The 125613-nt window shown below is 43.1% G+C and overlaps 4 protein-coding genes across 8 annotated transcripts; 1 reads left to right on the top strand and 3 right to left on the bottom strand.

The window, feature by feature from the left end:
• Positions 1 to 3805: 3805 nt before the first annotated feature.
• figla (folliculogenesis specific bHLH transcription factor) lies at positions 3806 to 7218 on the bottom strand. The gene is made up of 4 exons (XM_070903908.1): positions 7018 to 7218; positions 5984 to 6130; positions 5780 to 5869; positions 3806 to 3985 (listed from the first exon to the last, which is right to left on the bottom strand). Exons 1-4 carry the CDS (start codon positions 7216 to 7218, stop codon positions 3806 to 3808), a joined length of 618 nt encoding a protein of 205 aa, XP_070760009.1.
• A 1644-nt stretch (positions 7219 to 8862) lies between these two features.
• Positions 8863 to 33410, top strand: hk2 (hexokinase 2). 5 transcript variants are annotated; one of them, XM_070904137.1, is made up of 18 exons: positions 8863 to 9019; positions 10345 to 10507; positions 11470 to 11606; positions 13413 to 13532; positions 14870 to 14965; positions 17240 to 17339; positions 18492 to 18675; positions 20082 to 20243; positions 20772 to 21005; positions 21681 to 21985; positions 22075 to 22223; positions 22923 to 23042; positions 26311 to 26406; positions 27402 to 27501; positions 27701 to 27884; positions 29795 to 29950; positions 31331 to 31567; positions 31940 to 33410. In XM_070904137.1, the coding sequence occupies exons 1-18, from the start codon at positions 8957 to 8959 to the stop codon at positions 32082 to 32084; spliced, it is 2751 nt and encodes a 916-aa protein (XP_070760238.1). In that variant the 5' UTR covers positions 8863 to 8956; the 3' UTR covers positions 32085 to 33410. The 5 variants fall into 5 exon arrangements, with proteins under 5 accessions (XP_070760238.1, XP_070760240.1, XP_070760239.1 ...); XM_070904139.1 differs by having other exon boundaries at positions 20082 to 20247; positions 20779 to 21005; XM_070904138.1 differs by having other exon boundaries at positions 20082 to 20251; positions 20774 to 21005.
• An 8302-nt stretch (positions 33411 to 41712) lies between these two features.
• Positions 41713 to 55342, bottom strand: npffr1l2 (neuropeptide FF receptor 1 like 2). The gene is made up of 3 exons (XM_070904204.1): positions 55003 to 55342; positions 44101 to 44200; positions 41713 to 42718 (listed from the first exon to the last, which is right to left on the bottom strand). The coding sequence occupies exons 1-3, from the start codon at positions 55325 to 55327 to the stop codon at positions 41713 to 41715; spliced, it is 1431 nt and encodes a 476-aa protein (XP_070760305.1). The 5' UTR covers positions 55328 to 55342.
• Positions 55343 to 84338: 28996 nt separating this feature from the next.
• On the bottom strand, positions 84339 to 114264 carry tet3 (tet methylcytosine dioxygenase 3). The gene is made up of 11 exons (XM_070904077.1): positions 114175 to 114264; positions 113391 to 113450; positions 96299 to 99248; positions 92560 to 92650; positions 89967 to 90060; positions 88784 to 88992; positions 87964 to 88114; positions 87672 to 87761; positions 87172 to 87309; positions 86712 to 87066; positions 84339 to 86471 (listed from the first exon to the last, which is right to left on the bottom strand). Exons 3-11 carry the CDS (start codon positions 99198 to 99200, stop codon positions 84661 to 84663), a joined length of 5841 nt encoding a protein of 1946 aa, XP_070760178.1. The 5' UTR covers positions 99201 to 99248; positions 113391 to 113450; positions 114175 to 114264; the 3' UTR covers positions 84339 to 84660.
• Positions 114265 to 125613: the final 11349 nt, after the last annotated feature.

The following is a 125613-nucleotide window of genomic DNA, read 5'->3' as shown; positions in this document are numbered from 1 at the left end:
CAAGCAACTGTAGTGGAATCCCAGAATGAAAATATAGAGCGGGAATGAGCAGAATATGGGACCTTTAACATGAGACAACTTGGCAAACACAGCATTCAATTATATGGACAAATTAACATTATGAGAGCCGGAAATGTAAAAACAAAATGTCTGTCCTCTTTCTTCCTTCAAAAGGACAATTCATGAAAGGTAATAATGTTCATTTAATATTTACCAAACACAAGTCGTGGTACCGTTAAGTGTTGAAGTAGAATGAGAAGGCATCTATCAGACTTAATAAACAAACCCCTTCAAAAAGACATTTTAAAATCGGAGGCTGAACTATCCTGTACATTTTATTTGAGGGCTGCCAAGGATATGGTTTGTAAAATGAAAATAAAAACACATTCATATTTACTCAAACAAAATTTACATTTCAAAAGTGAAATTAAATGACAAATAAAAGACAAATAAAATAGCATTTTCTTCAGGAAAAATCCTTTCTTCAAAGCAACGGGGCCCCTAAGAGAAAACAAGAAGTGCTTTACCTAAAATAACACAGTTACTACAGTTACAGTGACTTGTTCATAGACGTGGCTTATCCTGACGTCCCTGTGAGTTCTGGTTACATGTGCAACAGAGCTCACCACTGATCCCACTTCACAGTGATGCTGGGTGCAACAGACAGGAACATTCAACCAGAAGAGGGCACTGTAATTTCACATCAGTGAATCACAAGTCATTGTGCGCCAGTGTTGTTAAAAAAAATAAAAGCATGAAAAAAAAGTCAAAGAGGGGTAGTTATTTCTATATGCAAGAGTTTGGTGACCCCAGCAATACCCCCACATAATTTCAACTTGAGCAGAGGTCTGATTAGCCAGATTAACTGAAAACATCTGTGGCAATGTGCTAGGCCTTCAGTGGCAGTGGAGATACAAGGATTTAACACCAAAAATGCAGCTCAGTTCTGAATAGGTCAGAATAGGTCAACATACAAACATTTACTCTGGTTGGAAAAATGAAGTCGCCCATTGACACAATATCACTGGAGGAAACGATCAGGTGTTACTAATAAAACCATGGCCATCATGCACAACACCTGGACCCTGAAACTGGAGCAGCTAATTGCAAATCATTCTTTTAATTATTATTATTTATTTATCTTTTTTACACCTGTGCTTTTCCCACTGTGGCAGAATGTCTCCTGTGAAGAAGGCCTGTTTGTTTTGTACTAGATGTCAATTGAAAATGTTGTCAAAATGACAATCATCTTTCAGACCACATGGGGGCAGCACTTGTATACTCTTGGATCAATGCTCATATTTGGGTCTGGTACTATTACTACGACAATTCATTCTGATAAAACTAACTATAAGCAACAATTAGAACGCAATTACAATATCCATATTATTATAACCCGCAATACAACCTGCTTGATATTTACGGTGTGTGTCTTTTAAAAATCTTGCCAACTTTTCCACCGATTTCAGTAATCTGGATTTTACCTGAAAATGTATTTCTGATAACTGATTTGATATTCATGTATATAAAAAAAAACCTACCTGGCAGATTTCCCATATTGTTCCAAGCCATCTGCTCTAAACACACTCAGGAGGGTTGAGACATCTGTTGAGTGAAGAAGAGAATGAGAACGCCTGAGTTCTTACAGTGTTGGCCGAGACTTCGTGGAATAAAAAGCATAATGAAGCACTACAATGAATTTGCCAACATTTGCCAACAAATTAAACATTTTTCAGTTACTTGAAGACATCTCTTGTGCTAAAGACTCTACTTGTCACTTTAGACAGATGTCCTCATCTGAGCCTTCTTTACCCAGACAAACAGCTTTCGTGACAGCCACGATATGGTTAAAACCCGAGCGGCACGCCATGCCCGACTCTGTGAATGGCCTAATGGCACAACTGCGGGAACTATGAAAATACAGCCTTGTCTTGATCCAAACCTCTTCACCTTGAATTATCCAATCAGATGACGAGGTACTTGTGAGGACGGTTTGAATGTCTCGGATGTTAGGGCTATACTGAAACAATCAAATGCTTTGTGTTGATTGCCAGTTGTAATTGTAGCGTATTCCCAGCAGATCATTTCAGGAATCAAACATGTGTCTGATTGCCTATTGTTTGAAGCGTCTGTCTTGTATATGAAGGCCGCCTGTCTTGTGTCCGAAAGATTACACCATTTGTCTACAACTGATAGATTTTTCATTATGTAATTATTATGTAATTAAGCAGGTTCTAAATTAATAAATTCTAAACACAAACTGCCATAAAAACCATTTCAAGCCAACATATCAAAGAAAAAACCCCCAATGGTGATGAAATATTATTAACTCAGTTTCACAACATTTAGTTAAACAGCCAATTTGTTATGCTTAAAACTGAATGTGGCATGGAAGTGTGTTATGGAGGTGAAAAAACAGGAGAACTCATATGCATATACATATGCACCTGTTAATGTTAATTACATTTGAATTGATTTGATCCATCTCTCCTCTGTCATGCCACTGCACTGCACCACATGGATGGTCAGTTTTTGCTTATTTCCACCTTTTTGTGTATTTATATTAATTATCAAAGTTTGAGGATTCTGAAACATTTAAAAACACAAGAAGTTATGACATGTAAAATGAAGAAGAAATATTTTGATTCTGCACTATTTTTAGGTCTGCAATCAAATTTAAGCTAATTTGTGGCATTGACTAACTAAACCTCTTCGTACAAAAGGTCAGATTTCCTTGAGTTGTATCGCCTCTGTTGAAGCATGCATTCAGATGACAGAGGGATTTGATCTACTCATCGGAGGCTCGTTCAATTAACTCAGCTTGCAGCCAGTGTTCACCTGTTATAAATGTGGCTGTGCCTCAAGTTTCCAGCAGATCATTGCTTTCTAAGTAGCATTGTGATAGTGGGAAACATGGCATCCGAACTGAGTCAAAGTGTCAGAAGTCAAATTGTTACTCTGAGCAAAGAGGGGCTTTCTCAGCATCAAATCCTGGCTAGACTAAGAGGGCAGTGCATGGAGCTCTGAAAGGATTTGCAGAAACGGGATCAGTTGTATCCACAGCACAATCAGGCAGGCCAACAGTGACCACACCATCAGAAGATCAATAAATCAAGCTTAGTTCCCCGAGAGATATAAAAGCAACTTCATCACAGAACGCAAGACTCCAATCAGCAAAGGTCCTGTCAAAAGAAGGCTGTCTTGTAGTGGTCTCAGAGGACAAGCAGCAGTCTCTAAACCACTTCTCAGAAGGGGAAACCAGGCCAAACGCTTGGGGTGGCTTAAGAAATACCAGTATTTTAGTAGATGACGAAAAAGTCCTATTTACTGATAACAGCAGGGTGTATGTAAGGAGACAAACAGGAGAGGGAATCATACCGCAGTGTATCAAACCAACAGTGAAACACGGTGCTGAGAATATTCAAGTCTGGGGGTGTTTTGCTTACTCTGGAGTTGGACACCTGCACAGAATCGACTACACCCTGACCAAGTACCGCTCCGTTCTTCAGAGACATTTAACTTTTCACTCGACTTGTTAAGGTGATATTATCATTTGTAATTAAAAAAACAAATAGTATTACATTCTAAACAAATGCAAAATAGAAGTATCTTGACTAGTGGTCTCAGACTTTTGGACCCCACTGTATATATACACAATCACTCACCAGGCTACTGCAGTGTTATATTTTACTTTATTCATTTAACTCATATTATATATATATATTTCATTCCTGTATTTTAGCTGCTGCACTATTTTATGTCTTAGATTCAAATTAGATTTTGTTCCACTTGATGTGACTTTTCTTTATTCATATTTTTCTGAGTGAATTACCGAAGTCTGATCAGGTGCTACTTGGATGATGAACTGGTACGCAGGCATCACACAATGTTGCAACACCAGTCTGGTCATATCTCCATCCTCTGTAACTGGTTCTGGGGGCAAAGTGAAGCCATCTTCCATGCGCTCCTCTGACATGTTCAGCAACTGTCAGGAAAAAGCATGTGAGTAAGAATATATCAAAATATATCTTTCTGCTACCTGCTTTAGGCTTGAAAGGTGATTCCATGACAGTTACGTTGACTTCAGGCAGGCAAAAAGTATCACTGTACAATGCTAATACATTTTTACGGCAGCAAAACATAAAAACCTGCATATCCATCAAAATGCTCAGAATGTACCAAACTCTGATAGTGTCGTCAAAATGTGGTTAAACCACTGCTTCTGTTACATTCAGTGGAACAGTGGCAACAAAATCAAAGTCAGTAGTTATTGCCGTCACTCTACACAAACAAAAGACAATGAGGAAAATCAATTATCCGTCCAAATCAAATGATAAAACATTTACTTGGAACACAGAAACCAGATAGCACATGCCTGAAAAGTTGAAAAGGCCTTTGGCTTTCCCTGAGACAGAGACTGATTGAGGCACTAAAGCCTTGTACTTGTTGTACTTATAAGATGTGAAAGTAAGCCTACTCACCGCTTTGAATTATGTTTTTATATTTATTTTTTTTATTTGCTCCTTAGTCTGTTGTCCGGGTTGCAGCTGACAGAATAAGGCTACAACTGTCATACACACTATAGGAATACATTTAAGCAATGCATTCATTTAATGGAATACACAAATGTAATTATAGTCAGATCTACTCGTACTCTATTGTATGTATATGTATTTCTTTAAACCAATCACAATCGTCTTGGGCGGCGCTAAGCCAGGATGCAGCGGCGGTGCCCTTGCAAAACGGTAACACACAGAGAGCAGAAGGGGAGGAGAGTTCCGGCTGAAAAAGTCGGCCAATGGCAGACTTATCCCAACAGCCTACATCCGGCGAGTCAGACTACTTGTGCCCTAATGATGGGGCAGTGATATTAGAAGCCTTATGCATTCACACAGTGGTGATTTTTTGCTAACTGTCCTTCCTGCATTTGGCAGCTGCATTGCTTTTAGTCTGGATGATGTGTTTTAACATCTTTGTATTTGTCTAATATTATAGTGTGCTCTTCATTTGTAAAATCTGCCACTCTGCTGCCAGTAGACGTGTCCATGTTTGTGTTTGGTCAGATGCTGCAAAACCCTTTTTAAGTGAGCGTGCTCATGGCTAGATTGGGAAAACGTGGGTTGACATACCGAGTTGATATCCACCATCGTGTGACCGCTTAGTGGGATCACGGTTAATAGGCTAAGTGAAGCCAGATAACGAAAAGATATCTGGGTATGTTGAACCTGCTTCTTAGCACAGGCCCCAGGTGACTTGGACATTTCACTGTTTGGCCCTAAACACCGCCATGGTTGCCCTGTCTGTACAATTTAGGATCACTGTCCCACTGCGTTGTAAGATAAAATGGGTTGCGACTGTTACACTCTTCCACTGACATGGATGTAAACGGCATCAAACACCCTTAAAGCTCTCTCATTGTTTTGTTGTAAATCGAATGTGCAGGAGTACAGCCAAAGAAATACATAAAAACTGCACTGCATGTTATCAGACTTATTCCTTTTTTTCCAGAGCTGCTGCTCAGTGTTTAATATAACAGGCACACGTAACCGGGTATATTGTTGATGTACTACAGTTCATCCACTGGGATACCGAGAAGAATATTAGATGTGGCCTCTGTGCCACCCACGCAATGATGAGATCCCCACCTGGACACCTTGAATGTGGCTTTTTTCCAATGAGATTTGAATTGGTTGCTTTACCACAACAATTCTAGTTTACTGAAACTAAACTGTGTCAAACCCCCTGCTACCACTGCACAGTGGAAAGAACAAACACTCACATCCTCCATTCTCCACAGGTCATTGCCCAAACCTTCAGTCTGACCGTAAGTGATTGCATTCTTTAGGAAATCAGTCCCACTGCCATCATCCTGAGAAATACAAAATAACACTAATCAACATTTCAAAATAAGTGGCAGTTCTGTCTGGAAAACAACCGAGGACACTTGTCATTTGATAAGAGTCCTGATGAATGCAGTACTTACACTGTCAGTGTCCTGCAAAACTGCAACAAGCAATCGAATATATTCTGTCGCCGCTTTAAGTGTGTCCACTTTACTGGGCTTCCGGTCTGGTCTCATCAGTGGCACCATGCGCTTCAAGCGGGAGAACATGGTGTTCAAGTTCCTGATCTGCACAGAAGAGGCTGAAGTTTCATATTAACAATGTGCCAGATCAGATCATCATCATCATCAGTTTTGTAAACATTATCTAAACAACGGCGAACAGATGGTGATGAATAAGGACACATAACTAAAGACTGCAATGTGGCATTCGTCTTGACTTCATCCTCCACTGCAACATGACCGTTTTGCAAAAACCGCATCATGCAGAAGGAATAAAGGTGTTGAAGCCCTTTTTTTTTTTTTGCCCTAATTTGATCACAATTTAAGATGTACAGTTCTCTATACAGCAAATCAATAGGGCTCTGTACGGAAACTGGTGCAGCCATCCAGGCCAGCACAGGTCTTTGGATGTTACTCTGGACTCCGTCAACATTTCAGAGTTGTATTTCAAACCGACGTATCCAACTGAATGTTACACCAACCCTTTCACATTTGCCAAGACCTCAATATCAGCACAGTCACAGTATTACTATTATAATAACACTAATATTTGCTTGACACCAAGTTCAGACATGTTTGACACATGAGATTGGAGAAAAGCTCTCAATTCTCTTGAAGTCTAACTGCGTTTATGAAAATCAAGTCTGTCTTATGCCAAACTGCATTTGACGAATCTTAAATTTAAAAAGGGGCAGGCTTACTGCCAAATACATAACTCTCAGATTTAGGCCTGCATCTGTAACTACTGCTGGCCACTGGTTCATGCTGTGCATTTAATACTCCCCTCCAGCCACGCTAGCAGTTACTTGCAAGCTAACGCTAGACGTTAGCTAAAGTTTGAGTTAGCTTGTCCTCTCTGCGGAGCTACACCTGCCGTAGCGGAGTCACGTTACCCTCCTGTCAAACATGTCAAACTCGTGGTTCAGACGGCGTCATTTCCAATGAACACTCACTCTCAGTCGTTCCTTGGCGTTGACCAATTCTCTTTTCTTCACAGTTTCATTAAAGTCCTCGGCGACAAAGTACAAGCCGTCCTTTCCTCGTTTGAACTTCTCAATGTTGCTGTATACGGGGAGCGCAGACTCACCCGTTAGCCGCTTCAAAATATTGCTCATTAATTCCTCCTCTGGCACCTTCATTTTGACGAATAACATACGTTAAACCTGACAATACTGCTTTCTGTCAATTTTTTTTGTGTGTGTCTATACTATGTCATGTCCTCATGCAAGAACAGCAAAGCCAGGAGAAGAGGTCCGGGAGGTCCGGGAGCGCCGGGGATCACCACACCTGTGCTACGTGTTCAATCAGGCCTCTGCTGCAACTTGCCCATCCGAAGCATCGAAAGAGTTCAATGTAATGTTTGTACCGGAAAGCTGTGCGGTCAGACCATCATGTTCGTTCTACGGAGGCTTTAATTGCTCAGTGGGTACGGTATCTCCGGGTTTCTCCCAAGCTGCACGCTTTCACATCAGTTTAAGAACATGCAGGTCTGTAGGGACAGAATCAGAAAACGAGGCAGGTTGACTACAGAGAGGATGAAAACAGGAGTTAGGGAAGGAAGGAAAGAAAAAGAAAGGAAATCATTACTTAATATGAAAAGTTTAAAAAAAATCTTGTACAGGACTGTTGTCCCAGCATGATTTGAGAATGTTTCAAAGGGCTTCTTGTGATGTCACACAATGCTTGGCTTTCTGAGTCTTCAAATACCCCCCCCCCCCCCCCCATAAATAGTTCAATGGGGTTGAAAAATCTAGGTATGCAAACCTACTTTGTCATTTTGACATGAGGACGTCAGCCACTGGATTCAGCAAACCACTGTTCCCTTTGCAAACACAATAGAGTGCTGCAGGGATGACGTACAAACACTTGTTCAGTTACTGTAGTCGAAGGTGTACGCTGAAGTGGAAGATTTCACTTCACCAGGGCCACAGGACCTTGGAAAACCTTTACCATAGTGACTGTTGTTGTTGTTGTTGTTGTTGTTGGTGGTGGAGGTGGTAAACTACACTATACAATTGAGTATTAAAAAAATGAGAGCTGAAATGAGAGGTTTCTGTATTAACATTTGCACAAGAGAAAGACATAAAAGTTACGAAATGCTTTTCAGTTCCAAACCCTGCTTGCAGTACATCTTTCTATTTGAACTATGCATTTCAATCAGGAAGCCTCTGGTCACATACCAGCTATCTTTTCTTTTAGGCGACTGCCACCCCCTGTGCCCAAACATAACTTTAAAGCTCAGGCTATAATTAGTTATTCATGTGATACCTGGATCACTGCTTATTTCACCACAAGGGGTGTCCTGTTTCAATGTCAGGTTTAGTTTTGGAAATGCTGCTTTAATGTGTTAGTAAGCCTAGTGACACATCTAAAAAAAAGTTTTTGGTTATAATTCAACCATTATCAGTGATGCAAAAACAATATCAAACACACAGGGCTTAATCTGCAAAGTAACTTGAAACTGCAGCTGCAATCGTAGTTAAGTAAAAAGCACTATATTGAATTGATTATGAATGTAGTAAAGTCGAATGGAAAGTATGATCAAATTGAAATACTCAAGAACAATACAAGTGCCTCACAACTGTGCTTCTGTACAGTACTGGATGAAAAAAGGGATCATCCCGCTCCTTCTCTGCAGCCAATCAGCGCCATCAATTCGGGATGACGTCAGCGAACTACCAACTTCAGGAAGCTGGAAGTTTCTTAGTACGACTCCGCTTTTAACTGCAGTTTTAATTCAGAGGTTTTACGCAAGAAACCGAGCCGCGGGTGAAAACCTTCTTGCTTTTCTATTCATTATTTCAAGAAGCTGTCTTTGTTGATACAGTTTGTGCCGATTTAAAGCAGGAGGACGAGCAGGACGTAAAGTCGCCAAACGTCTCTAACATAAAGATGTTAGCCTCGAGTCTGCTGGCTAACTACTGCACCGAGCTCCATGATGACCAAGCGCATAAAGTGAGTACTGATGTAAGACACGCCACTGGGCTTGTTTTAGGACGTTTGGTCTGTAGTGACGGGGCAGTGGAAGGAGTTGCCCTACTGTGAGAAAGTGGAGAAACGTGGGTCAAGCACGTAACCCAACTCCTAGCATGTATGAACGCAGTGAGGTCTCCGCGTCACTTCTTGCTCAGTAAATATCCGCCCTGACCGGCCCTAAATAACGTCACCTGTGTGCTCAGAGCGATGCAAGGCGTAAAGTGAGACGGCACTGTGTGAAGTGACAACATTGTCAAGCTCATTTCATGCAGTATGTACAGTAGTTCGTTGGATATAGTGTGATTTCACGTACAGTTTTCTAGATATGTGTATATATATATATATATATATATATATATATATATATACATATATATATATATATACATATATATGGAAACATTAATAAGCCATTTTGACATGTCACAGTAGGAAAAGCAGAGGTAAAGGAAGTAAAGATGGCTGAATTTAGCTGCTTCTATTTCAGTCCTGGTATTGCTCACGCTGACTCGCCGTCACAGCTTACTTGGACACTTGCTTTGTTAACAGCTTCATTTCCTTAAACTTCACAGCACATATCTTGTCATTTTCATTCGATTGTGTGTTGTTTGAGTTCTTCTTCAGTTCAATATGTGCCAGCAGTCTTGTTCAAATCCTCCTGATAGTAATACTAACTGAAATCCCCTTGAGGTAGCCATTTCTGTACACATTTCACACAAGGGCTTCTGTGTCATGCTGTTGTGGACAGTATACCTGTGTCTTTGGGATGGTCTCAGCTGTCACCACTCTTAATAGGCCTCAGAAGGTAATAGAGTCATAGGCTGCATGAAATGGTGACCTTTGTTGCGCAAAAGGCCCATATTTTGTGTTGTTCCACTCACTCCTTACCCCTAGCTTACTTGCTGTGCTCAGATAAAACATGTCAGTAGTAGACTGTGCCGTTTTGAATGTGATAACATCAGTTGGGGGAAAATCTGGTTTGTGTGGCCTCGTCCAGTAAAGGCCTTCTCACCTCAACTCCAGGAAGCTGGACGTTTCTTGGTACGACTTTTGACTGCAGTTTTAATTCAAGAGTATTACACAAGACACCGGCGTTGCATCTGCGGCGGCGGCGGCGCATCCTGGGATTAGCGCCAGCCAAGGCGATTGTGATTGGTAAATACAAACAATCCAGAGTGGGTTTTTTTAATGGGTTGAGCCAGACTTTTCTCTGAAGTGCAGAGATAGCTCTTACTAGCCGCCGTACTCCCATATAGGACTTCTTAGCTCAAATGTGACAGTTTCTCCTCTCCAAAATGGTTTAGGTGGACAAATACCTGCACCATCTTGAGCTGTCAGATGAGACTCTGATGGATCTGTCAATAAGGTTTCGACGAGAGATGGACAAAGGCCTGTGCAGAGACACCAACCCCACAGCTGCTGTCAAGATGCTGCCCACATTTGTACGCTCCACTCCTGATGGAACAGGTAATACCCCTTTTCATATAGAAATCCGTATATGAAATCACCCGTGTGAGACTGCTGACTTGTCAAATAGTCCGATGAAGTTAAATGGTCAACATGTTTGGTCACTTAACTCTAGTGGTATCTTTCTATGTAGACAGTCTAATGGTATTTTCTGGTCAGGTTTAGAGATGGCACAAGTCCAACAGAAAGTGCAACACGCTTGGTGGTTTCAACCTCATACAGAACAGTGTGGCAGCAGTTCTGTGCTGCAAGATAATGATTCTCTCTGGTGATTCACTCACACAGACTACATCAACGTCATAATGACTTTCTGACCACGCAGCTTTTGACAAACGTTTATCTTGACTTCAGTGACTCTGGTGAGGCCATAGATGCAATGTGGTTATAGATTTTATACAGAACAGTGAAACGGAATTTCCTTTAGAGGCAGGGTCTTACCTTGAAAATATATTAAAGTAATGCTTTGAGACCGTTTACTCTATACAGGTCTATTAAGTATGTTTACAACTTCATTCATTTTTTCCTCCATGAACAGCCTCTTGGTTTCTCTTGTCAGCAATGTGTTTGTGCTGTGACTTTATTATTATTGATTCTCTGGTGCCCTGTGGAGTTGTTGACCAGTGGTGCCCACTAATAGATTTGATGACAAAGGCCCCTTTTTTTTGACATATCCATTGATCAAGAAAGTAATCTGCTGATTAATCAACTGAATCATCAATGAAAATAATCGTTAGTTCCAGCCCTAATTCTGATACACATGCAATTCAGCTGATTGAGAAAAAAACATAGCAATGCACTAGCAAAAGGAGGAGGAGGAGGAGGAGGAGGAGGAGGAGGAGGAGAAGGCCCGTAGCTGATGTAAACATGGATGCAAATAATAAGAATATTAAAGAGACAACTTTTCTAATCTTTTATGAGGAAGGAACTCTGGTTAAAATTGTTTTATGTTTTTCTGTTCAAAGAGCAAGGTGAATTCCTGGCCCTCGACCTTGGTGGATCCAATTTCCGCGTCCTCCTGGTCAAGGTTATGGACCAGGTGGAGATGGAAAATCAGATTTATGCCATTCCTGAGCACCTCATGAGAGGCAGTGGGTCTGAGGTAAGATGCACTACACATAACACACAGCGAATATGCACTGCACAAAGCAAAACATTGTTGTTGCTTGCCACCTGTGGTGTGCGTGCGTCAGAGGGACAAAGCTATGTTGTGCGGTCTATGTCTATAGTGTTTTATCTAATCCAAATCCAGTATCAGATCCACTTCAAATCTCTTATCGAGTCAGTCAAGTTTAGTGGTCATCATTTGAAAGTAACTAAAGTTTGAAATAATCACAACTCAAAGATTCAGTTTAGACCTGTTGTTGGGCGAGAAGCCAGAAATACTACAGTTTTTATTGGTGGCTACTAAATTAATCAACATTAATTAAGTTAGCCGAATTAATTTTCACAACCTGAAAATGAGATGAGCTGCAGAAGATATGAAATGTTGATTGTTGATTGCTCTGACACACTGAAGTAACAGCTGTAACATACTGACTTTTATGCCTGATTTTTCACAAAATACTTTTCTACCAAATACTGGAAGTCCTGATTCAGAACTATGAGGTTAATGACCTCACAATGTTGATATGCATAAAATATTTAACTGGGTCTCACCTGTATTTAATGTTCTGCGATCAGCTGGGTCATTTCTGTCGCTCCCCTGTTGGACTACACATTGTTCACCTGTGGTTGTACTCATAGAGTGATGTGTCTTGTCACTCACAAACAATCTAGTACAGTCAGCGACTTGGGGAAAACACATTAACCAACAGTGGAGCTGTTATGGAATTAACATTAATTAGCTACTGACTGTGACGTTGGTCATTTTAACCGGCGAAAGCAACGCCAGCGGCAGCTATGAATGAGAAGCCTGCTAACGTTACCTGCATATTTTCAACATTGCTTTTTGCTGTCTCAGAAACCTGCAAAGTGCACTCTTGAAGGGGATATTAATCATCAGCATTTGCGTGAGGTTTGAAACAAAGTCCATAAAATGTTTGGCCTGTTTCAATATAATCAAGGTTACTCATCTATATTAAAGCAAAAGGGCGACATACCAAATTTTTCTGAAATTTCTGTACATTTTTCAAAGATTTAACTTTTCACTCAAATTGTTAAGCTGATATTATAAAAAATAGTATTACATTTGAACAAATGCAAAATAGAAAAACACTTCTGCTTCAGTGCAAAAGCACAGCAGTAAGCTGAGCTTGTGCTAAGTGCTTGAAAGAGAGAGAGGGAGGGAGAAAGCAGTTTAGATTACAGATTACATGTTTAATTCAGTTAATAAGCGAGAGATCCAACTCTCCTGCAAAGCACAGGCAGCCTAAATCCTTGAAAAGAAAACAACTCAGGAATTAATCAGTTCAATGTCTTTTTAACATCACATTCATTACTTTTTTATTTCCTATAAAGCTGCTGAACTGAAAACAGGGATTGGTTACTACGGGTTTGACTCCCATGTTCTTTGGCATCCTTGGTCCATTTGTCCCAAAGTGTTGGCTCCTTTTTTGATCTTTCATTGTACAGTTTCAGTCAAAAAATGCATGTGATTTCAGGTGATGTGTCAGAGGTGTAGACAAAGGACAGGCAATTCAGGAAGTTATCAGTCACCTGTTTTATTCCTGTGCAGGTGTACGCTCTTTTTTCACACAATTACTAGGGGCAATGGAACAACCATACGACTACTATTACTATGAATGTTACTACTACAAATGCTACTAGTAATGCGTAATAGTAGCATTAATGATAGTTGTAGCATCTATGCATAGACACACACAAGCACACACACTCTACTGAACATGAAAACTGCAATTTTCAGCTCTTGGTTAATACGAAAACTGACCCTTTCTCTCTCCTGTAGTTATTTGACCACATAGCTGATTGTCTGGCTACTTTCCTGGAGAAGTTGGGCATAAAGGATAAAAAGCTTCCTCTGGGCTTCACCTTCTCCTTTCCCTGTCAGCAGACCAAGTTGGATGAGGTGAGTGATTTAGAAGTTCTTTTATCTTTATTTTATATAAGTAATCTTTTAACCATAAGTGAAGCTTTGTTTAAAATCCGTCTCCGACTTTTGTAAGAGTTTCAAAGGCGGTGGGGATTCTCAAACCAAAATGGCAGTTTGAGCCATCAAATGAACCAGAGACTCATTGGTTTTATTGTGAAGCATTACACATGCTTGTTAATGGAAATCAGGTGTAGAACATGAGATCATATAAATAATCCTCCGTACTTGTCTTTTTGTAAAGGTGACCAATGTACCAGCAGACAATAGGAGCATTCATTACTCACCTAAAAGTGGGGCTGGCTGAAACAAAAGGTGTTATGTTCTGAAATTGTGAAACATATATGCGTGTAAATACCAGGAAATAAAAGCTGGCATTCTGATCTCTCTTTTCATATTCATCTTTTGATATCAAACCCAAATGTCCTCAGTGTATAACAAAAATTAAAAAACTTGACCTTGCTGTTCATACAGCCATACTTCTGGAAGAAACTGTAATTTAAACATAGTCTCTCTAACCCTTTTTTTTTTTTTTTGCTGAGAAAAGGGATATACAGGATGCATTATTCTATAGTGGTGACCTATTTTAACCTAATTTAATTATTTGTTAAATATTACATTAGTGTGGTTCCATAATTACAAAGTATGCCACATATGCCAGTATTGTAGTATAGTATTTACTTTCTCATCTGCCACTGAAAATGGCTTTGCGTACCCACGCCCACACCCGTGTCATAGGTTGCTGACCCCTGCCTTACAGTATGTAGGTATTACAGTACAGCATGTATGGAGATGTTTCATCTGTCTCTTGATTGCAGGGTCTGCTTTTTTTTTAATTTGTGTGGTAAATAAGACAAGGTAACTTAATTGGGTGAAGCTGTTCAGTACTATGTAGAAAACACATAATACAATAAACTTTTGTTCACAAAGTGAAGGAAAAAGGAACACAAAAGGAAACTACATTACATGCAGCAAGCTTAATGCTTGTTCTTTTGCTTCTGCAGAAAGGGTTATTTTCAGGAGTTTTTATCTTAAATGGGCCAGTTAAATCTGATCTACTGACACAGCTATAGAACTGTATTCCATTCAGGGATTATTCTATCCAGTGGTGAATTGCAGTGTCTAATTTTGGACAATCACCAAAAGATGTATTTATAACAAGTTGAGTCACGCAATCAGATTGTTAATTGGTGATGTCTGTGTAACTACTCTGAACAGTGTGCTGTTGATTGACTGTTATGTTACCATATGACAAGGCTGGAATGAAAGGCGCATAATGTTGATGATGTTCTACGTCTTTATTTTCTTATTTGCAGAGTGTTTTGGTTTCTTGGACCAAAGGCTTCAAGGCAAGTGGAGTGGAGGGAAAGGATGTGGTCAGCCTTCTGAGGAAATCCATCAAAAAACGAGGGGTAAGTATACAAATCATAGTTTCATGATGCACTATGAACCATTTTCATACATTTCCATTTCCATGTGTGCCAACTTAAAAAGAAGTAGAAATCTCTTTTTTGCAAAGAAATGTAACAGCACAAACTAAAAAAATAACACAAGCAACCCAAAACTATGAACACTGCAAAATGGTTTCTGTGTCTGCCGCACCAGAAGGGCTCTTTAGGTCTTAGTACATGCAGTATCTGGTGCATTACTTCTCATTACAGCCAGTCTTTTAAACTCATCTGAAAATTCAAACATGTGATTTGATTAACAAGCTATTAATTTATGTGGGACCGATATCACCCACTGGGTGACCGTTTACATCCACTGGGTGCAAGCTAGCGGCTAGCTACCTGTCATTCATTCCTCCAATTATTCATTCTTAACTGTCCTTTTTTCCAGAATGAACTTGTATCACCAGGCTGTTGTGTAATCAAACAGTGTTCATTTACTCATTTTACATTTTCAATGATAAAATAACTGTGTCTTTAAGAGAATCCTATCCAAATAATATGTAACATTAATAATGTCTGTGAGAGGAATCTGTCAGTTGTCTTTGATATTGACTGCTTTACTATGGTGGCCCTCGCACATAGTAAGGCCCACCTCCAGGAAGAAGAAAACAATTGGTGCACGTGGAATACCTACTATCTTTGTATCAAGATGAATCTTCCAAATGTTGTTTATTTCACAGATATATGTTTCCTGGCATATCCCTATCAAAAGATCGTGTTTGCTGTAACGTTGCTGTGCGATACTCACGTGAAGTTGCAGGACTGTTTTCCCATTCTGTGAAGGATAATCAGTGGTCACCATTGTTTGCTTTATTGCTGACATCTACCTGTGCTTGTTGTTATAATCGTTGTGCTGCTGACATTATCAGGTAATTGCAAAGTTTCTCGTTTATATGCTTTACTGACAGGTGTGAGAATTGACCTGGATATGAGGCGTCCGCAGCGCAAAATAATAAAATAATATAAGTTAGATTCTAAAGATATGAAACGGAGCCCTCTCGGATGTTTGGGGCAAATAAACAGTCCAGTCTTTGCTTTCTGTCTGAACACCCCTTGATACTCACCAACAGCTGGGAATTTAGGTGAGGGTACAGGAAGGTGGACAGCAGCTTGGTTGTCACATCCGCTCCAGGGGAGGACTGACACTCAGATTCATCAGTAAACGGCTGTAGGAAGTAAAGGTTCGGTCCTGCGACAAACCCATCCAGCATACAGCAGAGATGCATGTATTGGTAGTCAGCCACTTGACATGATATTGCTGCCTTTTATTTCAATGCCTGAGGTGTGGAGAGACCTAAGAGAATGAGTATTGTTCATGGCCCACATCTATTGATTCTCTGCAGCTGTAATCATGGCCTGCCACCTATCAAAGCTGACTGCTGTCAATTTTGATAGGTGGACATTGCACCTTTTGCCTGGAGGCAGCGTCTTTAGAGATGTGCCGGCATCTCAACAGGGATGTGTCTGCAAACACAGCAGTGTAGGGAGCTGCCCAACAGTGTTCCTGCATTAGAACATCAGACAAACTGGTCACTGTGGTAATGGACAGGCAGCCAAGCCTAGATGTGCAGATTACAGGGGTTTGAGGCAAATTGTGATTTGTGATATTAGGCTATATAAATACAACTCACTTGAAATTGACTTGCAGGCCACCTCTGGATGCACCTTGTGCAAGTGATCCAGGGTAGTGACTGGGTGAGCTGATGCCATTCGCTTTAAAGGGTAGCCAGAGACGCCACTGATCGTCCCAGCTACAAATCATGAAGTACATCCACAATGAACAAACAAGTGTGGCAGAATCCATGTCAAACCCAGAAAACAGCCAAGAAGATTTGCAACAGTTTCAGAAATATTTTATCAACATGTCTTTACAAAAACAAAATTGTCACCCTCGGCTGCTAAAAGAATCTTGTTTTAAAAACAATTTAATGGTGAAATGCTAAATAGTATTAATATATAAAACACAAAAAAAGATTTTTATAAAAAGCAAAGCCTAACTTCATCGTATTATATGGTCGAAGTATATGACATTTTTACCCTCTTGAATTTAAGTATTAGTGACTTGAAATACTGGCAAACATATTGAGAAAATATTGTATATTAACTTAATATTTTGCCGCAGTCCAGCAAATTGTATCTGTAAATCAGGTGTTATATGCTTGTTCACACACTTCCAAAACTTTACAAAGTCTGTGCTGGTTTTAATGTATACAATTAAATGAAATCTCATTGCAGGACTTTGACATCGACATTGTGGCTGTGATCAATGACACAGTGGGAACCATGATGACCTGTGGCTACGATGATCGTCACTGTGAAATTGGCCTCATTGTGGGTGAGTCTAGTCTAACTGTGAATGTAAATCAAATTACAGCGATCGGTGAAGGCCAGTAAGTGTTTGCTCACATGCCAGTTAGCAGAGAATTTGGATAATGATGCTGGAATCAAGCTAAACATTACCAGATGAGCAGCATTTCGGGGGGGGGGGGGGGGGGGGGCATTGTCCTTGGGGACTGCCCAACATTTGCCATGTGTATCTGGTGTCTTGTGGCAAACATAGCCATGTTCATGAACAGTAAAAAAAAAAGTCTCCCATAGGTGTTTACTTGGGTTGAGATCTGGTGACTGTGAAGGCCATAGTACATGATTCACATAATTCAGTGAGCCCTCGTGCCCTGTATGGAAGAATCTGCATTTGTTTCTCCATTATTCAGCTTTTCCTTTCATTTGTCACCTGTCCATGTATGTGCTGCAAGCTATAATTCATTGTCTATGTAACCATGACAGGGCGTATAATGTGGAGATTGAGATATGAAAAACAAGCAGAAGGAGGGTAGGAATAGGTAGATCCTCAGTCTGTCTCTTGACATGGGAGAAGATCCCATTCCCCCGTGACAATGTGATAACATGTTACTGACAGGTTCTCCTCTTTGCTCTAGTATCACAGTGCTATTTATTTTTTGTATGCCAGGTTTAGAGCTCACATCACATCAGAAATCATGTATTTTAACAGCACTATGCATGCTAAAAAAATAGAGCAGAATTGTACCTCCTGGAGGGCAAAAGCTTGTTGCCTGGGCAGTGCCGTATACACTCTGGTACCCTCAGGCACTGTCCCAAACTTACATGCAACATTGAAGAGGCGTCAAGCCAAGACAGCCCAACAATGTCCAGAGTCTTCAGCATTTCAGGGCACCACCAGGACCTCTGCCTCCTCCACAGAAGACCTGTTGGTTGTGCTTTTTCTACCTCTGGAAAATAGCCCCAGTCAGGGTCAGCAGTCTTCAGGGTGTCCTGGACATACAGCCGCAGATCTTTGGCATTTAGACAAAAGAGTAGACACTGGTGAAGAGTGATTGTTAGTGTTAATGGCCTTAATGGGAGAGTGTGACGGCTTGATTCATTTGATTCAAACATGACTGACAGAAATTAAAAAAATGTTTTTGGATAGTACAGTAATTGTTATGCATATGTCTCTTCCCTCAAGGAACGGGTACCAATGCCTGCTACATGGAGCAGATGAGGAACCTTGAGTTGTTGGACGGTGACGAGGGTCGGATGTGTGTCAATACAGAGTGGGGAGCTTTTGGAGACGACGGTGCCTTGGAGGACCTGCGCACTGACATTGACCGGGAAATCGATGCAGGCTCTCTGAACCCTGGCAAGCAGCTGTGAGTGTCTTTGAGCTTATCTGACTTGCTGCTACATAAAACATCTTATCACTAGTGACTTCACTTAACTCAACTGCAGACAGGCTTGTAATAGAGATGCTTTTATTTCTAATTTCCATTGATCATATCAGTGTGGTCATCACATTTTAGTAGATTTCAGCACAATGTACATTATTTCTGGTTTTGTATGTGTATGACTGCAGTTTAATGTTGTATTTACGTTTTGTATCACCAAGCTAATTGACTAAACTAAAGTGAGCAGTAAGTAAGAACAATCCATATATTCTAATCTAATAATCTATTATCTATCTCTATATGTGTAATGTTGTTGTTTTTTTCCAACATTATCTTCATTGGTTTTGTAATGCAACAATGTGCAAAAATATAATCACATAGGTGTCAGATCAGCCCTATCGACCTGATATCAGTGAGCTATAAAACTCAGCCGATGTAATTTCATGTGCTCCTCTGAGTCTTCTTACTCTCTGCTGTATCTATTGACAATAAAAGTCCACTTAAAACAGAAAAAAGATCAGCAAAACCTTTGAAAATCAATGCAATACCAATTCCCAAGGGCAGTTTAATTATTCTGAGGTAGCAGTTGTGGAACATAATGACATATACTGAGTGACTAGAGAAATGAAAACAGCTGTACTACTGTACAGTATGTAATGCAGTGTAATACGGTCGCTGCGTTCCAAGTACTAACTTACGTAAAACGTTTTATAAGCGTGGACTGCTAGTTGCTAGTATCAATATTTGGACATGGCATGGGAATTTTGTCTAATGTTATGTTACGACATTTGAATGAAGTGAAGTAGCTGACATCCTGACAAGTCTTAAAAAGAGTGAGTGAGGAAGTGAGTGAGAGTGAGGGTGAGTGTTTAGCGCTCAGCAGATCTGTGCTAGTTTGGAGCCATCCTGGTCTTTTCACCTTTTACCTCTGCACGTCTCCTTTGCAATATTCAAAAGAATCGCTTTCATTTTCCAAACGTTCACAGTTCTTCAATATCAATATCAGACGAACAAGATGTGGCTGTGTTCACCAGCATGATGAATAACATGTCATCAGTGAGCTGTCTAATTACTGCCTGTCAATTCACTGACTGCTGACATTCTCTAATAGTAGGCCTACCAGCGTTAAATGTCACCTGTGGGTTTTGGTAGGTCATTTGACACTGCCGAAATAAGGAAACACGTGGAAGGTCACAGTCTCACAGATGGTATGTTTGTATCCAAGCATTCTCAGAGTTCTGTCTCTGTTCAGCATCTGTTAGGCATTCAGTTGGTTGCGTTTGTGTTTGTGGGTGCGATAGGTATGAATGACACTATTAACCTGAAGATTCTCTCAGTGAATATGGATGTGACAATACTTTCGTCCTGTTATTTTTCATGTTGGCATGCAGGTTTGAGAAGATGATCAGCGGCATGTACATGGGGGAACTGGTGCGTCTCATCCTGGTGAGGATGACCAAAGAGAAGCTGCTGTTCCAGGGCAAGACTACAGCAGTGCTCCTCACCACTGGAAGCTTCAACACCAGCCACATCTATGCCATTGAGAATGACAAGTTAGTGTGTGTGTGTGTGTGTGTGTGTGTGTTTGATAAACTCAGATGCAGTGATGGTACAGTGGTATTGTAAGGAGCAGTCAGGTCGTTTCCACTTAGAACTGAAGTGAACAGACAGGACAGGACAGATCTGCACAGACAGTATCAGCATGTTTAAGTTGTAAAAGTGGTGACAAATCACTGACTATCCTAAATACACAAAGAACATACAAGTAAATTGCCCAAACACTTCTGTATGCTTGATCATGTTGCAGTGGCGGATGTGAAATGGTAAATACCTGGATTTCTATAGCGCTTTTATTCAGAGCACTTTACAATTTGCTACACATTCACACGGATGGCAGCAAGGTACCATGCAAGGTGATGGTCTTTGGCACGTGGACAGGAGGAGCCGACAACCTGCTCTACTTCCTGAGCCACAGCTGCCACATGTCCATCCATCCATTCATTTTTTTTAACTGTCTACCCTGTTCAGAATCACACTAAGCAGTTACAGTGAATGGGATTTGTATTCTGCTTTACCTGCAGAGACGAGGATGGTCTGGCAAGTGCTGAAAAGTTGCTTCGGGGCCTCGGTCTGGACCCGTCAATTGAGGACTGCATAGCCACTCAGAGGGTGTGTCAGATAGTATCTACACGGGCCGCACACTTGTGTGCTGCTGCTCTAGTGGCAGTGCTGCGGCAGATCCGGGATAACAAAGCAGCTGAGAAGCTGCGGGCCACTATTGGAGTGGACGGCTCTGTTTACAAGAATCATCCGGAGTAAGTTTTACTTAACATCATCACATGTGTCTCGGTGTATCTCGCATACACACACACATACACTTGAGCTATGGAGAACAGGTTGTAAAGTGAATTCCAGCGTAGACTAGCTGCAGGATTGAATGCATGTCAGCTAAATGGAGTTGCATAGAATACAAACAATTGTTTATGGTACATATTCACTATTCATTCATTATATATGGCATACCTTATCCTTGAGTGTGTTTGCACACAGAACATGCTATCTCTACACATTCAGTCTCTTAGCCACCCTGCATGATTAGAAGTGACAAGAGACAATCACGCAGCTTATGCTCGGCTTTGGCGTCTACCGTCTACCTGAATCCATGTGAATTCAGCATTGTTGTGACATATGAACAGGCTTTACAAACAAAGCACTCAGTGCAGACCTCGACTAAGGTCTGAAAATCTACTTTGTAGGCTGTTGTTTTCACAGTTTCACACATTCACTCAATAACGTTTTGTCTCTTCATAATGTGGGCTACTCACACACACTATAGGTACGTTGTTTTTTTTCTATATTCCCAACTCCGCTTTATACCCTCATAATGAGTTGTGTTGCTGCATTTGGAGGAATAAAACTTGTCTGTGCAAGAGAAAAGGGAGAAGCGATTACAAAACAAGACAGATTTAACCAAATGTATCTTCTTCTAGGTTTTCCAGGAGGCTCCATAAGATGGTACGGCGACTTGTGCCAGATTGCGATGTGCGTTTTCTGCAGTCGCAGTGTGGCAGTGGAAAGGGTGCAGCCATGGTAACAGCAGTAGCCTACCGTCTTGCCACTCAGCATGCTGAGCGTCAGCTCATCCTCGACACCCTGCGTTTGAGCCGTGAACAGCTGCTGGAGGTGAAGAGGCGAATGAGTGAGGAGATGGTGCGAGGCCTGTCACAGCAAACCCATGAGCAGGCGAGCGTCAAGATGCTTCCCACCTTTGTCAGATCCACACCAGATGGAACAGGTAGCTTTAAGAGAAAAGCAGACCTTCCAATTGGCTTGTTATTGAGTTTTTACGTATGTGTTCAGGGTTCCCGTCTTTGTCCTCATCAGAGCACGGCGACTACTTGGCTTTGGACCTTGGGGGCTCCAGCTTTCGGGTGCTGCTGGTGCGAGTGCGAAGTGGAAAGAAACACAATGTGGACATGCACCACAAGATCTACAGTATCCCACAGGAAACCATGCAGGGCACAGGGGAAGAGGTAAAACATCACTGGGGGTTGAAGTGTTTCACACAATTGATTACAGCAACTGAAAAGATGGAACTGGGACCTCTGCCATGATCATGAGGTTGAATCATCTCTTTCAATGTTTGCAATAGATCCTCTGACAAAAAGATGTATTCAATTGTGCAAATCTGAATTGAACTAATCTATGTCTCAATGAATGATTACAAATTGTGATTAAAAACTAACAGAAATGTATTTATTAAAGTGTTCATTGTACAAGTGAAGACTTTGGTCTGCTGCAATGCATAAGTAACATAAGTAACATAGTTTATTGTATTCAACATCAATTTGAAATATGTGATTTTTGCATGCAGTTTCCTTATACAGATATGTAACTTCAGTATATCATAAAAATATTCTTATTGATGATGTTGATTAGGGGGACACGTACAGTAGTTATCATGTCCGAGAGTATGTTGTATAGTTTCTGTAATAGCTCAAATCATCAAGTCATACTATGAGATCCTTTGCTCGACACAACAAGAGTAACACAAGAGAGGCAAAGACAGTCAGTAGTCACTAACTGTGTAGAAACATGCTTCACCATGTAAAACTACATACTGTGTATTTTTGCAAAGCTGAGGTTAACATACCTTATAGAGATGGTACATTGTTTGTAACCTGCTTATGTTTTTGTGCATTTCTTTGCATTTTCTGTCTCTTGGGTGCCAGCTCTTCAGCCACATTGTGTACAGCATCGCCGACTTTCTGGAATACATGGGCATGAGAGGGGCATCCTTACCTCTGGGATTTACATTCTCCTTCCCCTGTCATCAAAGCAAACTGGATCAGGTAATGTTTGATTCATTATTCATTACAAGTGCAAGACTAGCTGTCATACATATGGCAACATATTGAATCTACCTGTGTTGTTTTAACTTTAAGTGTGAAAAACATTAAGTTAGCAGAAACAGTATTTGTTTGTAAATTGTGGCGTCACATTTAGTTATTGTGTAGGCCGGTGCCTATTTGTGTCACTACGCATGGAAAACATGGGGACAGGAGTGGTTTGACCTAAAAGGAACATTATCCACCTTGTTGGACACCATAATTGGCATATTGGGTTTTAATTTGTTTGGCCATACATTCACAATATATGGCTCTTAACCTTCTACAAGAACTATACTCTGCTTAATAAACCTGTCAGCACATTGTGGTGTTGAGAACACAAGACCAGCCTATATCCTGCAAGCTCAGTTTTCATAATGGCATATTGATTTGACAAACAAATAGACAATCAAGTGTTCCTAACAGCTGGAAGTTGGAGCAATCAGTAAACTATGGGGAGTATTGTTCAGCTGGCGACGACAATGAGAGGCACTGCACTATGAAATTGAACTAAGCCCTGAATCACCACCTCTTAAGTTGTCTACAGTGCATCCGGAAAGTATTCACAGCGCTTCACTTTTTCCACATTTTGTTATGTTGCAGCCTTATACCAAAATGGATTAAATTCATTTTTTTCCTCAAAATTCTACACACAACACCCCATAATGACAACGTGAAAAAAGTTTATTTGAGATTTTTGCAAATTTATTAAAAATAAAAAACCTGAGAAATCACATGTACATAAGTATTCACAGCCTTTGCTCAATACTTTGTTGATGCACCTTTGGCAGCAATTACAGCCTCAAGTCTTTTTGAATATGATGCCACAAGCTTGGCACACCTATCTTTGGGCAGTTTCACCCATTCCTCTTTGCAGCACCTCTCAAGCTCCATCAGGTTGGATGGGAAGCGTCGGTGCACAGCCATTTTCAGATCTCTCCAGAGATGTTCAATCGGATTCAAGTCTGGGCTCTGGCTGGGCCACTCAAGGACATTCACAGAGTTGTCCTGAAGCCACTCCTTTGATATCTTGGCTGTGTGCTTAGGGTCGTTGTCCTGCTGAAAGATAAACCGTCGCCCCAGTCTGAGGTCAAGAGCGCTCTGGAGCAGGTTTTCATCCAGGATGTCTCTGTACTTTGCTGCATTCATCTTTCCCTCTATCCTGACTAGTCTCCCAGTTCCTGCCGCTGAAAAACATCCCCACAGCATGATGCTGCCACCACCATGCTTCACTGTAGGGATGGTATTGGCCTGGTGATGAGCGGTGCCTGGTTTCCTCCAAACGTGACGCCTGGCATTCACACCAAAGAGTTCAATCTTTGTCTCATCAGACCAGAGAATTTTGTTTCTCATGGTCTGAGAGTCCTTCAGGTGCCTTTTGGCAAACTCCAGGCGGGCTGCTATGTGCCTTTTACTAAGGAGTGGCTTCCGTCTGGCCACTCTACCATACAGGCCTGATTGGTGGATTGCTGCAGAGATGGTTGTCCTTCTGGAAGGTTCTCCTCTCTCCACAGAGGAACTCTGGAGCTCTGACAGAGTGACCATCGGGTTCTTGGTCACCTCCCTGACTAAGGCCCTTCTCCCCCGATTACTCAGTTTAGATGGCCGGCCAGCTCTAGGAAGAGTCCTGGTGGTTCCGAACTTCTTCCACTTACGGATGATGGAGGCCACTGTGCTCATTGGGACCTTCAAAGCAGCAGAAATTTTTCTGTAACCTTCCCCAGATTTGTGCCTCGAGACAATCCTGTCTCGGAGGTCTACAGACAATTCCTTTGACTTCATGCTTGGTTTGTGCTCTGACATGCACTGTCAACTGTGGGACCTTATATAGACAGGTGTGTGCCTTTCCAAATCATGTCCAATCAACTGAATTTACCACAGGTGGACTCCAATTAAGCTGCAGAAACATCTCAAGGATGATCAGTGGAAACAGGATGCACCTGAGCTCAATTTTGAGCTTCATGGCAAAGGCTGTGAATACTTATGTACATGTGATTTCTTAGTTTTTTATTTTTAATAAATTTGCAAAAATTTCAAAAAAACTTTTTTCACATTGTCATTATGGGGTGTTGTGTGTAGAATTTTGAGGAAAAAAATTTATTTAATCCATTTTGGAATAAGGGTGTAACATAACAAAATGTGGAAAAAGTGAAGCGCCGTGAATACTTTCCGGATGCACTGTAAATGTAAGGAGTGATTCAGCCATAGGTTCATACAGAAACATGCTGTACTGTGGCAACTTTATAATCACTGCTATACAGTGAACCCTCGTTTTTCGCGGGGGTTACGTTCCAAAAAGAACCCGTGATAGGCAAAATCCGTGAAGTAGAAACCTTTATTTTTTTTACAATTATTATACAATTAAATACTCTTATACAATTAAATACTCTACTATACTATACATTGAAACCAAAGAACAAACCCTTTTTACAGGCCCAAGCATTTGTTTAACAAATAAAAGTACTGTATAAACGTTTTTTTTTTTTTTTTTTTTTACAAATAACTACTGTACTGTCAAATAATAATTTTAATCATCAATGTGAACTGAAGGCTTCAAATTGCGGAGATCAGCACCGCCCCACCGCGACCCGAGTAATTGGATTCGAACGGGAGAAAATGAAAAATGATTATGAAAAAAAATACAAAGTACAGTCGGACAAATAGTGACTCACGTGTATTTCACTGCTCTTCTGACTGAGCCGCTGCATCCTGCCTTTTGGGCCCGACCGCAGGTGCCTTTGTCGGTGCAGAACGTTTTGTCGACATTATGGGTTTTAGAGAAACTTGAAATTGCAAGAGAATTTGCACGTACGTAACGTAAATTTGGCAAGCTGTTTTACGTACGTGTACATATTAAACCGCAGCGTTATTGACGCACAGGTAGAGAAGAAGCGGAGAGACTGTTTAGCCAATCAGAATGCAGAACACAATGCACGATGCAAATCCGTGAAGTAGCGAGACCGTGAAAAGTGAACCGCGTTATAGCGAGGGTTCACTGTACTGTATTTTTCATTGTAGCAAACGACACTTTTGATTCAGACTTTAAATTCTGTAATGTTTCTTGATTCATAATGTATTATTAATAATAAAAAACAAACTCACAACAGCAATTGATGTGACCTCCACATATCTGTAGTCAATTGTTGTTGACAATTATAGTCAATTGCTGTGATTCTGTGTCCACACACAGAATCACACACTCACAGACAAATGACTGCTTTCCATTGTCCAGGGCATCCTTCTGAAGTGGACAAAGGGTTTCAAAGCCAGCGGCTGTGAGGGACAAGATGTTGTTAAGTTACTCAAAGATGCTGTTCGCCACAGACAGGTCAGTACACACAACGCAAATACATCATTGGAAACTTTGAGAGACGTGGCCTGTGAATGATGGCATTTGAACTCCTAAAATACAAACATCCTCTAGGACCCTGAGGAGAGCAGGGAAGATCGCTGCCGACCCCTCCCACCCCTCCCACCATCTGTTCGACCCCCTCCCCTCTGGCTGTGGTCCATCAGGACCAAAACCTCCCGCCACAAAAACAGTTTCTTCCCCTCTGCAGTCAACCTGACGAACTTACATTGACCCCCCCCCCCGAACACAAACACTACTTATACGTTATATTAACGTACATCACCCCTGTCCCCCCTGCGTTACATTAACGCACCCACCCCCTACTGGACACTTTACTTTATTCTGGTCACTGCACTGTTGTTATTTATCTTATCTATTTTTATTTTTATTCTTATTCTTATTTTAGCTTTTATATTCTACTTATTTGTTATCAAAACAATAGCACCTTCAGACCACAGCAAATTCCTTGTAATGTATGTTACTTGGCAATAAACAGTTTCTGATTCTGATCTGATTCTGAAGAACGTAAGTGTACACATAGCCTCCTCTGTCACGTGTAAGAGCTCAGAGAGGCTGTAGAGAGCCACCTACACTTCGTCGTTGAGACACTTCGACTGATGAGTGCTTGTCTGAAGACACTCGTCTATACTGCTCTTCTTTCCTCTCTGTTTGAACAAGCCGAAGTAACTGTTCTGTAACTGTGGAATTTCTTTTAATGTAGCAATGGAAATGGTTGAAATGGTTGAAATGGGCACATTGATCTTGTCTGTTTCAGAATCAGTTTTATTGGCCAAGTATGTGTACACACATAAGGAATTTGGCACTGTTTTTTTCATTGCTATAAATGTACTTGATATAACGTTAAGAACAAGGACAACGAATCTGAACAAATTTGAAGTAACAGAATTCATTAATACAGCAGTTTTAATGGAACTGACAGATGGAAATTAATTTGTTGTCACTGCTTCCAGGAATTTGACTTGAACTTTGTGGCGGTGGTTAATGACACAGTGGGAACCATGATGACCTGCGGCTATGAGGACCCCAAATGTGAGGTTGGACTCATTGTAGGTAAGTCTGTGTACCCCTACCCCCCCCACCTGGCTTTCTGGAAGCCAGTCTCTTTGTCTCTTTGTGCCATTTTTAAACATTAACTGTGGGCAAACATTGAGTGGATATGTTCACTTTGGGATGAAGCTCTTCAACAATTGACTGATGTTTTCCTTCCATGAAAGTACTTGTAATACCTTTTCACCTGTCTTTAACTCAGGCACAGGGACCAATGCCTGCTACATGGAGGAAATGCACAACATCGAACTGGTGGAGGGTGGCGATGGTCGTATGTGTGTCAACATGGAGTGGGGAGCATTTGGTGACAATGGCGAACTTGATGACTTCTGCACCCAGTTTGATCACATTGTCGATGATTGCTCTAACAACCCTGGGAAACAAAGGTACTGGATGGAAAATGTACGACATATACTGTGTTATGTCTATAAAACACAGCGCCAACACTCACATCAAACAGCGTCACATGTAGTCACAAATACAGTGTAAACTAATAAGTGAGAGCGTGCCAAGGACAGAGAGACCGAGACAGCCACAGAGAGAACAGCTGTGGCCCTTCACATCATTTCTTTAAAAAAAAGAATTGTGCAGCAAACTTGAAAGATGTGTGTAAAGTGCGCTTTACGTGAGCTGTCCGTTCAGCACTGCGACATTTGTTTCAGTAGCTTGAGAGTCATAGACAGAGCCTGAAAGTGGGTGTCTCACACCAAGTGTATTAGGGTCAGAGACACTACTTAACTGTAGGCAAATACCTTTGTGGTAGCCATTGCTCACCCTTTAAAGCCACGCTGCCCAGTGAGCACTTTCAAATTTAAATGCTCACAAAGTGTTGACAGATGTTCAAGCATTTCATTGTCCACAGTGGCAACTGAACTACACGCCTGTTAAATGATTGGCTGTTTGCGTATCAGGGGATACGATAGGCTGTTTATGAGCCAGGGCTTATTCGTTATATGCTTTCATGGCGGTTTGCATTTAATGCATATGGAACATTCTAACTATTTTCTAATTGATGAAGTGTCTATCGCCAGTAGATATTGCTATCCCAGGCCTAGATTCGAGGGGAGTTTAAACCCAAGTCTAAACCCAGCGGACAGAGAGAAAATCCATCAGGAGTCCCTGGAGTCCACCATCTTACAGTTTGTTGCAGAAGATTTACCCTAACCCTCCACTGGTGGACTTGCCACCAATGTTCCCATGGCAACGACGCCACAAGGCCCTGCCAGCACCTCACACTACCGGGCCACATGTGGGAAGATTAATCGAGCTGTCAAACCAAGCACAGTTGGCTGTTGCTGAGGTTCACCACTGATATAGACTGTTGACTGAGCTGCATCAGAGGTTTATGTCAGCATATTCAATGGACAGCGGATCTCAGGGTGGTCACCACGCACCAGTTTTCCTTTTAGGTCACAGTCATTCACACTTTTTTCAAGCTTTTCACTCTGCCCACCCGTCCTCACCACCTCTGATCCTGTGACATCCTCACAAGGGATTTCTTCTTTACACGTTTCATCTATTAACCAGAAAAATGATGGAAACAAATGTGTTGTATCAAAAACACTGTTGATGTAACTATCCATTCAATTTGTTATTTCTTATTAAACCTTTTGAAGTGCATCATTTCACACAGAAAACCTACTGAGAAGGATTTCTGTACATTCAGAAAAGTTAGCTTAAAAAGGGACATCACCTAGCAGTATGTTTCGGGTGAATATATTTATGTCCTGGAACTTTGCACCCTTCCAAACAAGAACATTGGTTTACTCGTAGGAGAGTCTTTATGTATTTAAGCCATGGCAGGGAATACATTAATGAGAGATGATAATAACATTGGCTGAGCTGTTGTTTGTTTGCTCCATGTGCCTTGATTGATAAGCTTACGAACCACATTATTATGAGTGAATGACATGTTTGGACCGTCTGTTATGAAATTGTCTCACGTCAGGGAGTACATGGTACATGCCGTTATCATTGGGCATAATTGATTGCAGCCTCTGTCACACTTGTCACTCTTGATCATTTAATCCAAATAAACCTCCAGCTCTGTAACAACTGGGCTGCCAGTAAACCTTTGTTTGCTGTCCGAGCCTTTGTTCCTAAAAATTACAGCTAATTTTGAGTTTGATTCATTCAACTTTTTGTCTTGTTTTTCCAGTTCAGCATCAGTTTGATTTCAGTGTGTGTGAAAGTACAATAAAATGTTTATAGCAGGATAGAAATAGTATTTATTTATGTGAATTTTGTGAATGTTACCAATGTGCGGCTGTGTGTTTTGTTTTGTTTTTTCTCTGAGGTATGAGAAGATGATCAGTGGCATGTACCTGGGGGAGATAGTGAGGAATGTGCTACTGGAATTTACTGATAAGGGTCTGCTGTTCAGAGGCAAACTGTCCGAGCGACTCAAGACGCGGGGAATCTTTGAGACAAAGTTCCTGTCACAGATTGAAAGGTGAGTGTTACAGAATATTCTAGTCGCAGTGTCTCTCCTCAGATCACGCCTGTTCACCGTGGTAACAGCGTGGTCAGAACAAAACAAACACGTGAGACACAAAAACCAGATTGGGCATTAATGATGTGTCAAAGCTACCAAATGAGATCACATCAGTCAAAGTGGCTGTTACATGTAATATCAAGGCACTTGATTATCACACAATGGAAGAATTACTGAGGAGCAGAGAGAGAAGAGAGATGGAGGGAGGGTGAGCAACACCAACGCCACATGAATATACCTCCATTGTCTGCTGATGCTGAAGCCTGATCTACATGCTGCCTGTGAGGACATCAAAGGTCAGTAGGGGATGACCTGCAGAAAGGAGCATATAGATGGCTTTCTACAAAACGTTTAAATTTACTTTAGAATTTTCTTGTATTAAAAGAGGCAGTTGTTTTACGGCACAATGCTGTAATTTTCGACCCTGGTTCAGTCAATCAAAAAATCATTTTGGTGCCAGTCGGTTTTTGTTTTTGTTTTGTTGTTTGATGTCACCTTAAGCATTTGAAATCAAGTGTTTTATTGCACTGTCTGCATTTTTTTTTGATAGCTGTAAGTGTTTCAGAAAACATGCCCAAGTAATTGGGGGAAAAAAAGCTTTACCGCAAAGCATCAGGAGCTGTAGCACAATCAATAATTTGTGATCAGACACATTCACATATATAACATAATAGTCACAGACAATAATCATTTCCACAAATCATAAGTGAAAGTAAGGCTTGGGGGCTCCATCGCAAAGCCAGTTTAGCTTGCTCACGCTCTCTTCGAGTATTCTGGCTTCACTCAGCTGGTTATTAACTCTGGTACAATAGAAGCGCACACATGAAAGCTCCTGTTTTTCTTATGACAAACTAATCTCAGAAATCTCTGTTCAGGAGAAGAGCATGTATTATGACATGCGATACACCTATTGATGGACAAAGTAGGTCACAACACAGAAAAAAAAGCGAACGTAATCACGGAGATGCGAGATAATAACCAGTGGAAATTGTGCGGAATAATACTGAAATACTGAAGGAAAAAGGAAACCTCTGTGTACTTGAATGAAGTGCTGTGAGTGTAATTTACTGGGCTTATTGTCTGTCTTACCAAAAGGCTACAGTCCAACCATGATCTGTGTGTCTATAAAAAGATTTTGTGATGAAAATGCTGCGTGCTGCCTAAAAGCATTTTTTGTATGGATGAAGCAGTGTTTATGTCTGCATAACCAGTAACATCACCCTTCTTTGTCGCCGGGGTTTGATTTAATTGAACTTGCTTCAAAGATAAAGTCCGTCACACCCTGAATCTTTGGTCTCTTTCATGTGTGTAACCCTGTAATTCCATCTGATCCCAAAGGGACCGTCTGGCCATGCGACAGATCCGCTCAATTCTGCAGCACCTGGGCCTCACCGGCTCCACATGTGACGACAGCGTACTGGTGAAGGAGGTGTGCAGTGTGGTTGCCCGGCGTGCAGCTCAGCTCTGTGGCGCTGGTTTAGCCGCTGTGGTCGACAAGATACGACAGAACCGCAACCTGAATCAGCTTTCCATCACCGTGGGGGTGGACGGCACCCTTTACAAGACGCACCCCCAGTAAGAAGCAATCATTTCTTTCCTATTTTGAATGAGTTGGGCTGGGTCGTCAGGACACAGAACTGCAGGATAGATTTTATAGTCCCTGCTTATTGTTGTATTTACTTACGTCATCAATTAATGAGGCGCGGCTAAAGCATCCCATACACACCCTGTGGGAAATAAAAATGGCTTCTTTGACTCAGGCAGTTACAGTAAGTCGTCGCCATTATGGAACCATATCAGAAGCATGATGGTATTTTCAAGTTTTCTTAAATTTGGAGTTACCACAGCTACTTGATATTCATACATGCTTTATTACTAAGTGCGCATCAAATATTAGAGGGGGAGATTTTCATGTTTTATTCTCTTTCTCCCTCACTCCTCCTAAAGTTTCTCCAGCATCATGCAAGAAACGTTGCAGGATCTGGCACCGCAGTGTCAGGTGACTTTCCACAAGTCAGAGGATGGAAGTGGGAAGGGAGCAGCGCTGATCACAGCTGTGGCCTGTAGGATGAAGAGCGAAGGGCAGCACTGAAGCGTCAAGACAGTGGTGGACAGGTAGAACCAGAGCTACTCCGACTGACTTTCTATACCAGGTCACCTAAATAAAGTCACATACACCTTGACCTGAGTTTAGATCTTTAGGACTGTAATGTTTAATCTGACTTATTTTGTGTGTGTGTGTGTGTGTGTGTGTGTCTGTGTGTGTGTGTGTGTCTGTGTGTGTGTGTGGTTCACATGCACGTGTGTGAACGTGAGTTTTTGGTTTGTTTGGAATAGATGGTGGTAAATTAAGTTCAGAAATAACAGTTCAGCTTGTTTGGTGGAGAAGTTGCACCTTCTGTGAAATATGACATGTTACAAGCTGTTGGGCTCTTTTTTTTTTTTTTCTTGCACCTTCAAATCACCAGATTTCCTCCCTGCTGACTATTCATCTTTTTTGAAATGACGCCTGCGATCTGTGTTGACTTTCTAAACATCTACAGAAGTAAATTTTAGAAAAGTTTATTTATACAGCATCTTTCAAGATGAGACATCACAATAAAAGTCAAAAGCAAGACATAGAATAAAGGATGCTAGAAGGAGATTGTGGATAGTCGGGGTTCAACAAAACCAGGAAATACCCTTAGGCTAAAAAATATCATAACTTATTTTGGAAATGACCCGAGCAACAAAACACATCTGCAGGATTTTGCATTTAAAATACTTTACTTTACTTTTACTCTATGCCATATTAACCACAGTAAAATTAATTTTATCACAGTGAATTTATGGTTTCGTCAATTCATCAATTTCAAGAATCAATTTGAATACTTTTTATACAGTTGTATGTTTTTGCTGTTTCCATGACTTCAAATTTGTCTTCATATTTGCATAGAATTTTTAAAAAATGTCATTAAAAATAAATGTTATGCTCCCCGTCTCTTCACTGTGAGTAGGCCATCTGCCATCAATGAGAAAAGACTAGCTGGACTGACTGACATTGGAACCAGAGCTTATTCATACAGTCCTAGCTCCTATAGTCCTAGCTCAGGTCTACCCTGTGCCATCATACTGTGTGGTATAATGACTGCAGCAAGCTTATTTTGATGCAGTGAAGAAGTATGATGTACCAATATTAAAGAGTTTAAGAAAACATAGGGACTCTTAATGTCTTACCTGGAAGGGGAAGTTAATTACAGCACAGTGGTCAGAAAGTAAAAGGCGAGGATTTGTGGCACTCTTGGGGCTGTGAGGTTGGAAGGAGGGAATACAGAACACAATAGATTGGTTGTAGTCTATTTTATATTATTTATTTTTTGCTTTTGTATTAAATTTAGTTTTTTTGGATTGCGCATTGTACAAAGAAAAAAAGGAAAGACCATCTATGACATTCTGTAGTTCTGTTTGTGTTTATGGAGTTGTGCACAAATACCATAAATATCTTATCACTGTATCCATTGGCAAAATGCTTTTACCCCACTGATTACACCACAATGATAAGCTTGATAAGAATATGAATGTTCCTGTGCTCTGAAACTAAAACTAAGCTGAGGTAAAAGTCAAAACTATCTTTGCTTTACTACGCTTTACCTGAGATACAGACATTTATGTAGACCCAGCTTTATTTTGAAATATAGACTACGCAGATAGAAAATACAAAACAGTGGTAAAGAATGCTGTTCTGGCTCTCAGTGTATGACAAGTTAAAACTGATTCACTAGTTCAGTGTAAACAGCACCATCTTCATGTTGTTAAAACATCTACTGAGGAAGAGCTGCATCAATATTTGCACCTTTCCACGTCATTGTTTTTGCTTTCTCCATTCAGTGGCCCAAATGTTCTTGCCACGCCACCTCCTCGTTCCGCTATGTTCCTCTGCCGCCCAACTCCACTGCAGAACAAGAGCCGCTAAACAAGCTTATATTAAACCACCACCATTCCCGCCACCGTTTCCTTTACTGCCGGCAGGTGCAGCAGCACAAAGCCAAAGAAGCTGATCTGTTTTAACCGCTGTATTCTGTTCACAAACACATGTTAAATTCCTTTTGAGATACCAAAACAGACGCTAAAAGCTGGTCCTCATGAGTAAAATGAGAAACTTGCAAGTATCATCATGGACTGAGAAGAATATGAGACAAGTATGTTACATAGCCTTATCTGCCCCACACTTTGTAAATGCTGGAATAAAATACTGAAGACTTTATCGGAACCAACGTCTAATCTCATGTTATTTTGTACTAGCCTGTTTTTAAAGAATGTGTTAGGAGTAGATTTAAAGAGTTGTGGAAAACACAGGGACCCTTAATTGCTCACCTGGTGGGGGGAAGTTGATGAGACCACAGTGGTCATGTGAAGAGCATGGATTAGTGGCACTACTGGTGGTTGGGTGGTTTTAAGAGAACACACAGAGAAAAAGGTGGGGTTGCTTTTAGCCATGCCTGTGTTATTTATTTATGTTTTTTTCTGATTGTATTTAATAAAGTTTGTACTTCTTTTGGATGATGTATTGTGTTAAGAAAAGTGGACATCCAGTAGACAGATACCTGCAACTAATTGCTGAACCAGAGGTCATATTAGTTCTTTCCAAATCTGTTTTTTTTCTTTGAAATAATGTTTTGTTTAGCCATTAACAACAAAATCCATTTGTAAAATCACTACAGCAGAAAGCATAAATATCCCGTTACTGTGTCCAATGGCCTCGTTTTACATCTGCTTGATAGAGCTGCTCTTCCTCGGCATATTGCCTGCTGTGCATTTATGTTACTTCCTTTGACTTGAATGTGCATAATATGCAGCCTAATTAGTGTTACTGTACTTACCAAACACCATAATCACGAATGCAGACCTCTATAATGAGCACACGCCACACAAAGAAAATGAATGAAGCAGATGTCAAATAAATTAATGAAATGCTTCTCCAGTTGTAGATAAAAGAATTTGCCCACATAGTAGTTTTTATTGCTAATCAAGGTGTGTTTTCAGTGATGGAGCTGCATGTAGCTGCACACATTGAGGGACCAGAGTACAGGGAATGAAATACAGAATAAATAAGCAAAACTAATCAAGAAATAAGGTATTGGGCAAATGCATAAATAAAATAAAATAAGCTAAAGGTGGAAGGAATTTAACAAGCAAACCTTCCTTGACCTACACAAGTCCCAAATGGACCGAATGCAGTCCAGCTTCATAATTAGGGTTTCAGTTTCTCATTACACTGCAGTCCTGTGAATATAAACTTGAAGGCTCTCGGGATCATTTCAACTTATCTGAAAATGAGTTTGAAATTGTTGAAATGATTTTGTTTGTTGATTGAGTATTGTCACACTTACAGATTAAAAGCACTCTAAAAGGCCAGTGCAGCCATGCGGTGCTGATTAGGAGACAATGTGCCCCTGGGTACAGAAATGTTTTTTTTTGTGTCTTTTGTTTTTGCCTCTTCTTGTAGTAATTTGGGATCTCTGTGTGGTCATTTTGTGTTTGTGGTAGTTCTGCATCTCTTTGAAGCTGTTTTGTGTCTCTTTTGTCTCCTTCTAGTCATTTTGCGTCTCTCTTTCAGGTGCTGCTGTTGGTTGAAAAACTGCAGCTGAACGTCAGCAGTTAATTTACACTGAAGGTGATGAGAGGCTGTCTAACGGGCACAGGCTCAATGTTTTCATTTCCTCATCTAAGAGTATTTCTAAAGAAAATGAAACAGCAGGGACGGGGTCCAAATTATTATTTTACAAACCAGCTGGACATATTAACAGTCAGGCTCTCTTCGGGATGTAGACATGAAAGGAGGCAATGCCACGGGGGTGTACACCGACAAATACCACAGTGATTATTGGAATTAGCATTAACATTCTGCCTCGGCTGTACACCAGGTGCAGTTTAACTGTATAATTCTCCTTGTGAACATTACAAACAACCTAAAATTGAACAGCTCACAATTGTTGCAGGACCATCTCCATTGTACTGGTAATTGGCTGTGGACTTGGCACCCTTTCCATATACAGTACATTTTATTGTCCTCCTGTCTGTCTGTCTATCCATCCATCCTTGGTCTAATTCATTTGTCCTGTTCGGGGTCTAACTGGATCCCACCTCCAGCACACACTGGAGTCAGGGCTCAGCCAGGACACGTCACCACACAGTCACGGGGCTTAAATGTCTTTTAAATGTAAACATGTCGGCCTGGTGTGGCGCGCTGTCCTAATGTGTCAACCCAGCTCAAAGTGAGTACAAAGCTAATATTTGTGCCACCAGAAAGCTCACATTCCTATCGTGTGTGTGTGTGAAAAGTTACTCAGAGGGCAACTGAGGCTGTAGAGCTCATTTTAAGTTATCGGAACTGCCTCAGTATATTAGCAGCACACATGAACAGAAAGGCCTTTGAATGAATCATTTATTTGGTAAACATCACACAAGAAAAGGAAAAACGGCCATACAAAACAACACAGATAACGGGCACATTAAACATGAACACACACTGGAGATTTCTGCATACAATCTCACATAATACGTTAACAATTTATGCATGCATTAACATGAAAACCACATAGCACGTGGCGAGACAGCGTACACTTAATAGTACTACCTGCCAGTGTGGCAGCTAGTGGTTAGCCGCTATTTGTGTCACGCATAACTTCAGCCTCAGCTCCTCAGCTACACCTGCAACCAAATGCAGCAGTGTCACCCATACCTGTCTTTTAAACCTGACTTGCAAGCATGCATGGTGCAAGGTAGAGCGCAGTAGGAGGGCCAGCCCGTAAAGAATGGTCCACCCTTCAAAGTAGCCAACTAGGATGCTACGGACTACATTGGAATGTAAACAATCACAATATTGCATTTTTGACCTGATATCTATATTTCTGAAATGTTCTGCCATGCTTATAATTTTTAGCCACACAAGCGGACGGCAATGTCAACTCCCGCACCGCCACGGAGGTTGACATTTGTGGGTTTTGAGTGAAAGGTCTCGACCAGCTATTGGATGGATTGCTATTCCACATTTGACAAATGACATTTTCTTCAGCTGTACTTGGTGTTTTACGCTCATTAGCAAATGTTAGCATGCTAACATGCTAAAATAGGATGGTGAACAGAGTAAGCACTATACCTGCTAACATTAGCATCTTAGCATTGTCATTTTAGGCATGTTAGCATACTGATGGTAGCGTTTAGCTCAAAGTGACCCCAACCAAACACACCTGCGATGTTGCGTGACCAACAGGTGCATGCTGGGTCTTGCTAACCTCTGCCTTAAGTGCGGTGAGGCCTCTCTGCTGTTTTTGATGATCCCTGATGTGACTGCAGAGCGTCTTCCAGCTCAATATTTTTGTATTGTATGTTCATAATTGATCATTTGTATGCACGGCCTGCAAAGTGCTGTCTATAGAAAACGATTACAACGTGGGTTTGAATAAGGGCTTGGTGGCGGCATGTGAATATGTTGACATGTTCATGCACTAGGGCTCTCATCATATACAATGAGTATATTCAATTGGACCTGGCAGAAAGTCAAGGCCGCGTATATTGCTATGGCTCACACAGTGGCTCCAGAGAAAGGAAAATAATGACCTTGTTTGCTTTTTTATCGTGAAAGCAGAGTGATGGTGGAACACGTGACAACACTTTCAGTCACCCAGCACACCACAGCCTAGATTTATGTGCATTGATCTGTCGGGGTCAATATTTGATTTAGTAGATAATCCACTTTGGCAGGCGAAGATTCTTCTGGGCGCATACTTATTAGCTGCTGCTCCAAGCTGAAGTATGTTAGCTCTGGCTCCACTAATGAGCTGTAGCAGTCACACGTCTCATTTTAAAGAGAACAAAAAGACAAGCTGGCTTTAAGCAATAGACAGGAGGACTACATGCTGCTGGTTTGTTTGAGGTTGCGGCTGAAAGGAGAAGAGTTTACCACCTTCCAATGCATTTCTCGTAGATTTTCTTTCACAAAAATGGCCAAAATCAAATCAAAATGACTTTTTCAATACAGAAATATCAATAATAGAATTGACCATCAAAAAACCCACATCAGTTTCGCCACAGAACTACAGTATTACAGCCTGTTACGGAGCATGAGAAAAGCATAAAGAGCAACAATATACACAACATGCCAAGTCAAGGTTTTGCATTGCAAGCCACAAACATACATTAGTCTGCAACATCTTTTTTTGGTTCTCCTGAGGCGTCATCAGGCACTGACACGGACTCCTTTCACTAAAAGAAGTAATGTCGAGCACTCTGTTCTGATGCGAGTAATACATTCAAGTGAATTCAACAGCGATAACAACAAAATTACATCGGCACTGTACGACAAACATCTTTTGTCCATGACACCTGAGCTGGCATGCTTCAAATTTCCAATGCAAATTCAAATACTTGGAAAGAGCACATGTAAGCAATTCACTCTCTGTAGCCGACGTTCGCATGGTTGTATATGTGAACATCAAGCTTAGCTACTAACGAAGCATAAATATAAATTGTGGGGTGTGATGGGCCTCCTCAAGGCTCTGCTAAAACACAACAACAATGCTGCGCATGTTGACGGGGCCACGGGCCGGGAACACATTCAAGTTACACAACACCAGTGACTGCTTAGCAAAAAAGATGGCACCGAGACACAAGGATCCCAACTTTAACATATGTGTAAGGATAAACCCTTCTTTTAGTATGTCAAATTCTTTGGTTGTGGCTCTAGATTAATCCGTACAATCCCTATAAATTTTTGGATACATACGTTTTCATTTGTAGACATGTGGTGGACCACAACTCTTGAATGCAAACACAGCACATGATTCACTTAATCGCTTAATATCTTAGTTACATTCTTATCAGCTGTGAGTATCTTTGTTGAAAGATTTCATATTTATATATTTATATATATATATATATCACAATCATAAACTCCTCTAATCTATAAGCAACACAATATATTACAAGTCATTTACATTCAGATAACAGCAGTTAGCTAGTCATTAACCAAGAAAACATTCTGAATGTTTGATGGTGTGGGTGAAACAGAATTGTTTTGTTTGTAAAAGTGCTCTCAGTAAGATATGGCTCTTTAGAACACGACACAGCAAACGGCAACAACAGCGAACCTGTGCGGACGCATGTATTGAGATATGACTGACGAATGTCAAGCTCACCGCCTGTTCGCCATCTGGCACAGCACTGTGGAGATGAGGCTGTACATCGTAGCTACTGGAAACTGAGGTAAAGATACTTCCGGGGGGAATCCTCGCCACAATCCACCCCCCGTTTGTAAACTTTTTGATCATTAACTACGCAGGCGCTTCAACAACTGGTTCCCCATCCCAAAGATTGTTGTTAAATTCAAAATATCAACACATAATGTAACGCACGAGATCAGAAACATCTAAAAAATTACAATACAAACAGCATTTAAACAGTTCTGTGTTTAAAGGAGTAGATTTTAGTGTTGCACCTCCATAGAGTTGACTTTCAGTCCCTAGTATGTGTCAAGCTCTAAAAACCCTGGATCCTCTACTTCCCATAATGCAACTGGAAAGCGTTGTTCATTAGACCTCCCCTTCCTCCTAAACGCCCCTTTCTTTCAAACCTCATACCTTCGGTTTGTAATTTAAAGGATTTTTTTAAAAACAGAGCTACATAAAAACAGTTTTCACAAGCTGAGTAGATCTCCTCTTGATGAGTCAACCTAACTTCATGAGATTTGCCTCCACCTTTTTAATGAATGCTGCACAGACGTTCAGCTGGGTTTTGGGGGTGAAAAAAACCAAAGTGCATAGAGGTTGGTGGGTAGCTCATGGGGGTCTGGGAGACCACACTGCTGGGCTGGGGGCCTGTATCAGAGAATAGAGAGGTAGCCAGGTACCTCTGTGCGGAAGTCTGTATATCACCATTTTATCAAGCACTGAGGGTTTGACGTAAGGCTTCTCACCATATTTCTGAGTAATTTACTGCAGTACATTCATTGTGCAGATCTTCTGATAGTGACTGGTTCGGTGTAGATAGTGTAGCCTTTTATTCCATCATTACATTCACAGTGTCACCATATAAAACAGCCTCACTTGTAATGTATTGCTTGTTTGTTCATCGGACAAAAACGTGCGCCCCCCGCCGCCTCAATAAGAGAAGAGAGTCTGACTGCACTTCTACTAGGATACGTAACTATGCGACGGCAGATGTTATTGACGTGGGTCTGCGGGATGCCGAAAGGATGGTCCAGTGCACCCTATGCTAAGGGAGATAAGAAAGGAAGCACTGAAGCACCGTTCCTTAGCATTTAGAGAATCCGTCCAGCTCTCATCATCGTCATTTCACTCAGTTAGGAACCTTCCTAAGCAAAAGAAAAAAAGACTGTTCGACTGCAGCCCTGCTTTACACGACTTTCTGTGCTCAACACTATGAATGTCTTCCAGGAGAGACTGTCTGAAAATGCGGGCCACCATCCCCTTATTTGAACATCGCGTCTCGGCCCTCTATGACAGCCGGCTCTTCACTCCTCCTTCAGGTGTGGCCATCACTGGCATTGGTCGGTTGTTAAAAAAAGTGTAGCTTTTACTTTGTATTTTGCACCACTTGAACGTTTTAAAGGTGTCATGTATATTATTTTGATAAGCCAAATACTTCAGGTGGAGGGTATTTATTGAGTACACTGATGGAAACTGAGGTAGTTGACCGATAGCTTTTGTGTAGATTATTTGATAGTGTATATATATAATACGGAGAACTTGCACTGACTTTTGTACATTTGCAGTGGTGTGGAGGTAGATTTTTATTACAGTTTGAAGGCACAGTTTTTAGTGACTGCTGGATGTCTTATATTACAATATCCATCATATGACTTTGCTATAGGGCATCAACTGGTAGACCTGTTTTTGCTTTACAGGTCCATGAAGTTACCAACCTCCCTGTGCAAGACTAATCTAGGGAAGATAGTTGTAATGTAGTTGTACGAACGGAGGCATGGCAGTTGAAATTAGAAATGAAATGTCCTATTATTGTGGGTGCTGTGGTGCAGCAGCGGCGAAGCACAAGTCAGTGGCCTGTAATAGCCCACCACTGAAGTGCAGTGAAATGTGATGGGTGGTGCATTGCTTTGATCCTGCCTGAACTACATCAGTCTGTCAGAAATGACTCTTATCAATAGTTTTAATTAAGCATAAAATACAAAATAATGACATGGATAACGTGCAAGGAGCTTGAACTAGGTCCCTTTTCAGTATAATCTCTCTTTATGTGAAGGTTTCTGTTATTGTGGTACTTCAGAGGCTTTGTCTTTAAAATGGCTCCTGGTCACTGTTCTCTGTTGTGTTTCCTTGCCCTCTTTAGACTCTAATGTGAAGCCTAATGCAGCACACATGTCTGCTGTCTCTACAGTGGTAGGGGTGAGTACAATGTTGTGCTGATCTGCAGTAAGGGACTATTGTCCAAAAGTACAATAACCCTAAGGTACATGGTGCCGCCTCCGGTGGTGTCGTCTGTGCGGCCCCCGGTTGGCTGAGCCTGAGCATCAACAATTTTAAGTGTTTACGTTTTAGATGAGGCACTGCCTAGAATTAGGGTTGCAATGTGTAACCATCATTTGAAATAGTAACCACGGTACACTTGTGACATCAGATAATTGATAATTGTCTCCTCCATGGGACTTTAATGCAATGTTCTATGGCTTTGTTTGGTTCGTTTCTGGGTAACATTGTGGACCCTCAGTTATCCCACGCCTGATACACTGAAGCCAGTGGACTAACCCTCTCTGACTCTTCACCATTACTGCCTTTCTTATGTACAGCTGCCATTTCTAACCCTCGATCCGAAAGACTTCTCTCTGAGTGGACCACGTCACACACCACCCGCACACTCCTATTCACCTCTGCTGTGTCAGTCAACTTGTTGTCGTTGTGGACTCGATTTCTCAGCCCCAGGTGAAGGTGGTTGTGATTGCCAGTGGCATCTCTGAAGTCAGTACCTCCACAAGGTGCTTGCACAGACCTTTCTTTCCTGCCCCACCTGGCCATCCTCCTCCACAGCTGGCACTGCACAAGGCAACAGAAGGGCCTGGACTTGCACACCGCCTGGAAGCCCCTCTTAAAGTTCTCATTGTAGTAGCCGTAGATGATGGGGTTGACGCTGGAGTTGGAGAAAGCCAGCCAGTGGGCAAAGGGGAAGATGTAGCTGGTCAGAAGGTCCAGCTGGTCCCTGTCCAAGCCTGCGTAGTCCGTCATCATCATGAGGGTCCAGAGTGGCAACCAGGACAGCATGAAAAGCAACGCCACCAAGATGAGCATCTTTATCACCTTAATCTTTTTCTGGGATATAACCGGCTGACCACCCCTTCTACCCCCGACCTGGACTGTGGAAGTGGCCAACTGTGGCTCTCTGTGTGCGACCACAGAGGAACACAGTTTGACTCCGATGCTCCCGTACATCAGTGTAATGACGGTGAGGGGCACCAGGTAGATGTGTGCAAACAGAACCGCCGTGTAGACCTTTCTCATCTGAGGGTTGGCAAAGTTTTCGTAGCAGGTGTACAGGGGGAATGTGTGGTTGAAGTCATCATTGTACACCATATAGTGGAGGGGAACTTTCTCCACAGTCAGTGCCACAGCAGCAGGACACATGATCACCACTGCTAGCACCCAGATTAACACGATGGCTGCCTTGGTAACAAGCACAGTCGGCTTGGGTTGTAGAGGGTACACTATACAGCGAAACCTGTAAGTAAGGTAGAGAATTGCCACTAATTAGCTATATGGAGAGACATAAACACCAACCATAAACAAAAGAAGAATATTTACATTATAACCAGAGCTTTAACTAAGGATACTTAATTCTCATTACTTATTAATCATCCAATATTTTTGACATTAATAATTTAGTCTTTCAAACCATGACAATTCCCATCTCAAGTTAGCAGCCTCATGTTAGTAGTCAAAAAAAATCCAACAATTAAAAGTAAAGCAAGCAAATACTTAGTATGTAAGAAGCTGTAATCCCCAGATGTTTGGCATGTTAGCGGTGTGGCTGTAGGGAGGGACTGAAATGTCTTATCAACTACTTGCATATCAAGTGCATTGACATGAAATTTTGTACGGACATTCATGGTCCCCTGAGGATGAATCCTACTGACTTTGGTGATCCCTTGACTTTGACTTTAGGGCCACCATGAAGTTGACATTTGTGGTTTTGAGTGAAATGTCTCAACAACTGTTGGATGGATTGCTATTTGGTACAGGTATCTATGTTGCCCTCAGGATAAATTGTAATAACTTTGGGGATCACCTAACCTTTCATCTAGTGCCATTATCAGGTCAAAATCTTAATTTGTCCAATACTTTGGTTTATAATATATTATAACCAAATGCCTGCAAAACTAATGACATTCCCATCAGCTTCAGCTGTACCTTGTGTTTAGTGCTAATTAGCAAACGTAGCTAAAATGTTGCATGCTAAAATGCTAAATTAAAATGGTGAATGGTAAGCACATGGATGTATTAAGTGAGCTGGATATGACGCCGCCACTCAGCCTTGCTGCCAATTTGCCCCAGTGGCTACTCAGTACTGCAATGAAAGAATCCCCTGCAGCCCAAAAATCATGTTCCCCATAGACCACCATTATAAGAGACATCTGTAAAGCTGTTGACAGGACACCTCCGACTTCAAACAAGGTCAGTTATTACTCTTTCTTTTATGAACTTTTAATCCATGGAGGTTTTATAACTTTCCCAGAGTCAAGAAAAGCTACTTTCATTCGTGTGAAATCATGCCAATGTGGCACTTTTGGCTTATGTGCTAAGTGAGCAGTTTTAAGTCTGGTATCCAGTTCTTATAATACATCCATGGGTCAATAAACATTAGCATTAGCATATATTAGTGATATTAGCACTTAGCTCAAAGCACTGCTGTGCCTACATACGCTAGCGTGGCTGCTGATGTTTAGTCTTGTTACTTCATTAATGAGGGATCAGACGCGAATCAAAATCAAGCTCGTCATCGATTAACTTCCTGTTAGTTGCATATTCCTTTTATCTTTACAAATCAAAGTCTTAGCACCAATTATAACTGAGATTAGGTATCGAACCGCAACACACACTGACCTTTCGACGGCAATGGCCACCAGGGTAAAGACTGATGCGGAAACAGACACTCCCTGCACAAAGCCGCTCATCTTGCACACGGTGTCGGAAAAGGGCCAACCTGTTGGAAAAACAGAGTAGCACTCAAGCTTGTGGCTGGACCTCAGCGGTAACGCAGTGACATATTTGTCACTCTTTGAGGAGTTTTAGAAACCTTAACAGTAGTTGACAGTTGAGTTACAGAGTGATGATAGTGTGGCAGGAGGAAGTTTCAGGCAGTGCACAGATATTAAACCTGGGTTGTATGAAGAGGAAGGTAATATTTGGTGATATTTAGATTAAAGTTTTTAAGTGACACTAATTAATCTAGGTTTAGTCTACACTTTTTTTACCCTCTGTAAAGACACTTATTATTGAGCTTCAGAGGAGACACAAAGTGAGATGTGGCAGTTAGGACATAGGACTTCACACCTTGCTTCCTTTCTTTCCACATGGTCATTGTTTCATCAACCCTGCCACAGCCAAAATGGGGGCTTCAAATACCCGACAGATTGAGAATACCCTCTAATTCATTTTCTCCCAGGAACGGCAAATTGCCTGAAGAGAGCATGCTGGGATCGTAGCAAATTTTACATTGACCTAAAGGTGGCGGAAAATTGCATTTCTTTTAAAGAAATACAGTATTTTCCTAGTTCCACTCTGCCCTGTCATGCAGAGGAAGCCCGAGGAGGTGCTGACTGCCTCAAGGTGATAACTGAAAAACCACAGTTCAAAATGAGGATATATTACAGTATTTCATTTCTGCAGGAACAATGACAATAGCAGCACACATTCCTGAGCTTCAGTAAAGCTGCAGTAACACTGTGATGATTCATTTAGGAGACAGCTTCAAAGTAAAAAATAATCAAAAAAAATATTGCCATAAAAATTATTTTTTTTATGATATTCTTCAAATCCTGCAGTTAACAGTAGAGATGGTGGATAATAAAATAATAAAAGTGATAACTATTATAAAGGTATTAACAATACGATAAGATCAGTTCTGTGCTTCAAGTCAGCTGTAGCTCCCCCCTCATACTGTAAATAGGGACACTCCACTCCCCTGAGTTGCTTTGCTCTTTACTGCTACAATAAGTACCCCGCCGACATTGTGTAGAGACAGTGAATCCTTGGAGGCTCAAACGTGATTGGTCAGTACTACTTGGACTACAAACTGACTACAAATGCAGATATCTGTTTATAGAAATGACCTAATAAGTGGTAGTAAAACAAAGATATCCTCGGCGGCGTGGCGTGAGACGCTACGTAGCAATACTCAGTGTTACTATGTCACTCTGGTGACAATGGTGTCTTTTTGAAAATACCTTTCAGGAACATGAGAGTGACTTTGCATTTGTTTTGTCATATTTGCTACAAAGGGTGTGTGTTTAACATTACAGCTGTAATGTGTTTGTAAGTGTCCTCCAGACAAACATTGATTACCATTTATTTCCATGCAGTCAATTAGCAGACTCCTGAAATGATGATGGTAATGCACTTAGAGCTGCATTGACGTTCGCTGTGAATTATCGGTCTGTAGCAATTATATCTTACTATCTTACAAAGATTATTAGAAAAACAGCTTAACCACTGATATGGTTTGGTGGGACGGCGATTAGCGATGGTGTATGACTCACCCCCGCTTTGTCGCAGTATGGACATCAGTGGACTGGGAGTTTGCTCAGGTCTGATTGGACTTTATAGTTACATTCTCTGTAACTTCTGGCAGAATGCAAAACGTGTCTTTAACTTTTCAACGTATAACACATAGTTACATTCATTTTGCACACCTCACTGCAATTTGCACACGTGTGTGCGAGCCAAAGCAGTAGAGTTGCAGCTGTAAAACCGAAACAATGAGCTGAAGACGCTATAAAGCTCTGTAGAGCTGAGGGGAACTGCATCTGCGTCAGGTGATAATTCTCTGTAGGTTCGTCACTACCAGCAACCCATTGTTAATATAAAAGTGTGTTACAAGTGCTTTAAGTCATTTCAATGAGTTACTGTGAACTAGTTTGACTTTATGCCCTACATTGTCCAATATTGGATATGAGTTGTTAGCCAAGCGATGTTGACTGGCTTCCATTTGCTTTTTTTCTCTCCTGGTTGTTATTTGTTCAGTTGATTAATTAATTAGTAAAACCATAATGCTATAAGCATAATCCATAATGCTAAGGTCCACCATATAGCACTCATACGACAACTTGAAACAATTCAACATCTGTTTTTGATTGAATATATCACACATATTCATAAATAATAAATCCCAGTGTGTGATCCCAGTTCTAATGAAAAGGTAGCCCTCCAACTAGGGATGGGAATCGAGAACCAGCTCCAGTTGAGAAGCGGTTCCAAATTGTCCGATCCATCGGAATCATATGTATCCGAGTTTATCAATTATTTTTAGTGATGCTGGCGTGTCTTTCTGAGGGTTGCGCATTGCAAAACAATGTCAAACTCATGCGTCTGCACTGCTGGAAACACCACGAAGGAGTCATGGCGGCGTGAAAACACCAGCACGGTGCTGAAACATCTCTCTACACCACATGGGCTTAAATTCCAGGAGTGCCATGTATTTGACACTCAGTGCCACTGCTTCTCACGTCTGTTACCGAGGGGTAAATATGTTCTTATAACATTAGTTCCACACAGGCAGGGTTTCATGGTTTGATTCAGACCTGCATTATAAAAGGAGCAGTGTGACTGAGTGAGATGTAATAGAGGCTGCAAGAGCAATGATTTGTCGCGTTACTCTTCTCCTCTCGCACCTTTTTTTAACAGCTGTGGCAATCGCAGCTGTGCATGATGAAACTTATTCGGCAGATGAGCGAGCAATGTTGTTGTCATCATGGAGAAAGTCACAAGACACAAATTAACAGGGCTGTTTGTAGGAAGAGGCGAGCTAGGCGGTTGCCTAGGGCACCACCACATAACCCCCAAAGAGGAGGGAAGAATTAATTAATTACACCGTTGTCAGCCGTAGAGCCACAACATATATGAAAATAGTGTCTATATCCTGTCCAGACCTTCCTGCCACAACAAATTCATACTGACATCCTCTGTGTGGATATTAGAGATTACTACAAACATACTACATTACTATTACTCTTAATACAGAGCTGTGTAACAGCTGTAAAACATCTAGATTGCTTTACTAATTTTAAGGCAGGGCTAAAGTGTGCATGGTTTCATCTTTTTAATGAAGGAAAGAATATAATCAAAATGAATATTGGCTCATAAAACCTGGACTGGTCAGCCATGAGTAAAAGTGCCACACTGAAAGTCCCCAGTAAAGAAATGACAGACTGTTTAACGTGGCGACATTCCTGCAAAAATGATCAGTAACCTAATAATGTTAGAATCATACAGATATTAATAAACCAGGTTATGTTCCATATCATTTCATGAACATAATTAAAACATAAGAGGGACTCGTGTGAATTAAAAAGGTAGTAATTGACAGATCATGTTGATGACAGAGAAAAGAAGTTGAGTAAAGCTGAATAAAGTTACATTTTAAATTAAAAAAAAAAGTACAATCAAATTATTATAATTGTCATAAAATGTTATCATCAAACCAAAATGTCCAGAAACTGCCGTGTTAACAGGCACGAATGGACAGCACCATGAACCTGCAGCCTCTTATGTTGATGTATGTATGCACCATTAGCAGAATAAGACCGTGAGATGCATTTGAAAGCTTGGGAAAGGTAGTAATTGGACCTCTGAGCTTAGCTTAGCTTACTTTGTAACAGCTAATAGGATTATTAGTAATAGTACTAATATTGTTATTCTATTGTTGCTGCTGTCATCAGCTGTCATCTCTAAGATAGCTAATGGTCATTATGGCCATTAATACTTAAATCAATTCTAGAAAATGACCACAAGGCCTTATAAACCCTAACCCTAACCCCAGCACATAACTAAACGCACTCTCTGAGCCAATTAACTGGTTAATGGGAACCATTTCAAAATGACACAGACCTGTAAACTACACATGTCCAAAGAAAGAGGGGAGCAGAGGGAAGAGGGCTGACTTACCTCTTAACTCAATTTTCACTAGCAAGGACCACACCACAACAATATGTCATTTACAGGTTTAATGAACATTCTGGTATTGGATGTCATAGACCGATGAATGAATGTTAGGCTGGTCTGGGAGGTCGTAGTGAAGACTGGGGCAGACGGGGGAGACTCAGTGTGGGGGTTCCGTCTCGGTGTGTTTCCACCCGAGCTGATTACAGACCCCCAAAAAGAGTCAGATTAAGTTGAGCCGAGTCGAGTATGAGCTTCATTAACATTGTTGTGTATGTAGGAGCGATATGCCTGAGATGCCCAGCGGCCGAGAACCTGGATGGTTTGATCCGAGATGCCCAGTCGGGCAGCTGTGGACGCTGCGCCAATGCGGAGGGAATGGCTTGAATAGTGTTTTGACTATATGCCGATTACATGGTGAGAACCTCCGCGATGACTGCATCCAGGAAACCACTCAAGGAGGTGGAGGCTCCAGTGATGGTACGGGCCGGTATTCATGATGGAGGAAAAACGCCATTGGTGGTGCTGGATGGAAACGTCAACGCCGTCGTGTACCGGGACATCCTGGAGAACCATTGCCTCCCACACGCAAGAAGGGTCTACGGGAACAACTTTAGGCTGCAAGACGACAACGCAACAGCACATGGGGCAGCTGCAGTGAACCCTTGATATGAACCCTATCGAGCATGCCTGGGATGCCTTAGGCCGGGGACGATATTCCTCAGAGTCTACAGGAATTAGCCCGGGGTCTGACCGAAGAGTGGGACGCCCTGCCCATTGACGGCATCAACAAGCTCGTGGACAGCATGCCGCTACGTCTTAACGCATTGATCCGTGTCAGGGGGGGTCATACTCAATATTAGTGACTGACTGACATTTGAAAGAGTAATGTTGGACATTCTTATGCATGAAATCCCCTCGAATATGTGTTTCCTGTGAAACTGACCAAGGTTGAAAATTGAAACAAAGCCGAAATACTTAATTGATCCCCGGGGGAAATTTTACAGTACTGGTGCTCCCATTCAAGATTAGAAAGCAGCATAAATTTAGAAATAAAAGTATGTACAAAATATAAAAATAACAAATAGAAAAAAATATATATACACATTTACAATATTTAAGTGAAAAATAAAGTTAAAAATATATACAGCAGCGATGTATATGTATGTCTATATATATAGATATATATATATAGATATATATAGAGAGAGAGAGAAGGCTGATGAAGCTGGCTGACTCGGTGGTGCTGCTGTGGCTAGAGTGTAGTTATTGACACAGGGAGAAAATACATTTGGGTGTAGGGGAAGGGAAGGGGTGGGGATGGGGAGGGAGGGGGGAAAGGATAGACCAGTTGGAAATGAAAGAGGAGGCTGAGAATCGCCAACTTGATTAGCATGTGATGCGGCCCTTTGAGTTGCTGGATGGGACTCTCGTGCTGCAGTGTGGGCTGTGAAAGAAGAGGAAGGAGCAGAAGCCGTAGTGCTGTAAGCGGCTGAAGGGAGGGTAGAGGAAGGGATGGTGGGATGCACAGGAGTTTTGTGAAGCCTGCAAACACAGGGATGAAAAGAAGGCTGAGATCACTGGGACAGATCGGACACAGAGGGAGCAGGCACAGGGGGAAATACGACCTGTCCCCCACCAGGTGGGCTGATGATGACGGCAGTGGAGGCAGCGGATGTCCCGTGACGTCACACGTGACGACGCTGGCGGTGGTTGGCCCTGGTGAGGAAGCCGGAAGCGCTGGAGGCCGACTAGTTGCTGTTGCCAGAAGCGCTGGAGGCCCGGTGGTTGCTGTTGCCGGAGAGTTGATGGAGGCCCGGTGGTTGCTATTGCCGGAGTGTTGATGTAGGCCCGGTGGTTGCTGTTGCCGGAGTGTTGATGGAGGCCAAGTAGAGATGAAACAACCTTGCTTTATTGTCGTTGCGGTGGAAGGGAATGCCTTTCTCTCTCAGGAGGCGAGCGACGGTCCAGTCTCGGATGCCGGGCTCCGTTTGTGGACATGGGGATGGCTGAACCAAAGAGGAGGGTGCGCCGCGGTGGATAACCGGGGACTGTACGAGAGGGAGGGTGCCTGCAATGATGAGATATTTGGCGCAGCCTCCCGCGGCTAAGCCTGGGGCAAGATTGTCGACGGTGAAGGCGATGACGTTCTCACTCGCAGCGATGTATTTATTTTTACCTTCAGGGGCAAAGGGGCAGTGATTTGAGGCACTAAAGCAACTAAACTCTACAAGTTCCTTTGTCCAGATATCAAATCTCATTTGACAGTCAAAGACAGAATGGTTTCTGTTGAGCTTTCAACAGGCAATTTGCTGCTGCTGGTCATTTGTTTGAGAATCATTGCACAAGAAGAACAGTAGCAGAGCGATGTGCTTTGTTGTTGTGTTGCTATAGTAACTCAGCACTCTGCAGAAGATGACCGTGCCTTAGGAACATGACGCATATGCTCCTAACCTGCTGCGTACCTTGTGAATATCAAATAGATGTGGGCTTGAGGAATCTGTGGAAGAACATATATGGATCTGACCTGTTTAAGTTGAAGGGATGGCGGCAGCAGAAAGCATGAGGGAGGGGTTCACTTGAGGCAAGCAACTCATCTAAAAAAAGCCTCCTCGACATCCTCATCATTCATCAGAGCACTGTAGTCCTAATAGTTTCAGCATGTGTCGATACAGTACTTTTCATTCCTCATCAAGATTACAAGCGAAAAGCTTCTGTTATCCAGAGTCTACTTGTGAATGTGTGTGTTATGTGTTTCACCAATGATTGGCTGAAGTTAAACTACACTTGTATTTGTGCATATAATCATACATCATATGCAAATAAAGTGACATTGTGACATCATCTCATATAAAATGTATTCACCTAATTGAATGTTAACAATACATACTATCAACAGATAACTAGCAATAAAGCTTCTCCGTCTCCTTCAGCTACTTCTTCATGCAAACTTAAGCCAGCCACGTAGTTTAGCTAGCAGCTTACACTACATTTTGCATCATTCATTCCTTCCCCACCTCTCCAACTCTTCCTACATACATTCTGGGAATCATTCAACTTTTGAATCTTATTAAAACTATTCAAAATACTCAACTCATTGTTTTAGATAGAAACTCCATTCAAACCTTCAAATGTTCCACATCTTTCATGCAATGAGTTTATTCAACTTTTAAATCCTATTCATTGTATTTAGAACCTTTCCAATGTTTCCAGCTCTCCACACTCATTCAGCTGCTACTTTATAAAGCCAGCAAATTTCTTCAGAAATTGCAGTTTCATGTTGGGAATGTTGTTCTGTTCTTTGTGTTCTGTTTGTGGAAGGAACCCTGGTAAGTTCCTTCTGATTCCTTCATGTAGTCCAAGATGTCATTAAGAGTGGACTTCTTTCTCGTCCCTTATAACAGAGAAGAACAAGAAAAGAAAGAAGCACCAGACATCGCCATGATTTGTACATGCACACAGGTGATAATGGGGTGAGAGGCACTTACTGAATGCATGTCTGTTGTGGCGCACTCTGTGGTGCTGAAATAGCAGCACATCTCCAGAGGCCAATTATAGGTGTAGCCTTCGGTCAACAGCATACAATTTTCACTGGAAATCACATCAATTCACAGCCTTTCATGTAAAATACATTCAGTAACTCAACTGTCATCCAGGCCTTTTAACACTAACTGGGTCTCACTTGAGAGAAATGATTTATAAAAATACTGCTTTACTTTTACTTTTCTCCCTCTCAATATCAATATGGCGACAGGGTGTCACCACATGTCACTCATTTATTGAGACGGATGTCAGTTAGCTACAGGCTACGTCACATGTTAAAGTTAAAAAGACTCGGCGGGGAACAGCCTGTGAAGGCAACTAGAGGCTGATATAAGCAGACTTACCCCTGGTTCCTGGCATCAGGGCTGCCAGTAGCAGCTCAGCGGGGGTTGCCGAGGTATTTACAGCTCTGCTGGAAGTCGGCCTTATTACGACAATAGTTCTTATCAGGTCAAACCATTTAGGTTTTCCCATCAGAGCCACTGGTATTATGTGATTCAGTGGTTCTGTACACCTGCTGTTAAGTTTTTCACTTTCCTGCAGCAGTGCTCAGCAGTTCTTAGGATCCTCATTGCTGCCAGTCTCTCACATTTATTGGAAAATCAGTTGCTGGGCGGGGTTGGGGGTGTGGGGGGCATGCAAAGGTCTATGGTTGACCCTAAAATGGGATCAAGTACAACAATTAACTCACTAAGTTATATCACTGACAATTTACGTGTATTTACATGCTAGATATAGTCGGCCAGTGAGACTTTCAACCGCCTACATCCCCAGGCTAACAAAACTCTTTGAAAGTGAACACGTAGGGTCTGGTAACTGCATCTGACTGTATCGGGCCAACGAACACAGAGTGAAATGTTCGCAATGGTAAAAGGAACTCATCATTCCACATCTAAAGTAACTGACCTCTTCATTTGTAGGTGCTCGTCCATCTGACAACAATCTGGAACTCTTCCAACGTCTAACTAATGCAGCTTTTTATATTTTATTTGTTTTTCTACTTATGTTTTTAAATCAAGCCTACAAACGCACATATATGCAATTCATCACTTTATTTACATTCTTTTTTTTTTTTTCTATTCAAGAGCATACTGGGAATAGCGCCCATTGTGACATTTAGCCTCTGCACCATTCGTCAGTGGATGAAATGACACTAATAGTTTCTAATGCTAATGGAGCGTTTTACGCCCTACCACAGGTGTAAGCAATCACCAAGCTCAATCATATCATTACCTCCACAGAGAAAAATACAACCTTAGGAGGCCACATGGCATGTCCGGAACTGTCACCAACAGTTCAGCTGAACTGATCGAAAATACACTTGAGATAAACAGCTTGCAGCGAGGCCATGATAAGTAATCACGTTGCTTTTTTAATTGACAGTAGAACAGGTTTTCTGTTACTCGTTAAAAGATGCCTTGCAATGACTTCAACACACATCACATCCTCTGATTTGAATGCTTTCGTGAGCAGCCAGTCTGCACTTGGGAGATATTCGGCTTCAGTCGTTTTTCTTGAATATAATGTAATTAAAATTGGCAATAATCAGCATACGAGACAGTAAAAAGGTACACTATTTTCTAACAGCTGAAAATTGTCTGAAATTAAAAGTCTGCAGTGATGCAGTAAGACCTGGTTCTTTTCAGACAACACCCATGCATCTCCTATACCTGCACATTTCATTAATAGGCATAATTAAGATGATTGAAACAATATTGTATTGCATGTGTCGTTTATTTTCTTTCAATTTTCTTTCCCCACTTTAATAATGGCCCTGCTGCAGTCTGCTTATTTTATATATCAGTTCTGCCTGATGTGTCCTCCTATGGCTCAAAACTGGTTCTGGATCCTCTTTGCTGGGGGAACTGAACTAGATGATTACCAAGACCTGTAGCAATGCCGTGAAATGATAAGTGGCATTCCATACACCGACGACAGGCTCATACATGAACTGCCTACATGTGTGAGAACACAGAAAATATAGAGCAAACACTACAGATTTATCTGGACTCCAGTCAATCCTTCGTTCAATAGGCTTAGACTGCGAGATCCATCTAATCTATACTACTTTGACTAGAGGACAGATGGAGAGAAGAGTTACAATTAAATTGTACACATCAGAATCCCTGACTCATGTTCCCATCATAAATAACCTCCACCTGGTCCTCAATGCCATATGTTCCTGTTACCTATGGGTGTCAATACAAGAGATGTATGGTGTCAGTGGCCTAAGTGTTTGTCAAGTTTTTTTTGTTTGTTTTTTTTTGACCCCTTAAATAACTAGGTGGCGAGCCTTGTCATGCCTCAATGCTGAGTAGAGAAAAAACAAGCACAGGTTGAATGTGTATGAGAATGTGAATGATGCTGGTGTGTGTCCATCAACACCTGGACAGCTGTGTTTTAGGTGTTATTTTAGGAGGAGATAGGGAGACGGTATTTTCATATAAATGATTTGCTTCAATGAATCGAAAGCGTCGGTGTTGTTTTCTTTTTCCTATTTTTGGAGGAAGTTGCCAACTTCAGGCTCTGATTGCAGTGTGCAGACACAAAAGCCTGTCTGTTGCTCTCACGCCCAAGCCCATTGGTTCCAAATGGTTCCGACCTATTTAAAAATAGGTCACAAATATATAAAAAAAAAAAAGAAATGCTGGGCGCTGTAGTTTTTAGCAAACATTACTCAAACTGGAGTAAACTTGCATTTGTAGGGGACTATTTTCAGCAGTGGATTTGATGCACTAGTGTGTATTTAGGTGTATTTTGCATTGACTCAGCATGGACTACGGTGCCCGTGAAGAACCCACTCAGTTCATCAGTGTGGCTCATTGATATGTTTTGGAACACTTGTTGGAAACAAAGGCACAGAGGAATAAGCCAATACTTTTAAGGAAGATCCTTTCATTGTGCCATTTAATCTTTTCATGGGATTTGCTGACAATAAGAAAAATGTGAAATATCACCAGACTTATCCTTTAAGATAGATTTATGGTTGGGGGGTTTACGATGTAGCCTTCACACACCATGGTGCAGCTGCGGTGCACCCCCTGACACTATATATATATATTTTATATATATATATATTTTCTTCGAATCGTATCATATCGTATTTTTACATATCGAATCCATCCATCCATTTTCTGTAACCGCTTATCCTTTGCAGGGTCGCCGGGGGGCTTGAGCCAGCTGACATTGGGCGAGAGGCAGGGTACACATAGGTCATACACGCATATACCGTACATTAAGACTTGACTATTGTTACTATACTACAGTATTTATGGCAGAGGTGAGGACTTATGACATGGTATTTACCGGTGATGAGGTTGTCCACCAGTGTCGTGGGGATGCAGAAGATGCCCACCAGTAGGTCACTGATAGCCAGGTTGAGGATGAAGAGGTTGGTGACTGTGCGCATGCGACGGTTTTCCAGTACAATCAGACACACCAGGATGTTCCCGACCATACACAGCAGGAAGATGAAGAAGTAGGCCAGGATGTAGCTGGCAGCCACATACAGAGAGTGCTGATAGTAGGGTAAAAAGGTCACGTTGGTGACGTTTGCGGTCCCATCTAGACTGGTGTTTGTAACAGCTACTGTGGTGGCGGATCCCTCCAGCTCTATCCATTCTTCGCCCATGTTGTCCAGAATCCCTTGGAGGAACCAACACTGCAGGGGAAATCAATTTTTGCAATTAACACTTCACTCAGCAAGGGTGTCAAATTTGGAAAATGTGCATTGGTTACCAGCTGACTGTTCGCTGATCTCCTTCTCCATATAGTGACTGTCCAATCATAGCTTAGCAACTGGAACTAGCCTGTCAAGCTCCACATTCAAGATCTCATCCTACAATCTTTTCCCTCTTGTAATGTTAAAACAACGGTTTAAAAACATGAACACAAATATAAATACAACATGATAAAATGTGACAAATAAAGCATACATGTAAATGTGACTTGCTTACTAAAGCTAAGCAGCCAAACACAGTTATGTTGGATCTAAACTTTGTAAAACTCTAGTCTAACTAGCTCTGCACTGCAATACATGAACATTGCTCTCTTTATTTCGGATTAAAGAACATCTTTTGTGCACCTTTGCCCTTTGCCTTTCAGCTGTGGGTTTCATGTGTAGGCTGAGGGAACAGCAGTGATAACAGAAGGCAGTTGCAACTTTACATGACTCCTGTGTTGTACTACTAGTATTGTGTACTCATGTCATCAGTTGTTGGCTGTGATGAACCATTAAAGAAAGGGTAACAATGTGACAACAAAAGAGGAGGAGAAGACTGCTGGTTAAAGCACAGTTCAACTGTTACAGGAGGTTGGAAATGCATTCATCTTGCGTAAAAAGCCTGAGGGATAAAGTGCAAACAAAACTGTATTTTATTCAAATTCAACGATTCCATACAATTGCCATACCTTAGATAACCGTGGATGAATGCAATAGAAGCAGTACAATTGTTGTTTTTGTCCCCTCAAGGCTGCTCAACAATAAACTGCTCATCACAGGATGAACCGCACAGAAAAGAGTGACGAGTGAGAAGAAAAGGAGGAAGATAGAGGAGAGGCAGGGAAGATTGTGTTCATTCAACTAAAGGTGAGTGAAATATAATTTGCTGCTACGTTATGATAATTCATACACTTCTTGCTTTTGGTGGTTCTGATTGATGTTCTGCCGCTGTGGACGCAGACAGCAGTCGGTCGCATCCCTTTGTGCAGATGACAGCAGCGCAATGACATGGTGCATTTACTTTGACTTTCCTGGATTACGTGGTGCAGTATCAGGAGGATCTGCTAGACTGTTGACAGCCCCGATGGTGTACGTCTGGGAACGGTCAGGAAATGCCAGCCCAGGTGGAGAGCAAACGCCGCCAGCAAAACCCAGACACGCGTATTAGCACATGGAGCGCCTGTGCCCGGGGAAAAGCGTACTTCCCATAGTGAGACGACTCCTGCGCAAAACAATGGCCCGCAGACGCTCTCGAGACCCTGGAAATTCAAACATGCAAAACTGGCACACTGTCTGTCGGCGATTTGTTCTTCAGCAGCAAGAAATCCCGAGGACAGGGACCGAAATCTGTATCTAATCTAGCCGCTTTGTTTCATGAATTGAACAGGTTTTCCGATGGCCAAGGCCAATAAACTGGTTTCATCCCTGATAATCTGTTTACAACTGCAGGATTTACAGTTCCTCATTGTCAAAGACTTTAAAACCTCAGCTTTTCTGTTGCACATTTCCTACGTGACAAAAATCAACCAACATTTAACACCGTTACCTTGACCGCACTACACAGTCACTGTAAATGCAAGGAATTCAGTACACATCTTTCGTTTTATTACCTGTAATGCTTACATTATTCCAGTTACTAAACATTACACCTTTGAATTATATTGCTTGATTTCCATTTTGTAAATCCAATTTCCAATGTTACAAGATCAGTAATTATAGCAGAAAAATACTAATTTAATTTCTGATGTCGGTATGACCCTTACAGCAGCAGTAGTACTGACAAATGTAGCTAATAGGCATTCAAGTACTTTTTTTCAGGGGACAAATAATTAGCTGCCTGCTGACCAAAGAGATAAAAGCCGAGCTTATGTATTTTCAGTACATCTGAGTGGATGAAAGTCTATACATACTGAATGCCAGTAAACTGCCATGGTTACATGAAGGCTGGCGATGTTGAACGATATAAGTGGCTCCAATCAGACATATGTCCTGACCTCCACCCTACACCGCCCGAGAACCGATCGCCCCTCTTTCTCTACCCTCTTCAGAAAGCACATCGCCTGCGTCAGCAACAAAAATCTACATTTTCCATGAGGCCTACACAGTGGGACCTACCAGCAAACTGTGACGTGTAACTACTGCAGTTAATAAGTGCTGATCAACATGCTAATGCCTGAAATACTACTACAGTAAGATATTGGTGGAAACAGATTAGATTGGATACACTTTGTTGTAAACTTGTCACACTAAAGCAGAACAAGCGCTTGGACTTTCAGACATACACACAAACTGGCACATGACAAAAAATAGATTAATAGGAGTTGGTGCCATATTCTCTCTCAATTCTAGACTCTGTGTAAGTCCAACTTTTGCATAAACTGACATGCAAACATTGTTTATTCACTGTAATATCTCGACAACTTTAAGACAGATTGCCATGACATTTTATACATTCGTGTCCCCCTCAGGATGAACTGTGATAGCTGTGATTGTCTTGACTTTTCATCTAGTGCAACCATCAGGTCAAGGTCAAATGTACATGCCGATAGCAGTTATGATATCAATGCTAACAGCGAGTGGTATGTGTTTCCAATCAAGAGTCACAAGCTTTAATCAAAATACAGACTGCATTGCACGACTCTGCAGGTGCCAAGGAGGAATTCAAATTAGTAGCTCACACAGGTGTCCACCTAAAGGCATGAAGCTGAGACAGACTAATTCCAGCTCTCCCTTGGGAAGTTAGAAATGTCAAACTCAGGAGGGAAAAGTCAAGCATGACATTACTGCGGCAGTAGATGTACGCCGACTGTTTAAATGTTATTCGTGATTTTTAAATTTCAGGAATTTTCGACGTTCGAACGCTTTTATTTTATGTGGTTAAGCCGTTCAAAAGACTCAAAGTTCAGGAAAACATGTCAATTTATTCAAGTTTGTCATCTTGAAATTGAGTTTGACATTCGCACTCGACTGTCAAAGTGAAGTTTTGTTGTTGTATAAAAGAATGTGGCCCTTTTTTTTCTCTTGTCAATGAGAAGAAGAGGTAAGACAGGAAACACCAGCACTGTGCTGAAACATCTCTCTACACAGCATGGGCTTAAACCCCAGGAGTGCCATGTACTTCACACTCCATGCACAAGTGCCACTACTTAGATAGGTTAAAATAACATTAGTTCCACGCAGGCAGGGTTTTTTTTTTCTACTCTGGTGTCTACACTGTGTTCAGACTCAATAAGGGAATAGATAAAGAATCTGACCAATAAGCAGCTCCTCTTCAATCCGGTGACTATTTTCTATTCGAAATGAATACGCAACTCCGTTTCCCCAACAACTGTTGAGAATGAACTGAACGCTCAGCTCCTCTGTGGTTGGACTGGCTCCATGTGACGAAACATGTTGCTGCAAAGCCAGTATAATGATAAAATAATGATCATACAAAGCTAGGTCTGATCAGGGAACTGGACTGGACAAGAGTCATGACATGTGTGCTGACATCACAATATGAAGCACTGGAACATCTGACTTTGCATCTATATCCATATGTTTGTTTTTTTATTGAACAAATTCTATTAACTGGCAGTATGTGTTGCCTAATGTAAATTTACAGTCATGTGGACGCCGAGGTGGAATTTCTGATGATTTTTGCTAATCAAAAAAAAAAATGTACGTCTGACTTCCTGCTGAAAAGGTCATGACAGACGACCCCTGAATGCAGCAAACAACACACTGTCACACAGCCTTTTCAGAATCAGACCAGAGCCACTGAGAGAGAGAACTGCATCTGTTCAGGAGGATCACCTATGTAGCGTCAAGATGTCTGGACTATTGAATAATTACAATTTGGTGTGCGATCAAAATTCAGGTTGGAGTGAAAACCAAATGGCCCCTCAGTGCCCGCCTCCTCACCCCGTTTCCAGACCTGCAGAGCGCAGAGGAAATGCACTGCAATTATGCCCACGCTCATGCACGCTCAGTACCACCGGCCTCCTCAAATGCCAATTTGCGGTCTTTCGATGCTGCAGGTGGCAGACTTTTATACCACGCAAAAACAGTCTGCCAGATCTGCAGGGCGTGAGGAATGGCCTCCCTCCCCCACCCCCAGCATGAGGAGCCTGACCCACAGTCCCCTCCCTGACAGGAAGGCTATCAACCGGGACCATGAGGATGTAATGCGACGCTTGTAAACCGTCAGCAATGCACGGGTTCATTTTTTAACAAGATATTTTAACGTTGTTGAAATTTCACACGTCGCCACTCTTTATTTGTTTCAGTTGGTCTGCGATGACTTTAATTGCACGGACGTCTCTTTGTGTCGGCAAGACGGCGTCAGTCAGGACCCGGCGACTTCCAGAGACGCCATGATCAGCAGGTTCATTTCTATGCAATCATGAGGTGCTTTGCATTGACCACTGTTAGAATGGATCCCCCCCGCTGTTTTATAATTGAGGCCCCAGGTCGCTTACACAATATCTACTACTGTATTATACATAAATGTTTAGAGGCCTCTGTCATGAAATTAGAACGAGCAGCATCAGGGAAAGACAACTTAGCGTTTAACCGTATTAATTGTTGCCATTTTCTCAACTACCTGGAGGCGTATTTTTATCTTGATCATTAAGTAAATGGATATTTGCTATACTGGCTAGATTTTGATGACACCAATGTTTATGATAGTGACTGTCATAAAAATGGGTTATATACATTTTCTATTTCATTTTCAAGTTATCTGGCGAAACAGCTAATTCTGCTTTGTGAAGAAATGGTACTTCGACACAGAATTTCATCCCAAAACCAATAACTTTGGAAGATACCCACTTTGGGTAACTGTTTCACTCAGAGACACTGGATCGCTTCCAGAGCAGGTTCCAGAAACCAAAGCCTCATTTAGTCTACATATGGAATGTGAGTATTGTATTAAGACAGCCATAAACATTTAACCTCGGCTTTAACTTGCTCGGCCAATATGAGTTAAGATGCTGAGGACTTCAAAATCTGCATGATGTGTCTCAATCGCTCTCAGCTTCACGAATCAAACGAGACACATTTTATAATCAATGCATACGTGCAGAAATATGTGTACGACATCAGGTAAGTTAGGAAAGAGTGTGGCTGAACAGCAGATACACTGTAGTGATGGTGAGGTGAACCCCGGAGCTGCTCCTTTCATATATAATAACGGAACTACAATTTTACTGCGATATGCGCACGTTTTGTGATGCACACCTGTGAGCCCTATAGTCACGCAAAAAAAAAGCCATCTGAATGTAAATGATATCACATACAAAAGAAGATTTCCAACTCAGGGAGGCAGCCATCTGTGTTGGTAATTACTCTACTTTATTGTCCGATCTTCACAATGTGAATGTTATTTTGTGGCCCCTTATTTCATACTTGCATGTGACTTTCAGAGGAAACATACCTGCTGAACCTAGGATACTTAGGTGCCTGTGTGTGTTCACGTACTCAGGACTCGAAAACAAAAGACGCCTTCTCGTAGCCTCATTAACATTAACACACATCTGTCATAATGATTATTTTTAACAGTAATATAAACTGGACCAACTTTTCCCTGCAGGGGTTCTTCCAATTACTTTTCTTGCTAAAACGGCAGAATACAGCTCCGCATTGACAGGACAGAAGAAACTCAACATCTTTCGACTGAAAACTCATCTGTTCAGACTGCACTGCATCTCTTATTGTTTTTAAATGCAGCCCTTAAGCAGTGCAGCGTATTTGAAGAAGTTGATGTACTTGCATGATTCCTGCGATTTCCGGGTTGTAGCCACATAGTTGAATGCACTTATTGTAAATTGCTTTGGATAAAAGCGTCTGCTAAGTAAATGTAATGCAATGCGTGAGATAATTAAGACGAGATCTCTGGTTGTGCTGCATCAGTTTTGACCTTTTTGTGTTGAGTCCCTGATTGGCCAGCTCCCTGCAGCCTGGAGGAGGGGCCTGTGCGCTCTATGCTACATCACATGCGCGCTTACACACAAAATCAATCATAGAGAGCGAGCCACGTGAAGGTCCATTCACGTCTTCTATTCCACACTCTTGTAAGTTAGCCAGCTTGTTAGCCATGTTGGGCCCCATCCTCTTTTTATTGTATATGCTGCCCCTGGGGTCCATTTTTAAGAAACACAGATATTCTTTTTCATTGTTTTGCTGATGACATACAAATCTATCTGCCTAAAAATATACAAACTTGGATGAAGTTAAACTTCCTCAGTCTCTCTGAAAATAAAACTGAGGTCGTTATGTGTGGACGACCTGACACACTGGATGACCCTGATGGTACTTTTGCCCCTTTAGCTTCATACAACGGATCTTTTGATAAGAATCTTGGTGTGATTTTTGAGTTATTCTTGCCTTCATTACCTCTCGGTTAGACTATTGTAATTCTTTGTACGTGGGGGTAGATCTCTTCGTCGTCTGCAGTTAGTGCAAAATGCAGCCGCTCGTCTTTTAACTGGAAAGAGAACGCATGACCACATTACACCAGTTATGGCCTCTGTCCACTGGCTTCCCGTCCGTTTCAGGATTGAATTTACTGCTCGTTTTTTTAAAAGGTTTCAAATGGACTGGCATCACCTTATTTAGCGGACCTGAATAATAACGTTGTCAACAATAAATAACGGTACAAAGCAAATGTGTATTAAGGTTATAGGGTTGTTTTTTTGGGCCAATTTTTGTCATTTTATTTGTCTGATTGAGAGCCGCTGCTCTTGTTCAGCGAGCTAACCCAGAGAGGGCAGCAGGGACCGAGAGGCAGCGAGGGAACACAGTGTGTAATGTTACAGCCAGACTATTTTCCCCATCTAACTCGGTGGATTCAGGGTTTATTTGTTTATGATGAGCTGAATCAGTGAATGAGAACATGGCAATAAGCTAGGTTTAGTTTAATAAGTAAAGTAAGTGTAAGAGTATTTCATTTGACATTTTGTGCGTTTCTTTATTAAGCTGAGAAAAAGCTAAGAAAGCGTGAAACTAGTGGTCGCCGGCTTGCTGTACAAACACACCTGCGTGAATACTGGCAAACGCCGGCTGGAAAAACTTATATCGCCCAACCCTAGTGTAGAACTAACGATTGCTTTCTACTAGCCAAGAGCAACGCAAGGGAGGAGTGGACAACTCGCTAACTGTGACCTGAGCTCAAAGGTAACGTTGTAATTCAGCTATACGGACGGATGGATCCGGTGTTGGTTGTTTTGTTATGGAACGTTAGCTGATGAAGTAACTTGCAAACGGTTTGTAAAGCTGGTTCGTATCACGGAGCCAACGGTCCAAATAAAATATAGGTACATTGCAGATAGTAATGTTATTCTAAATATGACTGCAAGTCAGTCTGGTGAATGTCACTTCACCGTTTTTGGCTCGCCCACCCCTACAGACTGCAGGATGCTGACTGCCGGTCACTTAGCGCTCACTTAAAAACGACTTTCTGAAAACTCCATACAGAGCCTTTAAATGCCTTTCACAGAGCCTTTCACAAACTGAAAGCTTAAACTGTAAAGATGAAATGGAAATAAGAAAAAGGGAATCATCAAATATGAAACTCAAAATGGAAAATGGAAAAGCTTAAATGTTTTTCCCCCCATTTGCACTTTACCATTAAGCATTTTACATTTCATTTTTTCCCATTTGGCGTTTGGCTTTTCAAGCTGTATGTAAATGAGGAGGCGTGGCCCAAAGGCTGGGGGGAGGGTTTGGAGCGGCTGGTGCGCGGAGGCACCTTATGGACAGCAGGGGGAGCTGGCTGCTAAAGGGCACACTGCAATGAAAACGGTGGGAGAAAAACAGAGCAGGGTCTACGTGGCCTCGCGCACAGTCACCAGTGAAAGGAGCGTTTATTGATCTCCTGGGAGAAATTCAGGTGCCTGAACAGCAGCAGCAGCGATCACTGGGAGCCCAGAGGTTCGAGGCAATGATGCAGAGAAAGCCGTCAAAAAGTGTCAGAAGAAGACAGCGTGAGAGACAGAGACTGATGGATTAGGACGGGCAGCAGTTATAATAGAGATAATGATGTACATATAAACTCAGATATGTTCTACGTCTGTGTGTGTGTGTGTGCGTAAATTTCCAATTGGAAACAGGTTTGCATTTGCACTGCAGTTTGCAGTGAAGCATGCATTGATCAAAAAAATGATTGAACTGTTCACCTTCCTCAGAGCTTCTGAATAAAGATCTGAATGTAAATTGATGCGAAAGCTGCGTTCTTCGACAGCTCATGGGCGGACAGAGAGCCACAGCCACAGATCTTGACGTACTATATCAACTTAAACGCTGTCCTCAGCAGAGAAACTGCAGCGTGTTTGTTCAAACGCTTAAAATGACGATTTGAATATTCTCTCCTAAAATGCTCAACTAGTGCCTTCGTTAGAAAGTGGTTTCTTTTGGCCATGGTGGCGATCGTTCCCTGACTTCTTTCATTTGTGGGCTTATTACATGAAAGGCTGTCTAGATGGAACGCGTTTAATAAAGAAAAATGAGCCACGCAGGTATATTTTATGATCAAATCGTCATGCAATAGACACAAACCTTATAGTGTCTTCTCTTTGAGCATCATTATAATGGAGACCTTACCATTTCCCCCACCATACTGCAAATCTGCAACTGAATCTCTGCCACATATCCTGAATAGTTGCTACAGTTTGTGTATAACGGCTTATAACAAGACAGAGACTTAACACTCATTATCATTCATAATTGATCCTTTATAATTCACAGTTAGTACAAAATGCAGCCATTAAACTACTATTTACAGAGACCATATATATATATATATATATATATATATATATATATATATATGTGTGTCTGCCCAGCATCCAAAGACTGTATGACTGGAATTCAAATGCAATAAACTACATACTGCATTTCATAGTAGCATACATTATGAAAGCGTGACATTGATTGATTTTGCAGTATGCCCGGCCAGGCGTAGCCGGTTTCTGGTTTTACAAAGCTGAGCCACCAAGCCCACACACCTGATAACATGCATCCACCACCACCATCGTTACTTTTCTTCTAACCCTTGTTTTGTTTTGTTTGTTAATAGGAGGTTAATAAAGTAACGTTAGAAAAATTAGACAATGGTCATTTCCAAACTTATATTGAACTGATAGTTCAAACCTACGCGTAGTATTTTAGGACATCTTTCTGTTCACCAGCAAGGACCACACCACAACAATCTGTTAGGCTGGTCTGGGAGGTCGTAGTGAAGACCGGGGGCGGAGGGAGACTCAGTGTGGGGGTCCCGCCTCGGTGTGTTTTCCACCCGAGCTGATTACAGAGACCCCCAGACGGTACCTAGAATGAGACGTGAGAGAAGCGTGCATCGGGTTGAAAGGGAAGGGATGAGGGCAGGATGGAAGAGAGGGTGAAGGGATGTGGGAAGGGATGGGGGGGGAGGGAGGGACGGGGTAGGGATGAGACGGACCGAGAAAGGGAGCGTGGGTCGAGAAATCTGAGGCTAACGGTGCCGGATGGTTTGCCGGGTAGAAGGAGGCTTGACAGGTTTAGATTAGAGGCGTGGTTGAGGTGTGGCCCCGCTCCCAAACCTAAGTTAACTAGTTCACTTTGTTTTAACGTGAGGGACATCCACTCTAACTCCTACAAATCATAAAAACAAACAAACAAACAAACAAATAAATAAATAAACAAACAAACAAACAAATAAATAAATAAATGTTTGTCAGCAGGTCCAACAAAGAAGGAAAGCAAATGTTGCAAAAGTTCAAGCCAGTCGTTATTTTACTGGAGTGAACTTACCGTCTCCGAGACAAAGCCCGGTCCCCAAAGTCAGCGTCACTGTGGGGGGTGTGGGGGGGCTGCAGCCTGTGCATTTTACCGCCACATGCGCGTGAAAGCATGAAACGCGACCTACCTCCGCGCTGCGTCCGGATGCTCCTCAGCTCGCCGGTGTCGAGATGTCCAGTCTTGCTTCCCCCAGTTGGCCGACGCAGCTCGCCGGAGCTTTAACGACAAACGCCGGAGCTTCAGCTGCTTGCAGCTGGAAGTTCACCCGGCATTCGCAGCGGTCCGACTGGCTGCGCGCACGGAGGAGAGCGGCCACTGCTGTAACGCGGCTTTGTAGTCTGCCGGTACACTAGAGCCCCCCCCCCCCCCCCCGCGTAAGAGCTGCTGTGCCGCTTCTCCAGCTGCAGAAGTGTAAATATGCCCGTATGATGAAGGCTTCGAAGTGTTTTCAGCTTGATTGGGGATTGTGAGTCGAATGAGCTGACAGATTAGATTTTAGCTCAGTGCTGCTGGTGCCGTTTGTTGCACCCCCCCCGAACTTGTCAGGTGTCCTTTACTTCTATAAATATGTGACTCAAACTACTTATCTGACTCTACCTGCCTAGGGGGACCCCAGGGTGTACGTTTTCTCTCCTGGGCCCTTACTGTCCCCCTTCCTTCCCTGTCGCCTCCAAGTTTCTTTTGGGCTCAGTGCAACCACTGCTCCTATGCTGGAATAACACTTCCAGTAATACTTACTTTTTCTTCGTTTGCGCTAATGGAATTTAACACAAGTCAGGGAAATACACCCCATGTGAGCACAACATAAGCTCAAATAATAAAACTCTTAAAACTACATTAAACTCTTAAAAAGAGGGTCCCTCTTCAAGACAAGCCCAATAAATACATGTGGAATCACATACACCTGTCAGTGGTGATGCAGGGGGGGGGGACCAGACTGCTGTGACCAATGGAAATCAGCTGTTACTTTTAGAGCTCCTTATGATGATGTCATAAGATGATGAAAATATTCACGCCGAAATTCTTTTGTAGAGTCACAAAGTCTGGTATCATCTGTTCGTTAGGCCCGCTGCGGAGCCCAAACGCACTCTGTCTGGATGTACCTGATGCAAACTCGTGCAAAATAGTGCTTTCGTGAATGGAGCGTGCAAATCCATTTCACTGTCAATGTTAGCAATAGTGTGAAGTTAGAAATAAAACAAAAAAAACAATTCAATGTGATCCTCGTTCAGTGAATAAATACCGGTAGTGGTGAATAATATTTCAGGGAGCTCTCTCTCCTTTAGTTTGAATATTCCAGAGGGGGGGGGGGGCTGAGCAAATATGTGTGCAGCTGACTCCATCTGCTGTCAACAAGGCATCTCCTGTAGACATTGTACGTTTGCAAGGCACGAATGATTAACTGACGAAGAATTTGTCACAGTTAACGACAGCCTCTAGGTAGTAGCTGCTACGCGGTGATAAAAATGTCAAAGACGTTGCTCTCGGAGGGCTAAAAGGACGGAAGGGAACTGGAAATATTCAGGAACATGTTCAACCCCGCTGTAATTAACCGCTCCTCTTTCCCTATTTTGTCACAGCGGGAAAAACACTAATAATGACTAATGACTAATAATATTAAGGAGGGCTCAGTTACATTAGGCTTCCCTGAAACTGGCTCACCTATTCTGAATATAGCCGTTGTTAATGTTATTGATAAAACCTGTGCCTTGTCCTACACGACACGTCAACCATAAGGGCAGTGAGGAGATGGTGGGGGGAGGCTTATGAGACACTTCAGGGGTGTTTTGAGGTGACTGACTGGCAGAGAGGACACTGATGGGCTCACAGAGTGCATCACGGATTACATCAACTTCTGTGTGGACTGTCCATTGTTATTCTAACAACAAGCCGTGGGTGACAAAGGACATCAAGGACATCCTGAATGAAAAGACGAGGGCCTTCAGAGCTGGCAACAGAGACGAGGAGAACGATCCAGGGAGAACCAAAGGTAAAGATCAGGGAGGCCAAGGAGAAGTACAGGAGGAAGCTGGAGTGGAAACTGCAGAACAACACCAGAGAGGTCTGGAGTGGAATGAGGACCATCACGGGTTACAGGCCGACCAACAACAGAGGAGCTGAAGGCAGCGTGGACCGAGCCAACGAACTCAATCTGTTTTTCAACAGATTTGACTCTGTGGGCCCTGCGCTTACAACACTGTGTGTCAGACAGGGTGGTCAGCAACACCGGGGCCCCGCAGGGGACTGTCCTCTCTCCCTTCCTCTTCTCCGTCTACACCACGGACTTCAGCTACTGCACTGAGACCTGCCACCTTCAGAAGGGTTCTGATGACTCAGCAATAGTTGGATGTAACAGTGAGGGGGATGAGGAGGAGTACAGGGCTGCTGTGGACAACTTTGTCGCATGGTGCGAGCAGAACCACCTGCAGCTCAACGTGACAAGACAAAGGAACTGACTGTGGATCTGAGGAGGACCAAGGTGCCGATGACCCCTGTTTCCATCCAGGGGGTCAGTGTGGACATTGTAGAGGAACACTAATGCCCTCTACAGGAAGGGCCAGAGCCATCTGTATTTTCTGAGGTGGCTGAGGTCCTTCAACATCTGCCGGACTATGCTGAGGATGTTCTATGAGTCTGTGGTGGCCAGTGCTATCCTCTATGCTGTTGCATGCTGGGGGCAGCAGGCTGAGGGTGGCGGACTCCGACAGACTCAACAAACTGATCCTCAAGGCCAGTGACGTTGTGGGGGTGGAGCTGGACTCTCTGACGGTGGTGTCAGAGAGGAGGACGCTGTCCAAGCTGCGGGTCATCTTGGACAATGTCTCCCATCCTCTCCATGACGTACTGGTCGGACACAAGAGCAGCTTCAGTGGGAGACTCATTCCTCCCGAACGTCCAACAGAGAGACACAGGAAATCATTCCTGCCTGTGGCCATCAGACTGTTTAACTCCTGTCACTGTGTCACTAACAGACTGGAAATATTCTACACATACTACCTCACTATTACTTATTCTTAAATGTCAGTGCAATACATGTATATATATATATATACATGTTTCTGATTCTGAAGATGCCCGCTGTGAAAGAGATCTACGTTGTGGAACAAATGACCTGTCAGAGGCGAAGAAGAGGGGATACAAAATACACAATGGTGAAATACTGAAAACACCCAACATACAAAAGCCCAATCAAAGACAGTTACATGACCTAGTTAGTGGGATTTAGTGGTGTGCTCCCTCGAGAGGATGAAAAGGTTGGTTTCTCCAGCGAGTAAGTCGATGGTCAACTTTGACCGAACACAGAGGATCACCACACACACACACACACACACACACACACACACACACACACACACACACACACACAAAGTGCAGCCGCCGCTACTGAGATCTCATTCGTTCGAGTTTTCCATTGCACGGCACCTTAAACGTTCACCTGCTTAATAAGTTGTTGGCCGAGGGTAAAGAGAAGATGATTTCTCTGGAGGGATTTGGGAATAAAGCTGAGAATAACCCGAGACTAAAGATGGGAGATGCTGATGAACCTCTCCCACAGCTTTAACATTTGTGTTCAGACTGAGGGAACGGGTTGAACCCTAAGTATAGATATGAATGTGACAGGAGAAACTCACTCACAAATGTCAGCAAATGTATTGTAAAGAAAACAGGCTAAAAAGGAGTTTATGTTGTAAGGTGTGAAAACAAGACCAAAAGCCAAATAAAGCGACAAATGACAAATGACCTGCAGGCGGGAGCCAGATATCCACGCTGATCACTGGGGGTTATGTACCCGACATGTAGCGCCTCTGTACCCAGGTGCTCCAGATTTGGTTGGTTCACGCGCTGCAGTCAGGGACTGATCCATCTGAAGATGCAGTGTGGAGGTGTCAGGTGTCACTAGAGCAAAAGATGTGGGGGGAGATTTAAATAGTTTTGATGATGGACTTTGTAATCCCTGCCAGCTCTGAGCATCTGAACATTTCCGCTCACTTGAGTCTACATTTTGGGGGACGTCGCAAAGCTGTAGCGCCGAATTGAATTGAATTTCCAAAGTTTACGCTGACGTTAAATCAAAATGATCATACTTGGACAGTTCCTTAGAAAACCCTGGCTGTACGCTTCAGCGTGCTCACCTTTCAGACACTTGGAGCACTAAATCTCATTAACACCTGCCCTTTTGGAAGGTCAAAGATGACAGCACTGGGGTCGAGATGTACAGTGCATGCTAATACAGAGCACTGAAGGGTGTGAAATGCTTCATAATCACGAGTACGCTTATTACTTCGACTTTCACGCATGAAGTTTATACCATTCTCTCAGAAGACTCGTACTCTCGTACTTCCTTTTTTGTGCCTTTTGTGGGTGTCTCCTGCTAGTTTGCATGTTGAATTAATGTTTTTTGTTGCTACCTGTACAGTTGCAGGCAGAATGAAAAGGCATTTCCTCCTTGTATCAACACTCTTACTGTTAGTGTGGAACTAGAGCCGTTGGGTTGTGTTTTATGGCCTGAGGTTAGCATATTTGGGGGGTGGAGATTCCATATTTACTGCTCAAATCGAGGGAGAAGCTCGTATGTGTTCTCTCACACAGAGATATATTAGAAAAGTCTGTCTCTGGAGGAAGGGAAAGACAGCCAAGTGTAATTGTTGTCTGAAGACAAAGGTTCTTTGCTAAGGCAACTTGAGTTGAGTACTGTACTGTACTGTGCTTTGACATCGCGTTCTGTTTCTGACGCTGGGTTACAGCCATCACATTAATACAGACCTGCGCTTTCCTCCTGTTCTGCCTCCATCCGTCTGTGCCATTTTCTTTTCTCTTTTTCTCTCTGAACTCTCAAAATGAAGTGGTTTTATGCTTTCAACGCAGTCAAATGCATCTTCTTCCCCGTCGAGCTGCTCCGTAAAAGTACGCAGTCTGCTATAATGACATATTTGTCTCTTTCAGCAGCTCAGCTTCACTTCCATGTCCCAAGTTGTCTTCGTTGTTAAACAAGCAGCATTGCCGACAGACATCTATCTGGCCTCATCCATCTGCCCGTCCACCTCTGCACCGTAACCCCTTGGGCAACTGAGACTTCTTATTGCTGCTATTACAGTGTAGCACTGATCGTTGGGTTCAAAACCTGTGTTTTGTGTGCAATCTGGACTTCTATTATTAGGTTTATTCTGAGGTGTTGATTTTGCCAGTCGAAGGAAGGTGTCTGAGGGATCCAGTTGCGAGGTAAAACAACTCAGGTTTATTCCCCTTGGGCAACGTGGTGCAAGTGAAAACAACAGGTCGGAGCTAGATGGAGAAAAAGGTGACAGTCAGTAAGTGAAAATATGATTATGTGTCTGACTCTGGCAATAATCCTTCAATGATAGAAGGACTCTTTAGTCAGTGGCGTGGCGGGACTTTTCCACCAGGTGGGGCTACTGAATCTTGGCATGCTATCCGCCATACTGCCACGTAAAAAACAAACTATGCTGAGAGTCTCTACCGTGTTTTGGTGTCATTTACGGTTACTATTTACAGCCACGAAAAGCAAGCAGGCTTAGCTGAGGCCTTGTTTGTGCTCGCGCCAGCAGGCCGCCGAAGAGAAACCAACCTACATGTTCTGTCTGTCTGTCTGTCGGTCTGTCTGTCAGTCTGTCTCCTCCGCTCTGTTTCAGTACTTCTTCTTGCTACATGGTTTGCCAGGTTGGTTCAAAAACGTAATTATTAGCCAGAAAATAATATCAATATTGAAAAAAAACACAAGGAAAACATCTGCACCATGACAAATCAGGCTAAAGTTTGGTCAACCCACCCAAGCCAAGTTTTACCGACATGAAACCATCCTACAGCCCCCTAAATGGAGCGGAAAATGTTCCACCCCAGATCCAGTTATTTTCTGGTGCCGTGTCAACCAATCAGGGGCCACCGGGGAAAGCCGAACACATTACACACATACCGCCGTCGGGGGTAGATAAGTGCCCCCGCCTTTTTATTAGTCATCGCACCTTTCTGTCATAATGTAGGATTTATGTGAGAGCAACAACTTGAATGTATACACACAAACACACACAACACAACAATAACATTAACATTAATTAACGCTCCTTAATGGACCACACACCACTGTCTTCAGTCATGTCTCTGATGTGACATGCAAAATTGAGGTCAGAGTCAATGATAACACCAAGGTGTCCGACCTGTTCCCTGGTGTTTTGTGCAAATAATTTGATATTCCTCGCGCTGCTTTTAATCCAATAACTAGAATCTGAGTTTTGTCTTGGTTTAGCTGTACATCCACAGACTTATGTCATGCAATCCAATCGTAGATAGGACTGTAATCGTTTGAGCATACAGGGATATATAGCTGGGCATCATCAGCGGCATTATGGAAAATGATGATTTGGTGATATGATTTGTAATAATCTTGCCAATTGATGACATATACAGACTGAAGAGAACTGGGCCAAAGACACCACATGTCAGATCTAAACTAGAGAGTTTTTTCTCTATATCTGAATTTCTGTGCCAATTTAAAAAAAAGTGTGTGTGTGTGTGTGTGGGGGGGGACTGGGATCAAGAGCTTTCTTGATCATTTCCAAGTCCACTGATGTGAAAAAGTGCATGGTGCATTCAAATTATGGGGCAATACTTGGTGGTGGGACATTGTCCAGACAGTGTACTGCAGCCACTAGAGGGTGTTATCAATTGAACGTGAACACGTGTCTTTTAGGGCACTTGCTGAAATGACTGATTCTGTCGTTTTCCTTGGAAGGGCAGTCTGCTACGTTCCAATCCAATCACAAGTGGACACTCGGGACGCGTGTCGATGCCAGGTGTGTACAGACATACTTTGAGCTGTCCACTTGTGATCGGATCACCCAGAACGTATGTTGATAGCAGGTCTGAACAGGCTCTAAATTGCTGCTGCTAAGCTTCTGAGGCCGACTCTCTACATGGCTCTGGGCTACGGAAAAACCAGAAGGGGGAAAGAAAAGTTCTGCACTCCGGCTTGTATATCAAATTCTATTTATGTTGTTTTTACTCTTTCTGTGGTCTGTATTTTATGTCTGTTGTCTTATTTTTTTTCCACTGTGAAGCACTTTGTGACTACTTTGTGGCACTTACTTACTATATACGTTAACTTATTTTGTTTTGAGCATACTCCTGCCTTTAGGCAAGTAAACACTTGGTTAAGGTTTGATAAAGATGGTTATGGTTCATAAAACGAACTACAGAATATAGTGGCAGTCAGATTATCATTTTCTGAGCTTGTGCTACATTGGTAATTCCCACAGTGCGTATCCAACTTCACAGTTGTCACACTGTCACTATATCAGGCCCTGTAGATTTAGTGCCACACAAAAGTAGCGTATTTAGCTATATGGTGGAGAAAATATGTGTGTTTCCAACATACCGAGCATATAGATCCAGGAGGGAGAAGTTTCTATGGACATTTTGATAAGTTTCATGGGTTTTAATAAGCGTACCTTTTCGTGGGCGGCATTGTGGCGCAGTGGTTAGCACTGCTGCACGGGAGGTAGAGCTGGTTAGAGCAGGTCCCGTCATGTTGAAGTGTCCTTGAGCAAGACGCTAAGATGCTCCTGATGGAGACCAGCACCTTGCATGGCAGCTCGGTCGCCATCCGTGTGTGAATGTGTGAATGAGACTGTAGCTGTAAAGTGCTTTGAAAAGCGTTGAGTGAGAGCATTTACCATGCGAAGCCTCAATCAGGAAGAGAGCAGGTCAAATGTGAGGGCCAAGGTTTTACATGTAGAGCTTTCCAAGGTGAGAAAAAATAACCCTGGTGATGTGATCAGGGTTATCTTGGGTTGGGCTTGAGACCACCACACAAAGCTTACATTACAAACTGGATACGAGACGTTTGAAAGAAGTGGGCTTTTAGGAGGTCAAATACGGTCGAAAGAAAGTCGCTATTAAGTTGCATTATGGGAAGGCAAGGAACGTGTATTTGTATAGCACATTTCATACTCAAAGGCCATTCAAACACACGTCAGATTATCTCAGCCTTTGCTGCTTCAATTTTGCTTCAATTCTTTTTTTTGTATATTTGTCCCACAACTTCATGGTGCAATACTTGCAAAAATAAAACCCACACAGCAGCCCTGGAGTGCTCTGTCTCTCCTCTTCAGACAGTATTGGTTTTATTATTGTGAGGTTACAGGCAGCACAATGACCTATGACAGTCCATCACCTAACGCGTGAAATTGGTGATGTGACGAGGCAATGGAGGGTTGAGAATGAAAATGACTGCAGTGCAGATGCAATTCATCTCACAGCTGCATTAGATGGGGACACTGTTGACCGCAGCCAACGCTCTCCAGTCCATCAGCAATCATTTCTCCACCATCGTCCCAAATATCATTGCATCAGTACCAAAACCTCTGGCAGTGTCCCCACTTCACCGTTTCCACACAGTGCACCAACGTTCACTGAGAAGCGCTGTCGTATCACCAATGTAAAGCACCCTGTTTGATTTTTCAGCGGTGGGACAGCAAATTTCCCCTCTGTTACGACGGAAATGGCCTTTGATATTGAGCAATTTGTTTATAGATGGCGAGATCATTTCTCAACAGCGCTTCAACCTCTCTAAAAGCTGGATACAATCATCTGTTGTCCAGGACCCCACTAGTTTTAAATAACTGAATATCAAAACGTTTGGCTCATTCTTTTTTGCTCCACTGTATTTTTGTGAGATGTGCAGGAGTTTAACCGCGAAGACTTTCAAAATGATTCATGGCACCATATTGTTTCTTTAAAAGCCTCTACAAATGGAGCAAGTGACACACAGAGGGGACGCAAACTCTCCTCCCGCATTGTTTCTGTGTCCCAGTGTGTTGTGTGTTCACACTAGAAAAGTGACAAAAGTATAAGACAAATAGCCTCACAAAAAACTTCGAGTGCTCTGTTAATATGTAAAATAACAGTAAAAACTGTTAAATGAGTATGTTGAATGGAAAAGCGACATGTAATGACCACTTTTGGCGCTATGGAGCAATGTTTTTATGAGTGGGTCGCCGTTTTGTGGCCAACAAAAGGCAGCGAAGACGAAGGCATTTATAACGTTCCAAAAAACATCAGCTTTAATGAGAAAGGAAATTCATTCAACATGTTTTGTAGGCCCCGAAGGACGCAGATGATGCATTTTGGTGTGTAACACGGAACGTGAACATGACCACAGTAAAACGTCATGAAAAATCAAATATAATAAAACAAATGTATCATAAATACCAGACTATGTTAGCGTAGTATTTAGTCAGTGTTTTAATATTTCTCGTACATATTACTCCGCGTGTCTAACTCGCCGGCTGTATGGCACTGATACCTTGATGTTTTCGAGCAATTCATGCTCTCTTGAGCACAGAACACAGGCGATCTGTTCGGATGGTCTCATGTCACTGTGGGGGTACCACAGCTTTCTGTGCTTGGTCTATTATTATAGCATTTGCAGATAATGCGAATGCTATTCTCCAACTGAAGCCACGTCTATCCTCTTCAGGATAGGGAAATGGTCAACCACTTTGAAAACTCCCGGTGGGGAGGGTGGACGGACACACCTCTTCCACCCTCATCCTTAACACCGGAGCACCCCACTTTCAACTCCAACGTTTGCTGACGACTCAGCTGTGGTGGGCCCGATCACAGATAACAATGAAAGGGCCCACCTGGAGGAAGAAGAGGGCCTGACTCGCCGGTGTCAGGACAACAACCTTCTCCTGAGCGTCAGCAAGGAGCTGATAGTGGACTTTGAGAAGAAGCAGGAAAGGAACTTACTATCAACGGGTCCTCGTGGCGAGGGTGGACAGCTTCAAGTACCATGGTGTCCACATAACAGAACAGGATTTCAGATCTATTAGATAATGGATCCAAGAGAGTTGCCATAGCCAACGTACAAGTGCCACATCCCATGCCCTGTAATCACATCAAAAGATACAGTCATGGAAAAAATGATTAGACCACCCTTGTTTTCTTCAATTTCTTGTTCATTTTAATGGCTGGTACCACTAAAGGTACATTTGTTTGGACAAATATAATGATAACAACAAAAATAGCTCATAAGAGTTTAATTTAAGAGCTGATATCTAGCCATTTTCCATGGTTTTCTTGATAATAACCAAAATCACTTAAGTTCTTACATCAATAGCTTTGGCATTGTACTGCCAAAAACAGTGCTTTTAGGCATTCCATGTTTTCTTTTCTGTCTGTTTTAGTCACATGATACACACAGGAGTTAGTACTTGATTGCATAACCATTGTTTTTGATGACTGCAGCCATGCGTCTTGGCATGCTCTCCACCAGCTTCTGACATTGTTCTGCTGTCACAGCAGCCCATTCCTGTTGCACCAATTCAAACATTTTGAGTTTGATGATTTTCCACAGGTTTTCCATTGGATTTAGATCTGGTGATTGAGCAGGCCAAGGCATGGTTCGAATGTTCTGGTTCTCCATCCAGGCTTTAACTGACCTTGCCGTGTGGCAAGGGGCATTGTCTTGTTGGAAAATCCAGTCATTCGAGGCAGGAAAGAGTTTTCCAGCTGATGGAAGAAGACTGTTTTCAAGAGTAGCCCTGTACATGACCTGGTTCATTCGCCCTTCACACAATTGCATTTTCCCTGTTCCACCCATACTGAAACAACCCCAGATCATCACTGATCCACCCCCATGCTTTACTGTAGGGGCAAGACAGTCTGGTTTGTAGGCTTCTCCAGGCTTCCTCCTAACCAGTAAGTTAGCTGGAGTGGGCATCAACTCAAAATTGGATTCATCACTGAAGAGAACCTTAGCCCAATCATCAACAGTCCAATCCTTGTGATCCCTAGCAAAGAGTAACCGGGCCTTCCTCTGCCTTTCGTTGATGAAGGGCTTCTTGTTCTTCTTCTTCTAAGCAGGAAACCACTCCAGGCCTTTGCATGTGCAGTGCTGCTTATGACATGAAATGGCCTCTTATATACCCTGGGAATACAATTAAGCTTAAGCATGTCAAATAGGAAATAAAGTATTATGTAACCAGCTGCATTTTTTGTCGTGTTCATTGTATTCTTCAGGTAATATACCTTTAGTGGTACCAGGCATTAAAATGAACAAGAAATTGAAGAAAACAAGGGTGGTCTAATAATTTTTTCCATGACTGCATATCTTAAAGTTACAAAGAGTATAATTACTGTGTCCATCAAGTGTAAAATGGGGAAATGTGACAAATTCAGTTCTTCTCCACTGAATGTGAATCCAGTCTGCCTCTCCGCAGGGAAGTGAATTAATAATGTCACCACCTCTATGGGAGGGTGACCTTTTTTTTTCTAAATTCCTCAGAACTGCAGAGCCGTGGTTGGCGCGTGCTTAATGCCGAGCGATAGCATCATACATGCTTTGTGTGCGTATAGCGGTTTTGTGTTCATACATGTGAACCTTTAAAGAGCGGAGCAGCACTGATCTCCTACGCCTACGAGCCGCCCAGCGGCGGTGCAGCAGAGTAGACCGTTGTGATGCACTTTTAAGGGCTGCATTAAAGCATGTTAGTGGATTATCCCCTAAATTAGTAGCTATAGGGAGCGTTAACAGACAACACATTAGGCTAGCATACGGGATAAAGTTAGCGACGCATAACGTTAACCACGAACAGCCTATTAATTGTAAATGCTGTTCTCTTAACGCAACGCTTTTTGCGGGGTGGGGGGAGTTTAATATTAATTAAATTTGACATTGGGTCATGTGATTGTTGGGTGGTGGGTGGTGAAATGAGGATATAGTATAATAAGCTAACGTTCATATAATAATGTTAATGTTACGTAATAATAATGAAGAGAGCTATTTCTATTGATATGGATTGTGATTGTGTTGACTAGTCCCTGTCTGTACTGTGTTGCAGCTCAGCTGACTTTGGATTGATGGCAAAGGGAGAGGGAAGTTGGACACCTAACTGAGACTGAAAACACAAGGTCATTTAAAAATAGGCCCGCAATTTTGAAAAATGAGTCATAGTAGACTAGATGGGGAATAAGTGCAACGGATTTCCTAAGACATCACACTTAACATCATCATGCTGCTGCTGCTCGTCCATTGATCCGCGCAGTTTTACAATTATTTATAGTCACCTGTGGGTCTCCTGTTGTATCTGAAGGTCATGATGATATTAGTCATTAAGTCATTAAGATTACTTAGGCCGTTTACCATGGGATTACTGAAACCACCATGAATTAAAGAACTGGTACAAAATGAATCTAATCTGAATTTTGAATCATTCCTTCCCTTCCCCTTCCTCCAAATATATCCATAAACATTAGGATGTGATTACTCTTGACTACCATACAAGTTTAAGAACATATAATGCAATAAAATAAAAAGAATTCAAGGCAATAAACAACAGCCACGCAGTCTTTAACCAAGGCAACGTTAACCTGAAATATGTCAAGAAATACATTTCAATCTAGTTGTAAATAATCTGAATGATCTGAAATGTTATTACAACCATGACTTTTGGTTTTGGTGGTAGCAGTCAGCCTACGGAACTCAGAGCCCTGTCCATCTTAATGGGATGAGAGGAGGGGCAGATTTATGGGAATGTAGCCTAACTTTTTGCTGGTGGAAACCTCCCAAATGAACTGAATGAACACAACACAAAACAATTGTTACCTGACCAATTAAATACAAAATTCGCCCCCAATTGGTCAGAAAACCACCATCTGGTGACCTGATAGAGAGCTGGGACGTTTTCGCCCCTTAAATAGACCTTACATTTACCCTGTTTTCAGATATTTGTCTGGGTACATCTGACGCGACTTTTACTTCTCCCTTGTCACCTTTCTTGGACTAGCTGTATCCTCCCGTTTTCCAGTCTTTATGCTAAGCTATTTCAGGCTAACTGGCTGCTTCATATTTACCATACAGACATCGGGATGGTGTCAATCTTCTCACCAAATATGTCAAACTACTCATTTAAGTCTACTGTTAAGACAACGCTACGCCTATGTAGCCAGAATCTGTTCATTTCCTCGCTATCACATATTAGAAATGATCCATTCACTTATTTCGTTTTCTCCTCTCTGACCTATCTGTGTCATCCATAACATTGCTGCTAGGATCCAAACCACATCACACAGATCTTAAACTTGCCCAAAGCCTACACTGCGCTACGCTACGCTACGCTACGCTACACACCTGCACACACTGAGTTCTTTTGATTACATTCACTTATGTATTCCAAGAATGCAGAAAAATGCACATCTAGTTTCAGGAAATGTTCTCATTTTGAAAACATCAAGGTCGGAGTCGAAGCCTATTTTATCCTGACGTCTTGAAGTGCGTTGAGACACGTTGCTGTGACACTGCACTTCATCAGAGAGCTGGAGGAACCCTTTCACAGATGAGCTGAACTTGAGGCTGGCTTAAAGCATTGCAAATTGGGTCACCACAGAGACCTTGCTGAGATGGTAGAAAACCGTGTTCTGTGTGTTTATTGACTTAAAAGCAAATGGCCTCGACTTCCTCTCTTCACTCCACTCCTCTCCTTATCGCCCTTGCTTTGTTCCCGCTTGCAGGCATTAGCTGAGGAAGGGGGAAAGGAAGTAAATAATTGGCCAGCACCCTAGCTGAATTTCTATTACGGCCTCATGACCCTTGTGATGAGGCCACCCAGAGGTTACTAATCCAAGTGGAGGCACGAATCAGAGGAATTGTTGCAAGTTGGTCTCCTGTTGGAACAAACGGCAGACTCCCGGAGCTCTGCGGCGCCAGGTCGGCCACCGCCGTCAGTTACAGCCGGAGCACAAAATAAAGTCACTTTACCGAACATGTTTTCACTTCAATGTTTTTATTTATCGCGCAACATAAAACAATATTGTGGGTTTTTTACCACATACACTATGTATTCACATAATACACCATACAGCTACAAAGAGAGAGAGACTGAACAAAAACACTTTTTTTTTTTTTACATACTGCATCCTTGACATGAAAATAAAGAACCAAGAACAATCCTAAAACTCAAAAAGGAATGTAGCTGCCAGTTGTGTAGGTTCGTTTTTATTATTATCTTTTTTTGTATGGGCCAGGGTCCAAGTCTCTATCCCAAATGTGGAGAGTGTTGATTTAAATTAGGTGTTGAATAGACTTCTAAAAGTGGGCCATACGCAGTGAGATGCCTATGTGTATCTATGTTTGCGTGTGTGAGAGAAAAGACAAAATATACAAAGTGTTCAGAGAAAGAGGGGTGTTAAGTAAAGGAAGTGCATGACGAGGGAGAGGAGGTACACAATTGTTATTCTTGTATTGTTCAAATATCTTAGCATTCAGTTACCATGAACATGTACAACATACTCAAAAGATCATTTAAATAGCCTTTGGTACGTGCGCTGTACCAAACCAGAAACCCGGATAACAGTCTTCATATAATATGATTCTATATCTCATCCTATTTTAAATGAGTTCAAGTACAATGTGGAATGAATATTAATAGAGAATGTAATCAACTGTTTGAGTGCCCCCTGCCCTCAAAGAGAGATGTCAATTTGTAGCGTCGTAACAAAAGACTTTTCATAAAGTCAGCACCAAGGCAGCTTCCCATCCTGTGAAACTGCTTGAATCAAAAGTATACTTCTCTTGACATTCGAAGAGCTCAGAAAAATATTTGTGGTCATCATTTGTCCCTCACATTTATTTATTTATTGTTTTTTTTACACAGTGAATTTTTAGGTGTAGCATCATAGCACCGGCTGACTGACCCCCTATCTCGCCACGAGCTTGGGAAGTGGCGCCTCTCGTGAGAGCCATCTTCCGAACTCGTGAGACATTTAGAAATTTACAGTGATTAAGATAGCACGTACACTGTATCCTCAGCACCCATTGTTAGGCAAGTGTGTGTGTGTGTGTGTGTGTGTGTGTGTTTGTGTGATGTGGGCCATGCATTATGGGTAAAAAGTCAAATGGGCCCCGTTACTGTACCAGTCCCAGCCCATGCACCAGTCAAACTACTGTTGGCCATGATGTGTGTGTGTCATATAATGAATTATTACAAACAAAACACCTGGTGTTTTCCACAGGGCGTCATGATTATTATGCCGAAGTGCATACTTACTATTATGAGAACTAGAGTAGATAATAATGACAGATACATCTAAACAAGCAGGGAGGCAGTCTCTTACCTGATAGTCTAACACAACTGACAAAGATCGCTGGGCTATTACTCGCTAAAACATCGCCCACTGATTCACCTCAGACTGGCTCAGCAACCACCAGTACGTTCCTAAGCATCCCCCCTCGGATGCGGTAAATGTATCCACTCCACTGATATTAAAGGAACAGTTCCAACATTTTGGGAAAATAAGCTTATTCGCTTTCCTGTTGAGACTTGGATGAGCTCAACACCACTCTCAAGTCTGTATGCTAAATATGACGCAACACACAGCAGCTGGTAAGCTTAGCTTAGCATAAAGACTTGAAACAGGGGAAACAGCTAGCCTGGCTCCGATCAATAATCCATACAAAAACTGACATGTTCTACAGCGTGCCAGACAATTTCTTGGCTGGGAGCAGTGACTTCCTGTCTCTGCTGGTTGCCCGGTTACCTGGAGGGTAACAGTCACATAAGCACCATAAGAACCACAACTTGACATGTTCAGACTTTGAATGGAGTTTTAGAAGTGCTGGAAGGTCAGGGCCAGGCTAGCTGTTCCCAGTCGTTATGCTAAGCTAAGCTAACCGGCTGCTGGCTCCTGCTATGTATTTGCCACACAGGCATGAGAGTGGAATCAATCTTCTCATCTAACTCTCGGCAAGAAAGCAAATATGCGTAATTCCCAAAATGTTGAACTATTCCTTGAAACACCAAAGACATATCAGGTTTATGGCGACCTTTTTAGATTTGTCCTTAGCTTACTGACAGTAGATCACTCTTGTTGAGTACCACATAATTACAATTTTGGAATCTTTCAAACTTTAATTGAAATTTGAATAATTTGTGATGAGAGAGATTCTTTTGGGCTGTTGACACTGGCTGTAAAATGTCAACTAAATTCATTGCTATCAAGCAGACAAGCTTTTCTAAAACTCTAAAAATTCATACTTTTTTTTTTTTTTGAAGAGGTTTTGGTCAGAGAACTGCAACATGGGGGATCCTCCAGTTATTTAAGTGTGGTTTCATGTTACATAATTGGGCTAATGATTTTGTTGTTAGAAAGTGACAGGTCTCTGTCAGTTACATGCTGACAAGGGGTACAGTACGAAAGCAAAACAGCAGTGTTACTAAGCACACATTTACACACAACACATTGGGACCAAGTGTTGTTCACCGTTGTTGAGGGCTGCCAGAGACTTCAAAATACCCCCTTGTCATTCATGGTTTAGTTACTATCCTCACCAGTTAAATAATCTTACCTAAATATTTTAATATTTACATTTTTTTTTTATCTCTCTCTTGAGAAAAAAAAAAACAAAATCAAAAAACAAAAACCTAAGCTTCAAGTTGTCAATAATCGGCTCTTTCTTTTTGTCATTAAAATCAAGATTAAAAGTGCTTTTATAAATCTTTTCTTCTCTATGTACAATTTGTATTAGCTATATAAAAAAAAAAGATGAAAAACAAACAAATAATAACATCAAAGACAATCATTATCATCATCACCACCATGTAGTAATAAATAAGAGTAAAAAAAACAAAAAAAAAACAAAAAAAAAAGCAGGTTAAAATGAGTGTGGAGATCTAGAGCACACAAAGGGACATATGCATGATTCTCTGCCCTCAGTAGCAAGTTGTGATTGGGACCAGTGTCTCTACAGCGTGAGGTAGAGAGCTGGAGACCCTCGGGAGAGGTAACAGGGTCTTTCACAGATGACCAGGGCCTTGACCCAAACAACCACCCAGCAGCCAGGAGTCAGCCTGTATCGAGTTCTGCCAGTTGCTCATTTTCATTTTCGACACATGTTGCGTGTAAACAATGTGTTTACATGGTTGATGGAGAGAAAATCAAAAAGAGTGATTCACGGGGACTCGATCCAGGCTATCAAATAGTCTCTCTCTTTGGCTCTTTTCTTTCACGCACCCATGCATTTGTGTCATTTTCAGACACTCATACACACTCACGCACACACACACACACACACACACACACACAAAGTGAGAGATTCATTGAGTCAATGCATTTGCATTTAGTGCCAACTCCCAGAAGCTACAGTAGTTTTCCAAGGTCTCTCTTCAACTCTCAGTACTATTGTTTTTCTTTGTGAATGGGTTACCAAAAATGCATTGAATGACTGTGCTTTCTCTGCCCTGTACAGTGTACTTTGTTTGAGACAGCACCGCTTTGCCACAAGAAACTGCAAAAACACCTCCGAAGAAACCAGTTCTTGAGCCCAGTGACAGAGCTGCAACCATAGAGCGGGCCACTTTGATTGGCTGGCTCTGTGGCGACAAGGTGCCTGCAGAAGGACACACCTCGCTCTGCTCGAAGATGACAGCACCATGCAGAGGAAGGAGTGGGCCCTTCACAGTAAATCAAGTGTAATAGGAGAGCACCAGAGTGTGTGTAGGAGCACCAAAAGCACTGCAAGACTTCATTCACATTTGTGCCACAATGGGACAAAGATCAGCCTGATTGCCTTGAGCTGCTTTGGCGAGGCCCATCCATGGTCAGCACACAGGGTGTGAGGTCCCCCTCTACTGGCCATGGATGGTTAAAGCAGCAAGGCCAGGGTTAACCGCCTTCTGAATGGATCTCAAGTGCTTGTAGGTTTGTTTGTACACACCACTTTGAAAGGCAGTCAGTACTGCCCTCTAGAGTTTACACTGGGAAGTGCTCGCCCTTACTTGAATGTTATAGGAAGATAAAGTGAGCCACCTGTTCCATCTCTATGTGGTAATTGCAGGTCTGGTTCAAATGGCATTTGCAAATAGTATTACTTATTTTAGCCTCTGTGGAGTACCAGATATGTACAGTTTTCCACATAGGAAAACATGACAAGCATTTGTAAGGTAATTGATTATATTTTTCTTTGCATGACCAATTTCCTGCAACTATGTCTTGAATCAATAAATCCCGTCATTCTGGTACTCCACCTCGTCAAAACAAAAATATTTACTTGCTAATACTAGTTGAGCCATTTGAGTTAGAGCACCTAAGTACAGCATCAAGTGCCATGAAGAGTAGTGGAATGAATATCGATCAGAGCTGGAAGTTGAGCACCAGTCGAAAGCTGGAGGCGTGCAGAAGGGGAGGAGGAGGAGCACATCATCTGATGACAAGAGAAGCAGCAATGTTTTCTTCCAATGTGGTTTACAGGGCTATGGCAGTTATTTTCCTACTTTTTGCTTCGTGACGATTGGTTTTGCTTCTAACTTTAGAGTTCAGTTTTAACCTTGTAGGGGCTCTGCTCCACTATCCTGACACAAAACAAACACACAGCCGCTGAAACCAAGCACTGCTCTTCAGCTGTATTCATGTAATATCAAAGATGCGGCCTCCATTTGGAAGAGTCCTTTTATGTGTTCTACTTGTTACAGTTGCCACATCAAAAGGGTATAATTATTTGCATCAGTGCAAATACAACTGATAATTTAGATATACACTATGCTGCTTTAACATCTGACTTTGATGGATCTGTCGTTCCTTCCGTCTTTCCTTTTCTTTCTCCACCAGTTGTGTCGACAATAATAGAATGTATTCTACTTGTACATATAATGCTGAAGTGCACAGAGGTTCCCAGCTAATGGGAAAAATCTGAAATGATGCAAATACCAAGATAGAGTATATATGCATGTAATTGTAATGTAATTATCCTTTATGGAGGCCTAAACTGGCTTTTTTTAAAATTAGACACATATCTGTACATTGTCAATATAAAGATAGATATCTAAGGTAAGCCTACTGGAAAGGCCTTTTTATATATGTACCCATGATTACTCTAATATTGATTTGCTGTCTTGCCAGGCAGATAAGAGCTCCTCCTCTAAGTACAGCTGGAAGATTGACCAGAACAAAGAAAATCAAACAGAAAATAGGGTACACGTTTTCCAAACATGGAAAAAGCAATTGTCTGAGTCTGACTGACTTAGACTGATTGATTTAAAAAAATATATAACCAAAAACAATCACATCATTAATAATAACATTAATGAAAACAGCAAAAATAAAAAACAAGTCTTCATTATAATAATACCTGTAATAACAACATTGACAGTAACAATAGCAATCATAATAATATTGATAATAATAGCAATAATTAGAATCATTAAAATTCTATAAACAAGAAAAAGCAATGGAGTTCCTCTCCAGGGAAGAGAGAGGAAGAGCACCACAGGCAGTGTGTCTGAAGCCCAAACCACTGCCTGACATGAGGTAAAAAACAATAAAAATGTCCCCTCCTCCAAGTGGACTGCGGAGGGGGCAGGATGGAGAGATGCCAGACTGCGGGACGGCTGAGAGACATTCATCCTGCTCATCGCTCTCTCCAGCCCTCCACTGCACCACTCTGTATCTATCTGTTTGTTTGTGTCTGTCTGACCTCAGACAAAGTGGCTGTAGGGCCCAGTGAGGCGGGTGAAGGCATAGGGAGACACAGTAACCATAGAGGTGGTTTGGAACGTGGGGGCTAACCGCGTCACTGGCCCCTCCCTCTTGTCTTTAATTTGTCCAGGTCCTGGACTGGCACCTGCCACCGTAGCCCCCCACTTGCGTTTCTTCCCGAGGGCCTTGATGTCCTCCTGGGAGAGGCCAAGGAGAGCCGCTTCCTGCTGCCTCTGCAGCGCTCGCTCTGCCAGTAGCTTCATTTTGGCCTCCCACAGAGCCAGGCCGTGCATGGGCTGGTTGAGGTTCTTGTGCTGGTAGAAGACCAGGGAGATGCGGGTGGGGTGGGCGCGATCAGGTTTTTTGAGCGGAGTGGTAGCATGTAGTTCCCGACGGGCACATTCAATCAGGATGGAGCCATGGGCTGGTGCTACCGCTACACCACCAATGTTGGGATCCAGGAAGTTGTGCTCACTGTCAGAAAACACCTCATCTTCGTCCAGTCCACGGCCCTTGGTGCTCTCAACGTCACTCTCGGCTCCGCTGGGGTTCCAGCAGGCCTGATCTGACTGCTGCAGGGCATCGGGGAAGAGGCGGCCCTCAGGGGCAGGGGACAGGGTACTGCCTGCCACTGAACCTCCACAAGACTTCCATGCCTTTTCTTGGAGCCCAAGGGGAGTGGAACACCGACTTTCCCCGGTCTTAGACCAAATCTTGTCAGGGTATGATCCTGCAGGATTGCTGTGCTTCAAACCAGAACTATATGCTGTCGGCCCCATGGCCCAAGGATTCGGCTGAGGACTAGGAGCAGGGCTGGCCCAGTGCCTTGGGGTGCCTGGGCCTGGGGTGCTTGGCTGTGGTGTAACTGAGCCTGAGTGAGAGCTGCCAGGCTGTGGTGTGCCTGGGTGAGGGGTGCTTGGGCGAGGGGAGGCAGGGCATGTGGAGCCTTGATGTATGTTAACTGGGAGTGCTGTGCCAAGGTGCGGGGACCGAGATGGAGAGGGAGGTACCTGGAGTGATGGCGATGGGGCAGGGGAAGCCATTAGGGCATTTGAACCAGGGTAGGAGGTCCACTGCTGGGGGTAAGGAGAGGGCTGCCGCTGCTGGGGATGCTGGTGAAACAGCTGCTTATTCGGATTCAACAATGAGGCTTCAGGGCTTTGTTTAGGGTTCAGATGGCCGTCCCAGTTGGTGGGAACGATACTTCCATTAAGCTTTTGCCCTGGCCAGGCTGCAAGCTGGGGGTTGGTGCTAGGTGTGTTGGCACCAGCCTGGCACAACATTGTGCCTTCATAGACTGGCACATCCATAGGCTCCTGTTTGATGACTGGAGTGCCTCTGTTGGGGGGTTCAGAGGAGACAGAGGAAGGACGGGACTGGTTGTAGTCTGCAGGCTGGGTATAAGCGCTGTGGTTTAGTTGGTTGGCTTGCTCTGGGTGGCTGGGGTAAGACTGGGCCAGTCTGGCCTGAAGGCTCTGAATATCAGGCTTCTTGTCAACCTGGTCCGCCTTACTGCCTGGTTTGGGCAAAGAGCCATTTCGACCCTCGTAGGTCCTCAGCTTAGGGGGGAAAAGTGCATTGGGGGGATAGTTGTAGTAGCCATAGTGCATTGCGGGAAGATTGTGGTGGTAACCGTTTACTGGGTCTGGTGCAGAGGGCTGGCCAGTTGGGGGGAGGCCTCCCCTTGCATAGTAGGCAGGGTGTGGGTACATGTTGTTGAATGGGTCTGCTGTCTGCACAGGGTATCCATCTATTGATCCGTTGAAGGGCTCCTTCTTGATGATGGGCTTCACCTCTTGTTTTATAATTGCTGAATGTTTGAAACAAAGGAAAGGTACATTACAAGCTAAACTTCAGAAGCATTTCAGTTTATAATTGTTTTCTGTGGACCTGTGGACACACTGGTTGCAGGTTAGGGTAAATGCATTTTAGATTACCAGACAAGGCCCCAAATCAAGCAATTTAAAATAATTTGCCTTATGGTTGGTTCAACCTGTTGAACACAATCAAAGTACATAATGAGGGAAACAAACACAACCCAATAACCAACCTTTATTGCCTTGGGGTTGAGGGGAACCGGTGACGCAGACCTCAGCCTTGACCACTGTTTTCTCTGGTGTCTCCCCTGCCTGGTGCATGAGTTTATTTTTCTTCTTCTCCGAGGAAGCCTTCTTGGCCTCCAGTCGGCGCTGTCGGCAGGACTTGGCAGGTTCGGGCAACTTGCGTACCTCACGGCGGAAAGCCTGAAGCACATGGATGGCTCCCGTCTTCATCTTGAGGCGCTGGGCCTCCTCATTGCCAAACTCATCAGTCAGGGAGATCCGGTAAAGAGGCAACACATGGAGCTGCTCATCCTCGGGGATCTCCTTCACTGCACGGTTGTCCTCCTTAGTTAAAGTACATACCTAACAGAGAGAGAGAAAGGGAGAGCAAGTTGATGTTTTGCAGCTTGGCAGTTTACACTTCATCTTGATCACCCCCCAAATTTAATGTATGATGAGTCATCTTACCACTGTGCAACCATTGTAGAGGTTGTGCTGGTCCTTATGAGCATGGGCACAGAAGTCCATGCAAGCAGTAACTCCAGAGAACGGCCGGCCTTCCTTCAAACCCAGCCTACAGTCTGGAGCCTTCAGCTCCGTCTGGCACTGAGGAGGAGGACAGAGATAACTTTATTTCCTTACATTCATCCAAGATAGAAACACACACAGCACGTTTTTTTTGCCTTTCTCAAAGGCAGCACTTCACAGGTGAAATACATTATATTGTGAAAATAGCTTAGAGTTGAGTCAGTCCCTGCCAGTAGATTCTTCGGTTTCTCAGTCTTTGTGCTAAGAAGTAGGAAGTGTTTATGTGTGTTGTATGTATGTATTATGTGACAGCGGTGTACAGTACAACTCATTGTGTGCGTGGAAGGTGACATGTGTAGTTGGAGGCTGCATGAGGTAGTTACTTTGTAAAGGCCTGCACAGAAAATGTACACTGATGGGTATTTGCCTGTACAACAAACCTGGTTACTGTATGCCTGTGGGGCCAGCTTTTTGTACAAAGGAGCCACCTCAGTTGCCAGATGCTGGAAGTTATCCCTGAGTTTTTCCTCCTGACAAGCAAAAAAAAAAAAGAAGACAGATCAGAACACAGAGCTACGAAACAGAAGCGTATCATTACTCACGACTACAATTTATTATTTATTTATACAATTTAAATAAAAAAAGAACCTTAAAAACCAGACTAATTCATTATTAGCATTAATATGTTCCTGTATAATGCTATAAAACAAGTGGCTTTGATGTGATGAATACCTCTTCAGGGTGATCTCCTTGTAGCCTGAACTTGCGTGGCATTTTGCTTCGGGCGTACTTACAGCCATTAAAGTACATACTCCAGGAGCAGCCAAAGGAGAAGGAAGCACCACAAGATTCAGGGTCCTTGCCTTGACACGCACAGGTACGACTGCAGGGGGAGACAGTGAGCACGCTCTCAGCTTCATGTTTAAATGATGTGTACCACATGCACGCTTTACATCATGTGTACACTTTAAGTTAACTTATATAACACTTTTATTTCAACTTACATTGACATATATATAACACAGACACTCAGCCATCAGCCAATAAGCTAATACAGTTTGTAGTATATAACTTATGTAACAACACAGAGGCTGCTAAGAGGGGAATAAGACGTATTTTCTAACCCCAGATGGTGAATAGTGGTTATTTGTAAACCAAGTTAAACAAGGGTGTGTCAACATCCATTCATGGCTAATTGTAGGAGTGGGAGGTATGACATGGGCAATGGGCACACATCAACGTGACAAAGATGCATAACTGTGTTATTATTTGTCTTTAATTTAACTTTATGCCTCTGGAGTACTTTTCCATGTCACAGATGCCCTTGTGGGCACAGACTAGGTCATGGACCCCCACCTGATGAGGTTTGGTCCATTAAACCAGCCACATTCTTTTATTGCTTCAAAAATAGCTCCTCCGCCATAAACAAAACACAGGACATACAGGTGCAGTGAAGGTCCAGCAACATGATGCTGATATACAGAGAACCCGCCTGCTCTCTGCACATTCACAAACTTGTATGATAGAAAACCAGTACCCATCAGCTACTCACTCATCATTGAGGCCACAACGTCGACTGGTGGGGTTGCCAAATTTGGTGAGGGTGCCACTGAGCTCTTGGTACAGCTTGTCAGCCAGGGCCCTCGGGACACCTTCCCAGGCCATAATGAGGATGATGATGACAGCGTTGGCACAGTGGTGGCCCGCACGCTGACGCACCAGACACAGCAGCTTCTCTGTCTCGCTGCTACGACGGATCACCTGACAGGAAACAGAGCTTATCATTATTTTAGCTTTTGCTCAGACGGGGGGGGGGGGTTAGATAAAAACACCCGGGCTCTTTACCAGCAACACCATCATTTATGCTCGCTAAGTTCCTCTTCTCTGACTTTAGTAATAAACATTTGTGCTTACAAAGCAGTCACCTTTAGATGTCCAGCACACACAAATGCTTTTGAAATACTGAACAAGACACAATGAGAATCAGGTGATGGTTACAATGCATTTTGGAAGGATATTGGATACCTGCGCTGAAATCTGGCCTGCTTTGGTGACCAAATGCCAATCATGATTCTGCTTATGATGTTATAGGTTCAAGGCATTTTGCTTCACATGAGCTCAATATCTGATGCCTCACAACTGTTTGTCTTCTACCAGAAAAGATCAATGTCTTTTGATATGTGCGTGCCTGCTCTCTTTCACTTTTATTATCTCTACAGTCCCTCTCTCTCTGTCTCCGACACACACACACACACTCCACACCGACCACACTCACCCTCACCCTCCCTCAGCAGTATGGCTGTTTTGAATCCGTAAAGTCATTAGCAGGAGGTGTCAGGGGTGACACAGGAGGGGAGGCTGGGCAGTTGTTACAGTGAGACCTCATACTGATTTACTCACTGTGGGTGATAAACTTGGCTAGGTGTCTCCCCAGGACCCCTCATTATATACACTGCATAAATCTGTTGATGATTGGCTGTCATTGTTGTCAGGTGGTTGTCAGCACCTCTCACAGTCTTTTCCTCTCTCTCACTTGAACAGAATGGGCCATTCTTTTAAAAGGTAAACTCAATAAAAGGAAGGAGGGAATAAAACGGAAAAAGAAAAGACCTTGAAAATACCAAGTTTCCCAAGGATACTTCTTCATATCCCACTGCAGTCATCTTGAAAGTTATGTATTGTAAGGCTCCTTCAAAACTTCAACCACGTGGCAGATGGGATGTGACGCTACTTACCCACTTAGCAATAGGGCATCCCCGTGAGCTCTTTCCCTCTTTGCCTGTGTACAGCACCTTCTCAATCCGGATGGCATCCCCTTTTTCTCCATACCTGCACAGGAGGAGAAAGAATTTAAGTTATACCTTTTGTCATATCTCACAGGTGCTTCATCCTATCATTCCAATTTTTTCACGACTTTGTCAATCAGTATGTTCCTAATGACTTCATATCATTGTTCTCTGTTTCTGTTTTAATTCGTGCTTTTTAAAAATAGAGTTCATGTTTGCCATGAGTCCTAATTTAAAGTATCACACACTAGCATTGGGGGGCACTCTGTCAGCCTTTTTGAAGGAGACGGACACAGATTTCCTCATGTGCTCTGTCGACGACCCTCAATATGTTTTGAGAAGATACAAGTGAACATTTGCTATGATGGTTGTTTCTTACAGTGGTTTATTCTTGGGGTCCTAGTATGTTAAATATGTTGGTAGGATGAGTGTCTTATGCTCAACATAAAAACACAGGAAAAGTTTACTGACTGACAAACTGATAGCTCAGATTAAACATTGTAAAAACTATGGGCAACACATGGCCAATCAACAACAGACCAACAGCACCTCAGCAGCCGCTAACTGCGGACTTGGAGTATCAGAGCTGTAATAGGAGACACAATCCTCAGAAGCTAATCAATGATTTCTTTTTGTCATAACTGACCTCATCGAGAGTGTTTCTAATGCTTTATGCCAACTATTGCTTTTGCCTGTGTTGCTCTGAATCTGTTTAATAGCAGTATATGTCAACTAAGACAGGCCAAGAGTGTTCACGAGGCCCTGCAGAGATTCACACAAGCGCGGCAGAGTAAACCAGAACCCACTAGCCTCTCCATAATGCCAGCCACAGGGTCCTCTCTCGGAGATATTTCTGTGCTGGTGTTTGTGTCCACATGTGCGTGCATGAGCTTATTTTCCGTACACACATTTCTATCTGTTCTGTTTGTGTCTGTGAACACCTTCTTGAGCAAATAAAGTTTCGGGGGTGATTTCATAGTTGTCCTAATGGTGCATGTGTGTGTATTCCTGCAGGTCAGTTGGTGGAGTGGGGAGGTGTATAGGAGGAGGGGGGGTCAGAGGTTGTGTTGGGGTGGGGATAGGTCATCAGAACCTGTCAGATGTCTGCTCACAGCACATATCAAGTCTCCCGCCTGCTTGATACCTGCCATTGTAAAAACTTCAGCCCTGAGCAGATTTGGCGTGACAGTGAGCACAAGGGGCTGCTTCTGAATAGGAATCACCCTGAGGTGGCTGAGAGAGCAGGGGGGAAGTAGGCTCTATCACCACAGGGGTGGCCGGCTGGGGTCAGGGGTGGGTTAAAGGTCAGCTAGGGACATTGGAGTCTTAACGTCCTACGTCATCTCTCAAACAACAAAAACTGGTCTCTGGCCTAACATCCCCCCCTCACTCATCCTGTGCTCTCCAGGGACTAATGACTCATTGGTCCTATTGAAACCCAGCCTCTCAGTGAATAACAGACAATGTGTGCCTCAGTACAATGTTCAGTACGACTCATATGAAGCATGACGCAATGAGCATCCGGTTAAAATAGGTTACTACACCGGGTACAAGGTGTTTTTGCATTCTGGTATTACAAATAACAGACAACACAAGACATGTGTTAACCAAGCTATGAAAGATATGGCAACTCTTCATTCATCCTTAAAATCAGCTGATCACCTTTGATCAGAATTATGTTTAGCAAGATAGCTCGACAATAATTTAATTATAGAGGCTGTAGCTGCACTTTGGTTATTAATATTTACCAGCTGGGGATCTTTCTGGTGTTCCTTCCTAAATTGAACAAATGCTAATCCTGTGAAGATCCAACTGCTAAACTCAGTCTGTCTTTTTATTACCAAGTCTGCTGATGCATTGCAGACAAAGTAACCGCAGCTTATTGGATTGGTTTGGAGAGGCTGTCCATTTAGTGCTGTGTATGTGACGTGGATTAGATTGGAGTTCTGATGGCTAATGCTAAATGTCATCTGTTGCCTCATTTATAAAAACACAGATTTTACCTTCAATTTAACTGTGAGATTATTTGTTAAATTTGAGGTTTCAGCTAACAAATTCAGCTTTGTATGTACATTATTTGCATGTAAGAATTGTTCAGTCTTAATTAACATTAGAGGACAACTACGTAATATAAATAATTGAATCTGATATTAGTGCAAATAAAATGCTCCATTTCTATCATACTTTCTTCTTAAATCTTACTTTCTCTCTTCTTTCCTCCCTTCCCTCTGTCTACCTCTCTCTTTATCTTTCCCTGTCTCTCTCCCTCTGATTTGATTTATATCCTTCTTCCGCCCGAATTCCTCTCATTCTCAGCTATCATCTGCTGCTACTCCTGTGCTTCTTGCTCTGCCTCTGATATGCTGATGATGCTGATACTTCCTGTTCCTCCTACTGGATTCTGGGTCACGGATTCCCTAAGGACAAAATATGAGGGGGAGGGAAGGTGGGGAGAGAGGAGGAGGGATCGGCAGAGAAAGCAACTGCATGTAGGAGGAAGAGAAAAAGAGAAGAGAATAGAGGAGAAGAGGGAAAGGCTCACCTCGTCTCCATCAGGTTTCTTATGGAGGCTACAGTAGGTCCAGATCCCAGGTGATTGTAGTAGGGCCCTTCATCTTTCTCCAGGATTTGTTCTAGAAAAAGACACAGTTGAGGGTGAGGAAACAGCACATAACTGGTCCTGAAAAGGCCCTAAGACAAATTCCACACTTAAATGTACAGAATTACAGATCACAACTGGAGAAGATAATGTATTTATTCTCTTACTCATGTTGCATTGCACACTATAACCACTGCATGATGGTCACTTGATTAAATCTAAATATAGATATTATTTAGTCTGGTTGTTCTATTATTATGAGCAAGTATGAGTAAGTATTAATACTACACTGTATTACTAACACTCAAAAATTTGACTCGTTTTGTTGCTTGATTTAAACAAAACATTGAAATTGAGCAGCAGGGACTGTGGTCACGGCCATTGTCATGTACTGTGTTTGGCGGATATTTCTTCTAAAATCTGATCTCAATTTGTAGAACGACGACACAACAAAGAGATTCTGTGAAACTATGCTTCTTCAGTAAATATTTTATTCTACTAAACCTGCACAGACACCATTTTCGTATTTGTGATGTCAATACTAGCATTGAGTCCTGCTTGAAGCTAAAGAGTGTTCACCTCATCGAACTAAGCAAATGTCTCACTCAAGTTGAAAATATTTACCAGTGCAAGTCCCTTGACTTAAGTTAAGAGTTAAGAGGTTTCTTTGCATATAATCACATCTCAGCTTTTGTAGAGTTATGTAAAAAGTCAAAGGTGTGTGTTTTGATGTATTTTTGGACAACCTCATAGACATCCTCTTTTTGGCTGAAGAGAAACCATCTATGGGAAGCGTGAGAATGTGCAACTGATTGCAACATCCAGTTCAGACAAACACACATGAACACACACTGTGTGACTGTAGGGTGTGGTGCGTTGTGTGGAGACACTTTGTAAAGCAGAAGCTTTTTGAGGTAGTGATGAATGACTCAGATTGTGTGAGTGTTATGAGGGAGTAAGGGTGTGTCTGTGTGAGTGCTCTGTACATCTGTGTTTACGTTGTGTGTGTGTGTGTGTGTGTGTGAGTGCATTTGATCTTTGTCCTCCCACACGCTGTGGTTGTAAATCACGTCCTATGACTTCAGCTTTTGTATGTGATATGTGTGCAGCTACATTAAATGTTTTGGTGGCCTAGCTCTCTAACAGCTTGCTATGTGTTTTAAAACAGGAAACTAATACTGCTCTTCCTTCTGTCCACAACACTTTTTTATCATAGCGTAGCTCACACATGTTCTAAATGCTCTACCAGCTGATGATTTAAAATGTGGACATACACTTTCAGAGGTTCAGAGGCAATATGAGGTCACATTCCCCTGTTGGTGCAGAGAGGCACCAGGGCGTGGCTCAGGGCAGGAAGTGGAGGAGTCATACTAAATTCTTGCGTGGAAATTGGTTGTGTGTGTGTGTGTGTGTGTGTCCACATCATGGCTGTATACTGTATCTTTGTGAGACGGAAGCAGACTCATTCCAGCTGTGTTATGCTACAGGAGTTGACAGGGCAGTGTGTAACCAAGCTTTACTACAAAGACTTGTTGTCAGCCAGTGTCCATTTTGTCAATGGAAATATTGACGTTAAGTATTTGTTGACGACCTTTGATTTCATGACTACAGTGTGTATATATATATATATATATAAATATATTAGCTGCTGCTGGCAGCTGGCCTCTCGAATGATGAGTGCCTCATCTTCACCAGCGGCCTGTCAGGTGGGAAGAAAGAGGAGAGACGACCTGTGGACACATTTCTCTTATATTCAAACCGAAAGAAAGACTGAGGGTATCGTTCCCAATGAGGATTCAAGATGGGCGGAAAAAACACCTGAAGACACACCATCCCGCCGTGTCTGCAAAGGTACATATCAATTATATATGTTAATTGATTTGATAACATGTGTACATTTTAATCAACTTTTAATTACTTAATTAGCTTTTGTATATATTTTTTACTTTTATTTTTCACTTCAGTATTGTAAATGTGTATATATTTTTTTTTTATTTCTTATTTTTTACATCTCTCATTTCTAAATTTATGCTCCTTTCTACTCTTGAATGGGAGCACTGGTACTGTATAATTTCCCCCCGGGGACCAAAAAAATATTTCTGATCCTGATTCTGATTTTAGGACTACATTTAATCTTCTATAAGATCATTTATGATTTCTTACGACTCATAAACAGACACTAACTGATTTGGCAAACATTTAACACAATTCGGTAATAACTTTTAGCTCCATGTAAAGTGACTGCTGATTTATTAAATCAGAGTTCCACTAAGTGAAACGTGATGCTGAATTTAGCAGAAATAACATATAAAATATATAAAAAGTCTGCTTTGTCAGGTAATAAAGATTATCAGTGTCTGATAACGAATAATGATGCACTGCCATTTCATATCATAAAACTGTCTGAATTATGACTCATTATGACAAAACTGAGTTCCACTGACACATAAATCTTGAGACCAAAACTAAATTTAAAATTTTGTCTGTTGGTCTTTACTCTAAGTAACAGCTTACAGCTAGCAAGCAGCTGCTCTCCCCCTGCTGTGCACCCTCTACAATGTTTAGGGAGAGCAAGGGTCTATCTATCAGGCCTTAACCCTTTGTAGCCCTAAAGTTAACACCCAGTAACTGCAAGAAAATGGTGGTCATTTCTTGATAGCTTCTCTGAGAAAATCTTTCATCAGTTATTGCACCAAGTTAATGGACTGTTACCCACAGTAGCAACACCAGTAATATTCAGATTTACTGAGTCATTAATTAATTCCTTAATGGACAGACAGGTAGGGTATTTTTAAATAATAAAGACTCAACCTTTTACAATATGATAATGTGGGTGTATTGCAGGGTAAATCCAATTTAACTAACTTTATCTACCTGTTAAGGCCAACAAAACTGTTTATAAGTAAAAGTATGTATGTATGTTCGTATTTATTTGAAATATGTAGGATATCGTATTAAAATGCCCATAGGTTTTTACTGTAGGACCACCTACTCTGTTGTAAACAAATAACCTGAGCAGGGTACTACCACACTATGAGACTGAACTCCTTTCTCTCTAACAAAGGCTCTGTTCTGCTTGCCTGCCAGACCCAAACCCACACAAAAGGCTCCTTCTGCCACCACTGCTATTGTTCCTGCCCGCTGCCTTTAGTGCCTCACACTGTCGCAGTCTGGATGGTCGCAGCCACACACCCTGGCAACACACACATTCTTAAACACACTCGACAAGCATCCAGACAGAGACGCTGAAGCAGAGAGGAACTGAAAAACCTAATAGTGGACCTTTGTAGCTCAATAACTGCAGTACAGCACTAATGGTGACAGAATTACGGGTTCATTAATGTTTAACTCAATAGGTAGAGCAACACATGAACATTTCCAGATTCAGAAAATGTTTTCCGAAAGAGTCTTCCCTGCACAACATGCACGCTCCCTTGCTGCTATAAGGCACTTTAGAAAAGAAGCCTTTACTGTCTAACGCAGGTCAGATTTACTGTACTTACAGACTTATTTAAATGTATCTCTACTCAGAGATAAATGCGTAATGTTTGGATTGGTGTGATATTTGTGAGGACATTATTCAATACTTGTCTGAAAAGTCCAAATGCAATATGTTGATGGACATCAACCTCACCCTCCTGCATACACACAAGCATAGACAGACACCAACACACTGACTTACCCACACAGGTGCAGGTGGGGAACTCTGCCTGTAGATCCTTGGAAGGAGTATCTAGTAAGGTCTTGGTGGGGCTATCCAGGTAGCGCAGAGGAGACTCTAGGAAGCCTCTGAGAGATGGAGAAGAAGGTAGACTGTCCTTTGTGGGCGTGTCCTCTTCAGAATAGCATGTGGTGGAAAGTACTGCTATATCACCCGAGGCTTCGATCTTCATGCGTTTAGGCAGAGGAGAACATGGCATGCTGAACATGGCATTCTCTAACACACTGGGCTGCTGCTGCTTGTCCAGAGTGGCCTCCTGATGCAGAGGGACATGGAAGGGCCCCTCGTGCAGCTCCTCCTTAGGGCTTTCTGAGGATGCCTGGTTCAAGTTTACTTCACTTTGGGTCCCTAACTCATCCTTGTTGACTTCCATCTCCTGATCGTTTGGATGAGGTGTGGAGCTGGCTTGAGTGGTGAGAATTAACGGAGCCGACTGAGATTTGGATGATGATGTGGGACTGAGGTCCTGAGGGCTGGTCTGGGACCGATTCCACTGCCGAGGGGCTGTAGCAGTCTCCTCTATGGGCTGACTGGCAGGTGCGTCTGGGGAGTCCCCAAATTCAGCCTCAAACTGGCGGATCAGTTCTTCGTATTTCGGGTCTATGTTGATGAGACTCTGTAATTGTGAGGTGCTGGATGGAGATGTGGAGGTCAGAGGTGTGGTGGTGCTGGTGTTATTGGAGACCAGGCTGCCCGCTCCCTCTGACTTAGCATGGGCTACAGGGGCCGGTGGGGGCAGAGGGCCCATGTGGGCTGGAGTGTTTTCTGACAAAGCAGAAACAGTGGAAGAGGGGGTCATTGAGGAGTTGGAAATGGATACCTGAGATTGGGCTGGGGCAGGGAGGCCTGCAGCAGCAGCCTGAGTGAAATTACTATGGAAGGGAAGAGAGGGGAGAGAACCTGGTTTCAGGCTGGTCAGGGCCGGGGCTCTGTCCATCATGAGGACTGGTGGTTTTTTTATGGTGATCTGATTCTGAGGCAGGAAGGTTGGCAAGGAGGCTTTCTGCTTGGTTTTCTTGATGATTATCTGTTTCGGTTTGACCAGGGGAGGGACTGTAAGCATCCCACTCATAGCTTTTATGACGGGAGATCCTTGGTTGCTTTTTTTCTTCTTGGGTTCCTTGGGTTCCTGTTTGATGGCAAGATGTGGCAAACTGTCTGCCTCCATCTGTGGCCACCATTTTTTCAAGTTTTGGCAAGCCATAGGTGCACGAGGGCCTGGTGCTCCAAATCCAGAGGAGTGGTTAGAGAAGAGGTTCCTCTTGTAGTGAAGGTGCTGTTGCAGAGCTGCCTGAGTGGAGTGGCTGATGGCTGCTTGGCCAGGAGACAGGGGAGTGCCAGGGTAGTGCTGACCCTGCTGCTGACAATTAGCCATGCCGTAATGTCCCATGGAGGCAGTATGATGGTAGTGCTCACCAGAGTCTGGCTCTTGCTTTATCCTGGCCAATGCTGCGTTGTCCTGGGCCTGGATACCTCCATTCTGACTCAATCTGAGCTGCTGTGTGACTGGTAGCTTGAAAGGAGCATTGCTGAACTTGCCACTGGTGTCACCAAGCAGCTGTTTGAGCTCTGACATGGGGTCAGAGTTACTGTGAGGTGCAGCGGCGTAGTGAGACTGGGGCTCAGACTTCATACACATCCATGGGTCCCTCTGTTCAGAGCCTCTGCCTGAGCCCTGCTGCCACTGCTGGGGATTAGGGCTGAAGCCTGGATGTTTTCCCTGACCTGGGAAGGGAGAGGTAGAGGATGAGAGAGGGGTGGCATGGGGTGGCTGGCCCTGGGATTGGGGCCTGTGGTGCTCACAGGACACTGGGCCCTGCTGGCTGGTGTGTAGTCCTGGAGGGACGGATTGAGAGCGTGAGGAAGATAAGTGGGTGCTGGGAGAGGACGCAATCAAGCTAGTGCCATTGGGGGGCTGAGATGGGAGGTTCTGGGTATGTTGGTGATGATGGAGGTTACTGTGGTAGGGGGCTTGACCTGCAGAGCTGGCAGCTTGCGGACCAGTACTAGACAACTGGGTAAGGGCTTCTATGGCGATGGCTGTCTGAAGACTGATGTTCTTTTCCTTGGCTATGGAGAGCACCTGTGGAGAGCAAGGAATTGGGGGTTTGGAGCAGGGCACTTGGTCTGGATGAGGGCCTTGAGTTCCCTGTTGCTGATGGGGGTATGAAGTAGACAGACGGTGGCCACCATTCACCTGGGGGTAGGGCTGAGGGTGATGCTGCAAATGGGGTTGCTGTAGGTGAGGCTGTATGTGTGGGGGAGCATCTGCCATCTTACAGGCACCTTGATCCTCACTGGTTGCCAACTTAATCTTCTTCTCCAGCCACTCAAGGTAGTCTGGACAGTCAGGCCCATCACAGTTGCAGTTAGGGGGCTTGTGTCCATGTTTGGCTTGGCTCAGTGCTGTCTGTAGGGTGTTCAGGTCTTCTGGAAGTTGGCAGCTACCTTCAGGAGCCCCTGTAGAGAGTCTGGCCTGAGCCCCCTCAGCACCCATCTCCTGGGTGAACTTCTCATATAGCTGGGCTGTGTTAGGCTGCACGAGGCAGGAAGAGGAAGAAGAAGGAGGCAAGGAGCCAGCTATAGCAGAAAATGCCACCAGATTATGGGCATCTTCCATGTCTGCGTGGTGGACAGGTTCACCAGGGGTTGTACCACTGTTGCTGTTCCAACATGGTTGCTGTTGTTGGGTGTCACTGACCTTGCCATGTCCTGACACCCACTGCCTGGGAGACACGCTTCCTGCCCTCTGCTGCTCTGTTTCCATAGATGTCTCATCATCATTAGGGTAGCGATTCACCCCATTGGCCAATTCCAGGCTCAGCGCGCCTTCCTGGAGGCGGTCATGTGACCCAATTTCCATCTGGCCTCCGCTTCTGGGGCCATCCACTGAAGTGACTTCGCGAACAGTCTGAAAGAAAAACATGGAGTGAGGTTAGTGAGGTCACAATAAACCAATGACTCCAGGAATGATATGCAAAACAACATTATACATTTAGGTACATTAGTCATGATTTTGAATAATCACCCTGTGACTTCGTCTGTATTCCAAGAATAATTTGACTGAATAACAATCATCAAAATAATATCAGACTCCATTCCCTTCTTTCCAGCTCTTATCCAGGGTTTCCCTCCAACCTCTCACATATACAGAACATACAGTGCTGCAGGGTCAGGTCAGTAGGGCTAAGGAAAACTGAATAAACTATTGCTTCAGTGGAGTGATTTCACAACAGGCAAGTGTTTTGTCAGGCAAGTCACAGGTCATGTGACATAGTTTCACTGTTGTTTATAAATGGACACTGCTCCAGACCAGTTGGGCTATGCAAAGCAGGCAGTTGGAGTTAAAACATGTCACACATGGCGTTAGGAGGCTGTGTGTGGTAGGGGGCATTAAATACAAACTGAGGGGGGAAGAGAAAGTACAATACACAAAATGACTGTGAGATCGAAAAAGTCCACTGTTTATTTTCATAATCTATTAAAACCTACAGAACTAGTTCTTAAGTAAAGAAGAAGTATCAACAGAGTAAAACTAAGCATTTTACTCAGTTGATATCTTATTTCAAGACCAAAATTACTAAGTGATATTTTAGAAATGTTCCATAGAAACAGAAATATACTGCAACTGATTACAACATGTGAATGCTTATAATACAGTGTTAATTGCTTTCATCAGCAAAACTTGATATTGATTAATTTATTATGGTCTTTGCCAAGTCTGGTGGAGAGTTTAACTTTGAAAAGAGGTCTTCTACTGAAATATGTTTTCCAATTGTTAATAATGGACTTATTGTGTGTTCACTTGAGTGTTGAAAAATGATTTCAGCACCAAACTGCAGCTACATTAAGTGTTGGAAAGTGTGCAGTGCAACTCTCATTCACTGGAGGGATTATCACAAACCCAAGAAATTTCCATCCAAAAGACGACCTTAAATGGCAAACCTGAAATGGCCTGGACATCTGAAGACCAGTGTGTCATGCTAAGATAATCTTTAATGCACAACATCTAAGATACAAAGCCAACTGAACAAAGATCATACTGCCATGCTTGGTAAAAGTACAGTCAAAATGTGAGGCAGAGAGAACTTCTGACCAAGAGCTAGAAATACTAAAATTCTTTTGAGTGAAGGAAAGTCTTGTTTGAACATTAATCGGTGTGAACATTACAGATGTTCAGTCAGAACTCTCACATTGAGGGTTTAGCCAACAGTACACATTGAAGTTTGGCAGTGTGGCTCTGCTCATTTGAGTCTCTCAAACAATCTGAGCAATCCCCCAACAGAGCCTCAGATACACGACATTTGAACACAAACACACATTCAAAGAACTATTCAAAATGTACTTGCAATTAAATGCTAATAAAGGAAGGGTCTACCAAGGAGAATGGAGTTACATTGCTGAGAGTGGGCAGTGGTGTAGCAGTGAAGATGCAAAGCTCAGAGTTGGTGTATGAAGATAGAATGAGCGCCAAATGTCTATATGGCCCGTCTAGTGTTGTATTCATATATGATTGTATGGTAAATTGAACATGTGACTCTAAAATGACTTCCATGGCCTGGCCAAACTACCATGAGGCTGTGGGAGAGCTTCTGTTGAGAGGTCACCTCACGAGAAATTGCATTGGCGAAAGTCAAGGAGGTGTGACTTGACTTGCATGCCTTTCTTCAGTACTCAGAAACCCGAACGTTTATGGGAACATGTGAGAAAGGAGAAGCGTACTATAACATCCCAAGACACCCTCTGGGATGTTCAAATGAGTATGTAAATGTAGACTCAAGTTGTTGCAGTATTTTGTAGAACTGATTCCAGAAACAGTGCTCTCAGTGAGGCAAACATTGGACAGAAGTACAGATATATTGACTTTCACTAAAAACTAACAAGAATTTTAGCCCCACTAATGACAGCACAGGGCTCCAGTAATGGCAATGTGTGTGCAAACAACTTTGCACAGCCACTTTGTAGGCTTCACTCTAACCCTGATTTTAATTTACTAAACATTAGTAAAACATGTAATCTTGATAACGAGAATTTGTCAGAAAAATGTCTTGATGAAACAAGAGTTCTTCTTTGAGGAGTTTGGCCCATGTACTGTACTGTACAGTGCTGTACTGTATAAAAGCCTATTTCAATAGTGTTTTCGCCTGACAAACTTCGTCTTTCTATCAGTGATTTATACAGCAAATAAGCCACAACTGACTACTCCTGATATTTGGCCATAAGACCATACTACCTGCTCTATAACTGAATCCACCTTTGGCTGGAAAAGTAACAAGGTAACTGCATCTGTATTTCAGATGGACTGTCGTCGACTCGCAAATAAGTGAGGGATTGCTGCTGTCTTTTGTCATTTCAGTAGCTTTAAAGACCTACTCAGACATTTGGTAACACTAATCAGGAGCTGATCAGTGCAGCCATATATCTCACTTCCTTTCTAAGTTGAAATTGGGACAGTTACCACATTAGTAGTACACTGAAAACTGCAAACACATCACCTGGACATTTCCAAAGCATTCTGCTTATTTTAGACAACTTGAAGCACTGGAGGGTTTGAGTCTGTTATCATAATTATCTTGATATGTTAAAGCCAACTATGGTGCTTCAATTGAATCATCACTTGAATCGTAAGATGTTACTTGCAAACAGTGTTCAGCCCAAGTTAGCTCCTCACATATTATAATCAAGAGTCTAGAGAGGAACAGCAAACAAAGATGATTCAAGGGCAGTCTCAGAAATCATTGACAGAGTTCATGTTGTGGCTGAACAGTGTATCCCAACACATCTAATAGCCCTGGGGAGAAGTTAACAATGGCAGACTCACTATATAAATACATTCTTTGAGTTAGCCCCATAGAAAGAAGCCAAATCACTGTATTAATTGACCTTTTTAGCGTCATGCGTTTACTATAAACAGACAAGACACTGTCCACACTGTACAGTTGCCTTAACTGTAATGGACACAGTTCAAATTCTGGTTACAAGCACGATCCTTCCCTGACTGAAGACAAAACAGAAACGGGCCAAAGATAGAGTGATGGAGATATAAATAATTCCTTACACATAAACACAAACTAGCCTCAAGCTAGCTGATGGTCTCATACCCCAACATGTTAAATGTTACTGATGAGCTAGTTCCTGATTCAGAACATTTAAAAGAGAAAGAAAATGGCTTCTGTTTGCAGCTCCATCAGTGTCTGACAGTAGAAGGGAGCCTGACGTCCAGCTTCCCCATCATTTGAATATTATTGAAATGAGCCTTTGAAGTGGATAATTACTGGACAGGCGGTATGCTCGGGTCTTTCTACCTTCTGCGCTGTGTGCCTGTTGGGGGTCCCAGGGGGTGGCGGTGGTATTGGTGAGAGGTGGTGTGGGGTAGGAGGAGGGGTGGGGGTGGGGGTTGGGGGTCGGGGGTGGCAGTGAACAGCCGGCATGCAATACGTGAGAGGCCGCATGTCTGCACTATCAGTGGCATCAGACGGGAAAGAGGAAGGGGGGGGGGGTGGCTGTGCACGGCAGTTATGAGAACTGCAGTGTTGAAACAGAGTGACTGCAACACTGCACAACCTAACATCCCACAATCACACACTATCAGTCACACTGACACTCTCTTTTCCTCTTTTTTCTCACAGTTACATATACAAGCTCTGTCACAGAAGTCACATGGGTTTAAAGCACCGCAAACTGTACACTCAACAAATGGACTTTACTCAGCTTTGCCGGTGCAGATAACAAATACCAGACTGCACACAGTTTCTAAGAGTCTATATGCCGGTCCAGGATGGAAATGCTGCACTCACACCTGCAGCGCTTTGCACCTATCCGGGTGCCTCGGACTGTACAGACCACGTGCTTTGACAAATATTTACACCGTGACAGAGCCTACTCTCTTGCCAGGAGTCTGTCTCTGTCTTCTCTCTAACTGATACTCTATTTCAACACACACACACACACACACATTTGTACAAGCTTGACACACACCAAAAAGTGCATCCAAAAACATCAACACACCTAACCGGATCAGATCTTGCAGAACCTGGTAGACCAGACACTTGAGCCTTTTAAACAAGATGAGCCTTTACATCTCTGTGCGAGAGCAAAGCGAGGGAAAAAAAAAATAGAGGGAGGTGATAAAGCATGTAAAGATACTAGTCTTGGTGGTAGTGAGGGGGTTAAGTCCAGCTTGTGAGTAGACAGCTGAACCTAAATCCCAGATACACAACACCCCCCCCCCCCCCCCCCATCCTCCCTCTTGTCCTCCTCCTTCTTTCCCCACCCCTTCCTTTGCTGCCGTGCCGAGCAGGAACATGAAGCAGAGACCCTGACAATATGAAGCCGGGTGAGAGCCCGAGAACCAGCGACGCATACTTACGTGGTCCTACACGTCCAGACGGGGCTGCCGGTCAGAGAGCAGGAAGCAGAAGAGGAGACAGAGAGGAGCATGAGACTCGCTTGCCGGCACAGCAGCCCTCAAGTAATCCGGCCTTGTTGGGTTGTATTCCTTTTTATTTCTTCCAGTCTGTGCAGCGCACGGACAGAGCGAGCGCCGAAATACACATGCATGCATTCACACGCGCACACACAGCCAGCCACACACACACAACACACCTCCCCCGAGCACAGCACACACGTTTCTCATTCTCTTGCCTCCTCTTATGGCCGACGCTTTCTGTTCTCTCCTTTTTCCTTTCTCATTATCTCTGTCTGCTCCTCCCTTCCCTTTTTCAATATCCTCTTTCTTTCTCTCGGCTACACATGCAGTCGGCTTCTCTTCGCAGCCCCCACCTTCCCCCCTCTCTCTCTCTCTCTCTCTCTCTCTCTCTCTCTCTCTCCCTCCCTCCATTCCCCTCCCTCTCACGCAGCCTCTCCCTCCATCTCCTCTCCTCTCTCTCTTCAGTGTGTGCAGAGCGAGAGGCCATTATCTGAGCCACAGCGGGCACGTACGATGGAATGGAGGAGTGTGCAGTGAGCAGAAACAGAGAGAGCTGTGGGGGATAGTCGCCAGCAGTGGCAGCCTAGGAAACAGCACAGTGCAGCAGAGCTCTTACCAATGAAAAAACCTCTCTCTGTCTTTATCTACGCCCTTCAACACTACTTGCTCTACTGCATCAGATGATGTTACATATAAGGCTGTGTAGTGTGTTTTTGTTTATCCACAAAAGCCCAGTATTGGCAATTTCGGCTATGACAGAGCTTCTCTACTTTCGAGTGCAGAAGTGAACCAGCGGCTGCCAAGCGAACACACAATCTCATCTCACACCGGCATCGAAAAGGAAAAAGGAGCAAAGAAAAGCAACGTTACATTGCTTGTTTATGCCTTTTGCAAACTACATTTGGTTTTCCTTCACGGCGATTTTGTTCCATGTTTGAGCGTCTAGATTCGTCTCAGCCCTGGGCCAAAGGAGAGGCCACCGATAACGGTTCTTCGATCTCCGTTTTCTTCTTCATCCACATTCACATCGGTTGCCCAATCCTCGCTTGAAACAAAAAGCTTAAATCTTACACCTGTGGCTGATAATAGATCCTAGACTGGTAGATGAAGAGGGAGCTGGCATGCTGGTGGTCCTGCTGGCCCTTCCTCCAAGATGCAAAGGATACAGACGAGGTGGAAGTTTTCTGCTGAGGGTCGCTTGATATACAATCATCCATCAAAACTCTATAACGTCAACTGACTCACCGACAAGGGGCAAGAAAGTGGAAGAACGATGGCGATATGATTTCAACAGAGGTAAAAGAGTGAGACAGCTACACTGGGCAATAGAGAGGGAACAGCGGATGACAGTTCGACATCAGCAAGCAAGCAAGAGTAGCAGGATGAAGAGAACGGAGGAAGACAGAGGAGAGGGAAGGCAACAAGAGGGAAGTCTGTGGAAAAAATAGTTAAAAGAGTCGCTCGGTTATTCATTGGACTGATTCTGTGACGGGAGGGAAGATGATGAAGAAGAAGAAGAAGAAGAGGGCACAAACAGAAAGAGGATCTGCAGGTTGTTGCCAAACGAAGACGGCAATCACAAGTAATCAACCCATTACAGTTCGCTGAGGACGCAAGACTGTCCTCTCCTGTCCACCAGCCTACGATAAGGTCCTCTTGTTATTCTCTCCTCACCATTGTTCTGCCTTGGCGTCATTGCCATTATCATCGTCAACGTCTTCATGATCGCTGGATGTTCCCTCTCGCCCACTTGCTGGCTGACCGGCCTTGTGGCGTCTCCTCTCTTCTCTCCAACATTGCTGGAGTTTTGGAGCAGATTTAACCAGGAGGAGGAGGGGGAAAAAACATGGCCGTCTCCCCCATGCAGATCGTTGTCAGCTCCTGCGTAGTATTTTTCTCTTATATTACTGAGCATGTGCCGGCTACACTGCGCTATGGCTGGATCAACTTCAGTAGCCTTTTCCCTGTTTTCTTTGGCTTTCCCTGTTCCTCTTAGTCTCTCTTGAGCTCTCATTTTCTCTGGCTTTCTCAAACTGCCTCTGCCTCCCTCTCTCGATTTGTCTCTCTGTTTTGTTTCCTGAGCCTTTTCCCCTTCTAGCATAGCTTATTGCATTACCGTTCCAACACTTTCTGACGCACCCGCTCTCTGGCCCCGTAAATTGTACACTGTCTGTCTCTGTTGCCACACATATTCGTATATACACACACAGATGAGCGTCAATCCCAAAGAGAAACACAGCGCAGCCTAAGCTGTCTAAGGGAAGGAGAGGAGAAGTAGAGCATTAGGTCACGTGACCAGGGAGTGCCAATGAGCGAGAGGGAGAGCAGTGAGCAAGAGAGGTAGGAAACACATGTGGTGATGACGTAGCTGCATCGTCATCGTCATCATCATCATCATCATCATCATCATCAGTGTCTCCCACCAGGACGCCTGCCTCCACCACTGGGTGGGCACATGTGTCATCTGACACATGCCCACTCTCTACTATCACCAACGCCACACACCAACGAACACTCGAAAACATGCTCTTTCATTCACCCGACTCACTTGTGCTCGCTCACTCCCCCGACTGCAATGACACAGCGTTTCTAGCTACAGACCCGACTTAACCCCTGAATCACATGCTCTCCACGCACAGTTCCTCATTTTAAAGAACTACTGAACACAACAGACTTTAACCCATGCGCTCTTATCGAACACTTCATACATTTCACACTGTAATTCTTTAAGTAACAGTGGCTATACAACACTTGCCAAAATACACAATTTTTCCAAGCTAACCAGCAGTCATCTATAAATGAAAGACATCAAACGGCTATAAATTTCATCACTGACAAAATGACATCACAGGGCCGTAACACTTTCAGTGTTTTTAAGTGAACATCAAGAAGACAGAACAGAAACATAAGCTGAGCTTGTGAGCTAGAGGAGAGTATCAGTAACAGAATACATGAACTCATTCGCTCACAGTGTAAAAACATGAGCTCTGAATGAGTTTGTCGCTGTCCACATACACAGCTGAGTAAAACAAAGAAGTATGATTCGACCAAAACATCAACATGGAAGAAGGAACCTCGACAATAGCAAACGCACGTGCTTGTTGATGACTCAAAACCAGCAGCACAAAGCAAGTGTCATTTACAGTAAAAGTTTGCTCAAAACTTCTGGTGTTTACCCCAATCATGGCTGACTATCTTTGACAAAAGAATCGAGATTTACTAGAGAATTTAGATACGCGTAACAATGACATGAAAATGCCACAAAGTATGCTCTTGGCTTTGAGCTGTTTCTGTGTGAGGACAGCCACACGCAGAGGCAACACCACGATGCTGCCATTCCGGTTTGTCCAAGGGAGCTGTCCTGAACTCGCCTCCTGAGCACAATGGGTTACTTTTCAACTAGATAACATATCAAGGTGACAGATAACATTATAACTGGAAGGCATACAGTCTGCAGCCGTGTCCCAGTTAACTTCTAATTCAACCGTGTTTACTTCACATGACAGTCAAGACCTCAAACATGGGAAATGAAATCGAAGAGTCTTAACTTTTTGGTGAAAATGAAATGGAAAACATGAACAAGTACGTTTCACACTTACTGTAAACCTGCTGTAACCCGGCATTGAGAGAGTGAGAGGAAGGCACAAGAGACTCCAAATCTCACATCGATCACTTCATCTCACAATCGAGTCAAATTATGATCCAAATGAGTTGTTTCACGCCCTCATCTCGCTCTCTCTCTCTCTCTCTCTCTCTCTCTCTCCATCTCTCTCACTTCTCTGTCTCTCGCTCACTGTTTCTCAGCAGCACAGAGGAAAGGTCTTGGTTGTAGGAGGGATGACTGACAACAAAAGTCCATCCTCAGCAGTGTGTGTTGGGTTGGCTTGCATGACTAATCCTGAGTCATCTTTGTCTTTTCTTCTCGACAAAGTCCTGACATAAAACCCTCACACACCGAAACAAGCTTTTTAAAATGTTACCAGCAAATCGGCAGTGGGAGGTCTGTGTTTGTGAAACACACAAGAGCCAATAAAGAACAACATGTCCTGTTTTAAGGGTACTATGGGTGAACAGCCTTTCTAGGAATTGATGTGATGTCACTATATCTTCAACTTCATCACTTCTCATCAGCAGGAGAGAAAAAAGAAAAAGCATTAAGCATTCTAGCAGCCATTAAACAACTCACAAGAGCATCATGGTCATGACATGAGGGTCCTTTCCCCTCCTCCCATCTCTTCCTGTCAGCTGACTCCACCTCCCTCCACCACTGCTCACATCTACCTCCACACACCCCCACCTCCAACCCATATTGCCCTGTGGTCTAATGGCATCAAGGTCATCTGATCTGACACACTCTGTGACTTTCTCCTTCCCCCCTCTCCCTCTCTTTCTGTCTTTTTGCTCTCTTTCTCTTAGTTTTTCACTTTCTAGCTCTCTTCCTGCCCCCCCCCGACCCAAACACACACACACACACACACACACACACACACACACACACGCCTGTTTCTCATCACATACACACAGAGGCAAAGACACTAAAGACTCCTGCAAATGCACACACAGGCAACAAATGCAGAGGCTCCCTTTAATGTTTTTTTTCTCCACACACATACATGCTAGCATGCCTACAGTATCGTATTGTACGCTGAGGGTCACTGGGTTTATTGGTGGGCAGGACAAGAGGCTGCAACACAAAGTGTTTCAGCCTGGTTAAACAAATAAGGCTAATGTCTTACTGGACTATCTTATTATTATCATTATTATTTATGTATTTATTTATTTTGGCCTAGTTTTGTCTTTTTATGAACAAACCAGGCACAACATGTGTTTTGTTTTGGACATCACTAATTTTATAAAAAAAGATAGTAAAATGCATTTTTTGTTCCGGATATCATAATAAAATGGTGACCATCATGTAAACATATGCAGAGTGTATATATACTGTATCAATGTATGTATGAGTAACAGACTGTTAACATATTGGTCATATTTAAGGCATCACCTTGCATCTCTCTGTTTGTCTGTTTTTCTCTCTTTGTCTTTGCTTTCATTGCCATCTGCCCCCCCCCCCGACACGCTCCCAGGCAGGAGCGTGGTGTTAGGTTCGGGGTGTGTTTGGGTGTTGATCGTAGTACTGAGTGTAGGGTATCCAATCTGAGTCATACCTCCTGACTCTTGGCACGTGCAAGTCGGCACGAAGAGCCCAGCTGGGGAAGGATCCCCCTCACCCCCCACCCCTCCTCACCACTCCTCACCACTCCTCACAAAGAGAAAGGGAGGAGTGGTTTGGGAGGGAGAGGAGAAAAATGGAAAGGTGGTGATGGGTTGGGGGGTGGGCTGTTGGGCAGGGTGGAGCCGCTAAAAAATAACGAGGAGGAGGAGGAAGAGGGGGGGGGGGGGGCGCTGTTTTTAAGAGGCAGCTCTTTGTGCTTGAGCTTTGGGTTATGAAAAGAAGGAGAAGAATATCATAAATATACAGAATATGTTAGAAAATGTTTGGCCTGAGACAAAGAGAGTGGACAACAGACAGAAGGGAAATGGATGGAAAACCACAAAAGAAGACTGTGTACTACTACCTGCCGGGCTAATGTGTGCCAAGTCATGAAAAAGAGCTGAGCAGTCAAATCTGAGTGGACAATGATGTAATCATTAACAGCACACAGTTGTTTCAAATACTAGAGCCAATTCTTTTTCAGGTGAAACACATCACAGCCTGAATGACTGTGTGCTGAGTTTTTGGTGACAATATTTGATATTTGGGGGGTTAAATCATAAATTGCTTTGACTTGAGAGAGAAAAACAGATAGAGAGAAAGCAAGAGAAACCTTCCTCAGCTATGCACAGTGGCTGGTTGCCAGCCTTGTCTCTCTCAGGACGTGGGCTAAGATTAGCTTCCCATATGTTCAAGTCAGGCGTAGCCGGGCTTAAAGGGCCAGTACTCGACCATGCACTATGAAGCCATGTAGTGCTTTACATACACTAAATCATCCAGGTTTACAGTCAAGGTCGAGATGTATGTTTTAATCAATAATTCAAATGAAAGGCAGGTTCCTAGAGGATGATGGCTGGATGATGTTTTGTCCTTCAAATGTGAGGTTTTTGAGAACAGAGTACATGCCATGCATTTCTGAGCTGCTACCAGTTTTATGCCTTGTCTTACACTACAGTAAGTCCAATCCTCCACCTCTTTTTTGGAGACACCAGCCTCCAATGAATTCACATGAATACATCTGTTGTTTCAGAAATCAATATTTTCATGTGCGTCTTTCAATAGTGTGTGATAAAAACCTCCAACAGCTGTGGCGCTGTGTTACATAAAACCTGGCAGCGTCAGGCAGCAGTGGGATTCAGGATTGTATAAACTGCGTGCCCGGTGGGAGCAGCAGAGCAGCCACCAGAGAGGTGAGAGTTAAAGAGCTCGAGCAACAGCTGAGGGCTCCTCCCCCTTCTCTTTCCATTCATTTTTTATTAACTGCGGCACCAGGCGGCTGACAACCTCCCTCCGACATCAAACACCGATACCACCAACGATGCCAGCGAGCCATGCAGGGTATCGATCCAGCTCAGGACTCAGTGTTCAGTGTGAGTCCAGCCGTGTTCACTGCTACATGCAGAACTGTAAGCAGTGTCAGACAGCGCAGAGACGAACATCTGCTAATTGTCGTTAATTACAGATGAAACATGACAACATTGCAGAGCTTGTCAAGTCCCTATATATGAATGATTGCATGCAAGTGAGGCATGTGCTGGTGACAATATACATTAAAATGTCACGTGAAATCCCATGAGGATTTAAAGGATGTGATGTTTTCAAGTCCTTGGGGTATCTTTGATAAAATACTTCTACTACATCCATTAAAGGAAGCCTGAGTGACAACCTCTAGAACTTCAACATTCGATTTAGTGTAGATGCAAGAGCTGTTCAGAGCAGGGTAGCAGCCGACTCTTCCTGGGTTTGCATGCAGGGTTACAGTCGAGGTTAAATGTGTAAATGCTGTCAGTCACCTGTTTAACCGCAGACAAAGGTTCACTTTGAACTTAATTCATATAATCAGCACTATCAGGCTGAAGGACAGTTCTGTAAAGATACAGTTTTCTGGGCATATAAGTCATCTAATCAGCGTTAATCAAGATTGTTCACATAACACCATGACAACACCAAGACGTATACCATCCAAGACCAAGAAAAGACCTAAAAAATAAAGAAATGCAAACAGATTCTTGTAACAGACTATATTCTGTGAGAGATCTCAAAATACCTTTTATTATAATCCCGTATCCTTAAACCAGGAGTATAATAGGAGAATAAGTCCTTCATTCATCATCGTAAAACATCTGCGTTGAAGTCAAGACTAAAACAAGACCAAGACAACATGACTTCCAGATCAAAAGGAGGACCTGTGCTAAACAGGCTAGAGCCTCATCTTGAGAACCAAAACCCTGACTACTGCTGGAAGTGTTGACTGTATGTCACAGTTTACTCACATTTTAATCAACCATTAGGCACATGGGTAACAGAGCTGCTGTTCTTTACTGACTGAATGGAAACCTTGCAGAGCGGTAAATACATCGAAAGCCAACGCTGAATGGAAGAGGTGATGTCAAACCCTCCACTTCCTAAGTCTGTACTATATACCAAACCACTTACTACACAAATACACACACACACACACACACACATGTGGTGCCGGCTAGTTGGTAATGTGACCAACCTTGGATGCCGGACTTGAGCTAAAATTAAAGCAATGATGTCATCAGACATTCAGTGTTGCCACGGAAACTAGGTCAGTGTTAACCCTTTGCGAACGAGGCTGGGGATTCCACGCGAGCCGAAAACATGTGATTAACAAACGTTCCATCTGCTGTGTTTCTACGCTGCTTTTGACTCTTTCCCACCACTGCGCTGCGTGACGTTCATCTCATGTATGAAGAGGAAATCCTGTGTATGGGCGTGGACAAAAAAATTACACGAGTGCAGTCTGTCTGTCTGTGTAACCTGTTGTGGTAAACTCCTGATTCAGATCTGCTTCCTGAACAGCAAAGAAAACTACCAAACAAACACTATGCTGTAAAACTGAAAGAAATCATTGAAAGCCTGGCTGGCTTTTAACCATGTCACAAAATGTTTGTTGTGTTCCAACATCTTGGAGCTGTTGTGCGGGTCCTGGAAATACTTAATGACACTGTATAACTACTTATTTAAATTGACAAAAATAGTGCCCCTCAGTTTGTTGGGTGTACACCGTGGTTGTCGTTGTGTAACCAGGGAAATGTTAGACAAGGACACATGATGATCTTACACTCCACCAAAGACACACACAGTAACCAGTCCCTCTACAAACAGGAGCTCAGGAAAGCCACAAAGGCAGAGAAGACAAACTTGTTAAACACAGTCTACATCTCTTCTCACGAACGGACAGTTCAATGATTTTTTTCCCTGCAGAACAGATGGTCATATATATACCTTGCAGATAAAGAGACGGGGATTAGAGCAGGCTTAGGGGTAAGCCAGAGTATGTCAGTAGGGCTGAACTAAACCCATTCATGACATTTGAAACTGATTGACTAACCTATATTTCATGTCACTGCCGGCATAAATGTTCTCAAGTCAAATCTTGTCACCTCCACATGTCTAGGGTTTACAACACTGAAATGTTTCACTGTGCATCTCGTGGCAAAGTCAAATCAAAGCTTTCTTTCTCTTACTTGGAGGGGACATCACAAGACTTTCATAACTCAGACAACCACTTGTTTGGTGCTCAATAAATCCTTTCTCTATGAAGCCGCGCCGCTCAAACTTCCTTCCCACATAAACACACTAGCGTGCCCCGACTCGGCAAGCTGCAGAACAGCAGCTCTCCGCGGCCACGCGCCACAGGTTACTACGCCCGACAATCAAACACGTACGCATGCGTGACCCACTAACTTTTACTCCCTTTACCTCGTTTGACTCCAGAGCCTAGGAGAAGAAGGACGGCCCCCCTGGCTCCTGAGCCAGCGCGTCGGGTTCCTCCTCCTCCTCCCTCCTCCTCTCCCTGGTCTCTTGTATCTACACATGCCTCGCTCTGGCACCAATCAGCGGGCAGCGTGGGACGCTTTAAACTGAAGACGCCGCAACTTCATCACTGAGGCGCCCAGCTCACCGCCGCTTGGAGATAAAGCCGAAGTAGCTGATTTAATATAGTCAGCTTTCCGAGCAAGGCGACTCGGATGGGAAGACAGATGCCTAAAGGTGTCTAATGCACCTTTATTTCACCCCGCGATGATATCAGGCCTAAGATAATGAGCTCATGTGCTCGCAGCAAATAGTTAAATGACATCCTAGCAAGACAGTGGTGACTATCACAGCTTTTTCTGCGTAATAGGTATTGATGGTTAAACCCATTCATACAAATACATGCACATATACATACAACAGAGCGTAGTCACATTTGTAAAAATGCACGTGCGAACAGACACACATAAAAAAAAGTGTAGAGGAACAGGTCGCTGCGTTGACTAACAACCACATTTACACTTCATAAGAGCCTCACTGCACTGATGGACCAACAGCTGAGAATCAAAGCAACATGGACCGAGATGAGAGATGACACACAGAAACACAAACTCAATGCCCTCTCTTACCTCAGCTGCCAGTTCAGGGTTTCCCGAGCAGCCTCGACTGTTGTCTTCAAAATATTCCACCTTTACAGCCATTCAACAGAACAAGAGAGAGGGGGGTGGGGGTGGGGTGGGGGGAAGGAGACAGAGAGAGATGGGAGGGGGAGAGAATAACAATCAATAGAATAATGCGACAAGGGCCTGTTCAAAAAGACTTGTCATTAAGGACAGTGGGACTGCCAGGTACGACGTGCATGCCTTTTCACACACAATCTCCTCATCATTCCTGTCACCCTCAGCAATCATCAAAAAGCAGCCGTGCACACAAATCTCTTTTCTTTGATTTGTGCTCAAACAGTGAGCCGGCACTTCCCTCTGCTGCTGGGACAGAGAATGAGAGACAGCAGAGCGAGATTCAATTTCAATTATAGAATTATGTAATGTCTGTATCCCGACCTGGCGCAGCCCTCCTGATATATGCATTAGACAAGTCTGCATAACCCAGTTTTTCTTTTTTTTTTTTTTTTTTTCAAAGGGTAAATTGGCAAAACATGCAGAAGTGTCAGGGGATAGGTTAGCACAGAGTAAGAAGGAATAGATGGCAATGGTTCATCAAACAGGGCTGATTATTGTAAAACAATAGCATCTTCTTATTTGGCACAGCATGCCCCCCTTGTCTACATGGCCCTGGCTGTCTCAATGTTAAATGATGTGTTTTGTCTCGAGCTGTTCCCCAGTCCCGCCAACCTCATCCCCTCCACCCACCCACCTATCAATCCTAAAATAGTCTGGAGTGATGAATATTTACCCTCCAAGCCTCTGAGCTGCCTTGGTTTGTACTCCTCCGTCCGCTGGCCGAATCCCCATCAGAAGACTCGGGCTCCCTCTCGTCTTCACCTCTATCCCTCTATCCCTTTCTTCTCTCTCGCTCTCTCTTTCTCTCTCTCTACCTCTCCACTCTTCTTTCTCGGTCTCTCTCTCTCTCGTCTGTGTTCCAGCAGCCCATTCAGGAAGCCATCTTGTGTTTTTAATCTGGTTTTACATGAGCCCTCGTACGCACGTTCTCTCTCTCTCTCCCCCTCTCTCTCTCTCTCTCTCTGTCGCTTGCTCTCTTGCTCTACCCCCCTCCCCTCTCTCTCTCTCGTGCTAGTATGCCAATAGGTCTACCGCACACACGCTCATACACACACACACACACGAGGGATTTTTTTTTCTCTGTGATCGCTATCACTCCTTCCTCACGCTCGTTCAGTTTTTTTTCTCTTCTCCTTGTGCATACATGATGTGAATGCCCCCTCAAACACCCCCCCTCTCTCTCTCTTCAAACACATACACTCATGAACAAATGTACACACACACACACACACAGAGTTCGCCGGAGAGACGTCACGCTAGAGATAGCACACAAAGGCAGTCCGTCCACCAATCAGAGGCCAGGCTGGGCTCTGCTGCTAGGGTGAAATTGAAGGAGAGCAAGTGAGGGCGGCGAGAAAGAGAGAGAGAGAGAGAGAGAGAGGGAGGGAGGGAGAGAGAAAGAGAGAGAGAGAGAGAGGAATTGGAGCTAGTTAAAAGAGGAGGTTAAAATAAAAAGGGAAATGGGTCTGCAAGTGTGTATTTGCATGTGTGTGTGCAGCACCATAAAAGAGGGGCTGACATAAAGAGACAGAGTGAAGGTGGACGGGAGGTGTGTGTGTGTGTGTTGTGGGGGAAGGGGAGATGGGTCCTCTCTATGCCTGTCAATTATCTCCTCGAACTCGCCTTCCCTAAACAATGCCTCTGGTATGTGGTATCTCTGAGCACCATCTGTGTCAGGGCTGCCTGCAATAACTGGACTGGACTACACAGCACACACACACACACACACACACACACACACACACACACACACACACACACACACACACACACACAGACCCTATCAAACAGGCGCATAGCACCCCCCCCCATCTGACAGGCAAAACGCACAATTACACAGCAAAGCCCAACATGCTGACTCAAAGCAAGTGGAGACACAGAAAACGAGCGATTTAGTACGAGAAGTTCCGCATTAAAGCTACATAAGCGCCATAAACAAAAGGTGTCATCACAAATCATCAGCTGTGATCACGTAAACAAATAAGTGACCGGCAAAGCATACACGTGCAAACGCCACCTCAGCTGCCGGGGGCTTGCGTTTCCTACACACACAGTCTGTGCGAGAATGACATACCAAGCATATTTTGGAAGCCTGTGCTCATAATGTTTACAAGTGTGAAAGATCATCTCCAGCCTGTACCTTTTAAAACCAGACACCAGTGCACGTTCTTGCCAGCGTGCTGAACATAACCACAAAAGCCAAAGGGAAATGGTTTTGTCCAAATCAGCAACCGGGTACCGCTGCCTAGATGCATTTCTCTTTTTTTTAACGAAGCCCTCTTCAAAAAAAAAGAAAGAAAGAAGCTGTCACCGATCACCTTTTGTGAAACGGGAAGTTTAATAAACGTAAATAGTGCGGCTAAGCGGTCTGTTCAGATATGAAAAAACAGCAAAGACGAGTGCCAGAGTGAAGAGGGCTGCTGAATTAGTAGCCCGCCAGGAAGACAAGACAAAGTCAGCCAAAGTTCAGGCGGGCGGGCGAAGACGCGGCAGATCGAGGCGAAGCGGGCAGAAAGCGAGAGGCGGACAGACGCACAGACACGCGCAGAGACAGAGGGAGAAAGAGAGAGAGAGAGGCAGCTGAGGCGAGGCAGCCACACAGTGACACAGCGTTTGGTGGTGTCTGTCTGACGCTCTCATAAGGCATGGGAAATCCCCTCTGCTGACGTCAGACGGGGCCACGTGTGTGTGCAAGTGTGTGTGTGTGTGTGTGTGTGTGTGTGTTTATGTGTGAGCAGAGGCGTGTTTGTGGCAAGCCGGACAGCAAGAGCAGCCAGTGCTTTCGTTACAGGTGGTCGGGGCAGCCGTGGTACTTGAAGCACCTAGCCGTACTAACAGTGCAGTACCAGCGCTTCAGTAACGGCAGCAGCATTAGTAAGAGTAACTATAGCTTTGATATTAGAACTGGTTGTAGAATTAATAATAATAGTTTATCTACAGGGTCTTTGTGAAAGAAACTAGAGAAGAATCAAGAGGAAGAAACATTATCTCTCATTCAATCAAACCATCCCTCCTCTTTCAGACTGCCACAGCCTTCAGTGGTCACCTGGCCGTCACTGACAGAGCACAATCACCTCTTCCTTTTTCTTTGAGTATTTCATTATTTGACTATCTTATTGCATGTTCCCCTTCCGTCACATAAATGCATTCTGTAACCTGTACTCCTATAGGTAGGGTATGGGTAGGGAGATTAGATTTCAATTAGTCAGCTATTCGATGAATAGTGCGTCTTTGTAGTTGGGAGGATGAGTAGTTGAATTGAAGTCAAATATACATCTTTTGTATCTTTTATTTGTGGGATAAACCCCAAAACACATAAATACAAATTTCAAGCGCACAAACACATTAACTTCACACAGAGAGACGGGGGGGGAGGCTCAGTGCAGTCGTTCTGGTAGCGTGATGTGAAAATGTGCCTTTGGTTGCAGGAGGATGGACAGGGGAAGATGCTGGGGTGGTTTGCCAGCTATTAGACTAATCAGTCTAATTGTGTTAATTAAGCTGGTCTGTGCTACTCTTTCTACTGACAAAAGCAATGCGCATCCTTCTGTTAACCCCACTCCACTATTTCACACACACACACACACACACACACACACATGTATGATAACAGTCACCTGTCTAAAGGGGTGTAACTAGAAAGAAACGTCTAATGCACACTGAGCACATTGGAATCTATTAAGTAAGAACGGGAATGTCAATGAAAAGGCTCCCGAGTAAAACACATATTTCATGGTTATATTTAGTCAGTTGAGCTGTACATTTAATAGATTGTATGAAATTGGATAGTAGTGTGTATTCAAAGCTGCTGCCCATATTCTCACTGTACAACAGTGAGCTTCAGAGCGGTTGCTATAGGAGGATGTGGTTGCCAGGCAATAAGGTACTCAGCTGCTGCATCCATACAGAGGTCAGAGGGCAGAGATGGAGGGATTGTGGGGGAGGGATATTGATTGATGGATGGACACTGGGTTTAGAGCTGTTTATGGAGAAAAGCTACACCTGCTGCACATCTCCCGATGCTCCAACTCACTGCACTCGCCACTGTCAGTATAGACAGTGGACCAATAAAGATCTTTCATGGCAAATACTGGTATTTTGGAATGAGGCTTTCGAGAGTTTGCATTCTGTACCATTACTGAATGTCGGATTAAACATCGCGATCGACGGTGCCAGAGGCAGGGTGAGGCCACAAGGAGGCGTGGCCTGGCTGTGGTCTGGGAGAATCTCCATTATGAGAGGCAGACAACATAACTGGCCAGTGTTCAGTGCCAGTTTTTGCCTAATAACCTTTGCATTACTGGCTACAATTAGAAATTGTTAGGATCTATGACCAATAAGAAACGTGACTGCATGACTAAACTGATCAGAATGAAACATACTTACTCAAAATATGGTTTGCTCGTGTTACATTGACTTAAGCCTGCATTTGACTGTGCATTTAAACAAGATTGAGAGTCTAAAGCCATGGTAGCAGCCCTCTGAGGCTGTGCTTTGAGCTAAATGCTATTGTTAGCATGCTAACATGCTCACGGTGACAATGCTGAGCTTTAGCAGGTGTGACCTCATGATGGTATGGGGACTGAATTTCAGGTCAATCCATCTGTTGATAGTTGATGAGATATTATAGTCAGGACCAAAGCGTTGGACTGACCACTAGACATGAAAATTATGTTTATCTGTAGCAATGTTGTGAGAAACTACTACTACTCTGATGTGTACAGACAGACAAATCAGTTGGAGTGGGTTGGTCCTAAATCTGAACTAGCCATGGCTAGCTTGAAACAGCAGGAAAACTATTCCTGTGTATCTAGAATGTTCATGATAAACACTGATGAAGAGTAGAGAATGAAATGGGTTAAAAAGGTTTGGATGAACAGGGGTAGAGTTCCCTCAGAGGTCAGGCATTTTGAAACATGGAGGCTGTAAACTTCTATATTGCCCTCAGCAACAAGAGAGCTTGTGGAAACGACAATGGTTACAATTAGGAAACCTCTTCAACCAAGATTGTTTCCCTCTCAGCTGCTAATGTCACATCTTACAATAGTCTAAGAGGTACGCTGAAGCCCTTTATTCCTCTCTTTTTATGACTTGAGCCACCAAATAGTGGCATTAGCCCACATTTTTGCTCAACTAACCACTAAGACAGTTCGTTTTTATTGATTTAATTCTGAATTTTCTTCCTGTAAACTATTCTCATTTTGCAGTAGACCTGCATGCATTGTTGCTGCCACTTCACAAACCTCTTAGCAGACAGGACAGGCCTAAACAGTGCTGATGGGAACCCTGATTTCCTGTTTGTGGCTAAACAAACCTCGTGCCCTTGGCTGTATCTCTGCTCTTCAATGCCAACATGTCCTTGTCTGCAAAGTCATCTACACCTCTGAGCCACACCTCTGGACATATTGAGTGGCGGGGAGGTGTTATATGTCAATATGACAGTAAAAATAATATCACAGCAAGTTCTGATTTTGCAAATTGAACACAGTGGGAAGTCAGGCAGTTACTGGCCTTTTATTACTAACTTGGATATCACCCAGACGCTGCTATACTCTAAACACTAATGGACAAGATGCACTTAAATGACTATATTCTGATCCTTGCATTTACTTGATCAATACTACTTTTATATGAGAAGCCCATAATCTAAATTAATAATTAATAATTAAATTAAATTAATTCTCGTAAAATAAAAAAGGAAATTGAATGGATTAGCATGCAGAATATTCTCTTATCTCTCTCTGAATTTTTATTACTAACGAGCATTTCAGTTTCTTGTGACAGTCTATATGCTGTTTCTGAGGCTTTGAAAAAGTCCAAATTCCAGTGGATAATTAAAAAAACGGAATAATTTAGCATGAAAATAGCTGTGCTTTGGAAATGGTTACAAATGATATGACATTAAGGTTCATTAAATAATAGTGGCTTTCAAAAGAATCTGGTATAACCCTATAACCCTATAACTATCATCTAACAGACTGCTCGTGGCCTTTTTACTTCTTGTCTTTACACAGAAACATTAAACACTGTCTAGTCATCGTGTTGTGGGAGAGGGTTGGTTAGTATGGGAATGGTGGTAACAGAAACAGTGGCGATGTGCTTGTTTTGCTGTTTGCTCGATCTCAGAGCAGCGGTAAATGTCCATTCTGTCCATTCCAGTCTGGTTTTTCCTGCTCCTCCTCCTCCAACACTGCTGACCGTTTACTGCATCTTCCCATCCTCCTCCTTGACTTTACAGCCCATCCCCCCCCCACCCACTCTCGTTCAAGACGCTGATGCATGTACACACACACTGAGCCACACCTACACACACACGTGCACTTCCATTAACACACAAGTGCGCACTTTAAAAACATGCACTCTTTCTCTTTCTTCACACACCCCACACACACAAATACAAAATGGCCTAAGGTTAACCCCCGCACTTATTTGAAGCCTCAGAGGTCAAAGGACAAAGCCCAGGCAACTGCAGGAATGCTCCACTGCTGCTGTGTGGTAGCCTTCACAGTCTCTCAGCCATGCAACACACACACACACACACACACACACACACACACACACACACACACACACACACACAATCAAACTCTTTCAGTGGTTTATCTGAAGAATATTTAAGTAGAATGTGAAACATCTATCCTCAGTACACACGCACAACAAGCACATACTCACACTGTCCCCATTTAGTAACTACATTTAAGGTAGTCTTTTCTGACAAAGAGTGTGTGTGTGTGTGTGTGTGTGTGTGTGTGTGTGTGTGGACAGCCTCATTAGCTGCTTTATGATACAGCTGCAGCTCTGTTTGGGACATCCTCAGAGAGCTGGAGCATGTGTCGACTCAAAAACCCTGAATACCTCTGAATATCCGTATAGATTAGTGACAGCACTCACAGTGGGCAAAGATAAATCTAGATAAAGGTGAGGTACTGATCACGGTGTATTTTCTTTATTGATTAACCTACCAGCTATTAATCGATTCATCGGTTGATCAATGAAATGTCAGAAAACAAGCTGACGTCTGCAGATGTCCTGTTTCGTCCGACCAACAGTAAACCCAAAGATACTCAGTTTACTGTGTATTTCAAACACAGCAGAAAAAAGCAGAACTTGATGTGGCTAAAAGCAGAACTTGCTTCTCCAGAGAAGAAGTGTGTGTGTTTTAGGCGGTAGGCAACGGTTGAAATAATATTTCACCTCTTTAAATCTTTAAAGGAGTTCAGAGAATCTCAGTAACTTCAAGAAACTTCCAACATTAGCTGTCCCATCACCACCACGCATTTGGGATTTTTCTCTACATTTATCAGTCAAAACATGAAGTGTGGTGCTGAGACTAATATGTTGGCAACAGCCTTGAATGCCGATATTTTTGAATTACCATTAACAACATTTTGCAGCATTTTTGACCATTTTTGTGCCAAATATTTCATAGTTTCCCCATGACTTTAGTAAAGACAGGCTTTTGAGACAGTATGGGCTCAAATGTAATATTATCAGACAATAAACATATCTTTACCTCGCTCACTTCCCACTCGCTCCGTCTCTTCTTCAGCTGTTCACATTTGCGCAGCCTGCAGATCTGCTTGCCCGTCTTGCGGTTCAGGCAGTTTGCGCAGGTGCCACAGTTCTCTTTGCGGAGGCAGGGAGTGCAGGCACCACATTTCTTCCTCCTTTTTTTCTGGAGGTCAACAGTGGCGTCCAGGGAGGCATCGAAGGGAGACAGAGAGAAGAGTCCCGCTTGCTGGTGTTCAGTCTCAATGTATTTGCTCAGAGGAGATGTCCTTTCCAAGGATTTCCTGTGCAAGTAGAGAGACTGAGCCTCCTCCGCGTCCATGGAGAATTCATAAATGTCGTCAGGTGGCGAACCAGGCCCTGGCCTCGGCCTGGGCATGGTGACTGTCCTGCCTTATGCCTAATCTGTCTCTTAATTATGGAGATTGAAAAACACGGATATGCACAGTTAAGTTTTAAAAAAGCAGAGTTTAAAATCCACAACAGATACCATCCAAATGTACAATGAATATTAAGCTGCACTTGCTGCACGTTTGTCTTGTCTCATCAACAGTTTTGCAGGTAGATGTCTTGTCTTGGATCAGTCTTTGCCTATCTAGATATTAAACCAGCTGGAGAAATCCTCAATCCCCTTAACTGTGTGAGCTGTTACCAAAAAAGTTTATGTTCATATTGTCTTCTAGTCTGAGCCCTCCAGCGATGACTTGGTTATTGTATCGTGTTCTTGGTCAACCGGGTGGCCCTGGAGAATCGAGGGGGTAACTTCCAGTATAGAGTGCATCTTTCCCAGCTACCCTGAGGGATGGTTGGCGGTCCACCACAGTCTGGGCGGCGCAGCTGAAGCCTGGGGAGTCATGGCAGTGTCTGCCCAGCCTGGACACAGTCTGGAAGTGTGCAGAGACAGCAAAGACAAAGAGGATCAGACAAAACATGTTTAATTAATGCTATAATTCTAAAGAATTTTTTCTTTTTTAAGTATTCAAGTACCCTAAAACTGTGTGACTACGAAACACAGATAAGATAGGAAGCAATTATAGGCAGGACCCAGTATCCCAGGTTCTCCCAGCATATAACATACATATACAGGTTATCAGACTGGCTTTTGCTCATGCTGTAGGTGTCTGTTTCATAAAGAAAGGGTCAACTAAGAAACAAAGATGACGCAAAATTGAAAACCCAATAGTTTATTGTATTCTGTTCATAATTTATCGGATTGACCAAATATTATCTCGTCAGGTGCCACTTCACAACCCTGCATGTACTTAAATAGTTGGTGTAATTGGCTGTGTAGCATTTGGTAATACTAGACGCTTTTCCCTACATTAGAGTTCTGTCTGACACCCCTGATTGCTGTCTGGATACTGTCTGGTTTCCAAACACAGCTGTCAGTGCTGTGCATCCAGTTGGCTCATAGCCATACAGGCCTACGTGAGCAGTTTGAGAAGATACTGTGTTTTAATGGCAGACCCCACATGGGCGGTGGGGCTTATGTCTCCCTGAATGAAAGAGGGGTGGGGGGGGGGGTGATAAGTTGATGCCAGGGACAGTCCTCTTTGTCTAGTGGTCACACGCTCCAGTCAACCGTCAATAAAGTGAATTGTACTGAGAAAGCCCAGTGTTTCTTTGCAATTGACTGGTTTTACAGCCTGCACTGAACATGTTTTTTTTAGATGTTAACAGCAATGCAGTGGAGGGTAAAAGCCACCTAAATTCAAGTTACCATAAAATATGTAGGCCACTTCAGTCTACTTTAACATTGCCAGGTGGACTGGTGCATTAATATGGATTCAAAAGTTAAAACCCTGAGGCGGGAAAGTGGCACAAAATGGCTTTTATTGCAGCAGAATGAATTGTTGCTCGTGTTTGTGGTTGTTTTGCTGTCTGTTCATCAGCATAACACCAACTGCAACTTTGTAAAAACAATATATAAATAAATAAACAAAAGAGACAAATTACAAAGCAGTTGCCCCATTTAAATATATACCCACATTTTTTATTAAATGTACAGTTGCCTAATATGAAACATTTGAACTTTTAGCTTACTTATACCTTTGCCAGCTAGCAAGCGCACAGCCTACGTTTCAACATTTAGCGCTAGCAGAATAGCACCGCTGCCTCACAGCAAACTACACCTGTACATGTAGATACAGGCAACCTGCAGGCTGCCGCGCTTCTACTCAGTTCCGACACCTTACCGAGCGGGGCTGCATGGTGGCGCTTAATGCCCCGAGTATCGGGCGGGAAGGAGAAACTCGCAGTTTGACGGTGTCGCGGAGATTACAGGTGAAAGTCAAGTGAATGACCAACGTCCTCAATGGAAATAGAGGAGTAAACAGCGTTGGGCACCAGCTTATCATGACACAAACATGTCCCTGTCCTGTCCCTGTTGTGTCCCTGTCCTGTCCCTGTCGTGTCCCTGTTGCGGGCTACAGTGAAGCAGTGTGCGGTTAGCTTCACGGGAGCGCACGTGTCCTGAGAAACTCGGCACGCGCTTTGCCAACTCTGCACGTGGTTAAATCAGCACTTTAGTCGCGGGACATTTTCAGTCATACAGTGAGTGAGTGAGCGAGCCCCCCCGCTACTGTTGTTACTGTTACTGTATGTCCACGTGGGCACCGACGGGGGACTTTGAGCATCCCTACAGGGGGGGGGGGGGGGGGGGGCGGCCTGCCCACACCAATCAAAGCAATCAGATAAAAGCTAACAGGCATCCTCAGATCTACATTACGATAATGCTCATTATCTGCAGCGGGATACACAGAGACACACCAGGGCTGTGAGAGCGGACACTGGGCTAGTTGGGCTTTAGGTGACAGAAACGGCACTTTCACCCGGTGTGAACACGCATTTTGATTTACATCCGCGTGACAGTCCCAAAAAGGTTTAAAAAAAAAAAATGCATTAAAGATGCCACCTATAAACACATCTCTTCACCCAGTCTCGCTGTCTATTACATAATAATGCCGCTCAGAAACTGTTCACATTCACAGTCACTATATTCGCGATGAAGAGAGACAAACCTGGCGCCCGCGATGAACGGCTCCTTACATGCCTCGGTATTCCTCTTCACTTCGGCCTCTAGAAGCGTTTGCAAAAACTGAAAACAAAAATAAGATCAGCTCTCACTAAAGTACTTAAACAGCATAATAAAAGTACTTCCGAGCTTAAAAAACAAACAAGAAAACAATATATATATATATATAAATATATATATATGTATACAAAAACTTTTCCACTTAAAAAAGACACTCACACACAAAAGGGGAGAGGGAGGAAAAAGTTTCAGCCTGATGACATAACTGTGACTTAAAGCTGAGAGAGAGAGAGAGAGAGAGGAAAAGGTTGTGTCTTTTGGAGGGGTTAAAGCCATCAGTAAATTATGGAGTGGAGTCCTGCCAGCTGGAGCAAGGCGGGGATGGGTGACGTCACACAGCGGGGACGTGGGGGTTAAAAGTGGCCCCCTTGTGATGTCGAGTTGAAGTGCTGTCTTTGAGGTCACAAAATGATTTAAAACTGCCCTTGTGGTGCTGTAATGAAATGCCAAAGAGCGGGTCACAATCAGATCCCCGTGTGACGTCACGAGTGGGTTTTTAGACCAGACGTCGTGACATCATGAGGGGAATGAGGATCGGGACCTTCGGATGCCCCAGTCTCCCTCCTGGACAAATTTGGTTTGCTGTGTTCAGATGAAGGGGAGCAGTGTTCAGTCACCTCCGCCTTTTATCACAAGCGAGGCTCAGTCTCATGATCCAGCACCATCCCCAGCGGTGGGAAGAGGAGTCATGTAGGACTGTGGTGGTGAAAAGGATGGAGGTTTAGCTAAAAGACATGGTTCAAATAACCTTAAGAAAAAAATGTATTCCACTAATTAAACAAGGTCTTGTCAGTCATTAGCCATTGGCCCACGCGGTCCCCAAATTACTGAATATATGTGCAGCTTTGGAAGTTATGGTGGCAAATGCAATCAGATAGAGGAACTCCAGGAAGTCTACGCATAATAACGATGATGTTGGTTCAGTTGAGGACTGCACCGATTGTAATATACTGTATATGAAGTTAAGAGAGTCCAAACGAAACGGAAACAACTTTTGAGGTTTCACTCTTTCCACAATTATGACTGCACAATACAGACGGTCTGGTAAGTCTGACTTCTCAGACGGGGGGCCCCTAGACCACGACGTAATCTGCATCTATTTGTGGTTCTCTGACACGAAAACGTTTGTGCGTTTCATCCATCTAAATACACACTCAACTGCTATTATGAATAGAAGTAATCATTTCCAAGGGGCCTTATGACTGGCAACACAATATCTAACTTCACAGTATAGCACACATTCAATAATGAGTGTTATCACTCAGTTGTAACACATCACACAAGTCTTTATTTTTACACCATTAGAACACTCCCCATTGGAGGCTGTTTAACAAACACACACAAAATGCAAACCTTCAACGTTTCTTCTGAGGTACCTGGCCATCATACCATAATACTTTAATATATTCTTTTTATTTTGAGTTGTTAAATATTATTATTATTATCATCATACCGTTTCTCCAACTGTGAGTTTCATGATGCCCAATCCTTTTTGGATAATTTGGATCA

Source organism: Enoplosus armatus, chromosome 4 (genome assembly GCF_043641665.1).
Source record: "Enoplosus armatus isolate fEnoArm2 chromosome 4, fEnoArm2.hap1, whole genome shotgun sequence".
Classification (NCBI taxonomy): domain Eukaryota; kingdom Metazoa; phylum Chordata; class Actinopteri; order Centrarchiformes; family Enoplosidae; genus Enoplosus; species Enoplosus armatus.
The sequence above is the reverse complement of the archived record's forward strand: the minus strand, read 5'-3'. Positions and strand labels throughout refer to the sequence as shown.

Bases quoted from the DNA above. Each gene is read 5' to 3' on its own strand.
- hk2 (XM_070904136.1), top strand. From the start codon at position 8,957: ATGTTAGCCTCGAGTCTGCTGGCTAACTACTGCACCGAGCTCCATGAT. The intron at 10,508-11,469 runs GTAATACCCCTT...TTCTGTTCAAAG, and splicing joins CTCCACTCCTGATGGAACAG to AGCAAGGTGAATTCCTGGCC. The intron at 27,885-29,794 runs GTACTGGATGGA...TTTTTCTCTGAG, and splicing joins AACAACCCTGGGAAACAAAG to GTATGAGAAGATGATCAGTG.
- npffr1l2 (XM_070904204.1), bottom strand. From the start codon at position 55,327: ATGGGCGAAGAATGGATAGAGCTGGAGGGATCCGCCACCACAGTAGCT. The intron at 44,201-55,002 runs GTAAATACCATG...TTTTTCCAACAG, and splicing joins GGTGGACAACCTCATCACCG to GTTGGCCCTTTTCCGACACC. The intron at 42,719-44,100 runs GTCAGTGTGTGT...CCTTACTTACAG, and splicing joins GTGGCCATTGCCGTCGAAAG to GTTTCGCTGTATAGTGTACC.
- tet3 (XM_070904077.1), bottom strand. From the start codon at position 99,200: ATGGAAATTGGGTCACATGACCGCCTCCAGGAAGGCGCGCTGAGCCTG. The intron at 92,651-96,298 runs GTAAGTCAGTGT...GTCTTTTTCTAG, and splicing joins CCCCACCTGCACCTGTGTGG to AACAAATCCTGGAGAAAGAT. The intron at 88,115-88,783 runs GTGAGTAGCTGA...CTCCCCCTGCAG, and splicing joins CGTTGTGGCCTCAATGATGA to TCGTACCTGTGCGTGTCAAG.
- figla (XM_070903908.1), bottom strand. From the start codon at position 7,218: ATGTTATTCGTCAAAATGAAGGTGCCAGAGGAGGAATTAATGAGCAAT. The intron at 5,870-5,983 runs GTAAGTACTGCA...TGTATTTCTCAG, and splicing joins TTTTGCAGGACACTGACAGT to GATGATGGCAGTGGGACTGA. The intron at 3,986-5,779 runs GTGAGTGTTTGT...TTTTCCTGACAG, and splicing joins ACCTGTGGAGAATGGAGGAT to TTGCTGAACATGTCAGAGGA.